The sequence below is a fragment of the Oreochromis niloticus genome, unplaced genomic scaffold (genome assembly GCF_001858045.2).
Source record: "Oreochromis niloticus isolate F11D_XX unplaced genomic scaffold, O_niloticus_UMD_NMBU tig00007939_pilon, whole genome shotgun sequence".
NCBI lineage: Eukaryota > Metazoa > Chordata > Actinopteri > Cichliformes > Cichlidae > Oreochromis > Oreochromis niloticus.
The window spans coordinates 184,586-328,764 of NW_020328862.1; the positions used below are offsets into that span (position 1 = coordinate 184,586).

Below are 144,179 nucleotides of genomic sequence, written 5' to 3' on the forward strand. Positions count from 1 at the left end.
GGCTCATGCCGAATCTTTTCAGTCTCCTGAGAAAGAAGAGGCGATGCTGCGCCTTCTTCACTGTTTTGTTTATGTGTCCTGACCACGTAAGATCCTCCGCCAGATGTACACCAAGGAAGCGGAAGCTGCTCACTCTCTCCACAGCGGCGCCGTTGATGGTGATGGGGGTGTGTACTTCTCTGCACCTCCGGAAGTCCACTATCAACTCCTTTGTCTTTGCGATGTTCAGGGTGAGATGGTTGTCTTGACACCAGTGGGTCAGGGCCCTGACCTCCTCCCTGTAGGCCGTCTCATCATCGTTGGTGATAAGACCCGCTACTGTAGTGTCGTCCGCAAACTTCACAATGATGTTGGAGCAGCTCAGTCCTAGATCCTGCAGTTTCCTGTCCAGCTTCGAGGGAACGATGGTGTTGAATGCTGAGCTGTAATCTACAAACAGCATTCTCACTTACGTGTCTCTCTTCTCCAGGTGTGACAGGGCAGCATGGAGTGTCAGGGCTATGGCATCATCAGTGGACCTGTAGTGGTGGTATGCAAATTGTAGAGGGTCCAGTGATTCGGGTAGTGAAGAGCAAACGAAGTCCCTGACCAGCTTCTCAAAGCATTTGCTCACGATGGGGGTCATAGCTACAGCTCGCCAGTCGTTCAATGAGGAGATGGTGGAGGATTTGGGTACAGGGATGATGGTGGCCATTTTGAAGCAAGCTCTGACTACAGACAGAGAGAGGGAAAGGTTGAAGATGTGAGTAAAAACTCCAGCCAGCTGAGCCGCACATGACTTGAGGACGCGGCCGGGAATCCCGTCCGGACCAGTAGCTTTGCGTGCGTTCACCTTCCTGAAGCACTTCCGCACATCCTCCTCAGACACAGTGTGCACACTGACGTCATCCGCGGTGCGCACACTGTCCGGTCTCATGGTGTTCGCTGTGTCGAATCTAGCGTAGAATACGTTTAGATCCTCACACAGAGAGGCCGTGGTCTGTGGTGTGCTGGTTTTCCCTCTAAAGTCTGCGATCGTGTTTAGTCCCTGCCACATACTCCGAGGGTTGCTGTTGCTACACTCTGTCCCTGTACTCATGTTTGGCTGCTTTGATTGTCTTCCGGAGTTGGTAATGTGCGTGTTTGTAGTCCGATGTGTTCGCGGAGGCAAAAGAGGTGCTCTGTGCCGCCAGCGCCGTGCGAACATCTCCGTTAATCCAGGGTTTTTGATTTGGGAAGGATTTAACTGTTCTGGATGGGACGACATCTTCCACGCATTTCCTGATGAATCTGCAGACTGAGTCCGTGTACTCATCAATGTCCTTAGCAGCCACATGAAACATTTCCCAGTCCACATGATCAAAACAGTCCCGCAGCGTAGACTCCGATTGGTCCGACCAACTGTGCACCGCCCTCAGGGTTGGAGCTTCCTGTTTGAGCTTCTGCCTGTAGGCGGGCAGGAGCTGGATGGAGCGATGATCTGATTGGCCGAATGGGGCTCAGGGGAGGACTTTGTATGCATCCCGGAAAGAGGTGTAGCAGTGGTCAAGAAGCCGGTCTCCGCGAGTGTTGAAATGGATGTGTTGGTGGAGTTTTGGTGAAACTTTCTTCAGGTTACCCTTATTACAGTCCCCGGTCGTGATAAACGCCGCCTCTGGGTGTGCGGGTTCCTCACTGCTGGTTGCGCTGTACAGTTCCCTGAGTGCTCGGTCAGTGTCGGCTTGTGGGGGAATGTAAACAGCCGTAATAGTCACTGCTGTGAATTCCCTCGGTAGCCAGAACGGCCGGCACTTAATCATCAGGTACTCCAGGTCCGGTGAGCAGAAGGATTTGACCGGGTGCACGTTCGCATAATCACACCAGCTGTTGTTGATCATGAAACACACACCACCGCCTCTGCTTTTCCCAGTAAGATCCTGTGACCTGTCCGCGCGGTGCACAGAGAACCTCGGTAGTTGTATTGCGGAGTCCGGTACCTTATCCGATAGCCAGGTTTCTGTGAGGCAGATCACGTAGCAGTACGGGATCTCTCGCTGGAATGAGATCTGTGCCCACAGCTCGCACAGCTTGTTCTCCAGAGACTGCACGTTATCCAGTAATAAACTGGGCAACGGTGGTCTGTTAGTGCGCCGTCTCAGTCGATCCAGAACACCAGATCTTCTCCCTCTGCGTCAGCGTTTGCGGCCTCCAGGGCCAGAGAACAAAGGCGTCTCAGGTAAGATGAATGGGGGGTCTGCAAACGGAGGGTACATGTTGCAAAACATGAAGTCCGGAAAGTGATGAGAAAGGCCGTCTTTTATGTCCAGTAAGGTTTGTCGGTCATACACAAGGAGACATTGCTTGGGTATGTCGGTCATACCCAAGCAACAGCTGTTGCTTGGGGGAGCTCGCGACGAGGCTGCCATACTCAGCGCCATCTTGTAAGTTATTTAATTGGTATGTCTTCATTCAGTCTTTGTCACGTCGTATGTTGTCCATCCATATCAATCCATCCATCCATCCATCCATCTTCATCCGCTTTATCTGGGGCCGGGTCACGGGGGCAGCAGCCTAAGTCCAGCCACCAGACGCTGTCCATCCATGTCTTCTCATAGAAATCATAGTCATCACTGCTTTGAGTTTTTATGTTTATGTACATCAGCCGTAAATAAAAGCCCCCCTTTTTAAAAAAAACAACAACAACCAACCCTGCAGTTCCTCCCTCAGCATCTGCTTTTGGGTCAGTTTACAAAATACAGCGTTTATTTACAGTGCGAAAACAGACAATAAATCCCTGTGCTCTCCCTTCACTCCCATGTCGTGTCTTCCCTAAAAGTCTGTGTCTTTGTGCTCTCCGCTCCCGTGTCTCAGCACTCCCTTTGCTGGCTGCTGGCTGGCGCTCCACACTTCTCCTGGGGAAACAACAGAAGCAGCCGTCAGGACACTTTACAACTGTGGGCATACACACACGAATTTAACTAAGCTGAAGACTAACATGGAGTCTCACGCAATGATACCGCGTCGGTGGAGGCTTCACCACACCATTAAGTAGCTCCCTCCGCGGACGCTGATCAGCTGCAGGTGTGTTGCATCCTCTTTGGGCGTGGCCAGTCATCCACAGGCCTGACGGTGCCTGTAGCCCGGCCTCCTGGCTACAGCCACACAGACACACACACCCCCCTATACATAGACAGATGGAACGAAACCCCAGACAGCGGAATAGTGCACACACATACACCAAAAAATAAAAATAATAATTATAAATATTAACAACAACAGTCCACACTGCTCACGTACCCCCGAGTCGGGTCCGTGACATAACTATAAACCAGTTAACCTGGAATACTGGGCATTGTGACTGAAGTAAAGCTGCTCTCTGCCATTTCTACAGCCATGTTTTGACCTGCTACTTTGTAGGACAGTAGGCAATGGAGGACTTGGAGGCTAAACTCGGCTCTGTGCCACTTTTTTAAGTGAACTTCTGAAAGCTGTGTCTCAGATGGAGTGGCTCAGATATCATCTCTAACTGTCCATGACTCTTCTCCATGTCACAGCTCAGCACTCACATCACTGCTCCATCGTTATTCACAGGAACCCACCTGGACCTCCACCCAGGTCTGTGTCCTTACAGAGTGACGAGTTAAAGAGAGTTGGTTCTTCTCCTGCAGAGAGGTAGTGTGTGTGTAAATGTTGTTGTAACTCAGTGTTTGTGAATAAATCCTCCATTATGTTTAATGTCAGCTCTTTTTCACTCACACTTCTACGTGTGTATGTGAAGTGGCGTGTGCTGAACCATCTCAAGGACCAGAGTTATCTCATCATCAGATAATTGTCATAACTATGATTGTGATGAATTCCTTCTTGGTGCCACATTCCTGACTCTAGAGCAGATTTAGAAACTTCATGTTAAACAGGTGCCAGTATGTATGAAAATCTCCATAAAACTAATTTGAATGTTTATCTTATTCTGGAGTCTTGCGCAATTACTTTCTTTATTTGACTTCATAGTTCATGTTTTTTTAATAAGTGATGTGTTCTAATGTGATCAGTACATCAGTTGATAAAAAGCTAAATTCTAAAAAAAAATTGAGATCTCTTTGGTTCCTTTTGACAGTTTGATCATTTGTATAAGTTCCTCTTTAATTTATATATTAACAGCAGTGTTGGAACTGAAATTCGATTAATTTAAATATGTATTCCCTCAAGAGGGCACATCAGATCTACTCATTGATTCATTATAATTCAGTATCCAATGTTTTTCCCATAATCCAGATTAAACATGTAATCTGCTGTATAATATACTAAATAGTAGATATGATGAGACTATGATTTACATGCTGTCTCATGTTTTACAGATCAAAGATGGAGGCATCTGTTCAGGAGCGGCTGCTGAACATGTTGGATAATTTGGGAGAAGAGGAGCTGGAACGTTTTCGCTTTTACCTACAGAATGGACCTGGAGGTCATTTCACAACCATCAAAAAGAGCCGACTAGAGAAAGCAAGCAGAATGAGAACAGTGGATCTTATGGTGGAGACATACACTACTGACCATGTGATGGAGGTGGTGAAGTGGATTTTAGAGAAGATTAAAAAAGGTCAGTCAGAGGAAAAAATAAACATTAAACAGTCAGTACAGTATGCAGACATGATATTAACACATTCATAAAATAAACTGTGACAATCTGTTTTAGGCTAAGTTTTAATTTTGTCTTTTCTCCTCAAATAATTTAGCACAAATGTTATATTTACATTATTTTGAAGCCATGCAGGTTTTTATTTTTTAAAAGACGAGCTCATGATTCAAGGCGCACTTTTCTCCAGCAGGCAGTCCCTCTGAACTGGAAGCTTCATTGTGTTTATCAGAAGGTAAGACTTCTGATCTGTTTGTCTGTAGACTTTGATAAGGCAGAAACAAATGAAGCATGAGCAATGACCAATGACCAGTGACCAATCAGAGCTCTGTTAGTTCCACGTGGCATTTCGGTAGTGTCAGCAGTATGCCTAAAGTGTGAGCTCTAATGAGTGAACATGTGTTTGGTCATCTTCATCATCTCTAACTTTATGCCACTGTATGCAACAGAAGTAACCTAAATGTTTTAGGTGATGTTTGAGGGTGAATTGAATGTTTGGAATTTCTGAAAAATGTATTAAAATGTGACACCCCCCCCCATTCCTGAGTCCTTCTTATGCAGCATAAAGAATTTCAGGCTTTCATCTTTTATAGTATTCATGTTTAAACATTGCCTCTAATTTCATTGTGAAAAAAAGAAACCGCCTGGAGATCAACTGTCTCTTTTTCAAAAGACTTGAAAGAATTTCATATACCTAAATTTGGATGCACATCCACATTTTGTAGCATTTTTTCTTCATGGAAATCAGAGATGGTTGAGTAAAAGGCCTAATTTGATGTGAGATGAAATGACTCAAATGTCTGAAAAAATTTAAGATAAAGTTATCACAAAGATGCAAAAAGATAAATAATTAAAAGAACATCTTGACACTTTTTAAACTAAGTAATAAACCTATTTGCTTTCTTCAAAAGTGTTGGTGTAAATTTAAATCTAAGCTGAAGAAGTTCCAGTGTGTGTTTGAGGGGATCGCTAAAGCAGGAAACCCAACCCTTCTGAATCAGATCTACACAGAGCTCTACATCACAGAGGGAGGGACTGCAGAGGTCAATGATGAACATGAGGTCAGACAGATTGAAACAGCATCCAGGAAACCAGACAGACCAGAAACAACCATCAGACAAGAAGACATCTTTAAAGCCTCACCTGGAAGAGATGAACCAATCAGAACAGTGCTGACAAAGGGAGTGGCTGGCATTGGGAAAACAGTCTTAACACAGAAATACACCCTGGACTGGGCTGAAGACAAAGCCAACCAGGATATCCAGTTCATATTTCCATTCACTTTCAGAGAGCTGAATGTGCTGAAAGAGGAAAAGTTCAGCTTGGTGGGACTTGTTCATCACTTCTTTACTGAAACCAAAGAAGCAGGAATCTGCAGCTTTGAAGACTTCCAGGTTGTGTTCATCTTTGATGGTCTGGATGAGTGTCGACTTCCTCTGGACTTCCACAAAACTACAATCCTAACTGACCCTAGAAAGTCCACCTCAGTGGATGTGCTGCTGATAAACCTCATCAGGGGGAAACTGCTTCCCTCTGCTCGCCTCTGGATAACCACACGACCTGCAGCAGCCAATCAGATCCCTCCTGACTGTGTTGGCATGGTGACAGAGGTCAGAGGGTTCACTGACCCACAGAAGGAGGAGTACTTCAGGAAGAGATACAGAGATGAGGAGCAGGCCAGCAGGATCATCTCCCACATCAAGACATCACAAAGCCTCCACATCATGTGCCACATCCCAGTCTTCTGCTGGATCACTGCTACAGTTCTGGAGGATGTGCTGGAAACCAGAGAGGGAGGACAGCTGCCCAAGACCCTGACTGAGATGTACATCCACTTCCTGGTGGTTCAGGCCAAAGTGAAGAAGGTCAAGTATGATGGAGGAGCTGAGACAGATCCACACTGGAGTCCAGAGAGCAGGAAGATGATGGAGTCTCTGGGAAAACTGGCTTTTGATCAGCTGCAGAAAGGAAACCTGATCTTCTATGAATCAGACCTGACAGAGTGTGGCATCGATATCAGAGCAGCCTCAGTGTACTCAGGAGTGTTCACACAGATCTTTAAAGAGGAGAGAGGACTGTATCAGGACAAGGTGTTCTGCTTCATCCATCTGAGTGTTCAGGAGTTTCTGGCTGCTCTTCATGTCCATCTGACCTTGATCAACTCTGGAAAAAATCTGCTGGAAAAAGAACAAATACCCAGGTGGTCGACATACTTTAACACACAAAACCTACAATCATCTCTCCACCAGAGTGCTGTGAACAAGGCCTTGCAGAGTTCAAATGGACACCTGGACTTGTTCCTCCGCTTCCTCCTGGGTTTTTCACTGCAGACCAATCAGACTCTCCTACGAGGTCTGCTGACACAGACAGGAAGTAGCTCACTGACCAATAAGAAAACAGTCCAGTACATCAAGGAGAAGCTCAGTGAGAATCTGTCTGCAGAGAAAAGCATCAATCTGTTCCACTGTCTGAATGAACTGAATGATCGTTCTCTAGTGGAGGAGATCCAACAGTCCCTGAGATCAGGAAGTCTCTCCACAGATAAACTGTCTCCTGCTCAGTGGTCAGCTCTGGTCTTCATCTTACTGTCATCAGAAAAAGATCTGGATGTGTTTGACCTGAAGAAATACTCTGCTTCAGAGGAGGCTCTTCTAAGGCTGCTGCCAGTGGTCAAAGCCTCCAACAAAGCTCTGTAAGTAAATATGTGGCAATCCTTTTTATTTTTAATTGTTGATTCCACCAATTACTTAAATAGGGACACTTATTCATTCACGAACTGAGACAGTGATTTGTTGACAGTCCAAGTTACCCAAAATGATTTGATGATGATAATAATTCTTTCTTTCATTTTGAATGATTATAATTTCAACAAAATAAACATGGGACATGGAAAACATAATAAAAAATTTCCAACAACAGGTGTTCAAAAGGAAGCAGGAATAAGAACTGGTTTTTGGATGTTTACAAAACACCTGTTATATACATACTGTCACAACCCGGCTCATAGGAAGTGACAAACAAATGGAAGACCACACACAGGCTTCTAAAGGCTGTAAGACATATTTAATGAAAATAAGAGAAAGTAACTTAAACACAACTTAAAGGACATAACAGCCATAACTGAACTTCCAAATGAACAAGATGGGAGCCAGAGACCAGAGCCAGTCAGAGCAAGACAGAGACCCCGCTGGTTCAGTCAAAGTGTCTTTTATATGCACTGGGACTGGCTTCCTCAGGTGTGCTGCATCTGTAATTAGGTCAGCTCCACCTACCTGCAGAAAACAGGTAACAGAAAAACAAAACACAAGGCCAGCCCACTGGCCGTCATACTCCCCCCCCCATAGAACAGGGTCTTACCCTGAGTTGACAACCACAATCATTTACATTATGAATTTGCAGCTAGAATAACATTTACACATGTACACACACGCAACACCTTTCTCCATGCTCAAGGTCCTTTCATCTTCAGCACATCTCCAACCTCAGCAACCTTGGTACCTAGGAGCAATTTAAGAGGAAGGAAAACGATACCGGAGAGGACATACTTCAAAGCATATGAGGAGTAAAGGTGCTGGTTACAAAGGGGCACGGGACAAAGCATCTGCCAAGACATTATCTTTGCCCTTAATGTGCTGGATGTCCAAACTGTAAGGCTGCAAAAAGAGAGCCCACCGCATGAGCCTCTGATTTGGGTTCTGCAATGAGTTCAAGAAAGTGAGAGGGTTATGGTCAGAAAATACCTCAATTGGCTTAGCAGAATCCAAATATACTCTGAAATGCTGCAAGGCCAAAATTAATGCCAAAGCTTCCTTTTCAATGACTGAATAATTCAGCTGATGGGAGTTGAACCTCTTGGAATAGAAACTAACTGTATGTTCAGTACCTTTCTTGTCAGCTTGGACTAGAACTGCACCTGCACCAATGTGGCTTGCATCCACATACAGCTTGAAGGGCTGATCGAGACGAGGTGCTAAAAGCACAGGTTCAAAGCACAGTAAAGCCTTTACATCCCGAAAAGCTTGCTGGCATGCTGCAGACCAAATAAACTTTACTTTGGCCTTCAACAAATCAGTCAGAGGAGCAACCACTGTTGAAAAGTTTCGACAAAAACAACGATAATAACCAACCAGACCCAAAAATCTCATTGAGTTCTTTTTTGGTTACTGGAACAGGGAACTCTTTGATGGCCAACACCTTTGCATCAACCGGCCTCACATAACCTTGACCCACAACCTTACCAAGATAAGTCACAGTTGCTTTCGCAAATTCACATTTCGCCAGGTTGACAGTCAGATTTCCCCAAACTAGTCGTTCAAACAGAGTGCGAATACGATCCAGATGATCCTCCCAGGTGCTACTATATACCACCACGTCATCTAGGTAAACAGCACAGCCTTTCAGCCCATTAACAACCATATTCATGAGTCGCTGAAATGTAGCTGGAGCATTGCGTAAACCAAAACCCATGACTGTATATGAATAAAGACCAGATGGTGTGATGAAAGCAGATATTTCCTGAGCTCTGGGAGTCAGTGGCACCTGCCAATATCCCTTCAACAGGTCAAACTTGCTCACATATTCTGCTGCACCAACTCGGTCAATACAGTCGTCAATATGAGGCAAAGGATAGGAATTGGGTTTGGTCACGTCATTTACTTTACGAAAGTCTGTGCAACAACGTGGTGATTTATCAGCTTTTTCAACCAACAAACATGGGGAAGCCCAGCTTGATGATGATGGCACTGCAATGTTGTTTTCCAACATGTACTGAACTTCCTTCGCCATTATTTTACTTTTTTCTTTAGAGACCCTGTAGAACCTCTGCCGGATTGGTTTTGCATCACCCACATCAATATCATGCTCTATCAAAGTTGTTTTAGAAGGCGTATCTCTAAACAAAGTTGGATAACTTTTAATTAATGCAGACAGTTCTGCACGTTTGTCAGTAGGCAAATGGCCCAACAGCACCTCCAAGTTCTGAAGAGTTTCTGAATTCTTCAGACGACCAAGCAATACAGGATCATCAGGCGCTGCCACATCCTCCCCCCCACAAACTGACTGCGCCATTGTACAAGCAGTCAACGCTGGACTCGAAGTGGAAGGAGAAATGAGAGAGCCTGACAGACCGACGGACAAAGGACGAACATGATATGGTTTCAACAAATTAACATGGCAAAGTTGATTTCTTTTCCGGCGATCTGGGGTAGCAATCAGATAATTCAATTCAGACAGTTTCTGTACCACGGTATAAGGCCCAGCAAACCGTGCCTGGAAAGGTGACCCTGCAATCGGCAGCAAAGCCAAAACCTGGTCACCCCCACTAAACTGCTGCTCGCCAGAACGCCGGTCATGAAAATATTCCATCTTGACCTGAGCCTTCCCAAGGTTCTGTTTGGCCAACTGACCTGCCACATACAGTCTGTGCCAAAAACCATTAACATAATCTATCAAATTCACTGGTGGTTCACCTGATAACCACTTATCACACAGCACATTCACGGGTCCGCGAACTTTGTGGCCAAAAACCAAGTCATTTGGGCTAAACCCAGTACTCTCCTGGCACACTTCCCGTGCTGCCAACAGAAGCCACGGTAAACCTTCCTCCCAGTCACTCCTCATCTCTGCCTTTCTTTACTAATGCAGCCTTTAACACTCCTTTGATCTCATCTTTCAACCGTTTATCCCCAACATCGACATCATAATATACAACAAGTTTCAACAGTTGTTCTTTAGTATAACTGTTTAAGAGTTCCTCCGATGGAGACTGAACAAAAGCATCAACTGTAGCCATAACAGTAAAGTATTGATCCTTGAAATGCAAGTGAAATCAGCACTTCCCCACTAACTGCCTAACCAAAATCTACGTAACTGAAGCCTAGTCTTCATGCAGTTACTTACGGTGGGTACTTATGCACTAAAAACCACCAGAAAGAGAAAGGCAACTGCACAAACAGCGACCCCCTCAATTCTGGGGACGTGCTCCCGAGATGACTGCTCTAACCGTGTTCACCGCAACAGAAATGTCAATGAATGAGTCTCAAGAGAGAAACACTCCTTCAACCTAACAGGGAAAGCACTGGTTTTAACTTATGCATACTCAATAATCAATACAGATTATACGCTCCAAAGTTGACACAAGACAGCACATCAACACCAGCTCCACTAAACCTAAGCCTATAGCAAAACATCAGTGTTAGCATGACTGCATCCACTCAATCCCCCTAACAAAATAGCCTCCCAAACAAAATACACAGCAATCCCAGACCATCAAACCACCACAAATAACCAAACTCATCAGCAATTAACTCAACAATTGCCTACAAGGCAAGTCCTAGCCAAGATACAACTAGACAAAGTCACCTAAACAGATGAAATCAAACAGCACTAGTTGCAACCAGCTGCAAACAGACCAGCTCTCAATCAAACGTTAGAAAGCCTACCAAACCAGGATAATCGCGCAGACGAGCCCCCATTTGTCACAACCCGGCTCATAGGAAGTGACAAACAAATGGGAGACCACACACAGGCTTCTAAAGGCTGTAAGTAGTGATGGGTCCAGCAACACTGACGCACCGACGCATGTATCAAGCTCAGCTAGCGATGCCTGTATCGGTGCGTGCGTCGCTTTAAGAAAAAGTCACGTGATCGATACAGCTGCTGTATCGCTCATTGCCAACGCGCCAAACTGTGTTTAAAAGGTACCGCATCCGCATCTGCCAACGGAACGAGTCGCCACCAAAAAACTCACAAAATTACTCTCGCAAAGATAAAAAAAAAATAAAAAATACACATCTCTCTATAATAAAATGGAGCCTGAAAGAAAAAGAAATGTTTCTGCTGTGTGGGATCATTTTGATCTTTTAACTGCAAATAAGGTAATAGTTTGTCTGTCTTTGTTTCAGTGTAATCTATCAGAATAGGAAAAACAGCAATGTGACTTGCAGTGTAAATTATTTATTTCATTTAATGCAGGTTAAATGTCGCATCTGTTCTGCAGAGCTTTCTTACACAAACAAAAGCACCTCCTCCGTGTTTAGGCATTACAGAGCCAAACATGAAAATGAGGAGACAAACTCACCGAGAATGAACACTGGTAGGCCTATATTGACACTGAACAGCTTTATCATCATTTTTTTATTAATATGTGTTTTATTATTTTCAAATCAAGCATCTAGGAAGACTGCTCTGGACCAGGCAGTCCTGAATTTTATTATAAGGGACTGCCAACCCCTTAGTATTGTGGAGAGTGTCGGAGAGAAACATTCCAAGATCAGAGGATCCTTTAAGGTACTGGGGGAATAGGAAGACATCTTATCAGAACTTTTTCCACCTGGCTTTACAGCTTTTGTGTACCCCAGCTTCATCTGTCCCTGTGAATTTTCCAAAGCTGGGGAAATGGTGTAAAAAAAAAAAAAAAAAAAAAAACGCAATAGACTGAATGCAAAAACATTGGATAAACTTATTTTTCTGAATAGAAATTTATAATAAACTGAGTCAAATGGGTAATATTACATTCACAATACTTTCATTTTAATTTTCACTTAATGTCATTCACAATATATTTTAAAGATGTCTACAATATTTGCAATGTAAAAGATATAAAATGATTCCATGGAAAGTACAATACCTTACAGTGTACAAGTATGACTAGGTCATTGAATCAGTATCTGTTGTGAGTCTCAAGTAAGTTGCCTGCAATGATATTTAAGGTCCAGTAGGTGTCAGTATGGAGCAAAACAGCAACACTGTGTCGACACAGTATTGATACAGTTTGGGGAATGTGCTGAAACGCTTCAGGAGGCCTCATCTACCCATCACTAGCTGTAAGACATATTTAATGAAAATAAGAGAAAGTAACTTAAACACAACTTAAAGGACATAACAGCCATAACTGAACTTCCAAATGAACAAGATGGGAGCCAGAGACCAGAGCCAGTCAGAGCAAGACAGAGACCCCGCTGGTTCAGTCAAAGTGTCTTTTATATGCACTGGGACTGGCCTCCTCAGGTGTGCTGCATCTGTAATTAGGTCAGCTCCACCTACCTGCAGAAAACAGGTAACAGAAAAACAAAACACAAGGCCAGCCCACTGGCCGTCACAATACACACACACACACACACACATATATAGCACAAATCATATTCCTGCACATTCTCACATGTCTGAATTTACAGTTATTTTCTTTTCCATTTTGTCATACTACATTAACATATTCTAAAATCACACAAAAATCATATAGCTGGAAGGATAAAGTTATTTTTTTCCTGTAAAATCCAAACATTTTGATAACTTGAAATACAGCCCCTGTTCCTAAGGAACCAATTGCCACATGTTGCTATATAATGTTTTGATTAGTTGATGTGTTACATTTCTCCACCAATAGGGAAGGGGTCCCTTGCTCCCCCCCCCCAGAGAGCGCTTGCAAACACTGTCATTTTTAAATGTTTTTATTAAAATCATTTCATCCATGAGAATAGTATTCACGAAAAATCATTGTATATATGTATTTATCATAACTGGTTTTAAATGGCCTACCACAGAGTTGAAAAACTAGTTTAAAGTCCGCACTTTGAACACAAGTTGAAACTGAGGCTCAGCTAGGCTGCATCTTGCTGCTATATCATCTTAAATTGGTCATGTTATTTGGTCAAATTTGACCCCAGAAGGGTTAACCATTTGTTGCTTTTGTTGTGCTGCCTTATTTTCTTTGTGCTGCCTAGATTTATCTCTATTTTTCCTTTCCCCCAGACTAAATGGCTGTAACCTGTCAGTGGGAAGCTGTGAAGCTCTTTCCTCAGTTCTGAGCTCCCAGTCCTCCTGTTTGAGAGAACTGGACCTAAGTAACAGCAACTTGGATGATTCAGGAGTGAAGTTTCTCTCTGCTGGAGTGAAGAGTCCACATTGTAAGCTGAATACTCTCAGGTCAGATTAAGTGATATTCTTTTTTCCCCTCTTCTCTAATCAGTTGGCAAAACAATCAATAATATCTATGCCTAAGTAAAGGAACTTCATTCACTTTGCTGTATCCTTACAATTTGGTATTGTAGAGCATATTACACATATACATACATATTATTATTAAAATGTGTTTTGCATTTTTGCATAAAAAGCTAACCTTAACAGAAATGGGAGAAGGTCAAAGATGGTCAGCTCCACTGATTCATATTAGCAGAGAGAGAGCAGAACACTGTGCTGTAAATTCATTGAATTATTTCAATAGAAACTTAGCAATATTTCAAAGTCATATAAAGAGAGCAGCCTGTGGAAAATATGATTGATTACAAAGGTTTGGAATTTAAACAAGGAACATTAAGGGCTAGAGTAACTAATGTCTGCAGTAGTTGAAATTCTTTTGACATTAAAAACTACAGGATTTACTAAAGAGGCTCAGTGTCAGTTTGTGACTGAAAGCTGCAAACAGGAGTATTTTTGTGGCTCGCCTGATGGAATTTTGTGTCCTTAACTTTCAGGGAAAGAATATTTAAATGATTTATCCAAATGTTATTTAAGAAGTCTGTGGCACACAATTAACTCGAAATTGCACATCTTATACATGTTGTGGTTGTCTTAGTAGTTACTAGAGGAGTTTTTCAGGAGGGGGACATGTTATCAGAACAATTGCTTTTTGTTCTGATAACATGTGCACTTCGTGTGGATGTCTTAAAACTCAGAGCGCAGTGCCAAAACACTGGCTCTATTCTAAAACTCCTTACTCTGTCCTCACACGGAGTGTTTTGAGGAACACCCGAATTATTGCTCCTCAATAACATTTTCATGATAGAGAGCAGAACCCTAACCCTAACCCTGACCTCTAGCTTCTTTTTCTCAGATTTGCATACACAGCAAGGGACCACTCTCTGCTGAATCTGTAACAAACAAATGTGCTTGTTTTGTTATCATCTGCATGTCGTACAGGTCAGCTATTCCACACAGATCTCAGGTTTCTGTGTTGCAATATTAATGCCACTTCCCCACTGATAAATCGTACACTGTGCCTAAGTCCTTGCGCTCAGAACCCTTTGCACAGTGGTCAGTGATTTCTATCAGAAGTGTTGTTTCTTATATCAAAAGCACATTGATTGCATCACAGACTTATATGTGGATTCTGGGGGGTCTGTGGTGGCAGGTACTGGGCCCAAGTCAGCTGGCTTGCCTCTTCTGAGTGGGTTCGGGTGCAGGGCCTCTGGCTGCCAGTACCTGGGACTGCCTGGCTTCTGATTAGAACCTTTCTTGCATGGGACTGGTCTGTGACCCCTTGGCTACTCCATTATCTGTAGTGATTTTGGTCCTGGCTCAAGACGTCTGGTCTCTGCCTCTGGAGCTCTTGAGTGCCTGCTTGGCCTTAGTGTTTGTGGTGAGGAGGAGTTATAGTACAGGTCAGGGGGTGGCTTACACAGTTTGGGTGCTGTTACGTTCTCAGTCTAGGGATCAACTGAACGTAAAAAGAAATGTGACCCCCCAATAGAAAAGGCTTCTTACTGCCACAAGGCTGCTGCAGTGGACAATATATACAGTGAAAACGTTACAAATGACCTAATTTTACAAAGGTAATGTTTTAGCACCAAACAAACAATTCTACTTATGGCTGTCCGGAGTCTGTGGACTATTAGGATCAGCTGTGTCTTCCTCCTGTGTGCCATTTCCTTGTTCCCTTGTGTGTGTATTTTAGTGTGTGTTTGCCACTGTTCTTTGCTGGAGCGTCTGTATCTCACCTGCTTTTCATCTCAGTCTCATGCCTATTTGTGTTCCCCTGTGTTTTCTCTGCCTCAGTTTCCTCACATTTCTGGTTTGATTTTTTTACTTGTAGTTTTACCACTTTAGGTTTTTCTTAGTTTTGTTTCACACCATTTCCGCTTCTGTTTTGTACTTCCCCCGACATAAATGAAACTCACTCTCTGCATCTGTGTCTGCGTTTGGGTTCACACTCCTCATCTCCACATGGTTTGCCTTGCAAACGGTGACAGTGGCTACGATGAGAAATACAGGCTGTTTGTTGGGTGGTGGAGGCCAGGACAGTGGGGCCAGTCAACACACACTGTCAGTCAAACCACTCAACACACACTGCTCTCCATCAAGACACACATATGTCCACACCTGAGAGAGAGAAAACAAACAAACAGCCTTTGTTAGATGGAGTCACACACACATAAACACACACACATATGACTCACATTATCTTGGGTCATAACAGGTTGTTGTCATTGTTGTTTGAATGAGACACCAGCCTCATCTGGAATTGCTTACTGAATCAACTGCACTAACTCCCTCCTTCTGAGGGTACTGCTCTACCCCCTGGTATTAAATACCCCCCCCCCCAGTGTGTAGTACCATTCATATGGCTTTACTGGCTGTGCTGTGAGGTTATCTGTTCTTCTTTGTGGGATAGCTTGGCCAACGTGGCTGAAGGGATCATAGCAAGGGATTTATTTAACACTGTGATGAAAAATTATTTACAAAAATAAAAATAAAAACCCTAATAGTACCAAAGTTAACTTGGTACAAATAAACATAACTGAACTTAAACCCACAAAAATTAATGTCAAGTGCACACAGCTACACTGAGCTAGTCCTCCCCTCTTGAACACCTGAGTTTTTCTGTTTAAATACTCAAGCTCCAAACAATATTCTCCTCTGAAATATTCCATTCCAATATTCCAAGACTAAACATTACTACTACTCTTTACTAGCAATTAAACACTTCTAAGGTGTAGCCTTTACATTTCATGCGTATCTCTCACAAAAAACGCAATCCTAAAATTGACTTTATTAAATGTACAACAATTCTCCCCTTTCTTCACCTGGTCCCTTCATCCCATAACAGAAATGGATAGATATTGTATGTGACAAAGAGAAAATGATTGTTGGCAGATGGATTGTTGTTTTGTGTGTCTGCAGTCTGTCAGGCTGTCTGATCACAGAGGAAGGCTGTACTTCTCTGGCCTCAGCTCTGAGCTCCAACCCCTCCCATCTGAGAGTGCTGGACCTGAGTTACAATCATCCAGGAGACTCAGGAATGAAGCTGCTGTCGGCTGGACTGAAGGATCCAGGCTGGAGACTGGACACTCTCAGGTATGGAGAGAATGTCTGATAGAGGAGGAAGAGCTGGAAACATTTCCTGTGTCCTTCACTCGCTTCCTTTTTGTTTCATGTGCCATGAATTGATCATCAAGGGATGTTAATGTTTGAGTTCTCTAGGGAGAACTTCTCAAGGAATAAGATGTATATATCTCAGAAGTACTTTGCTGTTCTCCCTCTGACTGAAATTCAGATTAGCTTAATCTCTGTATAGATGGGGAAAGGACACATTTATCCCAACTTAATGCAAATACTGGAGGCAGGGGAAACCGTATGCAAAGCTTCATTAACATAAATACGCAAAAAGATAATTTTTTTCATTGATCAGAGCTGTGGTAAAAGCTGATATCTACAAGAAGATGTTATCTGTATATTTAAAGGCGAGCAACCCTCCAGAAATGCATTTGTGTTTCTAGTACTTTCCACAAACAAAGGTCACAATGTACAAGGTGGGCCATTTTTATGGATACACCGTAATAACATGGGAATGGTTGGTGATATTAAAGTCCTGTTTGTGGCACATTAGTATATTATGTGAGGGGGCAATTTCCTCAAGCTGGGTGGTGACCATGGTGGCCAATTAGAAGTCGGCCATCTTGGATACAACTTTTGTTTTTTCAATAGGAAGAGGGCCATGTGACACATCAAACTTATTGGTAATGTCACAAGAAAAACAATGGTGTGCTTGGTTTCAACGTAACTTTATTCTTTCATGAGTCAAGTTTCTGACAACTTATAAAATGTGTTCAATGTGCTGCCCATTGTGTTGGATTGTCAATGCAACCCTCTTCTCCCACTCTTCACACACTGACAGCAACACCGCAGGAGAAATGCCAGGACAGGCATCCAGTATCCGTAGTTTCAGGTGCTGCACATCTCGTATCTTCACACCATAGACAATTGCCTTCAGATGACCCCAAAGATAAAAGTCTAAGGGGGTCAGATCGGGAGACCTTGGGGGCCATTCAACTGGCCCACGACGACCAATCCACTTTCCAGGAAACTGTTCATCTAGGAATGCTCGGACCTGGCACCCATAATGTGGTGGTGCACTATCTTGCTGGAAAAACTTGGGGAACGTGCCAGCTTCAGTGCATAAAGAGGGAAACACATCATCATGTAGCAATTTCAAATATCCAGTGGCCTTGAGGTTTCCATTGATGAAGAATGGACCCACTATCGTTGTACCCCATATACCACACCAAACCATCACTTTTGTTGTTCCAACAGTCTTGGAGGGATCCATCCAATGTGGGTTAGTGTCAGACCAATAGCGGTGGTTTTGTTTGTTAACTTCACCATTCACATAAAAGTTTGCCTCATCACTGAACAAAATCTTCCGCGTGAACTGAGGGTCCTGTTCCAATTTTTGTTTTGCCCATTCTGCAAATTCTGTGCGCCGATCTGGGTCATCCTCGTTGAGATGCTGCAGTAGCTGGAGTTTGTAAGGGTGCCATTTGTGAGTAGCTAATATCCGCCGAACGAATGTTCGACTAATGCCACTCTCCAGTGACATGCGGCGAGTGCTACGCTGTGGGCTCTTGCTGAATGAAACTAGGACAGCCACTGATGTTTCTTCATTAGTGACAGTTTTCTTGCGTCCACATTTTGGCAAATCCAACACTGAACCAGTTTCACGAAACTTAGCAAGCAGTTTTCTAACTGTAGCATGGGAGATGGGTGGTCTCGTAGGGTGTCTTGCATTGAAATCTGCTGCAATGACCCGGTTACTGCGTTCACTAGATATCAACACAATTTTGATCCGCTCCTCACGTGTTAACCTCTTCGACATGTCAATGGCTGTGAACAAAGAGAAACTTGTAAATAACTCATGAAAGAATAAAGTTACGTTGAAACCAAGCACACCATTGTTTTTCTTGTAACATTACCAATAAGTTTGATGTGTCACATGGTCCTCTTCCTATTGACAAAACAAAAGTTGTATCCAAGATGGCCAACTTCTAATTGGCACCACTAATCTTGAGGAGTCTGCCCCCTGCTCTTGCTCTTGACGAAGGCGGTCGCACTTTTCTCCTCTCCTCCTCCTCCTCTCCCTTAGCTTCCCTGCTTAGCCTCTTGTGTCGTTGTCTAGTCTCGTGTTTTTGTATTGCTTTTCCCTGGAACACTCTCTCACAGTCTGTTCTCTAAAACCTAAAAGAGGAATTATGGATTTGATCAACTGGTCTCTGAATGCAATTGCCACCCTTTTCTCAATGAGAAGTTTGGGCTTGGGTGAGCCTGAGTGCTGAAGATATCTACCTATTCGGAACCATGGTAACAGGGTTCTGACTGATCGGAGCTGGCTTGGCCCTGATTTACCGGAGAACTAAGGAAGTGGAACCGGCTGTTCAAACCCCCACAAGGCTGCCTGCTGGGATTGAAACGATGGGAAGAAGGTGTGAGTATCTCAAAATGGCTCATTGAGTGCAGCACGGATAAGATCTTAGAAAGGCTTACGGCTGCCGTGAATACTCAGAATAAGATCTCTGAGTGCAGACTGGATTACACCTTGGAAGTTCTAGCTCGGAATAACATCTCTGAGCGTAAATTGGATCACATCTCGGGGAGGCACACTGTCGTGAGTTCTCAGAATCGGCTATTTGGGCACAAGAATGACAACATCACAGAGCACAAGTATGGTGAAGCTCGCGGCTCTCAAACGGGAGATTGAGAGACCAGTGTTGGACTGTAGAACTGTTTGGAAATTCATATGAGCTGTTCGCACTAAAGTAAAAAGCACCATCACTTATGCGGATACCCCCTTTGGCGCCAGCGGCGGTTGCAAGCCTGGAGCTGAACAACAACACCCTGATAATAGACTGTGTTTAGACTGTTCTTCCCATTCTATGCAAGGCCACCTGGGTTGGCTGGAAGACTGTTTACTTAGCCTGGCAGGGCGAAGGACACTGTCTCAGCTGAACTCTGGACACATACACACACACGCACACAGACATATACACATGCAGATATACACTCATCCCCCCTACCCCCTCCAAACGCCTTTGATGCTTATTCCCCTCCGATGACGATGGATCATGGAGACCAGCGCATAGGCTGCAGGCCCGGATGTACTGTCTAAATCGGCTGTCTCTCACCCTTTACCCGCCCCTGTTGCTTGTCATGTGTTTCTTTGGTGTATTAAGAGTTTTTCATGTGCTATGTGCAGAGGTGTTTTTTTTCTGTTCTCAAACTGATCTCCCTGTTGGAGCTCAGTCTGGGGGGAGTTATTTTTTTTTTCTCCTTATCTTTACTCATGTGGTGCATTTTCCATTGTTATACCTCTCTGACCTGTCTTCCCCATGGGATGTTTTTGTGTTATGTATGTATGGTCGGAGGGTAAGATGGCGCCGCCATTGTGTGCAATAGGTCGGCAGCCTTATGAAATTTCCCCTTGTGGGACTAATAAAGGTATATCAAATATACTAATGTGCCACAAACAGGACTTTAATATCACCAATCATTCCCATGTTATTATGGTGTATTCATATAAATGGCCCACCCTGTAGTTTGAAAAGCCAATACACAAGGGAACTGAAAATAATGCATTAAATAAAGATATTTAGAGGTGGACCAGGAGGAAGATACAGACGAGGGGAGGAAGTGAAAAAAAGTAATGTTTATTGGCCCAAATGAAAAACTCAAGAATGAGGAAACACAAAGTTTGTAAGACAGAAAACGGGCATGGGAAAAGAGCACAAGTGCAGACGGTGAGTATATTTGTTTGGTGAGAGACGAGCTGATTGGGTGGTGTGTAAGATTGGTGGATTTTTGAATTGTTACTGGATTGTATTGCTGCTATTGGTTGTTCTTAGATTAAGGATTTGGATTAAGGATTGTGACCAGTGGAGCGAGTGAGAAATCACCAGGTGCAGAAAAGTATTACTGCCTTCTGGAAGGTGTGTCTAACGAGCTGCCTTCAGGAAAGGCAATCTAAAGAGCTGATGAAGAAAATGAATTAAAAGAAAAATGTGAGAAGACTGAGTGGCAGACGCAGTTTTTCACAGGTTGTGTACAGGAAACATGTCTTAATGGGATTACACAATATAATGAGCTCTTTAACAAATAAAAAGATGGGGCCTGATTATTCAAGGCCTTGAATGTGTTGAAAAATAAGTTTTTCTGAGATTCTCATAATAATCAATTACAGTAGCACTACCTGAAATGAATAGATCCATGAACCCAGTTTTCCAGCATCACTCAGACATCTTATTTCTGATTTAAGAGATATTATGCTAATAGGAGAAAGCAGTGGTATTTGTTTAATATGTACATTGAAGGACTTATTCTGGCCAAAAATGACTCCAAGATTGTTCATAGTGTTACTTGTGGCTAAGATAATGCCAACCAGAGTAGGCATCTGGTTAGATACAATATTTCAAACATTTTTAGCACAGAATATAAAAACCGCAATTTTACATTCTAAATCTCAATTTAAAAGCAGAAAATTATAGGTCATCCAGGTCTTTATGTCTTTAAGACATCCCTGCAGTTTAACTAATTGGTTAGTGTTATTTGGCTTCATGGACAGATAGAGTTGGGTGTCATCTGCATAGCAGTGAAAATGTATGTTGTGTCATCTGGTGATACTGCCTAAAGGAAGCATGTATAATGTAAACAGAATTGGTCCTAGGCTCGATCCCTGTGAAACCCCATAGTTAACCTCAGTGTATAAGGAGGATTCTTGATTTACATGACCTACTTGCAGTCTATTAGATATGATACCAACCACTCTACCACAGTACCTTAATACCTACAACATGCTCTAATCGCTCTAATAAAATGTTACGGGTTGAACATTATGAATTGCTTATTAACGGCAGAACTTATTTAAGCAATCTTGTCTTATCTATAGAAATAAGTTCTAAAAGACATGTTGATGATTTTGAGGAACCAATTATTGAAGTTTTTCCTGTAATGTTTAAAATTTTGTTTGTGAAGAAAGTCATTACTAGTAAATGTTAAAGGCATACTTAGCTCAATAGAGCTCTGATTTGTTGTTTTGTTTTTGTCAGCCTGAAGAGTGCTGAAGAGAAATCTAGGGTTGTTCTAATTTTCTTCAATTAGTGATGAATAGTAAGATCAAGCTTTAAAAGAGGCTTTCTTTTTAATAGCGTAAAACTATTTTATGATTATGATGATCTTCTAAATGTTCTTCTAAATTTCTGACATGTCATTATCTCTCCAGTTTACGAGTTATTGGCTTTAAGGAGTATTTGAACAAGAGCCACAGCCTGATTAACACAGTTGATGGGTTCTTTTACGTTTGATGCCAATTAATTTGAATAACAGATTAAATGCCATGTTGGGTGTTTCATTCTTAGTTTTTACATGTGTGACAGGTGAGACCTGAGTCTGGGAACCGCCCCTGGTGGGCGGAGCTGGTCTTTGTCCCTTTTATAAGCTCAGGTGTGGGCAATTAGGTATTCCTCTAGCAAACCTGAAGCTGCCAGTGCTTGGTCCAAGCTAGGCAAGTTGGTGTTTTTAAATTTCTTTCCATGAAAGCTTGATGCGGGTCCCCCTAAACTTCTGTTAGAACGGTAGGTTACACAAAAATGTACCACTTGAGCTCTGGCTGTTGGCAGAGGTTTACAGTTATTTGCACCCTTGTAGGTGGGGAAACATTGCTCCTGTGAGAACAGTATAGTGGACTTCATCGCCACTGACCCACATTTATTAGGGTGTGATACGAACTTGTGGACAGGTAACGAAAACAATACAGTTGAGGAATATTTCTGTGTTTTACTGTCCAGCGTAAGTGATCTCCTGCCTTTTATTCACAGAGTACCAAGCTGCTGCTTTGCCAAGTGGATTTCTGGCTGCGGGCAAAGGACCCGACACGTCACTGAATTTTAAACTGTTTTAAATGCGACAGACTGACTGCTGCGGCTGTCGATTGTTTGTTTCTTGTTTTATTTTTCTGTATCAGTAGGCACCACAGATATTGATTCTTTTAGTATTTTAACCTCCTTTTTTATCTATATATAGATATTGTCTCAAACGGTGAAGGCGCTGCGTGGAAAACAAATCCTTTTTTTGTCTCGCCGCTTTTGCATGCACAGCGGTGGGTCTGAGTGAAGACGGCACTGAAGACTTGACTTTTTCTATAGTGTTTTGCCCATTTGGGGGTTATGTGCGAGTTGCCATCCCTTTTTAACCTGTGTGCTGTGTTGATTTGTTCCTAAACGGTTCCCCGCAGCGCTTGTCCTGTCTCACGGGCAATCGTACAGTTTTATCGTTTTTAAACAAGGTAAAGTTTTTAATTGTTTTTACGTGCCGCTGTTACATTGTTACTTTCATTTTGTATTAAAAATTAAATTCTTTTTAACTGACTGTGCGCCTACGGCTCTGTCCTATTTTAAATAGGTACCTACCACGGGTCACAAACTGGCGTTGTCGGACAGGACGAGCCTCTAGGTGTACAAGGCGATTAGTCAGTTGTTTGTGTAAAATTATTTTTTATTTTTTTTATGGTTGTGTGTTTTAAACTGTTTTATATTTGTATGTATTTATTTATTTTTTTAGGCAAAGCAGCAGCTGGTAATTCCTGGTGGTAACAAAGTGTAATCTGCATTTAACCATAGTAGGCATACTTATTGGCGAGGGTTTTTATTTTTTTATTATGGAGTCCCAATCAGGCATTTCTAGCCCCCGTAGACCTCATGACTCTACCCCTATGGAGGGCTCTCCGCGAGAGAGGTTGGTTTATATCCCTAGAGAGAGGTCGTGCCCCCTGTTTAGTGGAACTGGGGAAATTAGTGTCCAGAGTTGGGTGGAGGAAATAAAATCTGTGATGCGCACTCGTAGACTTGCCCCTATTGATAGAGCCCATTATATCTATGACCATTTGACTGGTGATGCTCGTGAAGAAATAAAATATAGGTCCCAGCAAGTAAGAGAAGATCCAGACCGCATTCTTGATATTCTCCTTAGCCAGTATGGTTGCCCCATGTCCTTTATTGCTGTTAAGGAACTTTTTTATGCAAGAAGGCAGCAAGAAGGGGAGTCATTGAGGGAATTCTCCCATGCATTGTTTTCTCTCATGGACACAATGATTCAAAGTTGTCCAGAGAGGCGAATTCCTGAGGCTGCTAGACTGCTTTCTGATCAGTTTGTAGAGGGTGTCCGGGATGGAAATTTGAGCCGCGAGCTTAAAAGGATTGTTCGCGAACATCCAGATTATGACCTCCATACTTTAAGAGATGAAGCCCTCAGGTGGGAGCGGGAAGGCAGAGTAGGAGTAGAACCAGGCCGGTTCAGGACTTATTCTGTCCCAGCAGTCTACAGCATTCAGCATGCAGGACAAACAAAAGTGCCAAGGGATACTATTGGGTCAGAATTAGCAGAGGTCAAGGAAATGTTAAAACGGCAGCAGGCCCAGATTGATCAGCTTACACATGAGTTAAGAGTTGCCCATACATCAAGTAAGCCTAGGTTCACGCAGAGAGGAAGGCAGGTTATTTGCAGACGGTGTCAGAAACCTGGCCATTTTGCTAAGGACTGTGATAACGAGAGGGTAGTAGCCTTTGAGTCTACAGCCCCTAGCAGGAGCTCATCTGGTCAGGGCATGTTTTCCATGCAGACGGAAAACTAGCACCCTCTGTTATGCTGAGCCACATATCAGATGGGGACATAACTGGCTCCAACAGTTGTAATGCTCAAACGTCTGGTCCCCCACCCAAGTTGGTAGGCTCCTGTCCAAAGGTTACCATTAATATGGGAGGGGTAGATGTTTCCTGTTTATTAGACACTGGGTCCATGGTCACTACCATCACGGAGAGTTTTTTTGCCAAACATTTTAAGAACTGGGGTCCAGAGAAACTTAAAGCATGCCATTGGCTGCGGTTACGGGCAGCTAATGGGCTAGATATTCCCTATGTTGGCTACCTGGAGCTTGATTGCCAGGTGTTAGGGAGGCAAATACCGAAGCGTGGTGTGTTAGTTGTTAGAGACCCTTTGGAGCCCAGCCCCAACTCAGAAATATGTGGAGTACTCGGCATGAATGTGATCCACGAGTGTTATAGGGAGCTGTTTTTGGAACATGGCTCTGCTCTTTTTGACCTTCCTTTAGTGCAGGAAGATCCTTGGCAGCAGGCTTTGCAGCGTTGCCATACAGCCCAGCTACAGCCCGAAGCACAGGTTAGTGGCCCAGTGAGAGTTAAGGGTAGAAGAAAAATTTGCATCCCCGCAGGCACAATGAAGTTTGTACCGACTACATGTCGGAAAGCCCCTTCAGCACACACTGGAACAGCGCTTTTTGAACCATTAGATGCCGGTTTGCCTCATGGTCTCCTTTCTTCTCCAGCTTTGGTCCAAGTGGTTAGTGGCACTGCATTTATCCCCATCACCAATGTGGGATTAACTGAGGCCATTTTGCCACCTCGCAGTCAGCTTGGCACCTTGTGCCAAGTTGAAATTGTCAGCCAATCCAATGGCTTGACCAGTCTGTTGGAAGACTTGGGGGAGGAAAAATGTGTTACCATGGCAACTCAGAGTGTGGAACCCAACCCTCTGAAAACTGCAATTGATGCAATTGATCTGTCAGCTCTCACTGTACAGGATCAGGACAGGGTAAGAGCCCTTTTGCGCGATTACCACTCTGTTTTTTCTTCTCATGACGGTGATTTAGGGTGTACCAGTTTAATCACTCATGAGATCCCACTTTTAGATGAGACTCCAGTCCGCCAGCGGTACCGACGCATTCCACCTTCAGAGTATGAGAGCGTTAAGGCCCATATTCAACACCTGTTGGAGAGTCAGGTGATCAGAGAAAGTTGTAGCCCTTTTGCATCTCCAATTGTAGTAGTGCGAAAGGACTCCAGTATCAGGCTTTGTGTGGATTACCGTCTGTTGAACTCAAGGACTAGGAAGGATGCTTTTCCCTTGCCCCGAATTGAGGAGTCCTTGGACGTGTTGTCGGGTGCATGTTGGTTCTCTACCTTGGACTTGGCTAGTGTGTACAATCAGGTCCCTGTTGCTGAGCCAGACAAAAAGAAAACTGCTTTCTGCACTCCTTTCGGGTTATTTGAGTTCAACCGCATGCCATTTGGCCTCTGTAATGCACCAAGCACCTTTCAGAGATTGATGGAGCGAATGTTTGGTTCTCAGAATCACCAGTCTTTGTTGTTGTATCTGGATGATGTGATTGTCTTCTCTACCACAGTAGACGAGCATATTCAGCGCTTAGGAGCAGTACTGGAGACCTTGCGGGTACAAAACTTGAAGGCCAAGTTGGAGAAATGCTGTTTTCTGCAGACAGAGGTAAAGTACCTTGGACATGTGATCTCCAAGGATGGGGTCGCCACAGACCCAGATAAAATATCTGCTGTGTCTAATTGGCAAACCCCTAGCTCTGTTGCTGAATTGAGGTCATTTTTAGGGTTTGCTAGTTACTATCGTCGCTTTGTTCCAGGTTTTGCATCCCTAGCTGCTCCGCTTCACCAGTTGGTGGCAGAGCTGGCGGGGACTAAGCACAAACGCCCCTCCAAGCGTACACTGCAGGACGTTTGGACAGAGCAGTGTGACAATAGCTTTCAAGAGTTGAAAGCTCGGTTGGTGCATTCCCCCGTATTGGCTTATGCTAATTTTTCACAACTTTTTATCTTGGAGGTTGATGCCAGCCACTGGGGTTTGGGGGCAGTGCTTTCACAACAGCAAGCAGATGGAAAGGTGCGTCCTATAGCCTATGCTAGTCGAGGACTAAAGTCCACGGAGCGTAACATGTCCAACTACAGCTCCATGAAACTTGAATTCCTAGCCTTGAAATGGGCTATGACTGAAAAATTTAGAGAATATCTGCTGGGTAACAAGTGTGTTGTCTTTACCGACAACAACCCCTTGAGCCATCTGACTACAGCAAAGCTTGGAGCTTTGGAACAGCGCTGGGCTGCTCAGCTCTCTTCTTTTGATTTTTCAATTAAGTATCGTCCGGGTCGTACAAATGGCAATGCGGATGCTTTGTCCCGACAGTGTCAGCCATCAGAGCAAACTGTGTCTTTGGAAACACTGCTTCCTGGTACTTCCCTTCCAGATTCTTTAGTCCAAACAGTTTTACCACCCCAGCAAGTAATCCAATCTATGATTTCGGTTTTACCCTCTCATTCACTTGCAGACCTTGCTACTTTGCAGAGGGATGACCCTACGATTAGTGGCGTTTTGAAGTTTTGGCGCAGAGGAACTGGCCCTACTCGCCAGGAGAGGAGAGATTTGCCAGCAGCAGTGTTGGAAATGTTGCGCCAGTGGAGGAAACTGGTAGAGAAGGAGGGCGTCCTTTATCGGCAGATTTTCCAGCCAGATGGGGGGGGAACCCGTGTGCCAATTAGTGGTCCCTCAGAGTCTCAAGAATGAGGTTTTACATGGCTTGCATAATGACCATGGTCACCAGGGAACTGACAGGACAGCAGACTTGATACGCAAGAGGTGTTATTGGCCAGGTATGTTTAAGGAGGTTCAGGATTACTGTCAGCAATGTGAACGTTGTGCGCAGGCTAAAGCAGTTTATCCCAAACCCAAAACAACCATGGGCCACCTCATGGCTGCGAGGCCCAATCAGATTCTGGCAATTGATTTCTCATGCCTTGAACCGTCTGTTGATGGCCGTGAAAATGTATTGATTCTTACTGATGTGTTTTCAAAGTTCACTCAGGCCATTGCTACTAAGGATCAAAAGGCAACTACTGTGGCCAGTGTTTTGGTTCATGAGTGGTTTTACCGCTTTGGTGTCCCCTCTAGGATTCACTCTGATCAGGGGAGGAGTTTTGAAGGAGCAGTAATTCAGCAGCTGTGCCAGTTATATGGTGTAGAAAAGAGTCGCACCACTCCTTACCACCCACAAGGTAATGGCCAGTGTGAGCGTTTTAATCGGACTCTGCATGATCTGTTGAGAACCCTGTCCCCTGAGCAAAGCGTCATTGGCCCATGTATTTACAGCAGCTTACCTTTGCTTACAATACCACAATCCATCAAACTACGGGCGAGTCACCTTATTTTCTTATGTTTGGCCAAGAACCCCAGCTCCCAATTGACTTCCTGTTAGGTAGAGTAGAGGAACCCACACAAGGCCCGGTGCACACTTGGGTCCAAGTGTCAGGGTCCCTGTGCCTACCCGGTCGGCTCAGTATGGCTACATGTTTTTGTTTTCATTTTGCTCCTGCTCTCTCCCTTCCTCCCTTTCCCTCCTCCCTCTGCCTGGGCGGAGCTCACCTGTGGGCTCCCGCCCTTGGCCCACGCACCTGGTCGCAATGACACACCTGTGGCTCATCACAAGTGTTCCAGCTCCTTCATAAGATGGCAGCTTTGTGTTTCTCGTCGCTGGACCGTTGTCGACTCTCGTCAGTGTAACCCCAGCTCAGTTTACTCTCGTGTGTTTCTCAGCGATCTTCCGTCAGTAATCCCTTTGTGTCTCTGTGAGCAGATTCCCTGGACCAACCCCTGTGTTACCTGAGCGATCGTGTGTGCGAGGTGTGGAGTAAGCTATCGTGTTTTTGTGGAGTGTGAAGAGGAGCGTGAGGCGTGGACGGAGTGTGTGTGGACTGTCAGCGTCTTTCCCCATTCGTGTGTGGACCCCCGGAGCCCGTCCTTCCCCTCACTTTGTAAATACATCACCCGGTGTTGCTGTAATAAAGACTGTTGTGCTTTTGAATTCAGAGCCTGCGCGTGAGTCCGTTCAGTCCCATTGTGACACCAAGAGCATCAGAAACGTCTAGATGTTGCTTATAAAGGTGTGAGAAACCGGACCCAAGCAGCAGCGACGCTCCGTGCAGATCGTCAATCTGCCCCAGCTTCTGACCCCTTGCCATTGCATCAGTTAGTGTATTTGAGAGATCATAGCATTCGGGGCCGGAATAAAATCCAAGATTTTTGGAGCACTACACCGTATTGTATTGTCCGTGCCCCTGCTGACGCTGGTCCTGTGTATACAGTGGCCCCACTCCATGATCCAGAACAGAAAAAGCAGGTTAATAGACAATTCATTAAGCCGATCCCTGCTGATATCTGTGAGAAAATAAGGGCAGAGCTCCAGCAAACTCCTAACCCTAGAAGTTCACCTGAGCGGTTATCCCTGTCTGAGGATGCTGGAGACTTTTATGTGTGGCAACGAAGGGAGTCCCCGACAGGTAACCCTCAATGTTCACGAACGGCATCTGAACCTGGTTTCCAACAACCCCCAGAGGACCTGGCTATAGTACTGAGGCCGCAGTCCAGAGGGACCGAACCTGGTACCCTGACTCAACAGTGTAGTGTCCCCACTTCATTAGCTGAAAGTGGTACAGTTAGAAGAACGACACGCTCCACAGCTGGCCACCATTCCAATCCACACCATCTGCCCCAATCAGCTGAAGTCAGGCCACCTAGTGTGCATTTAGTTACAGCTCTTTACAGACCGTGGCTTTAAAGTTTCATTGTCGGGTCGCCAATGCAAAAACCAGGGGGGAGAATGTGACAGGTGAGACCTGAGTCTGGGAACCGCCCCTGGTGGGCGGAGCTGGTCTTTGTCCCTTTTATAAGCTCAGGTGTGGGCAATTAGGTATTCCTCTAGCAAACCTGAAGCTGCCAGTGCTTGGTCCAAGCTAGGCAAGTTGGTGTTTTTAAATTTCTTTCCATGAAAGCTTGATGCGGGTCCCCCTAAACTTCTGTTAGAACGGTAGGTTACACAAAAATGTACCACTTGAGCTCTGGCTGTTGGCAGAGGTTTACAGTTATTTGCACCCTTGTAGGTGGGGAAACATTGCTCCTGTGAGAACAGTATAGTGGACTTCATCGCCACTGACCCACATTTATTAGGGTGTGATACGAACTTGTGGACAGGTAACGAAAACAATACAGTTGAGGAATATTTCTGTGTTTTACTGTCCAGCGTAAGTGATCTCCTGCCTTTTATTCACAGAGTACCAAGCTGCTGCTTTGCCAAGTGGATTTCTGGCTGCGGGCAAAGGACCCGACACGTCACTGAATTTTAAACTGTTTTAAATGCGACAGACTGACTGCTGCGGCTGTCGATTGTTTGTTTCTTGTTTTATTTTTCTGTATCAGTAGGCACCACAGATATTGATTCTTTTAGTATTTTAACCTCCTTTTTTATCTATATATAGATATTGTCTCAAACGGTGAAGGCGCTGCGTGGAAAACAAATCCTTTTTTTGTCTCGCCGCTTTTGCATGCACAGCGGTGGGTCTGAGTGAAGACGGCACTGAAGACTTGACTTTTTCTATAGTGTTTTGCCCATTTGGGGGTTATGTGCGAGTTGCCATCCCTTTTTAACCTGTGTGCTGTGTTGATTTGTTCCTAAACGGTTCCCCGCAGCGCTTGTCCTGTCTCACGGGCAATCGTACAGTTTTATCGTTTTTAAACAAGGTAAAGTTTTTAATTGTTTTTACGTGCCGCTGTTACATTGTTACTTTCATTTTGTATTAAAAATTAAATTCTTTTTAACTGACTGTGCGCCTACGGCTCTGTCCTATTTTAAATAGGTACCTACCACGGGTCACACGTGGATGGTAATTCACCCACAAAAATTATTTTATCTGAGTGGAGCACTAAATCTGACTGAGTCTGAAAATTCAGACAAACTCTGAATTTTCCCAGGTGGACGACAGATGATAACAAATAGGACTGGTTTTTGAGTTTTCCAGCTAGGGTGGATAAGCTAAGACACCCACCCCAATTAGATAACTTGAGAGTGTTGATTGTACTCACATGACTTAGAAGAGAGAGACATAATGTTAAAAAATGTGCATTTCACTGTTTTACTCTTTGGTGCAGTTTTGGATACAACATTGTTATTTTTTGTTGTTGTTGTTTTTAATATTTAAATCATTTTTGGATTGTTTTTGACACTACTGATGGTGTTTCTTATCTTCTTTACATATTTAAATTTGAATTACCACAGCAAGAGATGTCACAATTAAATGTTTATTTAACAATTTAACATTTATTGTTCTATTTTGATGGAATAGAATAAATATTGTAAATGAATGATTTTCTACCTCCCAGTTTGTTTTCATTGAGTTGTCAGTAATGTGACAATAACTCAGACTGGAAGTAATCTTAATTACAAATGAATTTTCAGACTTTCGGAGGACAGAAGGAGACTGACAGGTGACTCTCAGTGATATCAGCTGATAGCAGAACCATTCAGTGCACTAGCATGAAGATCAGAGTGTTTGCTGAGGAAATACACTTAATAGTTTCAACATGAAATATTCAAAAACAAATATATGTTTGAGTGACAGAGGCAGAAATGTCTCTGTGCTGCTCTGACCCCCCTCCTCCTTTCAGGGTGGAGCCTGCTGGAGTCCGATGGTTGAGACTAGGTCTGAGGAAGTGTAAGTGTGTTTTTGATGGGATTCATGAAAACAAAGCAGCACACATTCAACCATCTTCATCATGTCAGGAGTCATCATCAAAGTGTCAATCAATGAACAGATGATGGATCAATAACTGCAGCTGGATTGTGTTTGTTCTCTCCATCAGATTCCTGTCAACTCACAATCGACACAAACACAGTGAACACAAAGCTCCAACTGTCTGACAACAACAGGAAGGTGACACATGTGGAGGAGGTTCAGTCATATCCTGATCATCCAGACAGATTTGATGTTCATCAGCTGCTGTGTAGAAATGGTCTGACTGGTCGCTGTTACTGGGAGGTCGAGTGGAGCGGAGAGGTCGATATATCAGTGAGTTACAGAGGAATCGGAAGGAACGGAAATGGTGAAGACTGTATGTTTGGATACAATGATCAGTCCTGGAGTCTGAACTGCTCTGTGATTGGTTACTATGTCAGGCACAATAAGAGACAAACATTCATCCCCTCCTCCTCCTCCTCCTCCTCTGTCTCTAACAGAACAGCAGTGTATGTGGACTGTCCTGCTGGCACTCTGTCCTTCTACAGAGTCTCCTCTGACACTCTGATCCACCTCCACACCTTCAACACCACATTCACTCAAACTCTTTATCCTGGGTTTTGGTTCTTGTCTCCTGGTTCCTCAGTGTCCCTGTGCTGAGTGTAAAGAGTGTCTCCTGTTAGAGAAACACTCTGACTGTTGAACAGATAGTTCAGTCTGTACATGTCTGTCTCTTTCACTCACAAACACGTTTTCAGATTCATGGATTCAATCAGTTGATGTTTGAAACTCTTCTAAATGATTCCTTGTAAACCTCTTCCTCTTCAGTCCTTTAAAGATGGAAGTTCCCATTATTCCAGGATCCACATGTTGTTTTTTCCACCAGTGTTCTTTTTAAATTTCTTTTTATTTTTTTTTTAATGAGGGTTAAACAGGTTTCTTCACCGAAAGGAAGGCTTTTCTCTGCCACTGAGGCCTTTGAGTGTTGCTTTCTCCACCTAATGTAAGGAGGTCAGAGCTCTTGTTGGTGCCTATTTTGTTGTGAACGCGTGTGTGAATTTTTGTGGGCCAGACGTGGTCTGTTTGAGTGAGTCTGAATGTTGTTTTGTATGCAGTCACTTTTAAGCTGATGAGCAGGCTACACATTTTCAGAACAGGGGCTGGTTGAGAACACAACAGAGGGAGGGAAACAGAGCTATGATAACTTGAGCATGCAGCTGTCCAGGAGTTCAGTTTCTTCCTCGCACCTCAGATGGGCAACAGCTTTTCTGCATCCTGATTCATGTGTGTGAGACCTTTGTAACATCAGAATCATGTTTTTTGTTTTCGCAGAAAGCAGGTCACTGTGTCTGACGTCACGGTGTGTGTGAGCTACAGAGAGGTGTTAGTCTGTGAGTGAAGTGGTCTCGAACTGGGGAAGAGATGATTCTGCAGGTCACTTTCTAACCCAGTGGACACAAAAGAAATAACATAGTTGTGTTGATGAAATATGAATGATAACATGAAGAGTGTTTGGTGTTTCTCAGCCTGAAACAACTGCTGTTTCACACCTTAAGGTTCACACTCCCTTGCTACCTCCCAGAGTCCTCGAAGAGACAAAAGACTCTTCCTGTGGAGTTGTCTGCTTCCCCCAACTTCCTTACTAGACCTCCACCATTTGTCTTACTGTATGAGTATGAAACGTTTAAATCCAGTAGCACCAAGGCATCATACAATAAAATAATGTGATTAATACATAAATAAAATAAATTCCTACACAGTTTTTATTTCAGAATTCCAGGGAAACAGTATTATGGGCAGAAATCTGTGCCATCAGAAACTGAATTTGAATAAGTTACATTTGAATTTGAATTGCTCAGATTTGATTTGAATTGTAACTTGAATAAATGTTCAGCTGCACTGTTACTCACAGGGCACCACAGTGGGTGACTGATTTTTAGGCCTGATGCCATTTCTGACACAACCCCAAAGAGATTTTTGTCTCCTCCTGAGATTCAGCCGGTGAGCTTCCACTTGGTAGGCAAATGTGTAAATAACTATATTCAGTTTTCTTTCCAAGCTCCAAGCTCCTTAGACAACAATGATCTTCACAGACAACTATATTCAGGGTTTTTAGCCCCCTTTTTTTGGGGGGGGGGGGTGCTTCCCAAAATGAATCAAAGCCCCCAAAGATTTCTTACTTTTTTGACAATATTTGGTGTTTGTGTGATACACTACAAAGAAATGTAGAAAGCATACTGTACTTGGTTGAGATGTAAAATTTTAACAACAAAAGTATAGATACCCCCCCCCCCCCCCTCCCAAAATGGTTTGTTCCAGCTCGCCTCTCCCCTACTCTGGCTCTGGTGCCCTTTGTGCCAGAGCGATGGTGGCTGAGACACAGCGGAGCAGAGGTGTGAGTGCCTGGCTTAAAACAGGACATATTAGCTGCATTTAACCTTCAGTTACTCTTTATATAGTTGGTAGGAGTCAGACCCTGTTTCTTTTTAGCTGAAAAACATTACACCAGGTAACCTGCAGTGTTGAAAAAGTGTTTCCCGACTATGTTTGCTACCCTACAATCCGTCCTACTCTGTAGTAAAATCAGCGACATTTGACCGTCCTGTTGTTCCCATTGAAATGTATACAGCATATTTAAAATATAAAACTTAAAATTGTCTGTAGCCTGCTGTTGTTGCCACTGTCCTGTTTGAAAAGGAAGGAGAGAAGCTTCTTATTTTGTCATATGTGCCGATATTAAACCTAAGGTACTAACTACCTAACTGACTGGATTCTCATTAACCTTATAACTCCTGTTGTGTGTATGTGTGTGTGTGTGTACAGAGAGACAGCCAGGTTCATAATGGATATAAAGATGTTTTTTTTTTCTTCAAAAAAGGAGCCACATTCAGGTAAATGTGTAAGATCAAATGATCCGTCAATAAAGGATAATGTTGATAGTGCTTAACATATTTATTAAATCATCAACCAATATTATGTTTAGGCCATAGCTGTTATGGACATTCCACCAGTATGGACAAGGTCTATAATCTAAATATTTTATAAATGTATTCTTATCTTTAGCCAAACTGAGTTTTGTCTATTGGATTATTATCCTGCCTTTTGTAGGTGAGTGCAGAATTCAAGAGAAATAAGACACTCCATTTGCAGTCCAAGTTCTTCTCCCAGCTGGATAGTTATTTGGCAAACCTTATGAAGACATATGCCAAGAAGGGTGGAGTACAAGGGAGAAAAATTAAGACCATCATGACACCTACAACCGTATGATAAGATATCTTTATACAAGCCCAACTGAGTGTAACTAAAACCAGAATGCAGTGATTTGCATTCATTTAACTAATCAGTTAAATTTGTAGTTAACCTAAAATATCTGTTTAGTGAAATCGATTTCACTTTGATCTACAGACAAACTAATGTGATTTCCTCCTTTATCAGGCTGTGGGATGGTAAGCTTTAGTGTTTCAGTGAGTCCAATTTAAATTTTCAGACTCTAATGTGCCGATGTCACCTTACAAATAAACAACAGCACTTTAAGCAACTCCACTGAAAAATAATTTACTGAACCTACAATGTTTATTTTACTGCTCTGTAGGGCTGCACGATTAATCGTTAGAAAATCGCGATCTCGATTCATACTTTTGTGCGATCTCATTTCCAAATGACAACAATTAAAAAAAAAAAAAAGACGAGGGCCATTGTACCGCATTTTGATCCGGGACGTAATCTGCATGAAAACAAGCGCTCACTCTTCCTGCTCAACAAATGACAAGGGCGGAGCCTTATACCACGTGATACAGAAGCTGTGCCGTGATGCTCAAATTGGCAGGAAAAAAACAACGGAGAACACGTCAGGGATGACGAGAAAGTGACAGGAGAAAATTTGCCCCGGTCAACCACCCAAACATCAATAACGGGAACCTTATACAGCGCTTCCCTATACACGTCGAACTCCCGCAGGCACAAAGAAATTACGGAGGCTATTACTTATCACCTGGCTAAAGATATGGCTCCCATCAACACTGTGCAAAACGAGGGATTTAGGAAAATGATCAACACCCTAGACAAACGCTACACAGTGCCGTCCCGCAACTATTTTTCTATTGTTGCACTACCTGCTCTATACACGCAGTGTCGAGCAACGGTGGAGACGGAATTTCAAGCAGTACAACATTTTGCGGCAACCACAAAATGTGAGACATTTGTTGTTTTTATGTTTATTTATTGTTTTTAAGTTGATGTGCAGTTAATAAGCGCAATAAATATTTATATTGGAAAAGAAAATCGTGAGAGAATCGTGATCTCAATTCTAAGCAAAAAATCGTGATTCTCATTTTATGCGAAATCGTGCAGCCCTACTGCTCTTTTTATTAAAACATCAGATTCAACATTTGCTGCACCATTCATCACTATATGGTAAACAGAATGAGTGCTTTTAACTGTTATATTTTAGTCCTCTTTATAGATTTTTAATCACTATCTGTTAATGTCTCTAGAATATACTTACAGAATGACCAGAATGTCTCACTGGTTATATGACACCCAGGCTGAAGTCCAAATGCTCAACTTTTAGAATGGATTCCTAAAATCTCTCCATCAATGTGATGAAAGGATTTATTATTTGTGAATTTAAGACATGAACATGTCAAACTTTAGGCTGTTTTAATAAGAATGCAGACCGACACACACTCACAGAGAAGTGTTGCATCAGTGAGGGACAGATTTGATGGCTGATGGGCCGGGTGGTCCCCACACTCAGAAAAATAAAGGTGCCAACTGGAACCAAAAGTGGTTCTTTAGACTGATGCCATAGAAGAACCTTTTTTGGTGCCACAAAGAACCTTTCAAACAATGGTTCTTTGAAGAACCATTTCTTTCAGTGGTTCATTGAAGAACCTTTAAAGGTGCCCCAAAGAACCATCAAGAAATGGTTCTTTGGGGCACCTTTAATGGTTTTTCAAAGAACCTTTTTAAAAATGGTTCTTTAAAGAACCATTTTAAAGAACCTTTTTTGAGTGGTTCTTTAAAAAACCATTTTAAATCTTTCAAAATAAAATGCATCATAAATTGAATTTGAGTAGGGTAAAATAAATACGACCACAGAATAGACATATATTAATGGTTTATTGTCATTTTGTAGTATACCAAAAGACAAAAAGGCATTTTAACCCTCAGCACAACATCACTACTAATACATGACACATATTAGTGTTTTAAACAGTAATAATTACATATATTTGCTATACTATAAATAAATAAATAAATACATATATATATATTTTTTATAGCTACAGATAACACAACAAATAATACATGTATTGTTTAATTAATAACATCAGAAAGTGATAAAACACATTAGAAATAGCAATAGCTTCATAACAGACCAATAAATCAACACATTTTCATCAGTAGATGTTTGCATGTTCAGTAAAAACATTTCAACAACAAGTTTATGATTAAAATGATCAATGAACTTCAGCCTTACGCTATGTAATGTACGTTTCATGTTGTACTCATGGTCCTTTGTTAGTCCAGTTTAGGATAATGTCTCTGACGTATGTTTCATATCAAATATATGTCATATCAAAACAAGCCCACACCTGCAGTTGTTTCAGTTTTTCACTGGTGTTTCCTGTCAGCTGGTCAACCTCACTCAGGTGGACATCCATATCAGCCAACCAAACGACAAGTTCCTCCCTTTGTGCTTCAAATCCCTCCCACTCTGAGACAAGGAGCTGAAAGAGATAGAGAAAAGAGTCAATTACAAAGAAGAGAGAAAAGTGAAACCCTCCTCAGAAGGTCTGACTCGCATACCTGCAGTTGACCTGTGATGGACTCCAGTTTGGCGTTCACGTCATCCCTCGTCGATGCCAACAGCCGAGTCTGCCCTGGAAGAGCTGAGTTAATGTTCGACTCCTCCTGGTCAGGCTCTCCAGCTGGATGAGCCGAGGTCTCCCCTCTCACCGCTGCCTCTGAACACAGAAACACAAATTGCATCTGAAGCAGGAGGTGCAGATTTTTTTTGCTATTCTTTTCTAAATCCAGGCTAGATCACGTGGAGGTATTTGGAAAACTTTTTTGGCCAGTGGACGACTGTTGTCTTGCAGAAAGTCAAATCAAACATATGCGATACACAATCAATTCACAAAAATAAGTCCAGTTCTTACCTGATTTCAAGTGAAATCTGCATCAAAACAGGGTGACAGAAGTAAAACGAGTGCACAAAGCCTCACTTTGTACAAGCCTGCTATTACAGTTCTCCTCTATGCAGATGACTTTCCTGTTTTCAAGGCACAACTTGGATCTGCTGTACGAATCTTATGGCTACACACTAAATGAAACAATAGTGTGCATGACTCCAGATTCTGATCCCTCATCCTAATATGGTCCCAACATAGCAACAGCAATAAAGCAAATGTTGAGGCTTCAAAATACAAAGTCCATAACCCAATGGCTGACATGGGTTTTATCATAAGGGTGATAAATATACAGATTTCAGTCTGTCTTAGAGATTTGATGTTCATTTACCTGCAGATGCACTATACGTGCCTGCTCCATGGTCTTTCCACAACATTTTGCACATCACTATTTAATACAGGAAGTAAGTGAACTAAAACAAGTCATCTTTCTTTGTGAGAGGACAATATTATGAAACAAACCTCAATGACATCATAGGGATCCCTAAAGATGCTCCTGCTGCTTCTCTTCCTCCTCATCCTAAGCTTCCTTCTCCTTGTCCTCGCCTTCCATCCAATTGTAATTCAACCTAATTGTGTTTCTCCCCCTCCTCTTCCTCATTTTGTTGGAGCTGTGAACACAATTAATGTGAATCTGGATTAATTTGTGCAAACAAGAAAAATCTACAGCTTTTTGGTCAGAGGTGCTCTTGTGATTTAAGCCGGGTAGAGTAGATTTATGTGTTGATGCTACCTGCTTCAGCTCTGGCTGCTGAGTGATATTTACACCCTGGCTGGATTACAAACTTTAACCATATGCTGAACTTTGGCCCAGCGTTGATACCTCTTGTTAGTATAACGACCTCTTCTTAGCTTGTATGTATGATGTATGATGGTGGATAAATGAAATATACAAAAAAATTAACTATATTACAAAAGAACATCTATCTTGGAAACATCAAATGACCGGAGCATAACTTGTCAACTAGTCCGAAACTAAGTTATGCAGGAACAGTCAAAGACACACCTTCTCATGTCACATTTCTATTAATTTCTATATAATTCGATTAGACAATAAAGAGTTATCTAATCTAATTGTCTGTATTTTATACAGCTCATACAGAATTCAAAGTACAGGTTCATGTGAGTATTTAATGTACGGCTCAGATCTACAGAATTTCAGAGTTTCTAGAGCAGACACAGAGCTCACGCCACAACAGGCTTCAGGCGCCATTTTAGTGACTTTAACAATATATTAAATTTTAATTTCGGTCTAGCTGACATTAGGTTATGTACGCAGCACGCAATAGAACCACATATTTTAGAAGCCAAAGGTTCAAATTAGCTGGGAGCACCTTCACTTAATTATAACAGTGGTTTTGTTAGGAAAACAGTTGGATACTAAATTGCGCTGACGTCAACAGCTAACGTATCTAGCTAATCGCTACTGTTAGCACAACATTAACAGCAAGCTACAATGACGAGTAACAAAAACAAAACAGTAATAAGGTTTTAATGAAAATGTTTTACCTTTTCTAACAGTCCCAGAATCCACAGCTTCAAAGTCCAACAGGTACTGAAGACTGTTATCCGTTTCGCTGTCACCGTCCGTGAGGTTTTTTCCCGAAAGGTCAAGGCCCGCCGCTCGCACACTCTGTCTGCGCATGCGCATCCCAACAACTGACCCCCTCCGCTCCAGGGAGGTTATAGTATGACGTGTTCTGACGTCACCTCTCTCTTCCTGTCATTTATTTGGCTCGAAACACATATTAACAAATTGCTCAGTGATGAACAACTACTCAGATCATTTACCTAAGCAGTGTGCTTTGTCAAAACGAAGTGTGTGTTCATTACACTGACATTCTGTTCTGCAATTGTTATTTACTTGTATTTTATAATTTGACTTTACATACTGCTGGGTGGTTTGTAAAGTTTACAATAACTAGTATTATCATTATGCTATATTTTCAAAAATATATAATAATCTCAAAAGTAATGCCTTGGAGTAGAAAATAGTAATGCTTTATTAAAATTTAAAACTAAAGTACAGTATTTGAATGTGTGTATTGTGTCTACTGTTTGTTAACTCACCATATTCATAATGGGTTTGTGGGGTTAGGGGTGTGTGTGTGGGGGGGGGGGGGGGGGGTCTTTAGGCTTTGGCCCTCACCCCTGCCACCAGTATATTTTTAAGCAAATATTTCTAACTTTTATTTGAATATTCAGTTTCCTACCATCTTCTCTTAAAGGGTAATTGCCAGGTATCCCGCCCTCCCCCTTCGCACACACATGCACACAAAGAAAACACACAGTATAATTCACAGCCTCATTATAGTGAATAAATATTTATGCCATTTACACCATCAAACTTAGATTGCTAAGGATGAAGAACCTTTTGTTCTTTAAAGAACCTTTTGTAATAGCTGAAGAACCATCCACAAAATAAAAAGGTTCTTTGACGTATGATGGTTCTTTAAAGAACCATGAAGACATCTGAAGAACCATTTAAGAACCATAATTTTTCTGAGTGCAGGTTTGTGTGTGCACTGAGCAGCTCGTGGTAAAACAGAGCCATGTTTGGACTCAGTGTGAGAGATATCACAGACAAACACAGTTTGGTCCTGATTGAGTCTTTGTGTTGCTGTTTGTGTGCACAGTCCATTCAGTGGACATTATTAGCAGTTATCACATAACTGTGGCTCAGATTGGCCCTCCTCCACCTGCTAGCAGGCTCAGCAGGTCGTTATCACCAATTGGTGAGCCGGATCGCTGTGTCGCTGTTGTAGGGACGACGAATCCAGATCCAGTACAGACAGACTTCACTTCACGCTGAAACTGACGCATATCAGCTAACTACTGAAAAATGTCTATTTAATCAGTTTGAATATTATTTCCTGATGAACAGAAACAGATTTCATAATGAAAAGGCTTCTGAACGTTACTCTTTTGCCACGAGCATCATCTGTATGATGGAAGTTGAGCCTGGAAATCGTTTTTTGCTAGTATATTACTTTAGCTGAGGCTAACTTTAAAGCACACCATGAGAGTGTTAATGTCACGGTTCTGGGTCGGTCCGTTGTCGGTCATGAGAATAACGTCACTAATGTTCAGTTACACTTTACTAGGTCACATCTGTGACACACGTCACTTAAATAAGGAAGGAAATATTGGCTCTGTTTTATCTGCTGGGCCCAAAAGTGACTCCCTGTATTTAAACTGCTATGAATAACTTGTTGGTCTATAATATGTGAAACATGTGTCAAATGTCTCCATCATGAAAGATATCAGGTCATCTTGAGCCACAAAAACATTCCTATCATGAGGTAGAAGCTGGAATCAGTTTGTTACAGACGTTTATATATCCCATATTTATCCAGTTAAAGTCACATTGAAATTCAAAAATGTCTTTTCAAGAGTCGTCTGTCCAAGAGGAGCAGAAACAAATATAACAACAGTTATTTAAGCTGTTTTAAAGGCCACAAAGGAGCAGATTGTTTATAATGCAGCTGCTTCAGAGGAATAAAGATGAAACACTGTTTTTATTTCATGTGTAACACCTTTCAATCATGTGTTGACTAAAGTCTATTGACCAGTATAAGTAAAGACATCACACACACACACACACACACACACACACACACACACACACACACACACACTTATTTTTGAGAGGCTGACTTCACTAAACTCACAGAAACTCTTAAGAAGCTCCTCAAATAATGACTTTAGAGTTTTGTTTTACTGTCGGTGTATAAAAGCTAGAAAAGGAAGAAAACCAGGAGAAATGATCAAAGCGCTGCTGTGTGCAGGAAAAACTACAACATGTTAGTGAGAAACACAAACAGGGTGTGTAGTGAAACACACTCCCAGAGAAAACGTTGTGTGCAGGCTGGATCTGTCTGCGACCTCCTGTGACCTCCAGCAGAGCAGATCCAGATCCACTGATGATCCTCTGTCAGATCCAGAGGGACACACAGGGATGATGCTGGACTCTACATTGTGTCTGACAGTGGAGCTGTTCTCAGAGCAGTTCACTCTGCAGCACTGACAGTCATCTGCACTTCATTCCTCTGTCAGTCACTGCTGGATGAAGCTCTCCTCTCCACCTCCCAGTAACATGGCCCAGTCAGAGCGTCTCTACACACAAGCTGCTGCTGCTTCAACCTCTCTGGATCATCAGGACACAGCTCCTCCTCTCTCAGCACACACACCGTCCTGTTTACCATCATCAGCTCCACCTGCAGAGAGAAGAAGGAAGAGCAGAGGAGATAAACGAGTGTTTCCAGTGACTCTTCATCAGCTGTCAGTCAGTGATGCAGCACATCCAGTATAAGGAGCAGCAGGGACTTCAGTGCTGGGACTGTACTAGGACTCATTGTTGCTTCACTTTTTCTAATCTTTGGACTTTTATTGAAGTTGATGAAGATGTTTTTCCCTCCTAGTTTGAGTTTGGACTTTCATTCATTAGAAGAACCTTGGTGTGTCCACTCTGAGCTCTGTAGGAACCCCAACAACAAGCCCAACAATCCAGATGGACGGTTCCAGCTGTTAACTGGAGGAATTCCATCCAAACATCTGCTCTCACTAAAGTCTTCCTCACCTACAGACTGTGTTCTTCACTGCTTTAAATGTGGAAATGAATGCAGTCATTGGTCTGCGTGCTGCTTTGTTCAGAGAGCTGATTGGCTGTTGACAGTGTTTGATCAGAGCGTGTCAGCCGTTACTATGGTGACCATAAAGGTCAGGAACAGGAAGTGTTTGTGTCCAATCCTGAAGCCTGTCACCATTCTCCTCTCACAGCTTCACTGAGAAGCTGCAGCTTCTCAGGAAACACTGGATCTTTGTTTCATACTGACTGTGTTTAGTACAATACTGCTGACAGCACCACCCACTCACTCCATCACTCTACTGACCTCAGAGTCTCCAGTCTGTAGTCTGGACTTTGCTGAAGATCAGACAGCTGCTTCACATCTGGATCCTCCAGGTTGTTTCTTTTCAGGTCCAGCTCTCTCAGATGGGAGGGGTTGGACTTCAGTGCTGCTGCCAGATAATCACAGCTGATCTCTGACAAACCACAGTCCATCAATCTGTATAAAGAATAAAAAATGTTAATTAGACAAAGTGTGAGCTTGAAATAATTCAGTGTTTCATCATCTGTTCAGAGCTGAAGAAGGTTCAGAATGTAGAAGTTTAGAAAATGGAAACTCCAAACAGCTGAAGCCAACAGGAAGCAGCTTCAAACAAACACAACAAGAGAAAAAACTCTGAATGTTTCACATTAAAGTCGTACATTTCTCATAAAAACATGAAAAAGACTTGAAAAAGTCATGTTCTTCCTTCCAGGAACCACGTGGCTTCACTTTTAAAGGTGAAGTGTGAACGAAATGGACATATTTGAAGTCCAACACCTTTTTCCAGTCACTTTATTAAAGCAGACAAACTACAAGCTCATTTTCATTCAAACAAGTCATCTTCTGACCTGGACTAACAACACTGGTCTCTATGTGCAGCTGGTTGTGAGACCAGTGCTCAGGGAGCGTCTACAAAGTGCAACACTGAAAGAACATCACACACTCATTTGCTTCCAGCACTTTCACACAAACATCTACTGTCATTATTGTCACCAAACTCTGTGAATCCTTTATTGCAAATTCAAATGTTATTCAAATGGTCAGACAAAAGAGGGATTTGATGAAATATAATGAAATGTGTATTAGCAGGAAGTTATTAAATCATTTTCCTCATAAACCAAACAAAATGACTGACAAACATGTTTTTACAAGCTCAGTGTTGGATTTTCATCAGCAGGATAACCCTGATGTTTAAAGTCAGCCATATTTAGATGCCACAATAATCAAACCAAGTGGTTATGAAGAAACGTCATCATATTATTGTTCAACATGTCCCTGTGTTCCTCTGGGATCATTGGTACTTCTAGATCTGCAGCATTCTCTAATGATTAGAATCATGCTCAGCAGTGACATGTCTTCATATTCCTGCTCCTCTGGCATCACATCACAAGAGCCTCTCCTCTTTATTTACCCGTTGCCATGGTGAATCATAGTATCTGGCTCCATAACTCAGACTGAGCATGCTCAGAGCTGATTGACCGGACTCTGATCAGCTGATCTGGAACAAAACGCTGCTTCCTGGAATATCCCTTATTATCTAATATCAGCTGATTCTTATTATTAATACAGTTGAACCCCGACTAACGAAATTAATTCGTTCCCGAGGGTCTTTCGTAAGTTGAAAATTTTCGTAAGTTGAAGCACCCATCTCACATTTTGAGTGAGGCAATGCTGAACGATAGGCTATAGGCTAATTGCTAACTAGAACAACAATACGTCGTTCAAGTGGAACAGCGAAGCGCAAGTACGGAAGCCAAGGGGTTGTCACATGATTCAGAAGGCATTGTGGGCATTGTAGGCTCAGCCAATCAGAGCCAGTGGATTTCGTTACTCGGGCATTTTGCTGTAACACGGGCAGAAATATTGCCGTTCGGTGCCTTCATAACTTGAATTTTTCGTGAAACGGGGTATTCGTAAGTCGGGGTTCCACTGTACTAGTGCTGGGCCATATTATACCGTTCACGGTAATACCGGTACAATGTTAGGCAATGATAAGAAAATTAAATATCGCGATTGAATATTGGTAAAACACGCATACGCAGTGCCTTTGTTTTCATACGCACATGGCCGATTGTTGAGTGAAACTGATGAACCAGAATTGGTTTGTAAAAATGGTGCAACTTCAGTGATGTGGAACTGGTTTGGTGTTTGTCCGTCAGATACACAACAAAGCAGATTTCCTTTGTAGAACATGCAAGCGGGCTGTCGTTATTGCAGTATTTGTCAGACTAAGGTGCTCATAAATCTGGGAATAATCTGGGTCCTAAACTCTGTCCCTTCAGGTCCCAAATTCAAACGAGCACTGCAGCATCACTGAGAGTTAAAAACTGTCTAAATTCTGTCATCGTTAATAAAACAATCAGCATTGCTGCTTTACCAGGTGTAACTATGTGGTGTTTAACATCCAGGCATCCATGAAAACAGAATTTATTACATTTAACGGAGTAGGAAGTTAGCGGAAGTTAGCTCGCTAGTTTCACTAGTTAGCTAAGCATGATGTAGCATGTTGTGACAGAGATTTCTGAAAAAATTCAAACGTACAGCTCTGCTATCACTTCCAACACAAATGAAGACAGGAAACTAAACCGCAGTGACGTTTATAAGGTTATTGAAGGCTAGGTGGTATATATTGATGTGCTATGTGATCGCTAGCGACACAGCTATGTTAGCATAACATAAACAGTGACGCTGCAGGATGAATGCTAACACTTTTCCACTCGATAAAAGTTAACGTGAAGGTTCCTAATGGTTAGAGACAAATGCAATCTCATGGCAAGATGCTGTAAACGGACCAAACTTCAGTCAGGAGAACAACTGAGATAATTCATCCACAATATGAGGTTAGTGATTAATATACTGGAACAACATGGGAATAGAGCAGCTGTGATAGAATTCAGCATTAATGAATCAATGGTACAGAAGTGGAGGAAGCAAGAAGAATGAGTTGAATAAAGTTTGATTTATCTGACTGCATTGTTTCGCTTAATGTGCCTTATAATCCCGTGCACCTTATGGTCAGAAAAATAGGTATTTGACTTTTTATTTGGCACACTGCAGTTTAATGTTGCAAAGCACCCCTTTTAACTTCAGTGGATATTATACATGGTTATGCTCAGGATATGTCAGCCCATTGGTTAAACTTTCAGCAAGGAATTTGCATTTGCACTGTTACATTTTTATATACCTTTAATGCACATAAAAACAGCTGCTTGTTTAAGTGATAATAGATGGATAGTGGGTTTTTTTGCACTAGTAAAGTTGTGGAGTTGTATTTTGTCTCACATCAATTATATCGTCAGTTATATCATTATTGCAAATTTTCAAATATATATCGTGATAAATATTTTTGGCCATACCGCCCTGCTCTAATTAATTCCTTATTCTCCTCACAGAGCACTGTGCTCACAGACCGCAGGCTTACTTGTGCTTCCTGGGATATTAAAAATTAGAAGTTTAAATGTGTTTCTAATAAAAAGCTTTAAAAATAAATGCTTGTGTGTTTAACTGTTGGGGTGAGATCACTGTAAGAGAGAAGGAAATAATCAGAGCCAATTTCAAAGTCTGGATTATAAAACAGTTTTGTCAGCTGAACATGTTCAACTGTGTGTTCATGGTGTCACTAAATGACAACATGAAGCTGTGACTGGTCAACATTTTGAACACAGTTAGCACTCACAGAGGCAGACTCTGTTGAAAACTCAGAATAAAAGCTGTCCACGTGTTTCTGTCAGTCCAAATACTTCTTACAGTTATTGCTGTAATCACTGCCTTCACATTGTTAGTCAAAGCTGGAAATCATTCAAAGGAAACTTCATATTCACCAACACTCAATGTGATATCATCAGTAAATGTCTCCGGCTCCAGCTCACATGAAAACATCTGACTACCCGAGCAGCTAGCATTACCCAGCATGCCGTGCAGCAGTGTCAGTTTGTAAATGTGCAATAATTCCTGCTCCAAACTGTTTCTCCTTCACAGATTGCTGTGTGCCATGACCTTTGACCTGCTAAAGAGAGTCAACTGTGGATTATTCATTGCTGAACTAAAACATGGTGGCTGACCTCAGAGTTTCAAGTCCACATCCTGGACTCTCCAGAAAACCACACAGCTGCTTCACGCCTGAATCCTGCAGGTTGTTCCAGCTCAGGTCCAGCTCTCTCAGATGGGAGGGGTTGCACTTCAATGCTGCTGTCAGATAATCACAGCTGATCTTTGACAAACCACAGTGCTTCAATCTGTATAAAGAATGAAAGATGTGAGCTTATTAGACAAAGTGTGAGCTTGAAATCATTCAGCGTTTCATCATCTGTTCAGAGCTGAAGAAGGTTCAGAATGTAGAAGTTTAGAAAATGGAAACTCCAAACAGCTGAAGCCAACAAGAAGCAGCTTCAAACAAACACAACAAGAGAAAAAACTCTGAATGTTTCACATTAAAGTTGAACATTTATCATAAAAACATGAAAAAGACTTGAAAAAGTCGTGTTTTTCCTTCCAGGAGCCACATGGTTTCACTTTTAAAGGTGAAGTGTGAAAGAAATGGACATATTTGAAGTCCAACACCTTTTTCCAGTCACATTATTAAAGCAGACAAACTACAAGCTCATTTTCATTCCAACAAGTCATCTTCTGACCTGGACTAACAACACTGGTCTCTATGTGCAGCTGGCTGTGAGACCAGTGCTCAGGGACCGTCTACAAAGTGCAACACTGAAAGAACATCACACACTCATTTGCTTCCAGCACTTTCACACAAACATCTACTGTCATTATTGTCACCAAACTCTGATGAAATGTTGTGTATTAGCAGGAAGTTATTGAATCATTTTCCTCAGAAACCAAGCAAAATGATTGACAAACATGTTTTTACAAACTCAGTGTTGGACTTTGATCAGCAGGATAACCTGATGCTTAAAGTCATTTTAGTCTCACTGTATGAGAGTCCCGTTATTACTCAATATTTATGGATAATGTTCTTTCAGTGTTGCACTTTGTAGACAATCCCTGAGCACTCATCTCACAGCCAGCTGCACATAGAGACCAGATGTGGGATTAATCCAGTCACATAGGATGAGAATAATCACAGAGGTACCCTGGGTAATGATGAAGCACAAACTGGCGTTCACATGAATCAGGTGATGGAGCGGTTTGGGGGGATTTCCTGCCTTTATTGTTGTGCTGATGCAAATATGTGCTGACAGCTGTGAGTTCGTTCTTCAACAGTGGATGTCGCCTGAACAATGTGTGAACTTCGGACCCAGACGTGTAACACAATTCAACGCACCGAAGCATCCAACCTGAACAGGAAGCAGAGACGGCTCACCTCCAAAGTAAAAGTTGCTCCTTTTGAACACAGCATCAAAGAAAGTCTACAGTACAATATAAAAAAGACAGGAAAAAAGTTTGGGTTGTTTTTAAATTGGGCAGAAATGAAACTACACTAAACTCAGATATCTGACAGACATTTAATCCCATTTCAGTTTGGCCTCATCCTGGGCCGGATTATCCAGCACACACTCTGACCACAGCTGGGCTCCATCCAAGAGACAGAAAACTAAACCAACACAATAATAAAGAGTACCATTTGATCTTCTTATATTTTAGCTCTTCAAGCCAAACACAGTAAAAACATGAGCATATCTATGTTTTCTGATAAAATGATGTGACAGGTAGAACAGAGTAAAGTGGTGGTGTTACAGCCTTTCTCCCCTCTGCTGCTGAGGCTGTTAGTCTCTCCCAAACTCAGCTACAGGACTTCAAATGAATGAAAGCAGCAGAAGTGGCTTTACAAATGAAAGAGGAAGAGGAGAAGAAGAGGAGAGGGAGGCCACCCTGACCATCACTCCAGCTGAAAACATCACACTTCCATTAAAGTTGGTGAGAAAATGTTGAGCAAGATGAGCTGCTGGCTAATCTGGAGGCTGTAGCAGCAGCTCACAGTCACAGTGGATTTCCACTCATGACAAAGCTCTGGCTGCTTCATTTCTCATCTCATATCAGAGACTTTAAAGCTTCAGTGATGCAGTACTCTGATGTTTCTTTTCCATATTCCAGTGAGGCCTCTCTTAGGGTTTTGTATTGTTGATTGTCATTTATGCTTGTAAAAATATTTATGCCATATGCTTAGACGTGTATTATCGATTGTGTAGTGATAGGAGACGTGATCTTCAGTAGGCTGTAAAAGGCTTGGGTGCATTCCAGAGCACTCTGGCATTCACCCTCACATTCTTGGAGCATGGGAGAGGCCGTGCCTTGTGTTATTGTTTTATGGTAGGATAAACATGTCTACATCTGTTTTAGTCTAAGTGCCTTTTGTTTAGATGGACCGCTAGACTCCTGGCACCAGCTTTGGGGAGTCTTCACGAGGTCACATCATGCCCCCCCCCCAATAAAGAACTTTGCCTACTTCGTGTCTTGCTTGCTGTGTAATTAAATTGTCTTCAACGTTCCAGCGAATAGGTTCCAGCTACAAACCTACCAGCCTCCATAGTGATTTCAGCTGTTCTGTACACACACTGTGTGTATGTCTAATTACTGAAGAAGGAAAAGAAGCTGAGCATTCAAATGGTCCATCACACATTTGTGCTTTTTTAATTAAACTAATAGTAAACTAGCTTGTATGGTGGGTCCTGCGGTTTTTTCATGTATTGCCACTTATGTACAGCCAATTTTGATTTTTGCAAATTAACCTTTTGGTGATGTTATACAAATCATATTCATATGACTACGGTTTTATTAACCCTCATGCTGTACAGAACCTGTCAATCCCCTGAGCCACGGTTGGGAAGCTCATCTGTAACCGGAAGGTTGCCGGTTCGATCCCCCTGCTCTCTCTGTCTTGGTCGTTGTGTCCTTGGCCAAGACACTTTACCCTACCGCCTTCTGGTGTTGGCCAGAGGGGCGGATGGCGCGATATGACAGCCTCGCTTCTGTCAGTCTGCCCCAGGGCAGCTGTGGCTACAACAGTAGCTTTCCTCCACCAGTGTGTGAATGTGAGAGTGAATGAATAGTGGAATTGTAAAGCGCTTTGGGTGCCTAGAAAAGCACTATATAAATTCAATCCATTATTATTATGGGCGATCGTGGCTCAAGAGTTTGGAGTCCGCCTTGTAATCGGAAGGTTGCCTGTTCGAGCCCCGGCCCCGGCCAGAAGGGCCGATGGTGCGATATAGCAGCCTCGATTCTGTCAGTCTGCCCTAGGGCAGCTGTGGCTACAACTGTAGCTTGCCTCCACCAGTGTGTGGATGACTGGGTATGTAAAGCGCTTTGGGGTCCTTAGGCGGAGCTAGTGAAAGCGCTATACAAATACAGGCCATTTACCATTATTAGTATTTTTTGTTTGTTTGCACTCCAGGATGTTTTGGGTCGCTAGAGGGATCACAAACCCGGAAGTGTTCAGCACTGGAAGCCGCCACATCGGCTGTTCGTCAGCCGTCTTCAGCTGTAGCTGATGGCCTCATCAGCAGCGCTTTATTTAAGGGTGTGGCGGAGCTCTGAGCGGCGCGGGATCATTACATCTGACTCATTAGTATTGCCGTGGCCAGCTAGTTTTGAAAACCCTCACTATAGAAGGATAGCCTACACATCTGTGTGTGTTCTGTTTTCACTAGGTATCAGGAGCGGAGTGGTGCACTCACAGGAGCAGAGCCACGGTGGGAGACGGGAGTTGGAATAGCTGTTCACTGTTCATGGACACTTGCACTGTGCGCGGGGGTTCTGGGGAGTAATCGCCACGCTTGCCACAGTGCCTGGGACTTGTAAATAGAGATTTGATAGGTTTGTAGCTTGACCCTATTCGCTAGAACGTTGAAGGCAATGTAATTACACAGCAAGCAAGACACGAGTAGGCAAAGTTCTTTATGTTTCACGTGCACGGGAGAGAACTGGACAGGCGCCGTTCCTTCGCTTGACCCCAGTTGCTCTCGTCCGCTCCCCCGTAGCACTGCTCTTTTATTGTGGTTCCATGAATATGCATAGGGTCATTAACATATTACAGCGTACCCAGGTATACATGTGAACAAAGAATACCCTGTGTGTGTGTGTGTGTGTGTGTGTGTGTGTGTGTGTGTGGTCATAAAATGACTTCCTAACCCTGCTGGCCTGGAAGTCCAGCAGTTCATCTAAACAAAAGGCACTTAGCCTAAAACAGACATAAATACGTTTATCCTACCATAAAACAATAAGACAAGGTACGACCTCTCCCATGCTCCCAGGATGTGGGTGTGAAAGCCAGAGTGCTCTGGAATGCACACAACGTGTGTCTGCAGACTACTAAGGATCAAACTTCTATTAATCTACAACTAATTATTAAACTCTAAGCATATATGATTAGATATTTCTAAGCATAAATGACAATCAACAATACAAAACCTAACAAGATTCATCATGCACTTTGTAAATAAACTCACTGTGCATCCTAAGAGTCCAGCATTTGGGTCCTACTTCTCACCTGCACTCCTCGGTCTGACCGTGACAGAATAATCCCGCCATAATGGGCCCAGCGGACTCAAAGTTTGCCTCAGAGAAGTTGCTCGCCGAGCTCTGGAGTTACTGATGGAGCATAATCCACGCTGCAAATCAACATCAAATACACATACAGGTAGTGTTTTTTGATACTTTCCTGTCATCCACTACCTTTTCTGTGAGCTTTGTGGACATTAAAAAACTAATTCAAATTGTAACCGTGCTGAGGGCAAGCTCTAGCTTTGAGCTGTCTGGTTTGGGCAGTCCGGGCAAGGAGGACGCGGCCGCCTCCCTGGGAGCCCTTGCTGCCTGTTTTTTTCTTCAAAGGCGGACAGTTTCCCCACAGTCGTTTGCGGCTCACTCGTTGGACCCTCCATTGCGGGGGAGATGGCTCCCTCGCCATCAGCACCCTACCACATCTCCTCTCACTACTTCGGCGTCTGCTGAGTCAGCAGACAAAGGATCAGCAGTGCTAGTCATTTTAAAAGCGATCGTGGCTCAAGAGTTGGCAGTTCGTCTTGTAATCGGAAGGTTGCTGGTTCGAGCCCCGGCTCTGACAGTCTCGGTCGTTGTGTCCTTGGGCAAGACACTTCACCCGTTGCCTACTGGTGGTGGTCAGAGGGCCCGGTGGCGCCAGTGTCCAGCAGCCTCTGTCAGTGCGCCCCAGGGCAGCTGTGGCCACAATGTAGCTTGCCATCACCAGTGTGTGAATGTGTGTGTGAACTCTTGTGACTTCAAAAGAGTCAGCTGACTCTGGGCCAGCCACACAAGAAGTTGCTGTAAGTAAGACATACTCTGACATTGCTGAAAATGTATTTTCAGTGAAACAAGAAATAGGGACAGTTTCACCTAAGGATAGTGTCGAGTCTGTTAATGCAGAAACAAGGCCCACAAGTCTAAAACCTATACACTGCCTGAAAATGAATATGGACTGATGGCTAATTCAGACTTAGTGTTTGCTGATTGTTTTCCTTGTGCTCTTCCTGGGGTTTTAGTTTTAGAGCCTGTTAGCTCTGGGACTGTTTATGTTGAGAATGTTGTCATGGCCATTATACAGACCATTTTTAACGGGCAGTCGGATAATTCTGAGTCAGTGGACTTAGAAAATAAGAAAAAAAAAAAAAAAGAACCCAGAGACTGCTTTTGTGGCTGCTGGATTAGAGCACCTGGTGTTAGAGGGTAATTCGGCCACAACAGGCACTCGGGAGACTAACACTCTCCCCAGGGAAATTGTTGAGCCAGCTGAAGCATTGTCATCTGCTCCACCCTCTACTACAGCCACATCACCCCCAACTTAGAGTGCAGCTCAGTCACTAGCTCAGACCTCTGTGTAGTCAGCTGCCCAGCCTGTAGCTAAGCAGTCTGCGCTAACCACAACACCAATACTTCACCGGCCTATTGCTGCCCCATCACTGCCTAATCCACCGTCTAGATCATCACCATCATCACCATCGTTTTGACCGTCTGGAGCTGCCATGCCATCATCACCATCGTTTCGACCGTCTGTAGCTGACACACCATCATCACCATTGTTTCGACCGTCTGGAGCTGCCACGCCATCATCACCATCATTTCGACCGTCTGCAGCTGCGTCACTGCCAGAGGGGCCTGCGCTGCCCGAGTAGGGGGTCTGCGAGCCGGAGGAGCTCAGCGAGCCAGAAGGTCTCTTGCTAGGAGGAATGACGTTCATGTCCAGCCCGTCCTGCACATCGCGAACCATCTGCCATGTTTCGCCACTGCCCATTGAAGCTGTTACGTGGCAGGCCGCCGACACTGCCTCGCCGCCGCCACTGGACCCATGGCAGGCCGCCGAAACAGTGGGACTGCGGCCACTGGACTTGAGGTAGGCCGCCTGAACTCTTTTGTTGTAGTTGTTGGCCACCTGAACTGTTTTGTGGAGACTGTTTTCACACCGCTGCTGGGTGCGCGGTCTGTCTTTTTGGACTGTTGACCTACAGAGGGTTTTGTTTTTGTTTATTTAGGGAATGGTGATTTTAATTTATCTGGACATGACTGTCTCTGATAAGCCTAAGGTACAAAACATGCCGGCGATGACCATAAAGTTTTTCAACCTCCTCAAGAATTAAAAATGTACAGAACCCCCCCCCCAAACGAAGCGACATTCCTGGGTCTATTTTGACATTTTCACGCGGTGGAGCTAGTGACTGGAAAAACACGGAAGTAAGGATGGACTTCAACAAAGCCTAGAAGGCTGTCCAATTTCTCAGCCAATCACTTCCGGCCTACCCAGCCTTTGAAGGACCCGTCCTACGTAGCAGGTAGGTTGGGTCCATCGAAGTATTCCCTGAGTCTAAGATGTTTTACAAAGTGAAAACAGTTCTTATGTTTTTAATAACGTTGAGCCAAAGTCAGAGAAAAAAGAACCTTATTGGAAGGAATAAATGTGATGAATGAGTCATTACATCTACACCTGAATCACAACACTCACAGCACTCCAGCAGGCGCAGCCATCGGCCATCAGCTGTGCAACACTCACACAAATATATCAGCTGTGTTTATTATTTAGGCACGTAGATCATTTATGTGCTTCAGGCCTTACATTTTAACACCAACACATTTCAAAGGGAGCAGCTTTTACTTTGAAGGCCAGCTGTCTCTGTTACCTGTTTTCATTGTCGGGTAATGGAACAAGTCGATGCTTGAGTGTGTTGAATTGTGTTACACAAAAATAAGAAAAGTTTTCAGGTTGTTCAGGCAGAATCAAGCATTGAAGAATGAATTCACATGTCAATAAACATTTTCATCAGCACAAGCAGGACAATTAAAGCAGGAAATACCCCCAAAACTACCATTTCTCATTCTATAACTTCAACAACTGCACATGAATTATACTCATACACAGACCCAGAGTCTTTGAAATCTCACTGACAGCCAATAAAATAAAGAAAAGTCCAGACTGACAATCTCTGTGGGGTTATTGGAATTGGATCCAACTTTGTGAAGCAGATTTCTTCTCAGCTGCTGTTTTGAACATTTCTCATTTCCTCATGAACTGTATTAAACTCTGTAAATCAGGGGTCAAACTCAAATGAGCCGCAAGCCACTTCTGGCACCGTCATCTCATTGGAGGGCCACTTTAGTGTCCAAGTAGTACAAAAAAACAAACACGAAAACACCCATTAATATTTCCTAAAATGTAGTGTTTTGTTTTGTTTTTTATTTAATTCCAAATATTGTGTAACAAGACAAAACTGCAAACATGAATGCAATTTTTTTCTCACTATTAACTATCTGAAGCCTTTCAGTTTCAGTTTTATTTGTCATATGCAAGTTAGCACAGGGTCAGCATTGCAATGAAGTGTATTTGACGAGCAGAAGACAGTCACTCAGCAGTATAGTACAGTAGTTTCACTGAACTACCACATAAACAGCTCTTTCTGGCCAGACACGTGGCAGCACTTTTGCTACAATTTTGTTTGCATTTTACAAAAAAAATAAATAAATAAAAAATGCAGGCATAAGAGCACACATCAGTTTTCGACTGCAAGTGAAAATTGTTTTCTTTCCAAATAAATCTCTCACTGAAATAACACAGCCAGTCCTTCAACATGTTTGCACTCTCTTGTTACCTCGGCCAGGTCCGCGGCTCTGAACCGTGGTAAGGAGACCTCTGGCTAATACTTTGGGTTCCGTGTCGGGCTTGTAGCCGGAAACTAGCTTTACTGTCTGGATCAACTTTGCTAGCGAGAGACAGAGAGAGGCGTTGAAAGGCTGCTCCAGCAGAACTTTATTGTTTTGGAGAAAAACACGAACACAGCGTACAGTCGAGTCTTAATAGCTTACTGGGCTCGTCGGGCACTCTTTTTGGCTGCAGTGGTTATTTTTACATTTACATGCTTCCATCTCACGTTTCTGCTCGGTAGCACCTCGTACTTTCCGACTTTCCTTTTTCTCCCTCCCTCACGCTCACACATACAGGGGGAGGGGCAGTCCCACACTTCTCCCTGCAGCAAGGACTACACCGCCCATGAGGCTACAGTCTTAAATGGCCATGCCTGTAACACTCTGCCATCGTATTAAATCATTTTTCGTATAATAATTTAAAAAAAATATTTCTTCACACCAATATGTGCTGCTGTAAATGAACTGAGAACTATTTTTACATTTGCAACTATGGATTAATTTTCCCATTCTCACTTAGCTGCCTTCTTTCTGTAGTCATTCCAACAGAGTCCTTTCTCTTCTCCAGCTTCTGTTTGAAATCATCTCACGGAGCCTGAATCTTGCTTTTCTTTCATGTTTGGCCCTGTGTTAGGCTGCTCTGTGTTCCTCTGCTTTAACACACACCCCACCACAGCAGCTGTGTGGGTTGTCTCTGTAGCAGCCATATCAGCTTCTGATACCATGAACATCATCACATTTGTACTCAGACACATCCTGAACATTTAGGAACTAAAGAAAGTTTCAAACATCAATCAAAGATCTGAAATATAGAAAAAAACAACAGCTGCACCTCAGAGTCTCCAGTCGACAGTTTGGACTCTCCAGTCCAGCACACAGAAGCTTCACTGATGAATCCTGCAGCTCGTTTCCATTCATGTCCAGCTCTGTCAGATGGGAGGGGTTGGACTTCAGAGCTGAGGCCACAACTTCACAGTGAGTCTCTGAGAGTCCACACTGAGTCAGTCTGTGATTATAGAAAATATAAAATGTGTTATAATAAAACCAGAAAATCTGCATTATAAACACAGACTGAATGTATATGAAGACAAAACAGAGTGAGGTCATAATCTGATGAATCTGCTCTTCACATCTGTGCTTCAGCTCCTCTTACTGTGTTTGACATGACACAACGATTGAGTCTCTCTCAGACCTGCAGAGTTTTAATGAGAATCTTTGTTTGGCTTTAATCTGCAGATGAAGGAGGAAGATGGTGTCACATTTAGGCTTCCATAATGTCCACAGTCTGTCACTGAGATCTGATCCAGAGTCAGAGTGAAGACACACATTTGGACTGTTTCCTGTTTTGACTCCAGAACATTTTGAATGAGTTCAGCTCAGAGAAGAGTTCCAGCTGGAAAGATGATCTCTGTTTGCTACCTGCTGTCAGGTACGACTGTTCACGTCCACACGCAGGAAAAACCTGCTAACTGTTACCAAACGGAGCAGAAATCTCATCACTGGACAATAATGATGAATGAACTCAGAGCTGCTGATATCAGATCTGATTTCAGGGGAACTAAACACAGAAATGATTGGCTCATTTTAGCTTTCTGAGCCATTATCTGCTGGTGTGTCGGGAGGGCTGGTGTGGAGGGAGAGAGAGGAGAGAGAGGATGGAGACAGCAAAGAGAGAGCAAACACAAACAGGTGAGGGTGGACAGGTGACCAAGGTCAGCAACCTATCAGAGAGCTTCTGTTTGACCCACAGTCACTGATGATGACTGCACATAACCAAGCAGTGTGTTACTCTGATATCAAATATGGATCCTGCTCTTATGATAATGATCATCAGATGATATTATTGTGTTATTTTGTAGCTGAATACGATGTTTGTGTGATTATCAGTGAAAGAAGCAGTGAGGAGGATGGAGAGAGAGAGAGGACAGAGGGTGAAGTTAGAAACACTAAAAGGATTTTTCAAGGATTTCATGGATGATTTGAGTGATTTCCAGCAGGACACTTAAACATGTCAGTGGACGTCCTAAAGAACATATTCACTGATATGAAACGTGTCATTGAACAGGATTAATATCAGTGGAAACATGGTGGAAACAGCTGTGACTGCATGGATGTGACACACTTCAAATCTGTTCTCCACTCTTGGATTTGGGATCCATGGAGCTGCTGCTGAGTCTGTACAATAAAGGATGGTGTGGAAGGTTGCAGCGTATGGACACAAACTCTGTGTGGTTACAACCTAAACCTCACACCGTCTATACAGCACTGATGACATCATGACGTTTGCCAGGAAGTTAGCTCGGGGATGTAAACAGCAGCCAAAAACACAGCAGTGAATTCCATCAGCATAAAATAGGGACGACATTTCAGCAGCAACAACTAAACACTGAACAATCACCTCTGTGATTAATGAGGACATGAAGTCAGACATTGATCATTAGGAGGAATGAGAGTGAATCCATGAGCTGCTGTGACATCAGCGTTAGCTCACATATTTGACACATGTTCAGTCCAGATGTCAGCAGTGTCTTCTCACTCAGTTTGTCCCACTGTTGGCAGCTGGTTCACCTCTGAGCCCTCACTCTGAACCACAGTACTGTCACTTATCAGTACACAGTAAAAAAAATGGAGTGTCAATATTTCAGAGTAAACCTATTTTAACGTAGGTAGAGTATTTACAACTTTATGAGGAGTAAACCAGCTCTAACATCAGAGTTAAAAGTCAGTGTAAAGTTCTTTAGACACACAGTGAAGACTGAACTCCACACAGTGTTGATTATTGCCAGTCTGCAGGCACAGTCTTACGAGTTCTGACAAGTATTGACTCAGGGGGCTGAATATTTACGCACACCCCACTTTTCAGTTATTTATTTGTAAAAAAAATATTTGGAATCATGTCTGATTTTCGTTCCACTTCTCACATGTACACATCTTTGTGTTGGTCTTTCACGTGGAGTTCCATTGAAATTGATTCATGTTTGTGGCTGTAATGTGACAAAATGTGGGAAAGTTCAAGGGGGCCGAATACTTTTGCAAGCCACTGTATATTGACTAAGGTCTTCAACGAACAAAGCAAATAGGTTCGGAGCTAGCGGGCAACCCTGTCGGCATGATCTTTCAAGGGTAAATGGTGTTGATAGGCTGCCATTTATTTAAATTTTAGCTGTTGGTTTGTTGTAAATTGATTGAATTGTCTCAATGACTGCCTGATTAAATCCAAACTTATCTAGAACTTTATAGAGAAATGACATATTACTGAGTCAAATGCGTTTTCAGCATATAAACCCATCAGCATTGCCTCGCCTCTAGATTATTCATTTTAATGTGATATATGATGTGGAGAGTCCTTCTAATACTGTCTTGGTTCTGTCTCTGACAGATAAACCCAATTTGATCCAGATTAATAAGTCTGGGTACAACATTATTAAGTCGTTTGGCTATTATGGATGTGTATACTTTATAATCCAGGTTTAATACTGATATTGGTCGATAGTGCCCACAGTTCAGTTTATCTTTTCCTTCCTTAGGAACGACAGAGATGATGGCTTCTCTCCATGAGTGAGGGACCTCCCCTCCTTTAAGGACCCAGTTACACACTGCCTTCTAGGAGTTAATTCTTCGTTGTAGGTCTTGTACCATTCACCAGTGAAACCATCCATGCCAGGGGTCTTGTGGGGCTTTAGTCTTGAAATTGCAACACTGATTTCTTTATCCGTAATTTCTTTAGTTAACATGCTGTTCTCCTGTTCTGAGACCTTTAGGAGGTTTAGAGAACCTAGGAAATTTTCAATCTGGTCGTCGTTATCTAGTATGGGCTGGGAGTATAAATCTCTATAGTATGCTTCGAAACTCTGTTGTATTTCAGTAATTCCATTGTGGATTTTTTTTTGGGATGTTTTATTCTATGGACTGCACTATCGGCTTGGTATTTTCTTAGCTTAAAAGCCACTTTAGTGATTTGTTACCTGCTTCGTAGTAATTTTGTTTAAGAAACATTAATTTTTTCTGTGTTTCCTCAGAGTATATTGCGTCAATCTCATTTTGTAATCTTTTTATTTCAATTGTTTTGTCGTCATCTAAAGTATTTTTGTGTTGTCTCTGTAATTCATTGAGATCCAATTTTAATTTCCCAAGTTTCTTTTTTTTCTGTTTTTTAATCGGGGAAGTTAATGCAATAATTTTGCCCTGCTTTATAGGAATACCAGAGCACGGATGGAGTCACATCCCCCTTGTCATTTTCCTGAAAATACAGGCCAATTTCTTTACTGAATTTCTCCCTTATATTTAAGTCATTTAAGATATGAGAATTAAGCCTCCAGGTTGTAGATTTTTGAACCTCATCTACACATATAGACAGGTATACAGGGGTGTGATCTGATAGGTCTATTGTGCCGATGTTGGAGATTTTAATTTTATGCCGGTCCCTACTAAATGTGAAAAAATAATTGATTCTTGAGTATGTAGAGTGGGGGGCCGAGAAATGAGTGAAGTCCCGCCCAGAAGGATTAGTATTTCTCCAGACATCAATAATTCCTGCTTCATTCATTTATTTTCCTAGCTAATGATTTTTGCTGTACTATATTTGCTTTAGAGCAGTCTAATCTGGATAGGCGTATATTCATGTCCCCTCCACATATCAACATTCCTTCTGTTTCAGATGCTATCAGCTCAAACATGTACCAATAGAAGCTCCAGTTGCTCCCAGGGGGAGCGTATATATTGAGAATTGTCACCAAAAAAACGTCAGTTCTCCCTTTTACCAGTACATATCAGCCCTCCTTATCTCTTTTGTCAGATAAAAATTCAAAACAAGTCTGTCATGATACCAATACTGCAACTCCTCTGCAGGGCCAGACTTATATGAAGCTGAGTAAACGTGTTTATAAAAACCTCGTTCCAGTTTTTTGTGGTCTTGGTCTGACAAGTGCGTCTCCTGTAGTAGGGCTATGTGAACCTTCTCTTTCTTTAGTTTAGACCAGGGGTCAGCAACCTTTAACACCCAAAGAGCCACTTGGACCCGGTTTCCACGCAAAAGAAAACACTGGGAGCCGCAAATACTTTTTGAAATCTAAAATGAAGATAACACTGTATATGTTGTTTTTTACTTTTGTGCTTTGTGCGAACATCTAAAGTAAGTAAGTAAAGTTTATTTATTAAGCGCTTTTCACAGACAGGCAGTCACAAAGCGCTGTACACAAATATTAAAATAAACAATACAATCAATAGACATTATACACAATGTAAAAGATCAAATGTAAATAATGTAAAGAATATAAAATACGTAGATCAACAAAAGGCTTGTTTGAACAGAAAAGTTTTTAACTGCTTTTTAAAAGAATCCACAGAGCAACTAAGGTGTGTTGCTTATGTAACCCATGAAGTGCTACAGAGAAAATTACATTTTATTTATGTAATTAACACATTTTGAACTCTTAAAGAAGTATAACAAAAGGAAAGACACCCAGCTGAACTAAAATGATCCATGTAGCAAACAAAAACTGTTGTGAGCCGCCACCCTTTTCAGGTCAAGGCTTTTGGAGCCTTTACCTGACTTTTAAAAAGTAATTGGAAAAAAAGCACTATGCCGCTAAAAAAAAAAATAGATATTTGCAAAATTCTGCCTAAATATCTATTTTACCTTGTTAATTTGTGTGGCGGGGCGTGGTCTGCAGTGCCGCTGCATGGGAGTCGGACGCACCTGAGCGGCACCCGCAATCATGCCTCGCCGCCTTAAAGTCTGTGCTCTCTCTGCTGTTGTGTTGTCGGGCTGTGAGCTGAAAAGCTACAGCCGGCTGTATGCGTACAGCAACCGTGTGTGAAAAGTGGTCAATAAAGAGATGCTGAAAAGCATGTCCATGCAAACATCGTCGGGTCTGCCATGATATGTTTACAATGAGACTTCTGGTCCCAAACCTCGGCGCACAGCATCTGCAAATCGGGGCTGTACGAAGTCATTTTCATCTTTACGCAGGACTGTAAGCTGTCATCTGTGAGGCGGGAGCGGTGTTTGTTTTTAACATAGTTCACGGTGGAGAACAGCTGCCGATATAATGTGGATCCGAAGATCCATAATTGGCCTATCTGGGGTTGAAAGTCTCGATAAATGCACGGCGTTTCGGCGGGTACACCGGCTTCCGCGAGTGTGACGCTTATTTTGAGCGATGAAAAAAATAATAAGATATAATTTTATTTTTATATTTCAAAATCACAATATTCTTCCAATTTAGAACTACAAGTTAAAAAAAGAACTAAACACAAATAAAATGCACTTCAGCGAAATACTTCTTCTATTTTCCCAAACCACCCGGAGCCGCAAAATAAGGACTAAAGAGCCGCATGCGGCTCCGGAGCCGCGGGTTGCCGACCCCTGGTTTAGACAATATCTTGGATCTTTTTTGTGGGCTAACTATTCCATTTACATTAAATGAGATGATATTTCTCTAGTCTTTTTTAAGGTTTAAAAATTTTTGACTTCATATTTTATGTCTATTTCAGCTGATTGAAAAAATCTTAACAACAAAGCCTGGTGGTGAACACATAATACAAGAGTATGCAAAAACCAAATTTCTGACAGATGCAACCAGAAGACATATGATAAACATACTTGCGGCTGAGATGACAGAAGCACATAAGTAAGAATCACAAATGTTGGCTATAAAGAAACATTTTTAGTATTGTATTATTTTTAATTTTGATGTTCAATGCCAATTTAGGGATGTTCAACATTGAACATTAGGACATCTCCCGCTAAAAGTGTAAGAGTGATGTATGCACGGGGGATTGTTGCTCTGTTTCCATATCTACAAGACCCATATTCACAAAATGGATATGTAAGTAAGGGACTTTGCAACATTAAACACATAGTTGCTATCAGAAATTTTGATAACATTATCAATCTGCATGTATTTAATTACATAGGAACATTACTACGATCCAGAAAGCAGTTCAGGATCCCATTACATGGTGGTTAAAGACCATTCAAAGAAATTTCTTAAGTTGGTGGGCCAGGCCATGGTCGATCCAAACCACTCAGAATGGTATGACTTGCCATTGTTGGTTATATAGGTAATTCTGTTATTGAATGTATTTTTGGAATAATTTGTTGTTTATTTGCCTGCTGGCTAGGACAGTGACATTTCTGCTATCTGTCTGCTGCTACATCTGCTACCACCATCTGCACAAGGGCCAAAGAGAACAGGAAAGATGTCTGCATCTCAAGCTGTCGATAACCTCATCAAATTCCTAAAAGTATGTTTAAAATATATGTTCCATCACCTTCATTTTCATGTACAGTGAGACGATCTAATCTACTGTCAGAGCATAGTCACTAAATACTGCTGTTTAATGTGTTGTTGTAGACTGGAACCAGTGTACAGCAGCATCGAGACAACATCACCCGAAGCAGTCAGCCCTACATTCTTGCTCAGGGACCCACAAGAAGCAGCATTCATGCCTTCCTCATTGTAATGTTTGTGCTGCAAAAATTTTTGTTTGTGCTGCTATTATTTTAAAAATGTTAATAAAATAACGTCTTGATGCGTGCTTAATCATCCAGGTAAGTAAATCCCAAAAGGTTGATTCTGTTCATCTGGACATTTTCAGTTGGAGAAACGTTTCATCAGTCATCCAAGTGACTTCTTCAGTCTCAGCTGACCGCAGGTTTCCCCAATCTTATAAACACATGTGAGTGAAGTTGACCCCCCTACCTTCTTCAAATCGAACAAAATTGATGTCAGACATTTGTCCTGCAAATTATTTTGTTTGTGCAGGTTATGTTTCCCTAATTTTATAAACAGTACATGTACAGTGAGAGAGAGATGTTACATCTGTCTTCACTTGCATCCCAGTCATAGAAGTGTTGGAGGTAGTTCATAAGAGATTACAGGATCACCCCAACCTCAGCAACAGGACCACTCGCAGCACTGATCAGTTGTGTTTGCTTTTGGAACTGTGTCTTAATTCCACCTATTTTGCATAAGGGTCAGTACTACAGCGACCAGTCACTCCTTCCACACTCCACACGGGGAAACACTGGTACGGGTCCGGGGAATCTAGGAACAAAGAAACACTCGTTAAGTCTCTGAGACGGAGGCACAGGAAACTTGAACTAGACGTGTACTGACTAGAGTCTTCACAACAATCCAGCGTTGAACAGCTGATCTCCTCCTTCTAATATACCAGCTAGTCTGATGAGGCCCAGGTGTTCCCAATCCAGGAAGGCGTGGACCGAGGGCGTGAAGCCGCCATGAGTTCCGGCAAAACAGGGGAGAGAAGGAGCGAGGGGGAGAGAGAGGGAAAAAGAGAAGAGAAGGAGGGCTAGGACTGGAGAGATTCTGATCAGCACCTTGCCGATCCTGCAGGTCGTGACACCAGGACTATCACTGTCCGGGCCAATCAGAAACCATGGCTCACAGGTCAGGTTTAAATGCTCCTAAGGTTGAAAAATGCAAGCCTTCAGAGCCGGGAATTAGGTGAGCCAAAGAACAGCAAGGGCAAACCTGTCATGTGGCATCAGCTACAGCAAAGCTTCAGTGACAGCACAGATACTTGGAGGCAGTGGCAAGGAATACAAACCATCACAGACTACAAGCCCACTCTGCAGACCGTGGTGAACAAATCCCCAGACAGTGTGTGGAGATCCCTTGCCAAAATCAGTACACGCAAAGCTCCAGGTCCTGATAACATCCTTGGACGAGCACTGACGGACTATGCTGTGGAACTCACAAATGTTTTCACAGACATCTTTAACACATTACTAGGGTCAGGCACCTTGCTGTATAACTGGCTGCTAGATTTCTTGACAGGAAGACAGCAGACAGTACAGGTCGACAGCAACACCTCAAGCCCAAGAACACTGAATACGGGGGCTCCCCAAGGATGTGTGTTGAGCCCCCTTCTCTTCACTCTGCTGACCCACGGCGAGATCTACTACAGGGGTGATGTTAACCATCTGGCAGAGTGGTACAGCAACAACAACCTGTTCCTGAATGTGGAGAAGACCAACAGCGACTCTACTTCCTCTGCAAACTGAGAAGCACAAGAGATTCAACCCCCATTATGAGCACCTTCTACAGAGGCACAGTTGAGAGTATCCTCACCAGCTGCATCACTGTGTGGTATGACTCCTGCACTGGGTTCTGCAGGAAAAAATGACAACGGGTAGTGAGAGCAGCTGCACCTGCCTCATCTGGAAGGTCCTCTCCATTACAGGTGACTCCACTCATCCCTTCAGCAGCGTCTTCAGTTTGCTCACGAAGGATACTGAAGAGCCTCCGGGCCAGAACACACAGATTGAGAGACAGCTTCGTCCATCGGGCTGTCAGGATGCTGACCATCTCTGAATCGAGAAGGGGGGCCCAAGGGTACATCTTTCACCATCTTACAAAGCTGTGATAATCTGTGTCTTTGATTAGTAGTCGTTGATCAATGGTCATAAGAATTTGCATACTAACAATCATGGAATTAACCCCCCAGCCCATTGTTCTTTCAGTGGTGCTAGTTTCCTTCACTGTGCAAATGTACTGTTTATGAGGCTGGGGAAACCTGCGGTCAGCTGAGGCTGAAGAAGTCACTTGGATGACTGACGAAACGTTTCTCCCACTGAAAATGTCCGGATGAACAGAATCAACCTTTTGGAATTTACTTACCTGGATGATTAAGCACACATGAAGACGTTATTTTATTAAAATTTTTGCAGCACAAACCAGCACAAACGTTTGATATCAATTTTGTTTGATTCCATTAATGTGTGTGTGTGTGTGTGTGTGTGGGGGGGGGCGGGCTGGTTGACCTCTGTTGACCTCTAGAAACTTTTATTAATATCTTTAAAATGATAGCGGCACAAACAAAAAATTTTGCAGCACAAACCAGCACATACATAGCACAACTGATTGACACCAATTTTGTTTGATTCCATTAATGTGGGGGGGGGTTGACCTTTGATGACCTGTAGAAATTTTTATTAATATCTTTAAAATGATAGCAGCACAACCGAAACTTTTTGCAGCACAAACCAGCACAAACGTTTGACATCAATTTTGTTTGATTTGGGTAATGTGGGGGGGGCTGGTTGACCTTTTGACCTTTACATTTTCATTAATATCTTTAAAACAGAAGCAGCGCAAACAACAATTTTAGCAGCACGAACCAGCACAACAGTAGGACAGTTGATTGACACCCATTTTGTTTGATTTAATTAATGTGGGGGGGGGCTGGTTGACCTCTGATGACCTCTAGAAATTTTTATTAATATCTTTAAAATGATAGCGGCACAAACGAAAATGTTTGCAGCACAAACCAGTAAAAACGTAGCACAAACGTTTGATACCACTTTTGTTGGATTTGAAGAAGGTGGGGGGGCCAACCTCACTCACATCAACAGCAGCAGCAGATTTAAAATACTGCCCCCTAGTGACACCACACAAGTACTACATGTACACATGAGTCTACAACACACAGTGTACGACTACCAATGCAGGATCATGCTGAGTGCACACACACATTTCCTGATCAACACAAAATATCATTTTATCTGAGAAACTCAAACTAATGAGAGTCGTTTAGTTCTGTGTATATCTGAGGAACTAAACTACTAATTTACACTAATTAATGATGTTAATGATCACATCTGGACTCACCGAGCCTTTCTGCAGTTCCTCACAGCTGGAATCAGTCTCTGTCGTCCCCGCTCTGATGTGTTGTACTTCTGCAGGTCCAACTCATCCAGAACCTCCTCTGACATCTGCAGCATGAAGGCCAGAGCTGAGCACTGGATCTCAGAGAGTTTCTTATCTGATCTGTTCTCTGACTTCAGGAACTCTTGGATCTCCTGATGTACTGAGAGGTGGTTCATCTCCATCAGACAGTGGAAGATGTTGATGCTTCTGTCAGGAGAGATTTCATCACTGTTCATCTTTTTAAGGTTGTTGATGACTCTCTGGATAGTTTCTGGACTGATCTCTGTCTGACCCAGCAGACCTACTAAGAGTCTCTGGTTGGACTCCAGACAGAGGCCATGAAGGAAGCGAACAAACAGGTCCAGGTGGCCATTTTTACTCTGGAGGGATTTATAAATGATTCTCTCCAGGAAACCATCCACAGATGACTCCTTCCAGTCTGTCTTCATGAACTCCTCCAGCACCTCAGTCTTCCTGTTCCTGTGACAGTGGAACATGTAGACTGCAGCCAGAAACTCCTGAATGCTCAGATGAACAAAGCAGTAGACTGGTTTCTGGAAGATCACACACTCTCTTTTGAAGATCTCTGTACAAACTCCTGAGTACACCGATGCCTCTGTCACATCCAGACCACACTGCTCCAGGTCTTCTTGGTAGAACATGATGTTTCCTTTCTCCAGATGTTCAAACGCCAGCCTCCCCAGCTTCAGAAGAACTTCCCTGTCAGCCTCCGTCAGCTCCTGTGAACTCGTCTCATGTCCCTCATGGTACTTGTTCTTCTTCCTCTTTGTCTGAACCAGCAGGAAGTGTGAGTACATGTCAGTCAGGGTCTTGGGCAGCTCTCCTCTCTGCTCTGTAGTCAACATGTGCTCCAGAACTGTAGCAGTGATCCAGCAGAAGACTGGGATACTACACATGATGTGGAGGCTCCTGGATGTCTTCATGTGGGAGATGATTCTGCTGGACAGCTCTTCATCACTGAATCTCCTCCTGAAGTACTCCTCCTTCTGGGCGTCAGTGAAGCCTCGTACTTCTGTTAGCCTGTCAACACATGTAGGAGGGATCTGATTGGCTGCTGCGGGTCGGGAAGTTATCCAGACGAGAGCCGAGGGAAGCAGATTCCCCTGGATGAGGTTTGTCAGCAGCTGGCTGACTGATGACTTCTGTGTGACATCAGACAGCAGCTTCCTGTTGGTGAAATCCAATGAAAGTCTGCTTTCATCCAGGCCGTCAAAGATGAACAAAAGCTGAGAGACAGCCAGCTTCTCTGCTGTGACCTTCTGTAATGTTGGATGGAAAACATGGAGCAGCTCCAGAAGACTGTACTGCTCATCTCTGATCAGGTTCAGCTCCCTGAATGAAAGCAGAACCACCACACTGACATGTTGGTTCTCCAAGCCCTCTGCCCAGTCCAGAGCGAACTTCTGCACTGAGAAGGTTTTTCCAACACCAGCCACGCCGTTGGTCAGAACCACTCTGATGGGTCTCTGTTGGTCAGGTAAGGCTTTAAAGATGTCCTGGCACCTGATTGGAGCGTCATGGAGGGCGTCCATCTTGGAAGCTGTCTCCAGCTGCCTCACCTCATGTTGGGTATGAACCTCTTCACTCTGTCCCTCTGTGATGTAGAGCTCAGTGTAGATCCTGTTGAGGAGGGTTCTACTTCCTGTTTCATCACTTCCTTCAGTCACACGTTCACATCTCCTCCTCAGACTGATCTTATGTTCATCTAAAACCTCCTGCAGACCAACATCTGCTGAAAGAAAAACAGAAAGAAAACTCTTCAATGTCTGAACAACACAAGAAGTCCAGTTTTCAGAAATGAGTCCATCAGCAGACAGATGTTCAGTCTTACTTTGTACACAGCTGCTCTGACTGGCTGTCTGCAGTCCAGCTCTGCTTCTGGATCTTTCTCCACACTGGGGACAGGAGGAGTCTCCTGATGAAGCAGACCTGTCCCAGTATGAGGAGATGCAGTGTCTGCAGAACCAGTGTCCACAGCTGGTACAGACTGGATCCTTCAGGACGTCCTGACACAAAGCACAGCAGGACAGCTGCTCCTCCTCACAAACACCGCTCCTCTTCCTCCCTCTGTGGACACATTTCATCATCACTAAAATTATTTACTGTTAGTGAAAAACATCCAGATTTTACCAAATGCAGTTCCACACAGTTCCTCTGATTTCATCAACACTAATGAGCTGCTTTTCCTGTCTGCCTGTCTTATTAAACACTGAGTGATGAATGCAAACTCAACACTTCCTGCAGAAACTGCCCAATAAAAGCTTTCCATCAGAGAGAGACAGCTATGACTTTCACTGTTTTACAGCCACTGTGTGCAGATTATCTGGGTCAGTTCACTCTGAAGCAGCTTAGAATAGCCAGGTTCTTCTACACAGAGGTTTCTGTGTAGAGCTGCGCTCTCACACACACAAACTTCTGATCTTCTCTACTTAAACAAACATGATGAAGATGAGCAGGTTTATCTTCTAGTATAAAACTCTGTCTCTCTCTGGCTGGATCATGATGGCGTTTCAGGTTTTTGTTTTATGTTTGCTAGTGTTTTGCCTGCCTGGGTGGAGCTTGTAATGGGCTCTCGCTCTTGGTCCACACAGTTATGATGATTACACCACCTGTTGCTGATTCACCTGGGCTTACTGGTAACAATTTAACGCTGCGGCATGGAGCAGTTCGTCGCTGGGACATTGAACCTCCTGTTCATGATCTCAGCTCCTTGTTAAGAAATCTCTCTCTAAGTTCATCAGTTGGGTTAACTTTGTGTATATATTTCCCAGACCTGGTTATGGACCCTTCCCTGTGATTCCTGTGTGTGAATGTGTGAGTGGAGAGCAGGACGAGAGTGGCTGAAGAGGAGTGAGTGTGTGGACTCCCTTGCCTCTTTTCCCTGGAGCCCTGGACCCCCTCCCCAACTCACTGTACATATATAACATGACAGGAGAACTGTGTCGTCAGCATATTTCACTGGTGAAATATGCTGACAACACAGTTCTCCTGTCACTGCTGTCAGGCCCCTCACAGCACCACAGGCCCACTCTGCAGGAGTTCGTAGAGTGGTGTGACAGCTCCAAACTTGAACTGAACGTGAGGAAAACCAAAGAGATGGTGGTGACCTTCTCCAGTAGGCAGAGGGATCTGGCTGCTTCAGTCACCACCACCATCCACGGGAAGCCAGTGGAGGTAGTTGAGGAGTACAAATACCTGGGAACCATCTTTGACAACCTCCTGAAATTCTCTGCCAACACAGAGGAGATTCTCAGGAGGTGCCACCAACGGCTATACCTCCTTAGGAAACTCAACTCCTTTGGAGTCAGCACACCCATCATGATGACTTTTTACTATGCCTTCTTGGAAAGCATCATGGCCTTCTCCATCAGCTGCTGGTTTCACTCCCTCAGCCTTCAGAACAGGAACAGACTGCAGCACTGCATCACTGTGCTCTAACATCATCGGCCTGTCAGAACTCTGGCACAGGTTTTCAGCCAACAGGCCCTTAGACAGGCAGCCAAAATCACCAAAATCATCACATTCTTCACCCCACATTTCAATGGCTCCCCTCTGGGTGACACCTCCGCTACATTTCCTGCAGGACTGAGAGGAGGAGAGCCACTTTTGTCCCCAAAGCTACTCTGCTTTTTTAACTCCAGCAAATATGACCATTCCCCACACCAGAAACATAAACTACACTCTTTTTATACTACCAACACTTTATTCACTTTTAGTCACTTACAGTTATTTATTCACCTTTCAGTCACTTTAATTTTAAAACTGTGTAATTTGTGTATGTATGGTATATTCTGTGTATTTATTATCTCACTCCTTTTGCCTGTTTATGCCCATTCCTTATCTTCAACGTCATGCTGCTCTGTTGTATGTTAATTGGATAAATAAAGTCTCTCTGATTCTGATTCTGATATAGCACTGTGGTTCACCCCTTTGGTAAATAAACTGTCACCTTTTGGTTTGTCAGAACTCAGTCTGTGCTTGAGTCCCTCTGTTAGACGTGACATTTTGTTGGGTTCCCTCTCTTCAGGTCCCTGTAAGTGTTTGATGGGCCTTTCTAAAACATTATATTTATTCTGCTTTGATTGTTTTGTGTGCTGAGGGACATTGTTGCATCATCCACGTTTTCTTATCACTCAAATATCCTGATATTTCCATTCAGAAAGTTGGAGCGCTCTCCTGGCTTGCTTAGTCTTTGCTCTGTACTGCAGTACTTGCATTGGTTCCACTGGACATGTCTGCATGTGAATCTACAATTGATCTGACATTGTGGCACAAATACAGTAAACAAACACTATGAGTACCTTGTTTCATGTGCAGTGGCTTTCTTCTCATTCTGTTACTGAACACTGTATGAAAAGCCTCTCACTGCCAGCATTCTTCCAGCCCCACGACAACAAGACCAACTCACATCTTCACAGCACCAAGAATTTTTCCCCTTTTCTTTGAAGAAACTAAGAAGCTAATAGGATTGTAGCTCAAACTTGCCCACAGTCCTGCTCCATCATTGCTCACTCCTACCTGTGTTGGTGCTCAGTGGACAGTCATAGCCTGCTGCTAGCATGAATGCTAAATGTACTGCTGTGGATGATCAGCAGAAAAACATGTTGTTTAACTGTTTGCTGTATTCAAAGTGTTTTTCTCAGTTCATCTGTATTCAAAGTGCATCCGGGGCTTTAGCTGACAGCTCTTTGTGCTAACAAACTAAACTCTCTTAGTTTAAGCCAACAGACTTTACCAAACACAAAGCTGCTGCTGCCTCCATGGGTTAGCTTGTGTGACTGGTGTTTACACCAATGGAATCAAAATCACACTAACGTGTCTTCCAAGGTGTTTGGTGGGAGCACTGAGTGAAACATAAGAGCGCTGGTAAAATAACAAACAGGGCTGTGAGAGCAACTAAAGTGATAAAAATACTGTTTAAAGATAAAAAACACTTTGATGGTCTCTCGTCACCTAACAAAGTCCAAACCCTGTGAACTATTTTAGCTTTAATAATTGTGGATTCAGGTATCCTGAACCCATCTTTGGACATTTGTAATTAAATATTTTAAAACTCCATCAAAGACTCCTGATGTGGCTGTTTGGAGAAGGAAAAGAGGGACAAAGTGGAGCGTCGAGCTGAGGCTTCATTCACTGCAAACCTACAGTTATGTTTCCTTATTTCTGCTGTTTGCATGTTCACAGCTGAAATAAAGCTGCCTCTTTGACTTCATCCTGTTGTGTTTCGGTCCAATCCCGCCACACAGTGCTACAGGACAAAGTCTAATATTTTTATCTTTTTAATGAATCTTTGGTCATATTTATCCAGGAAAACACAAACATGTAAAGGAGTCATCACAGTTCTCTGACCTCGTTGGTTCAGGTTCACCACTGAAGTCTGGAGGTTTCTCATTGGACCCATCACTCCTCACAGACGGACAGCTGGATCCTGCAGACTGTGACCTCTGACCTCTGCAGACACAAACGTGTTTTATTCAATGATCAATTCTCTGAAAAAGTGATTGAAGTAGCTGTGATCACACAGACTGCAGATAATGCAGCTGTTTCCTGTCAGTAACAGTCCCGTTAGATTAGAGTTCAGCTTTTTGCAGGAAAACAAATGTCCCTGAATGTAACAGTGAGAAACAGTCTGCCTCTGTGGCTGTGATAGCTGCCGTTAGGAGCGCTCATGTGTTTGCAGTTAGACAAGATGTTACCATCATGGACATGTTAACAAATCCTGCAGCATCACATGGCACAAACACTTTGTGTTCCTGTCATTTGCAAGCAACAGGAAGTTCATTAATAAAGGAGACGTGACTGTGATAGTTCTCCTTCATCCAGCTGTTACACACATCTGGACTCACACGACGAGCCTTTGTCTAATAAAGCAGCTGCTCTGTGAACACTCTTCTGAAGAGGAGCTGTTCTGCTTTCTAGAGCAGCGTATCATCCTCACAGAGCACAGCTGGCAGGTTTCTGTTAGCTTAGCCACCAGGATAAAGTCAAACTACCCACTGCTAGCAGCTGTTTCTATCATAGTTTAGGATCCAGATGTGTGAGGTCTAAATTTACATCTGTGATTAAAATAAACAGTTAAAAACAGCCAATTGTGTCCAAATGTGTCTTAAACCAGATAAAATGACAGCTGAGCCTGTGTGTCCTTTGAGACACTGCTCTCCTACAGAGATGCATTTTAGAAACCAGGAAACATCAAAATTATTTAAATCAGAGAGTTCATGTTACTAACAGCTCACCTCTCTGCAGCAGAAACTTTAAAATCAATGAGTCGACCAGCAGACCAGTCACTCCGTAAGGACACAGAGCTGGGTGGAGGTCCAGGTGGGTTCCTGTGAATAATGATGGAGCAGTGATGTGAGTGCTGAGCTGTGACATGGAGAAGAGTCATGGACAGTTAGAGATGGTCATCTCACCTCTGAGCTTTGGTCTGGCTCTCATGTTCCCCACACAGAGTGCTTTTAGAGGGAGGGACTCCCTCCTCTCTGTCCTCACACTGATCCATGCTGCTCAATTCAGCTCACACACACTTTCTACCTGCAGAGGAAACACAAATCATTCATGTGCACTAGTGATGGGTCGTTCGTGAACGACATGGCTCTTAGAGCCGGATCTTTGAATTGAACGACGCGAGCCGTGGGTTTTTTTTTTCTTTTCTTTCTCTCACCCTCTCTCGCACTTTTTTTTCTGCTTCACTCCGCACGCGAGCCTTGTGCTTTGCACTGAGCAGAGGGGGGAGGGGCGGTAGTTACAGCCTTAGTAGCACAGGAACAGAGCGGGAGGGAGAAAGAGAGCCAAGGACAACAACGTCACATTAGAAAGGTATAGTAATCATCCACAACTATTTTCAGTTGTAGATGATAAAGGATTCAGAAAGTTTATTCATGCAGGCCCATATGACAGAGAATGTGCATCTTCTTTTTGTTTTCATATTTTAATTTATATTTAATTGTGTTGTGGTTTGCAGTGTTTTGTGTTGTTTCATTTTAAATTTGTTTAAAAGGAAAAGCTGAAAATTTAAATAGTTAAAAGTTGAACAGTGACTAGTTGGTTTTTGTATTATATTATTTATTAATTACATTTTATGTGGAGTGACTAAATAAAAGTATATTTACGGTGGCCCCTAGAGACAAAGCAGCACGTACAAACTTCAAAACATGTAAAAACTCAGAATCACGTAAAAACTCCAAAACACATAAAAACTCAGGCTACATCCACACGTACCCGGGTATTTTTGAAAACGGAGATTTCTAAAAATGTCTATTTTCGAAAACTCCGTTTTTGCATTTACGCGTGGATGAGGAAAACGGAGAAAACGCAGCGTCAAAGGTGTGCGCCTTTTTTGACGTCACACTGTGCGCCATGTTTTGTTTCGGTGAAATGAATTTCTACAATACTGTTACTGTTAATTGTACTCTCTGCAGTGTTTAAATGCTTACATATACACACACAGTTACTGTCCCTCCACACATACGACTCGGTTCTGCTTCTATGCCCCATCTTTGTTTACTATTTCCCACCGAGGCTTCTAGACTTCTGGTTGGCCAACATTTCTACACGTTTAGGAATATATCGGCACCTGCTGCTTTGGCATGCTCCTAGCAGCGTTTTCCTTCATTTCTGCTTTTACATGTGGGCGGGATTATTTTTTAAAACGAAAACGGAAAATCTCTGTTTTCAAAAATACCCGTGTACGTGTGGACGTAGCCTCAGAAGCACGTAAAAACTCCAAAACATGTACAAAAGACAACAGAAGTGCTCCAGAATGCTAGGCGCAGTGTTGAGCTTTTGTTACCTAGAGGCTACACAAGCCAGCAAGTACCAACGACCGGTGTGTGGTAGTAAGAGGTAAATGAACTTTTTTTTTTTTAATTATTTGAATATATATGAGTGCTTGTGTATAAATACACAAACAATACACATATGCTTTCAATTGTGTAATTTAAGTAAGATAAGATAAGATAACCTTTATTTGTCCCACACGTGGGAAATTTGTTTTGTCACAGCAGGAAGTGGACAGTGCAAAAGTTATGAAGGACAATTAGAATAAAATAAAATAAGAATAAATACAGTACACAACTGCCCAGAATAGAATAAAAATAAAAATAGAATAAAATATACAATAGGATAAAAATAGAGTACAAATGCTATATACAACAGAGTGAAAAATACAACGGTTGCCAGAAAGATTATTGCACATTTGTGTTATTGCACATTTGTGGATGTGTGTGTTTGATCAGTTAAAAGTCTTTGTTGTGGAGTCTGACAGCAGTGGGGAGGAAAGACCTGCGAAATCTCTCCGTCCCACACCGTGGGTGCCGCAGTCTCCCACTGAAGGAGCTGCTCAGTGCTGTCACAGTCTCATGCATGGGGTGGGAGATGTTGTCCAACAGGGATGACAGCTTAGCCACCATTCTCCTGTCACTCACCACCTCCACTGGGTCCAGAGGGCATCCTAGAACAGAGCTGGCCCTGCGGATCAGCCTGTTCAGTCTCTTCCTGTCCCCAGCAGAGATGCTGCCGCCCCAGCAGACCACACCATAAAAGATGGCTGAGGCCACCACAGAGTCATAGAAGGTCTTCAGGAGTGGGCCCTCCACTCCAAACGACCTGAGTCTCCGCAGCAGGTACAGCCTGCTCTGCCCTTTCCTGTAGAGGGTGTCTGAGTTATGAGTCCAGTCCAGTTTGTTGTTCAGATGAACACCAAGGTACCTGTAGCTGTCCACAGTCTCAATGTCCATACCTTGGATGTTCAGTGGTTGCAGTGGAGGATGTTTGTGCCTGCGGAAGTCTACCACCAGCTCCTTGGTTTTACTGGCATTGATCTGGAGGTAGTTCAGCTGGCACCAGTCCACAAAGTCCTGAGTCAGTCCTCTGTACTCCTTGTCGTCCTCATCAATGATGAGGCCGACTATAGCAGAGTCATCAGAGAACTTCTGCAGGAAGCACTGGGTGGAGTTGTGGGAGAAGTCTGCAGTGTAGATGGTGAAGAGGAACGGAGCCAGAACCGTTCCCTGTGGGGCCCCCGTACTGCAGACGACCCTGTCCGACACACAGCCCTGAGTCCTCACATACTGTGGTCGGTCGGTGAGGTAGTCCAAAATCCAGGTAGTGAGGTGATGGTCCACTCCTGAGTTCTCCAGCTTGTCCTTCAGAACCGAGGGAAGAATGGTGTTGAAGGCACTGGAGAAATCAAAGAACATGATTCTCACAGTGCTCCCAGCGGTCTCCAGGTGAGCGAGGGAACGATGTAGGAGGTGAATGACGGCATCATCCGCTCCAATGCCAGGCTGGTAGGCAAACTGAAGTGGGTCCAGTGATGAGCTCACAAGGCGCCGAAGCTGAGCCAGGACCAGCCGCTCCAGGGTCTTCATCAGGTGGGATGTCAGAGCCACCAGCCTGTAGCTGTTGAGGTCCTTGGGGCGTGAAGTCTTTGGCACTGGTACAACACAGGAGGTTTTCCAGAGCTGTGGGACTCTTCCCAGCCTCAGGCTCAGGTTGAAGAGGTGCTCCATCACACCACACAGTTGGTCCGCGCAGGACCTGACGACCCTCGAGCTGATGCCATCTGGGCCCGCTGCCTTCTTGCCATTAATCCTCCTCAGTTCCCTCCTAACCTGGGTGGTTGAGAGAGACATGCTGGAGCCTTGTGTTGAGTGTGTATTGGATGCTGTTGTTGGGGGTGGGGGGGAGTGAGCAGGGTGAATAGAGGAGGTGTGAAGTGTCTGAGGTGTCAGAGGTGGAACAGCAGCAGTGGGGGTGGGTGAGTCTGCAGCCGATGTTGGAGACTGCCTCATGGCTGAATCAAATCTGTTGAAGAAATGATTCAGTTCATTTGCCCACCTCACATCCCTCCCAGGCAGAGAGTTCTGATGTTTGTGGCCTGAGATCGTTCTGAGGCCTCTCCAGACTTCACCAACGTTGTTTTGCTGAAGCTGGTTCTCCATCTTCTGCCTGTAGCTGTCCTTCCCATTCCTTATCAGTCCCCTCAGCTCTCTCTGCACCCTTTTCAACTCCTCTTTGTCTCTGGATTTGAAGGCCCTCCTCTTCGCTCTCCTCCGACCATCTCTGCACTGTGCGGGTGGCTGGTGGCTCCCTGCGCACTAAGGGCTCATACACAGGGACAAGGTGCACCAGGTTGTGATCAGATCTGCCCAGGGGAGGGAGAGGTGATGAACTGTATGCCTCTTCAGCATTGGCATACAGTAAGTCCAGTGTTTTATTGTCTCTGGTTGGGCAGGTCACATACTGGGTGAAGGTGGGCAGTGTGGAGTCCAGTGAGGCATGATTGAAGTCCCCTGATATTATGAGGAGGGCTCTCGGAGATTGTGTTTGCAGTCTGCTGACCACAGAGTGGAGAGTGTCACAGGCTGCATCCGCGTTGGCCGAGGGGGGGACATACGCTGTTATCGCGATAACATGCGAGAATTCCCGGGGCAGGTAGTATGGACGCATGCTAACGGCTAGCAGCTCAATGTCTCTGCTGCAGAGTTGTTCTTTTACAGTGATGTGCCCAGGGTTACACCATCTGCCATTCACAAACACTGCCAGTCCCCCTCCTTTCCTCTTACCACTGTCTCTTGTCCTGTCCGCTCGCAGCAGCTGGAATCCCGGTAGTGTCACACTCGTGTCCGGAGTTAGCGGTGTTAGCCATGACTCCGTTAGCATCACGATGCTACATTGCCGGTACTCCCTCTGTGACCAGGTTAGCGACGTGAGCTCATCCATTTTATTGGGCAAAGATCTGACATTTCCAATAATTACAGAAGGAAGAGATGGTCGATAACGTCTCCTTCTCGGGCGACGGCGCTCCTTCCCAGCACGACACCCCCGTCTTTTCCTCCTCAGCTCGCTGGGAATGTCGGGTCTGTCCGCCAGCAGTACTGCTGCGGGACGCAGCGCTAACAGCTGATCCTTACTGTAAACAAAGGATCCCTGCTCTGGGTCTCCACACACGGGTGAAAAAAGTAGAAAAAAACTAAGAAAAACGACCAGAACTAGCACAAAACGGTAGTGCATGGTTGCAGAGTCTAATTACTAATACGTTAATTATAGAAAAATTATGAGAAGAAAAGATAAGAAAGAAAGAAACTCAGAATGAGCAGAGCTGCTGTAACAGGCTGCCGCACACGGGGGGCGCCGGAAGTAAAAGTGATCTAGGTAGCTCTGTTTTGGAAGTTCAGTTAACGCTAGAAATGTGTTTTAGAGTTTGTACGTGCTTTTTGGAGTTTGTACATGTCTCTAGGGGCCACTGTATATATTTATATATAAACATATATAAATAAAACCACTTTTTTTACATTAGTAATTCCTTTTGTGCATAATTTTATATTATTGTAATAATAAATTAATTAAAGCAACAAAACAACCTGAAGAGCCGGTTCGGAGCCGAAAGAGCCCGCTCTTTTTAGTGAGCCGAGCCGAAAGAGCCGGTTCTCTAAAAAGAGCCGGAAATCCCATCACTAATGTGCAATTTCAATTCACATCAGCTCACACACACTTTCTACCTTCACCTGCAGAGGAAACACAAATCATTCATGTGCACATCAACTGAAATCCTCCTTTCCAACATGTGTGCTGTCCAAATATCAGCTGCTTCTTTCCTGCTTCATCTCAGACAGCAGTGTGAGGCAGAGGAAGCTGCCATCAGCTGCTCTACTATCAGTCCACTAGATGGAGCCATGAAGCTCACACGATGCGTTCACTGACACACACTGATTCACTGTGACTGGAAGCCTCAGTCCATTAATATTCAGTCAGTTCAACACGTGTAAACAACATTTTCAAACATTTCAGCTTATCCATGATTCAAAGAGGATCAGCAGACTTAAAAGTTGCAGACTCAAAGGTGGGACGTTAACTCCAAAACACAGCTTTATTTGCTGGATGGAAAAAATAATCACACAGAAACACATGAAGAAGAACAGAGGAATGAGGGAGAACACAACACAGGACCGAGGAAACAGGGCTTAAATACACAACACAATGATGAGGGAACAGAAAACACACAGCTGAGACCAATTAGACACAACGAGACCAGGGAACCAAAATGAAACACACTGAACAAGGAATGCAAGACTTTCGCAATAAAACAGGAAACAAAGGAACGCAAAACTGACACATGAGCTTGATAGAGGAGTGGAGGAAAGGCAGAAGAAAAGCGAGAGAGAGAGAGAGAGAGAGGAGACAAGAGAGACATGACGGGCTGAGGAAACATAGAATGGAACACAAGGCCTCACACAAACACACACAAACACAGACACACATAGAGACACAGAGGGAATCTAATATTCAAGGAACTAAACAGGAAATATAGGAAACTCAAAAAAGCATAACTAAGATTACTAATGAAACAGAACATAAACCATAACTCAAAATATCACCAAAACACAAGAAACCCACAGTGCTGGGTCCAAAGGACCCAGAACCATCACAGTACTTTTCTTTGTTCTTCACTGTTTGAGTGCAGACAGACTCCACGTTAAACTATGACAGTATTGTCCCTGCTGCTGCTGTCAGACATTTTATTCACTCACTGCTTCCAAATGGTTCTACTGAAGGTTTTACTCATCAATGAAAGTTAAAAGCACTTACATGGTGACTACCAATAAAAATTAATGTGCTTTACTGTCAGGGCTGCAATGATTCATCCAGTGTTTAAGAATATAATCCACCCACTGTTATCATCTTCAATGCCCTGTACCAACACAGAGCAGAGCAGCTATCTGAACGCTACTCCAACAGAGGTCGATCATCTTGTTAATAATTTTATCTCCTCACTACGTACGACTCTGGATACTGTAGCTCTTGTGAAAACTAAGGTCTCAAATCAGAAGTACCTGACTCCATGGTATAATTCTCAAACACGTAGCCTAAAGCAGATAACTCGTAAGCTGGAGAGGAAATGGCGTGTCAGAAATTTAGAGGATCATCATTTAGTCTGGAGAAATAGTTTGCTGCTTTATAAGAAAGCCCTCCGCAAAGCCAGAACATCTTACTATTCGTCACTGATTGAAGAAAATAAGAACAACCCCAGGTTTCTCTTCAGCACTGTAGCCAGGCTGACAAACAGTCAGAGCTCTACTGAGCCAACAATCCCTTTAACGTTAACTAGTAATGACTTCATGAATTTCTTCACAAATAACATTTTTATCATTAGAGAAAAAATTACCAATAATCATCCCACAGATGTAATATTATCTACAGCTACTTTTAGTACCATTGATGTTAAGTTAGACTCTTTTTCTCCAATTGATCTTTCTGAGTTAACTTCAATAATTACTTCCTCCAAACCATCAACGTGTCTTTTAGACCCCATTCCTACAAAACTGCTCAAAGAAGTCCTGCCATTAATTAATTCTTCGATCTTAAATATGATCAACCTATCTCTAATAATCGGCTATGTACCACAGGCCTTCAAGGTGGCTGTAGTTAAACCTTTACTTAAAAAGCATCTCTAGACCCAGCAGTCTTAGCTAATTATAGGCCAATCTCCAACCTTCCTTTCATATCAAACATCCTTGAAAGAGTAGTTGTCAAACAGCTAACAGATCATCTGCAGAGGAATGGCTTATTTGAAGAGTTTCAGTCAGGTTTCAGAGCTCATCACAGCACAGAAACAGCTTTAGTGAAGGTTACAAATGATCTTCTTATGGCCTCTGACAGTGGACTCATCTCTGTGCTTGTCCTGCTAGACCTTAGTGCTGCGTTCGATACTGTTGACCATAATATCCTATTAGAGCGATTAGAACATGCTGTAGGTATTACAGGTACTGCACTGCAGTGGTTTGTATCATATCTATCTAATAGACTCCAATTTGTTCAAGTAAATGGAGAGTCCTCTTCACACACTAAGGTCAATTATGGTGTTCCACAGGGTTCGGTGCTAGGACCAATTCTGTTTACATTATACATGCTTCCCTTAGGCAGTATCATTAGAAGACATAGCATAAATTTTCACTGCTATGCAGATGACACCCAGCTCTATCTATCCATGAAGCCAGGTAACACACACCAATTAGTTAAACTGCAGGAATGTCTGAAAGACATAAAGACCTGGATGGCCGCAAACTTTCTTCTTCTTAATTCAGATAAAACTTATTTTACTTGGCCCTGAAAATCTTAGAAATAAGGTATCTAACCAGATTCTTACTCTGGATGGCATTACCTTGGCCTCCAGTAACACTGTGAGGAACCTTGGAGTCATTTTTGACCAGGACATGTCCTTCAATGCACATATTAAACAGATATGTAAGACTGCTTTCTTCCATTTGTGCAACATCTCTAAAATTAGAAATATCCTGTCTCAAAGTGATGCTGAAAAACTAGTTCATGCATTTATTACTTCCAGGCTGGACTACTGTAATTCTTTATTATCAGGATGTCCTAAAAACTCCCTGAAATGCCTTCAGTTAATCCAAAATGGTGCAGCCAGAGTACTGACAGGGACTAGAAAGAGAGAGCAGATTTCTCCTGCTGCAATAGACGTAGGCTGCCGAGGATTCCCATGATGCATTGAGTTTTTCCTTTCCAGTCACCTTTCTCACTCACTATAGAGGCTAAGCCTACGCTTGAAGCCACTGAGGTGGTTGTTAACAGGGGTGACGCGATGTCACTGGTATGTATGAATTAATTAAACAGTCCAATAACTCCAGCAGTAACTATCTTGTCCTTTTTGGTCTTTATTTTAATATCATGTTAACATAACAGTGCAGCGGTCACAAACTGTTTGCCTTCTTACAATTAACGACACGCCTGACACCCGTTACGTGCGTACCTTAAATACCTTCACATGAACAAAACAGAAAAAAGTGACCTCTAGCGGCCACATAAGGTATTAACCCAAAAATGGCTCCTACACTCCCACTGTGTTAATAGACCTCTCTGCATCGAATCATATCCGTTATTAATCTCTGTCTCTCTTCCACAGCATGTCTTTATCCTGTCTTCCTTCTCTCACCCCAACCGGTCGCAGCAGATGGCCCCGCCCCCCCGAGCCTGGTTCTGCCGGTGTTCTGGGAATCCATCCTACCTGGAAAAACATCCTACCCAATGTTTCTGCGCAGACGCGGCGCATGCGCACAACGCCAATGCCGAATTAACTTCTTTTTCTCTCACCCAACCGGAATACTTCTTAAGGTTATGGTTATGGTTATGGTTAGGGGTAGGGTTAGGTTTAGTCGCAAGTCACCGTCAAATTATAATACGGGTAGGACATTTTGTCAGAGTAGGATGGTTTCCCAGAACACCGGAGGTTTCTTCCTGTTAAAAGGGAGTTTTTCCTTCCCACTGTCGCCAAAGTGCTTGCTCATAGGGGGTCATATGATTGTTGGGTTTTTCTCTGTATCTATTATTGTAAGATCTACTGTACAATATAAAGTTTTAACTGAAATATACATGTTTTCTAATTACTGATATAGTTCTTCAGTTGTCATGCCTCTGTTTCTTTTTGCTTTTCCCTTTCTTCATGTGTTCAACACTTTTTCCCTTTGTCATTTCTTGTTATTTAACTTATCTGTGGTTTGATATCTTTGCATGTGTGGATCGGATGGGTTCTTACTGATGACTGATGATAATTTCACATACAGCACCTTTAGAAATATGTTTACTTAGAAAACTGGTGACATATTCAATACTTATTTTATCTGCTGTACATCACTCTGTCCACTGTCGTTCTTTCCACAACTTTGCCTTCGTGAGAAGTTGGAGCTATAGAGCTGTGGTCTTAGTGGAGTCTTCCACTGGTTTCCCAGTTATTAGAGCTTCTTTCCAGCTTCCTGTTATATTCTATTGTAGAACAGCAGCAGAGAATTCAGTCAATCTCATCCACATAAGGATGAGATTGACTGAATTCATTCAAGTCCTCTGGCAAAACTTTTCTCATTGTGAAAATCTGCCTCCTCCACACAGACAAAGAGGCCTGACTCCTTCCAGGTAACATCTCACTTTATTTTTTCTAAATATCAGCAGCAAGTTAGGACATGTATACTGTGAGCTCAGCTCAGTGTTTTTACACTGAGAGCTACAACAAGGTTTCATGTCTTCACAAGTCAGCATGTGAACTTTACTCTGACCTAGACTCAGTCTGAGCAGTCAGACAGCATATTTCTGGAGTGATCACAGGAAGGTGTGACTTACACAGACACACATACACCGACACACACAGGCTGCAGTTAAATCTAATTTGAAGTGAGACACAAAGATCAGTTTGTAGAAAGGCAGTAAAAAGCTGCATTTAGATGTTGTTAAAAGTTGTTAGTGGAGCTCTTCATTCATGTGATTTTTCTTAATTATAGACATATTTTTTCTGCTTCAGACACTTTTTTTCTGAAAGTGTTTGAAGCAGAAAATATGGTGTTTATGTTGTTTCTGCAGTAAAGTTGACCTCTGTTCATCACATTCTTTGTTCACATGTTGTTAAAACTGCTGCTTCACGCTTTTTGTCTTTATGTGTTTGGTTCTACGACTTTTGAACATGTCCTCTTATTATGAAAATCTCCTTGCTCTCCTCTCGTCACATCACAAGTGGAGCTGTGACTCATTCCATGTAGGAGCTCATCAGTTTCTCAATACCAAATATGCAATTTTTCACTTGCAGACTTGTTGGTATGAACTTACATTTTATTCAGGAGTAGAGACTGAGGCTCATAATATTACCACAGAAAGGACTGTAGCGAACTCAGGCCGTACATGTATCCTTGTGTGAAATAATCCAAAGTCAGCTTTGCAGCAGAAGAAAAATACATTCATTTCAACAGTCTTAAACTCCCAGGAATTCCTTTGCCTGTAATAAGTCTATATGATTAGTTTCACCTTTTGAGTTAATTTACTGAAATAAATTAACTTTTGCATGATATTCAAATTTTTTAAGTTTCACCTGTAGTTTTCCATGTGAGTCTATGTACTTGATAACACTTTGTGTGTTTTCAAGTGAGCTGTAAATGTTTTTACAGCGGCTCTGAGAACAGTTTTCTGAATCCTGATCACCATCTTCATGCAGGTCTTGATTCATGGGTCTCAATAAAGTTTGTTTGTCTTTGTTCATGTCATATACAAAACTGGAGCATAAAGTCCTTTTGTGTGCTGCATTCAGGAGAAACATTGATACATCCAAATTGTTCTTCAGAATTTAGAAATAGTTTGGATCAGAAGTGCTATTAAAGAAATGCTGATTTTCACACTGAGGTATTTTTCAGGGAACTTTACTGATAATTATGAATTTGGAGAAAGATACTTAAATGGAAAAATATATTTACATAAAAACTGAACCTCCTCAATGAAAAACAGAAATGAGACGAGTTTAAGTCTACTTTAAATCTTTCAACACAAGTTAAACAGTCATAAACTGGTCTGAAAATCTTACTCAGTTGGTCTCTGAGCCCCTCCCACCTGTGCTGAGCCTCAGGTGGAGTCCCGCCTCCTTCCAGGAAGCAGCTCATCTGTGTGTCCGTGTTTAGTGTCCAGCTGTGGAGTGGAGCTTGTTGTTGGTGTGTATGTGAAGAAACTGTAAGTTTGCTTTGTTTCCTCCTTTAACAGTTTGTCTTTAGGAACTTTACTGTTTGTTCAGCTCATGTTTTGATTTCTTCACACAACAAACTGTGTGTGTTTTTATTTCCGGTCTCTCCATTAAAGTCAGGCTGCAATGTTGTTTTTTTTAGACGAGACTGAGTGTGTCCGCCATTTTCTGTTTGTGAGTGATCAGAGTCCGGGAGTCAGACTAAACACACTGAATGTTTCCTGAGCTCAGACAGAGAGACTCTGAGCTCTGGGATTTTATAGTCACAGGGACAGCAGGAGATGGGAAGCAGATTTTATAAATGATACAGGTTCAATATGTCAGTCTTGGGCTCAAAACACTGCGCCACAAACTGCTGGCGCTGCTTCACTAGTTACAAAACACTCAGCTGTTAGGACACAAGTTAGTATAGTTCATTGAATCTAAGCTCAGAACTAGACAAAACTGATAAGGAAAAGTGTGAACTATGAAAACATAAAAAAAAATATGTCCTTTAAGTGTTTCTTAGTTTGGCTAAAAAAAATTAAATAATGTCTCCAAGACTGTCACTGTTTCAAAAAGTTCAGTGTTTTTATTCTAAAATCTGCATTAATTATGTCAGTCTAGCCTCTGACATAAACCCTAAATATAATAATAAATAAAGACTAAAATTAAGACTGAAACTAATAAAAACTCTAAAAAACAAACAAAAAAACAATCACTCTGGTGACTAACTGAAACTAAACTGCATTAAAAACACAAAGTCAAAAAGAAATACAAAATAAAATATCTGACCCCTCATCTGGGACTCTCCTCAGCTCTTTCTGGGGTAGTGGCACGGTTGCCCCTCCGTTGGTCTTCCTTGGTGTCTTGTGCTCTGGGGGCCTCTGGATGTCTGGAGCCTGGACATCCTCCACACCTGCTTCATGCCCTGGAGGATGGGGCTATGGCTCCCCACACCCTCTAGCAGATCATTACATGAAGGACCCTTATGCAAGGGCGTTCATTCTCACAGGTGTACACATAGGTGCTCACACACACAAACTACACCCTTTTTGGCTGCTACCTCAAAGCACACTGTGCGCTGTCGATCTTACGTGCTGCACAATAATATTTAATATTTCGTATTTACTGTTATATTCACATAGATTATCGTGATGATGTTGTTTATTAAGTTGCTCTCTTTTTTTGCTTGTGTTCTCTTTTTCTTTCTCAACAGGTGTTCCAGGTGATTGATATATGTACTTTTTTGTCTGTTGGTTTTGTTTGTTTTTTTGCCCTTTTTCACTGTTTCCCTTCCCTGCTGTTTTTCTTTCCCTACCTCTTTCTTTCTCCCTTTTCTTTCCCCCAGTCATGTCTTTCCCTTCTGTAGTAAGTTAAAATAAAATAAACAATAAAAAAAAAGGTGACTCAAATAGATCAATACGGCAAGGCTGGGATGGTCCATTTGGTAAAGTAAATCCGTTGGGCATCTTTCTTTGCCTTTAGACAATAATTCTGATGGCAAAAGAACCAAACGGGACAGGCAAGGCTCCATCTAGTGGACTGATAGTAGAGCAGCTGATGGCAGCTTCCTCTGCCTCACACTGCTGTCTGACTGCATTCAGCTGACACTGAGATGAAGCAGGAAAGAAGCAGCTGATATTTGGACAGCACACATGATGGAAAGGAGGATTTCAGTTGATGTGCACATGAATGATTTGTGTTTCCTCTGCAGGTAGAACGTGTGTGTGAGCTGAATTGAGCAGCATGGATCAGTGTGAGGACAGAGAGGAGGGAGTCCCTCCCTCTAAAAGCACTCTGTGTGGGGAACATGAGAGCCAGACCAAAGCTCAGAGGTGAGATGACCATCTCTAACTGTCCATGACTCTTCTCCATGTCACAGCTCAGCACTCACATCACTGCTCCATCATTATTCACAGGAAAAAACGTAGAAGAAGAAAACGTAAGCCAAAATCTGAACCAGAAACTGGACCTCCACCCAGAAAGCGTGACAAGTCTAAAACCCCTCCCATCAATTTTAAAGTCCAGCCTCTGTCTGCTGCAGAGAGGTGAGCTGTTAGTAAGATGAACTCTTTGATGTCAGTTCGGTGTCTTATTTAAATTAACTGGGTTTTTTTTCCTGGTCTCTAAGCATCTCAAAGGAAGTCGCTGAGTGAGTAATTCCTTTATTCTGTAAAACCTGTTCAACATGTACAGTATGTTTAACCTCCTGCTGCTCACAGTAGAGCCATTAATAGTGCTGCACAGTGTAAATGACTGTGTTTGCCTCTGGGTGGCGCTCTGTTCTTACACTGCCAAAACTATGTCAATGAAGGTTCTCAATCATCCAGGTCATCGTAGTCTAAGGAGCTTGGAAAGAAAAAAGTGTCTGGACTTATTTAAGGTGCTTGAAGACGTTTCACCTCTCATCTGAGAAGCTTCTTCAGTTCTAGGTTCAAATGGTGGAGAGTCACAGATTTAAGCCCTTAGGGAGTATCCCCCCAAGAGGGACATGGACCCCCTAATGATCCTCTACCTAATCACACGAGCTTGTGTGATTAGGTAGAGGATCAAATGGTGTGACCTTCTTGGCGGGAATGGTGATGCTTTTCTTACTGCCAAAAGTAGTTTGGAGTTTCCTTCTGCTCATGCTCATCAGGATGATGAAAGTATTCTAAGTCTTCATCAGCTTCTGTGGCTGCAAATGCAAAACACATTTTTATTCTCTAACAGGATTTATGGGAGACCTGCTGAACCTAAACCTGGACCTGAACCTGAACCCAGCTATGTGTCCCTAAAGAGTGACCAGTCTAAAGATTTTATCATTCACTTTGAATCAGGCGTGTCTCATCCTGCAGAGAGGTAATGTGTGTGCGAATGTTGTTGTGACTCAGTTTTTGAATAAATACATCATGTTTAATGTTAGCTAAGCTCTTTTTCACACACATTTCAATGTTCATATGGTTAGTCATTAATATACTGCAACAACATGGGAATAGAGCAGAGAATTCAACATTAATGAATCAATGGTACGGAAATGAAGGAAGCAAGAAGAATGAGTTGAGTAAAGTTTAACTTATCTGACTGTTTTGTTTCCCTTAATGCGCCTAATAATCCGGTGTGCCTTACGGTCCAAAAAATGCGGTAGCTTATTACCATTAAGCTGCAGTCAGGTACCCTGGCCCTTTACCGAGTTACAAACATCTGTGCTGAGTATAACCTGGAAGTTCCGAGGTCAAAATGGGAGACGCCCCCTCTGGTGGTGGAGAATGACTGAGCTAAGATCCTGTGGGACTTCCAGATAAAGAAGGACAATATGGTGGTGGTTAACCAACCGGATGTAGTGGGGGTAGACAAACAGAAGAAGATGGAAATAGTGATAGATGCAGTGATACAGAATGAAAGCAACATCAGGAAGAAGAAACATGAGAAGTGTGTGTAGAAATGCACATAAATAGTGAAAAGCGCACCAGCTCTGTTTAAGAAAGTTGTCTGCCGTGACGTTCCAGACATACAAAAGACACTGAAATCAGTGGTACTCTTCTTGCAATTTTTGAGTGCTGAGGTTCTTTATAATATCTGCAAAATATTTTTATTGCAAATTCTTTGAGGATATAGGGTCTTTAGCTGTTCGTATGTTTAAGCTGTTTTTTTTTTTTTTTTTGGTTAAGAGTATTTAAAAAAAAATAAAAATCACTGTTCAGTTTTTGTTATCAGGGTTTGGATGTTTACAGTCATTAGAGTTGCATGCCGTTAATGTTCAGATAGCATGACAATATTACAATAACAAGAGAATGTTAAGATATGAGAATAACATTTTTTTGTGTCAGATATGATATCATCAGAGCTCCATGCATTAGCAAGTGGGTTTTTTTTTTCAATTTATCTCTTTAGGTTTAAAAAAAAAAATCAGTGCAGTAGACCAACATGTTGCATTTTACGTAATGTTACTTAATGTAATGTGATTTTGTATTATTGTGACTCTTGATGGTTCCTCCACAGAGTGGACCAGGAGAGCTCAGAGGTTCCCAGTGGTCAGTCTGCCCAGCAGCATCAAACACAGCTGGATTCCATATTTATGGTCTGTACATGTACAACAACTACTTTTACATCTATTCTTTTCACAGTCATCTCCATGCTGGGTTCTGGTTCAGAAGGTAGAGCAAGCTTTCCTTTAAACAAAATGTTGTGTTCAGATTTGTGCCTCCGCTAAACTGCAAATACATCGGCAAATATCATGTCTCAGTATTTTGGAAAAAAAGCCAACTGTATACTTTGACCAAAAATAATAAGTGGAAAAAAATATTTCATTTAGAAGCACCTTTCAAGACAATTGAGTAAACCTTACGCGCAATTAACAAAAACGCAGTAAGGCTAAAAACACTTGAAAGAGAACATGCTACATAATACTATATAGTAATTGGTAGCTGTAGTGAATACTGCATAAATTAAATCAGAAAGGCAAGTTTAAAATTATGTGTTTTAAGGCTACTTTCAATATAGGGAGAAAACTAATGCTGTGAATGTGGTGTGTGAGAAAGTTCTAGTGGACACTCAGCTGAAAGCCCTGGAGGGTAATGTGAGCAGATGGGAACAGAAAGGATACAGAAGGGAGTGGTGATATGCAGATCAGATATGGAGGTGTGACTTTATGGAGAGACTTTGAAGTAAGAAGCAGAATCTTAAGTCAATGTGATATTTCACAGGAAGCCAGTGAAGTGGTTGAAGGTCAGTAGTAATGGGTTCTATTAATGACACAAGCAGCTGGATTTTGCAAATGTCTCTATGGAGACATTTGTGTGGTAATCTAGAAAATGTGTCTGTGAAGGTTCTCAGTCATCCAGGTCATCGTAGTCAAAGGAGTTTGCAAAGAAAAGCGTCTGGACTTCTTTAAGTTGCTTGAAGACGTTTCACCTCTCATCCGAGAAGCTTCTTCAATTCTAAGGTCAAATGGCCGAGAGTCCCAGATTTAAACCCAGTGGGAGTATCCCCCCAAAGAGGGACAAAGGACCCCCTGGTGATCCTCTAACCACATGAGCCAAGGTGTGAAAACGGGTGTGGGGCCTAATCAACCAGGGTTTCGGGAATTCACATGACAAGGTGGGGCCAGGTTTCACAATGAGCTCAATGTGCGTGTGTGTGTGTGTGTGTGTGTGTGTGATATATATTGTTCTGAACAACATGAGTGATAACTTTTAGTGACAACATTTAGATGTAAGAACCCTAGAAAGGGCTAGATAAGTGGAATCAATTCTGAAAACATTTGGATTTTCCCACTTCTTTTAGAGAGAATTTCATTTAGGGATTGTGTATGTTGGCCCCAAATACTGTATTTTTCAGACCATAAGGCTCACTGTTGAAAAACAGGTCTGTTATCATACATAAGGTGCACCGGATTATAAGTCGCATTAAACAAAACAAAACAGTCAGATAAGTCAAACTTTACTCAACTCATTCTTCTTGCTTCCTCCACTTCTGTACCATTGATTCATTAATGCTGTGTTCTATCACAGCTGCTCTATTCCCGTGTTGTTGCAGTATATTATTGACTAACCTCGTATTGTGGATGGATTATCTCAGTTGTTCTCCTGACTGAAGTTTGGTCCGTTTACAGCATCCTGCCATACGATTGCATGTGTCCCCAACAACCAGAAACCCTAACCTTAACTTTTATCGAGTGGAAAGGTTACTGTTCATCCTCCAGCTTCACTGTGCTAATGTTATGCTAACATATCTAACGATCATGTAGCACATTATATACAAGCTACTCCAAATTCAGTAACCCTACAATAGTCACTGCTGTTTAGTTTTCTGTTTTCATTTATGTTGGAAGTGATAGCAGAGTACTTTATAGTTTTTTCCAGGAATCTCTCAGTCAGAACATTCTATATCATGTTCAGTTGGAAACTAGCGAGCTAACTTCCTGCTAACTTCTAACTCCGTTAAATTTAATAAATTCTGTTTTCTTGGATGACTGGATGTTAAACTTAATTGTTACACCTGGTAACGCTGATCATTTTATTAAGGATGAAAAATTTAGACAGTTTTTAACTCTCAGTGATGCCGCAGTGATCGTTTGACTTTGGGACCTGAAGCAGATGGAGTTTTGGACCCGGATTACTCCGGGAGGCTCCTGACTACAGCAGCTGTAATGCACTTCATAGCTTACCAAAGTCATAGTAAAACATTTTTTGACAGATTTTTGAGCATCCTATACCACAAATCGGTTCAAGGTCAGTAAAGACAACTAGAATTCATACATAAGGCACACCAGATTATAAGGTGCACTGTTGATTTTTTAGAAAAGTAAAGCATTTTATGTGTGCCTTATAGTGCGGAAAATACTGTAAACTGATTCCCACAAACATACCTCATCCCATGTTCTTCGTTTCTCTCCTGTTTGCTTCTGGGTGATTCTGTCATGTGAAGGCTGTATGCAGGCAGGATAGAAGGACCCAAAGTGCAGACTGATGGAGGCAAACGTGAACTCAAACTCAGCGTTTATTGCGGGATGGCAGAACAGAACAGTAAACTAAATGAACTGAGAATAAAGATTATTCTGTATTATTCTGTTCCAGGCACTGGAGGAAAAATTAATCATTTTTGTGAAGAATGAGCTGCAGAAGATCAAATCTGATCTGAGTCCAGACGACCTACAATGTTTTACGAGTCAAAGTGAGGATGAAGATGTATTACAGAGTGTGGACGAAGAACAGAGTAAGAGCAGCAGTGAAGCATTTGTGATGATTACAGTGGACATCCTGAAGAGAATGAAGCAGAATAAGTTTGCTGATCATTTGCTGAGAAGTGAGAATTATTCTCTAAATATTTACAGTGCCAAAACAACATCTCAAGAAATAGACAAAAATACATTCAAAATATGGGCACTTGATAAATCCTTGGGGTGTGTGTGTGTGTGTGTGTGTGTGTGTGTGTGTGTGTGTGTTGGGTTCTTAAGGAACTAGGAACTTCCGAGATGAATTTAAATCTACTCTCAAGAAGAAGTTCCAGTGTGTGTTTGAGGGCATCGCTAAAGCAGGAAACCCAACCCTTCTGAATCAGATCTACACAGAGCTCTACATCACAGAGGGAGGGACTGCAGAGGTCAATGATGAACATGAGGTCAGACAGATTGAAACAGCATCCAGGAAACCAGACAGACCAGAAACAACCATCAGACAAGAAGACATCTTTAAAGCCTCACCTGGAAGGGATGAACCAATCAGAACAGTGCTGACAAAGGGAGTGGCTGGCATTGGGAAAACAGTCTTAACACAGAAATACACCCTGGACTGGGCTGAAGGCAAAGCCAACCAGGACATCCAGTTCATATTTCCATTCACTTTCAGAGAGCTGAATGTGCTGAAAGAGGAAAAGTTCAGCTTGGTGGAACTTGTTCATCACTTCTTTACTGAAATCAAAGAAGCAGGAATCTGCAGCTTTGAAGACTTCCAGGTTGTGTTCATCTTTGATGGTCTGGATGAGTGTCGACTTCCTCTGGACTTCCACAAAACTACAATCCTGACTGACCCTAGAAAGTCCACCTCAGTGGATGTGCTGCTGATAAACCTCATCAGGGGGAAACTGCTTCCCTCTGCTCACCTCTGGATAACCACACGACCTGCAGCAGCCAATCAGATCCCTCCTGACTGTGTTGGCATGGTAACAGAGGTCAGAGGGTTCACTGACCCACAGAAGGAGGAGTACTTCAGGAGGAGATTCAGAGATAAGAACGAGGCCAGCAGGATCATCTCCCACATCAAGACATCACGAAGCCTCCACATCATGTGCCACATCCCAGTCTTCTGCTGGATCACTGCTACAGTTCTAAAGGATGTGAACACCAGAGAGAGAGGGCAGCTGCCCAAGACCCTGACTGAGATGTACATCCACTTCCTGGTGGTTCAGGCCAAAGTGAAGAAGGTCAAGTATGATGGAGGAGCTGAGACAGATCCACACTGGAGTCCAGAGAGCAGGAAGATGATTGAGTCTCTGGGAAAACTGGCTTTTGATCAGCTGCAGAAAGGAAACCTGATCTTCTATGAATCAGACCTGACAGAGTGTGGCATCGATATCAGAGCAGCCTCAGTGTACTCAGGAGTGTTCACACAGATCTTTAAAGAGGAGAGAGGACTGTACCAGGACAAGGTGTTCTGCTTCATCCATCTGAGTGTTCAGGAGTTTCTGGCTGCTCTTCATGTCCATCTGACCTTCATGGACTCTGGACTCAATCTGCTGGAAGAACAAAAAACAACTTCCCAGAAGTCTGAAACAAGTGAAACTGCAGAGAAATATTTCTACCAGAGTGCTGTGAACAAGGCCTTACAGAGTCCAAATGGACACCTGGACTTGTTCCTCCGCTTCCTCCTGGGTCTTTCACTGCAGCCCAATCAGAGTCTCCTACGAGGTCTGTTGACCCAGACAGGAGGTAGCTCACAGACCAATCAGGAAACAGTCCAGTACATCAAGGAGAAGATCAGTGGGAATCTGTCTGCAGAGAAAAGCATCAATCTGTTCCACTGTCTGAATGAACTGAATGATTGTTCTCTAGTGGAGGAGATCCAACAGTCCCTGAGATCAGGAAGTCTCTCCACGAAAAAACTGTCTCCTACTCAGTGGTCCGCTCTGGTCTTCATCTTACTGTCATCAGAAAAAGATCTGGATGTTTTTGACCTGAAGAAATACTCTGCTTCAGAGGAGGCTCTTCTGAGGCTGCTGCCAGTGGTCAAAGCCTCCAACAAAGCTCTGTAAGTAAATATGTGATCATACCATTATTGTTAAAATGCTCATTCTACTTAACAAAAAGCAGTTGATGATGCAGTCTAAGGAACTTGGAAAGAAAAGAGTGTGGACTTGAAGATGTTCCACCTCTCATGTCATTCATATATGTGTATGTATGTATATATATATATGTATATGTATGTATATGTGTATATGTATGTATATTATATATATATATATATATACAACAAAGATATTGTTGTTTGTGTTCTTGCTTGGGTGGTGTGTGAGAACACGACTGTTGGAAGGGGACTGGACCCAAGGTACACTTCGAAGTGCTGCAAGGCTAGCAATAAGGCTAAGGCTTCCTTTTCAATCGTGCAGTATTGCAATTGGTGTTTTAGGAACTTTTTGGAAAAGAAACAGACTAGATGGTCAATGCCATTTTCATCCTCCTGCAAAAGCACTGCACCAGCCCCCAAAGCACTGGCGTCCATCTCAACCTTGAACGGACGTGCAAAATCAGGGGCGGCCAGCACAGGAGCACTGCAAAGGAGAGCTTTGACAGTTTCGAAAGCAAACTGACATGTCTCTGACCACACAAATGGTGATTTTGGACTGGCAAGACTGGTTAATGGGGCTACTACCTGAGAGAAGTTTTTGCAGAACCCACTATAATAACCTGCCATGCCTAGAAAACGCTGCAGCTCCCGACGTGTCTGCAGAGCTGGGAAGTCTAATATTGCCAGCACTTTCACAGCAACAGGGAGGACTTGACCCTGTCCTACTTGTTTCCTTAGGTTGGTTACAACACCCTTTCCAAACTCACATTTAGCCAAGTTTAGTGTCAGAGAGGCATCACGCAAACGGTCAAATATTTCACTGAGAGTTTTGAGGTGTTCAGTCCAGGTGGATGAATAGGCCACTACATCATCCAGATACACCTCGCAGTTTATGACTCCATGTTACTCAGTGTTCATCAGCCGCTGGAATGTGGCGGGAGCATTTCTTAACCCGAACGGCATGACGGTGTATTGCAAAAAATGATCGGGTGTAACAAAGGCACTGATTTCTGATGCGTGTTTGGTTAATGGGACTTGCCAGTATCCTTTTCGGAGGTCGAGTTTGGTCACAAAGTTTGCCGAGCCCACACGATCGACCAGGTCATCCATGCGTGGGAGTGGAAAAGAGTCTGGTTTTGTAGCAGCAAGTACTGAGGAGTCACCTGAGCAGTAAGAAATAGATCTGTGCTGTCAACACCAACACCCTGCCTGTAATCAGGTTCCCTGCTGGGATAATAAGCTGGCCAAAGGAGGAGATAGAAGCCAGTGTCTTATGTCCCCACAAATGAGGTCTACGGGAAGGTGTGGGGAACAGTAACAAACAGGACTGGGTAAGAATGAGAAGGAAGGCACAGCCTGCAGAATCTGCCAACACCTTTTCAGTGGGTCCAAAACACTGAATGTGGTTGGCCCAATTCCTTCAAAATAGTGCCCCAAGTGGCAACCTTTTTTTTTTTCCCATCACATACGGAGAACGCAGTAGGCAGTTAGAAGGCCTTACTGAAACACTTTTCAGATTCCAGTATGGTCCTGACCTTGACTGGGTCGGTCTTCACCTGCCCTCATGCCAGAATATAACCCAGAAATATGACTGAATGTGCATGAACTCACATTTCTCACCTTTTACATAGTCAGTTTTCCATGAGTCGTTGCAGCTCTGCCCGACTGTGGATCCAATGTTCCTGTTGATTTTTGGAGACGATCAATATGTTGTTTAGTTAACATCATTGGCAAGATTCTGGAAAACTGCAGGTGTGTTGGTGCAATCGAAGAACATAACTAAATGTTTGAAGTTTCCTAAGGGGGTGTTGAAGGCCATCTCCTTAATACGGACCAGGTGATATGCATTACGGAAGTCAAGATTAGTGAAGATTTCCGCCCCTTGCATGGGCTCAAAAGCAGAGTTTATGAGGGGGAGCAATTTATTTTTGATGGTAATGTTGTTGAGAACCCTGTTGTCTATGTTTGTCCGAGAATGAGCGAGGAATCTGGAGAGGGGAAGGCGAACAATGTTATGGTTCCACGATGATTTCCACAACTCAGCAAAGTTACAGGACCAACCTGATGGGTTATTTGGGAGAAAACTCGGTTATTCAGAATGGTAACTGGGTGGGAGGCTCGAGTGTTTTGAGCGGCAAGTGTAGGCATTTAGCGAGCACTAAATGAATAAAAATTTGCTCTGCCCCAGAATCAATGAGAGCCTGAAGTGAATGAGAAACCTGACCATGACAAAGCATGCCTGGTAACATTAGACAGGGCTTGGCCCCACATGAGAATCTGCCCACCCGTACCCCCAAATTTACCGGTGACAACGCCTGTATCAGCTTTGTTATCTGGCACACTCCTAGCTCCCCAAGATGTCGAGACTGACTCTTTCCGTTTGTAGGCCTCACAGTCAGCTATTAAATGGCCAGACTTAAAAGAGAAAAAACACTTTCATTTTGCCTTGGGACGAGACACAAGTACTTCACTCTCCCTTGCAAAGTCCAGGTAGGATTGACCCAGTACCCCTTTCAAACCCGAAAAATGCTGCCTATAAGCCTCTGGAACCAGTTAATTAGCTAGCTGGATGGCACTTTTTAGCTTGTCATAATTCAGACTATCCTCAGATGACAGACTTCCTGAACCTTGCCCACCAGCTTGCATTGCAGCAGGATGGCCCACACATCCCCCTGCCAGCGCAGGGCTGCAGCTATCCGCTCAAATGACTCAAAATAAGCATCCACCTCAGTGTCATGAAACAACGGAACCAGAGGACTATTTTTCCCTACATCAAATGGTGCCCCTGCCTGCTGAATGGAGGCAGTTGTAGGAAGGAAATCTTGTTGGAGTTCCAACTGCCATAGCTTGACAGTTGTCTCTGCTTCCACCTTTCTCAACTCAACCTCCCTGGCTCTGGGCAGCTCTGCCTCTAAACACCTAATTCCAACTCCTCCTTCAGCTGAAACTCCCTCTCGCAATTCTTCCTGTCCAGCTGGAGATGAGCCAGATGAAGTTGTAGCCTAGCGTCCTGCTTTGAACCTAATGAGGACATTTGAGAGGTAAATATCCCCTTGTCCACCAAACCAGATACAAGAGCAGCTTTTAGCTTGCCTTTATGCAGAACTGTGGAGATGCCGATACCCTTAAATTATGCCACCTCATGCAAATCCTTTTTTCTACAGCATCCAGCTGGACACGCAATGGGTTCACTGTAAACACAAAAATATCAAATGTAGCCATTAAAAACAAAGAAAAGAAACCTGCCAATAAAACACAGGCCAGCTACCCTAGGGCTAACAATAACAATAAAAGAGAACCACATCCAGCACACACACACCAAAAACAGGTAAAAAATATATAGCCAGGGGTTAACCAATGAATAAAATATCACTGAACCTCTTCTTAGACATACCCACTCTCAAATGCTAGCCTACCTAGCTTCTGGAGTGTACCAGGGTCAAGGCAGCTTTAAAGGCAAACCATCAAGTGCTCAGAGCACTGAAAAACCTACGTCCGACAGGGAAATAATCCCGACCTGGTATTACTTTAAAAAAAAAAAGGCAAAATAAAAACTGAGTGCTCGAAGGAGGAGCTTACACTCAGCTATATGTCTGTGAAGGTTCTTTGCAAGCTCCTTTGCCTTACACTCAGCTAGACACTCCCCTATGCTAACTGGGGAGAGCGTCCTAAATACACTAGAACTAAACAAGCAACCCAAAAACAACACACAGACAACAAATCTCAATCGCCGTTTCAGTTCCTTCATTCATATCCCGGACAAGCCCCAACATTGTTACGTCCCCACAAATGAGGTCTAGGGGAAGGTGTGGGGAACAGTAATAAACAGGACTGGGAAAGAATGAAAAGGAAGCCAAACAAGTATGGTAATATAATAAGGTTTTATTATGACTACTTAACACAAAGAGAAGGCAACGCCATTTTATCAATAAGACTAAAAAGTAAAAAGTTCACAACAACAAAGGAAACAACAAACAAACAACAAAGTAAGAGGCAACTTGATGCATGCTCAATCATCCAGGTAAGTAAATCTCCAAAAGTGTATTCTGTTCATCTGGACGTAGTGTTTTCAGTGGGAGAAACGTTTAGTCACTCATCCAAGTTACTTCTTCAGTCTCTACTGAATGCAGGCTACTCCAATCTTATAAAAAGTACATTTGCACAATGACTGAAACTAGCACCACTGAAGGAACAATGAGCCGGGAGGATTGCGAGGATTTATACATCGGGGAAACCAAACAATCTCTGGTGAAGCGGATGGCACAACACAGAACAGCCACCTCATCAGGCCAGGACTCTGCAGTCTATTTACACCTACAGACCAGTGGATACTCTTTCAATGATGAGGATGTACACATCCTGGACAGGGAGGAACACTGGTTGGCGTGCAGTCAAGGAGGCCATTTACATGAAAAAGGGAAAGCCTTCTCTGAATCGAGGAGGGGGCCTAAGGGTACATCTTTTCACCATCTTACAACTCTGTGAATGGTACTCATGACCATTGATCAGTGGTTGTTGATCAATGGTCTAAGTGAAGCCACAAGTCAAAGTAAACTTTACTGTCATCTCTGCTATATACAGGGGCGGATCTAGAAGGGTGGCATGGGGTGGCAAGTGCCCCCCTAAAATGATCCCTTGCCACCCAAGTGCCACCCCAGTTTTGCATATGACAGTGTTGTTTATTAAAATAAGATAGCATTAACAGTTTGAGCGTAGTTACAGTCAACAGTGAATATAAATGCTAAAACTGAATATATTCCATAGTGTTCCCCCCCTCCACCATTAACAAATGGTTCAGCCCATAGCAGAACCGGCTTTTTTCTTGTTTTCAGTAGCAAGCGATGCTTATGATTGTGCTAGAGCACATTTTGAACAACACCATGGGAATTTTGGATTTTACACAGGTGTTTGGATGTTACACTCTGGAAATGGAAGGAATGTGAGTGTTATTAACCCTCTGTGGTCCACGGACACGCTGCACCTCCAAATCACATGACTGATCTAAGCTGACATGAGCTGCAGCCACGCTGAGTCTCTATTTCAGCCCACATTGAAAGTTCGGACTTCAAAGTTTTTAAATTTTAATTACAGGCCAGTAAATCCAGAGTTATGAAAATATATATATAAGCCACGCTTTTTTCTAAATACTGTCGTCACGTTTTTGTGTGTGTTCGTTTTAAGCGTTTTCTAAGGACAGCGCGAAAATAGTAAAGAAAGGAAAAAAAACACCTCTTTCCTATCGGTGGGAAAATGTATCATGTCGACCAATTTTAAAAAAAAAATCAACGTGGGATTTGATTGTTTAGGATGAGGGAAAAGTTTTGGGAGTGACGGTAACGGCAGCGAGACAGAGCGAGCGAGTGAGAGAGAGAGAGAGAGAGTTTTTTGGATGTGGGAGATTTGTGACGTTTAGTGTGGAGTGTATACTTAGTGTGTTGTGTGGTCTTGTGTAGTTGTTCTGTTGTGTAGTCGTTTTGTTTTGTGTGTCAGTGACGTTTTTTTTTTTACTGGCACACATCATTTGTGGGGCATCTTATTGCGACACCTGATTGTTCTCTCATTTTAGTTTTAGTAATATTTTTAAATTCTTATACAAAATGAATAAAAGAAACAGCAGGTGTATTGGCTGCATTTTTAGATAAATAGCTGTATATATTTACAAAATGTACAATTTATATTTGCATGTAAAGTTATAAAAATTTACTCAACATGTCTGTGGGGGTTTTTTTACAGTAAAAAAATACTACTAGGATTTTAAGTTCTTTGTGTGATTTCAGATCAGTAATACTAATGCAGTATGTCAGTGAAAAACAACTAAATTCAGTTGAGCTGAAAAGAATGACACCAAACAAGGCAAGAGGAAAAAATAAAATTAAACAATTTGAGGGTGAAATCACAACGTAAACTCAAAAGGAGTCAAAAATGGCCGGTTGTATTTCAGACCTCAGTGGGTCAATCCAACAAATCATGAAAAATTAGGTTTAAATTTTTGTTCGTGACAGTGCAGATTTCTGACATTTTGTGTAATTTAAGCATGTAACAATTTGATTTGTTTTCTAACAAAAACAGTGTGAAACTTAAGTTAGACTTGTGTTTGTAAATGAACCGCCCCATGTTGTGTAGCTTTCTGGAGTTTATACCTATTGGACTACATATTTATTTATTATACAGGCTATACAGTACATAGGATCAAAACTCACATGTTTTATGTAACTAAAGTGTGTAATTATGTAGGCTACAGACTAGACTTGTAGTCAAGACCGCCTAATCCGAGACCAAGACAAGACCAAGACCAGAGGGTATCGAGACCAAGACAAGACCAAGACCAGAGGGTATCGAGACCAAGACAAGACCAAGACCAAGACCAAGTTGAGACGAGACCAAGACCGAGACCGAGTCGAGACGGGACCAAGACCAAGACCGAGACAAAAAAAGTCTTTAAACTGCAGCCAGATGCTGCTTCGTTTACGGGTGTCAGGCATATTTATGTGTTTTTGCTTTCGCACAGCCCTCCTCACCGCTGTCTACTGTCTCACTCACTTACTGAGAGGACAGACGCACGCTCCACTTGACTGTTGTGTCTCTCACCCTCTCTGTTTTTCACATAATGATATTATCCTATATCCTCGCATGTGATTGGCCACAATATGGAGGGATTGGAGCATAACTGAGCCACTGTGTGAGAGCTGAGCAGCAAAAGGAAATTAAGTGAGGGTAGAAATGACTGAAAGATTATTAGGCTCTGTTTTGAGTTTTGTTCAAAAAAGAATGACTTCATATATATATATATATATATATATATATATATATGCAGGACACCTTAAACTAGTTTTTTGATTAAGCAGCAAGGCAGAACAAAGTCGGGCCTGTATCAAGACACAGGGACTAAACCCCAATTCAACCAGACCCAGAACTGATCGGGAATTAAAACAGGACTACAACAGTAACCAAGACAGAACCAGAATCAGAACTAGATGATAGTAGCACTGAAAATCATCATAGACCTGCACTACACTTATTTTTTAATTCTACCGAAGTACACTATTTAGATTCAGAAAAGTTTATATAATTATTTAGCCTTGTTGTGCAAACAAGCCTGCATAACTTAATAAATATAGAATTTGAAAAGTAACAAATGGTATCTACAAAGTTACACTAGGTACTGGATACATGTTCTGATGAGTTTTGGCAAACAACCATTTGACTGACATGTGTGTCTCACCTGCTCTTCTTCCATCTCTGTTCTGTCCTCGTTTTCCATCTCCCTCTCTGCTCCTCTCTCTCCCTCTCTGTTCCTCTCTCTCCCTCTTTGTGCTGACAATCAAGCCAAACACCAACATCATCAAATATACAGTTGGAACCAGATATTTACATACTCTTCAGATAAAAACACAAACACTTTTTTAATTGTAACATCAAATCAGACTAAATGATTATTTTTTTTAGATTGATAAATATAAAAAACATATTTGTTAACTTTAAGAGTAAAGAGAGAAACTATATGTATTTCTTAATTGCAAATGGCACCAAATTGTATTCAAAATTGAGCCACACTTATGGAGCTCCACAATTCTTTTCCTGGTGTTTGGTTGACATCTCTTGATTTTTCCCATGTCAAAGAAACAGGCTCTGTGTTTTGCCTTATATGCATCCACAGCTGTGCCACCAATTTACTCACATGGACTCTACTAACCTATCAGAAGCTTCTTAAGCTCAGAATGGAATCGTCTGGAGTTTTCTTATTAATTAACAATAAACTTAGTGTATATGTACTCCTACATTTGATGAAAGGGATAAAAATAGACAGCTCCCTCTTTTTATTCTGACATTTAACTAATTCAAAAGATATTTCAACATTTATTTATCTAAAACAAAAGTTTACTCTAAATTGATGTTTAACAGTAAAAAAAAGTTTTTATAATTTCTCCCTAAAATGTATTTAAATATCTGGTTTCAACTGAATATACTGCTGTGTATTGAAATTCCTCTTGTTTTGCATAGATATACTGAACAACATACAAAGCATAATATATAAAATAACATCTACCTGAGTTTTTTCTTTGAAAGAAGCTCCTTATGTCCTTTGTTGTGTTCATCAGTACACAATTGAAACCGATTTAGAGAGTTTGTTTAGCCGTGGAGGATAACAACTGAAAATATGAAATGTAAGCTAAGACTTTCTAAAAAATCAGCATTGTTGTTCGGCTTTTTATTGATCCATTTGTTGATTCACTTGAAGAGTAAGTAACGCAACCAACTGATCAGTTTGATATCAATCTTTTGTGATACGCCGTCATATTTACATTATTAGTTCAGTACGAATTATTTGCTTTGGTACCTGGTCAAACTTAAGCTCTCCTCTGTCTGCAGCAAACTCGCAGGCAGCAGCTTCTCCCCCCTCGCTCACATGGGTGCTGTGCTCAGTCGCCTAGTGCCTGAGCTCGGATCATACCAAAATTAGGGGGAATTTACGACGGTGCGCTCTGTGCTTCGTGTGTTGTTTTTGTTTTATACAGTTGTCAGCCAGTTATCTAACTAACAAATTACACTCCAAAAAACCCCATGCTTCTGAAAAAACGACCCGGGCTTAAGCCCAGTAAGCCACCCCCCCGCTCCGCTGATGGTTGACTCCATATCTCCCGAACACTATGTCGATTTGAGAACGCAAGACCGAAACAGCGAGACCGAGACCAAGACAAAAGTCCGTCGAGACCAAGACGAGACCAAGACCACGTAAAAGTGGTCTCGAGACCAAGACCGGTCTCGAGACATCCAACTCTACTACAGACAGCAATTAAGTTATAGACTTTATTTATATGGAAAATGTGTATACTTACTGCATTTGAATCATTTTAACCATATGTAACCACCTGCATATGTGTTTGGGGGGAAAAAAAGGCTTTGATTTTGCCACCCCATTTGATTTCTTTGCCACCCTCATGCCACCCCGAGAAAATATCTCTAGATCCGCCCCTGGCTATATACAGTACAGTATACAGAGAGACATGACGAGGCTGTAGTTACATCAGTGGAAAAGACAAACAATAAATAGAACTAGATTAGAAAATAAATATAGACTTTAGGACTAGGGGTAAATTAATCAATAACGATTTAACATTTATAATTTACAGTTTGATGCTTGAAAGTGACCTTGAAGTGATTTAAAGTTACCAGTGTAGCAGCTTGTGAACATGACCAGAATTCTTGAGAGTAAGGATTCATACATAGAGCAGAACCTGTATTTCAAAGGCAGCAGTATGTGGAGTAAAAAAAATAAAATAAAATTCACAATCTGAAGGATCCAAAAGGCCTCAATGCTGCTGTAGTGTCTGCTGGATGGAAGGAGAGGAAAGAGTACATGTGAGGGGTGTAAGGGGTCAAGCACAGGCCTTACTGATGCAGCGTTCCAATGATCTTGGCAGCTGCGTTACAGCATTGTAACAGCGTTACAATGCTGTAACGCTGTAGCTGGCTGAGATCGCCAACTTTGCAGTTACCAAACCACAAGGAGATACAGCTGGTCAGAACGCTCTCTATGGTGCCCCTGAGGAACTCGGTGAGGATCGGAGGAGGAAGGTTTGCCCACTTCAGGTGTCTCAGGAAGTGGAGGTGCTGCTGGGCCTTTTTGGTGATGGAGGTGGTGTTGGTGGTCCAAGTGAGGTCATCTGAAATGTGGACTCGCAGGAATTTGATGCTGTTAACAGTCTCTACTGTGGAACCGTGGATGCTGCGTGGTGTGTGGGTGGAGCAAGTCTTACTGAAGTCGATCATGGTCATGAGAATTTGCATAATTATGATGAAGGAACTGACCTCCCAGCCCGTTGTTCCTTCAGTGGTGCTAGTTTCAGTCATTATGCAAATGTACTATTTATAAGATTGGGGAAACCTGCAGTCAAGGTGAGACTGAAGACGTCACCTGGATGAGTGACGAAATGTTTGTCCCACTGATAACGCTACATCCAGATGAACAAAATCAACTTTTGGAGAAAGTAAGAGGCATTTCCGAGGGCCTACAGGCCCACCCTGTTGTTAGCAGCAGAACACCCTACTGCTGGTGAGGCCCACAAGCTCACAATACTTACCCAAAGCAGCTACTCTCCCCACAACTCCTCATCACAGGCAGGATAATCACACTATGGGAACTCTCCATTCTATAGACAGCAGTGCCACAACACATAAAAGCTGACCCACCCTACACAGTTCTTCCCTAACCTATATAACATCTGAGTGTTAATTGCTGCCCGGGTCCAGGTTCCAAATAAGGAAATAGGCAGCAGCTGTGTCCTGGAGAGAAAACATAAAGGGGGGGAGGCTCCTGACCATGCATCGAGGGTTTCACCCAAAGTCCAGCACCCTGAGGCTATATGTTAAGTGGAAGTAAGAAGGCCGGGGACTAGTAAATGTCAGTGTCCAGGATGAGACAATGAACATCCATGAATATATCAGGAAGCAGAAACCCAAGAAAGAGGAGGATGAGGAGGAATCATCATGGAAGGACAGGCTCCTGTACGGTATGTAACGGCAGCAGATAGTGGAAGTGGCTGACATCCAGAAGTCCTATCGGTTGCTGGACAAAGCTCAATTCAATTCAATTCAATTCAATAAAACTTTAGTGATCCTGAAGGTTGAACCCGAGGGAAATTGGGTTAAGGCTGCCGACCTTTGCCAGCGCCGACTTACCCTTCCGACCATACATACATTACAGAAACATCACATGGGGAAGACAGGTCAGAGAGGTATAATAGAAAAAAAAAAGCACAATCATTCCATGGTGGGAAAAATAACAGTTCAGTTAAATCATTACAAGCCCAAAATTGCCATGACATGCATGCTGATAAGAGTGGACATAATCTTCTAACCACTACTCTGTCTTTTCTTCTTTAGGTAATTTTTTTTTTTAATCATAATTGTCATTGTTTTTCAGATTGACTTGCTGTAATATTTCTAAGAACGGCTGTGAAGTTATGTCATCAGTTCTAAAATCTTCTCTTCTGAGAGAGCTGGATCTCAGTAACAACAACCTACATGATTCAGGAGCAAAGCTTCTGTTTGCAGGATTGAAGAGTCCAAACTGCATACTGGAAAGTCTAAGGTCAGAATCTACTCAGACTGAGTCACTGATTCACTGATAGCTTTATAGACAGGATAGGTAGCCAACAATTATAAATGTGTTACATGGCCTGTTATTAACCTTTTTTTTTGTATTTTAAGACTGTGAAAATATACACACACACACACACACACACACATATATACATATATATATATATATATATATATATATATATATATATACACACACACATATATATATATATATATATATACACATATATATAGGCAAGGCAAGGCAAGGCAAGTTTATTTATATAGCACAATTCAACAAAAAGGTGATTCAAAGTGCTTTACAGAGACATTAAAAACAAAAACAAATAAAAAGCATGATCTAAAATTGATTAAGACAAACAAACAAACAAACAAAACAGTATTTAAAATCAAAAATCAAAACAGTAGATAAAATCAGAACAGTAGATAAAATCAGAACAGTAGATAAAGTCAGTAGTTAAAATGTAAGTTTTGAAATTTAAGCTTAAAAGTGTGGATTTGGTGATTTATTCAAAAGCAGCTGAGAATAGGTGGGTCTTCAATCTGGATTTAAATAAACTGAGTGTTTCAGCTGATCTGAGGCTTTCTGGGAGTTTGTTCCAGAGATATGGAGCATAAAAGCTGAATGCAGCTTCTCCGTGTCTGGTTCTGACTCTGGGAACTGATAAAAAACCGGATACAGATGACCTGAGGGATCTGGAAGGTTCATACTGGGTCAGGAGGTCACTGATGTATTTTGGTCCTAAACCATTCAGAGCTTTATAAACCAGCATCAGAACTTTAAAGTCTATCCTCTGACGGACAGGCAGCCAGTGTAAAGACCTCAGAGCTGGACTGATGTGGTCCACTTTTTTGGTCTTAGTGAGGACTCGAGCAGCAGAGTTCTGAATGAGCTGTAGTTGTCTGACTGATTTTTTAGGTAGACCTGTAAAGATGCTGTTACAGTAATCAAGCCTACTAAAGATGAATGCATGGACTAGTTTTTCCAGGTCCTGTTGAGACATCAGATCTTTTATCCTTGAAATATTCTTGAAGTGATAGTAAGCTGATTTTGTTATTGTCTTAATGTGTTTTTCTAAGTTTAGGTCTGCATCCATCACTACACCCAAATTTCGCGCCTGGTTTGTGGTTTTTAGGTGTATAGATTGAAGTTCTCTGGTGACCTGTAATCGTTTTTCTTTGGCACCAAAGACTATTACTTCAGTTTTGTTTTTGTTTAGCTGGAGAAAATTGTGGCACAACCAGTCATTAATTTCCTCAATGCATTTACCAAGAGCCTGTACAGGGCCTCGGTCTCCTGGTGACATTGTGATATATATTTGTGTGTCATCTGCATAGCTATGATAGTTTATTTTGTTGTTCTTTATAATCTGTGCCAGTGGGAGCATGTAAATGTTAAACAGAAGGGGTCCCAAGATGGAACCTTGGGGAACTCCACATGTGATACTTGTCTGCTCAGATGTGAAGTTACCTATTGATACAAAGTATTTCCTGTTTTCTAAGTATGTTTTGAACCAGTTTAGTACAGTTCCTGAAAGACCTGCCCAGTTCTCCAGTCGTTTGAGTAATATGTTGTGGTCAACTGTATCAAATGCTGCACTGAGATCCAGTAGAACTAAGACTGACATTTTTCCACTGTCTGTATTCAGACATATGTCATTAAACACTTTGGTCAGAGCGGTTTCAGTGCTGTGGTTCTGTCTAAAACCTGACTGGAAGGCATCATAGCAGTTATTCTGTGTTAAGAAGTAATTGAGCTGTTGAGAAACTGCTTTTTCAATGATCTTACTTAAAAATGGGAGGTTTGAGATCGGCCTGTAGTTGTTCATTTGTGTCTTGTCAAGATTGTCCTTTTTCAATATAGGTTTTATTACAGCAGTTTTTAGTGGTTCTGGAAACACACCTGGTATTAAAGAAAAGTTTACGATCTGTAACAGGTCTGACTCCAAAGTCTTTGAGACCTTTTTGAAAAAACTTGTTGGCAGGACATCTAAACAGCAAGAGGAGGAGTTCAGTTGACCTAAGATGTCCTCCAGGTCTTTGCTGTTAATAGGGTGAAACTGTTTGATGGTGTTTAAACAGTTTTTTGGTGGACACAGTACATGTCCTGGATCTGCTGTTGATGTACCAATTGCTTGTCTAATCTTTTGGATTTTTTCTGTGAAGAATTTGGCAAAGTCATTGCAGGCCATGGTCGAATGAAGTTCAGTTGCCACTGACACAGGAGGGTTTGTTAGCCTGTCAACTGTAGAAAATAAGACCCGAGCGTTATGACTGTTTTTGGTGATGATGTCAGAGAAGTAGGACCTCCTTGCACTCCTCAGTTGTAAATTATAATTGTGAAGTTTCTCTTTATAGATGTCATAATGAACCTGGAGGTTTGTTTTTCTCCATCTGCGCTCAGCTTTCCTACACTCTCTTTTCACCAGTGTGGAGTTTCACCATGGAGACTTCTTCCTTCCAGAGATAACCTTCACCTTAATGGGAGCAATAGTGTCTATTACATTTAACATTTTAGCATTGAAGCTATTGACGAGGTCATTGACTGAACCTCTGGACAGATCAGGTGTTAATGGGAAGACCTGGTTAAAGATCTCACTACTGTGTTCAGTTATACACCGTTTTGTGATCACTGCTGTTGATATATTTGTGTGGGCTGAGATTTTACTTTCAAAGAAAACACAGTAATGATCAGATAGGCCCACATCAGACACAGTAACCTCTGAAATGCTCAGGCCCTTGGAGATCAGTAGGTCAAGAGTATGTCCTCTATTATGTGTGGCCTCTGTTACATGATGAGTCAGCCCAAAGTTGCCCAGAGTGTTACTCAGGTCTTTAGTCCCTTTGTCCTGAGGGTTGTCCACATGGATATTAAAATCCCCAACAATAATTACACAGTCGAAATCAACACAGATCACAGACAGCAGTTCACTGAGGTCATTAAAAAAGTCTGTGCAGTATTTGGGAGGCCTGTAAACATTAAGAAACACAACTTTGGATGAGGCCTTCAGCTGTAACGCCACATATTCAAAAGACTGAAAACTTCCAGGAGATAGCTGCTTACATTGAAATGATTCATTAAATAAGACGGCAACCCCTCCTCCTCTCCTGCTCACCCTGGCCTCACTGATAAAACTGTATTTAGGAGGGGTCGTCTCGATGAGAACAGCTCCACTGTTACTTTGGTCCAACCAAGTTTCAGTTAAAAACATAAAATCAAGGCTGTGCTCAGTGATTAAATCATTAATTAAAAATGTTTTCCCAGCTAAAGATCTAACGTTTAATAAAGCCAACTTAAGTGTTTTAGAGGTATTATTTGCCCCCTCGTGTTTGGGAGCAGTCTGTGGCACACAAGGTATGTTTACTATATTTAAAGATCTATTAGAGTGCAGCTCTCTGTGTTTTGACCAGGCCACATGTCTCCTTCTGTCACCTTAAAGTACAGAAATTTTAAAACCTTCTAGTAAAAAGGGTCCCAGCTTCTCCTGGGAAAAGTCACCACTGTCATAATCCTCGCAGCCCGGACCCTCCACACATCACACATCAGACTGCGGAGACAGAGCATGAAGGTGGTAAGGAGGAACTAAAGGGGGCGAGGCTGCGCAGTGTAACTTTGATTGCTCTGTTGAGGGCGGGGCTCGATGGCGAACCTTTGGCTGCTCTGGTGGGGGGTTAATGGGGGACAAAAAGGGATTGGGCCGGGGGGTAGATCTGAGCCCAGCATTGACCCGCGCCATCATCTCCTCAGTGAATTTCAGGTGTGGGGAGGAGGGAGAAAGGGAGGGGGAGGAGGGTGATGGCCTGTCAGGGGTTTGGGGGACTGGGGAAGGTCGTGGTCCCTGGTCCTGGTCGTTGGTGTTGTTGAGAGAGTTGGAGGCAAATAGGGACCCCTCTTCTTGCCTCAGATGTCTCTCCTTTCTGAGGCTCTTCCTGGGTGGGGGCAGATGGAGCTCCTCCTCAAGGTTTCTGCTGGGCTTTGTTTGTTCTTGGAGTACTGTTTGTTCCTCTTTATGAGATAACTCCTCGTTTATCTCAGCCTTGGCACCAAGCACAGATGGATGACGTATGGAATAAAACAGGTTGGAGGTGAACAGTTTCACCCCTGACTTGTTAAAATTAAATCCATTTGCTTTAAACAGATGCCTGCGTTCCCAAAAAATATACACACACATATATATATATATATATATATATATATAAACACCCAGCACGCCCTACGGGCGGTTTATCCTTCAAGCTCGGGTCCTCTACCAGAGGCCTGGGAGCTTGAGGGTCCTGCGCAGTATCTTAGCTGTTCCCAGGACTGCGCTCTTCTGGACAGAGATCTCCGATGTTGTTCCCGGGATCTGCTGCAGCCACTCGCCTAGCTTGGGTGTCACCGCACCTAGTGCTCCGATTACCACGGGGACCACCGTTACCTTCACCCTCCACATCCTCTCGAGCTCTTCTCTGAGCCCTTGGTATTTCTCCAGCTTCTCGTGTTCCTTCTTCCTGATATTGCTGTCATTCGGAACTGCTACATCGATCACTACAGCCGTCTTCTTCTGTTTGTCTACCACCACTATGTCCGGTTGGTTAGCCACCACCATTTTGTCCGTCTGTATCTGGAAGTCCCACAGGATCTTAGCTCGGTCATTCTCCACCACCCTTGGGGGCATCTCCCATTTTGACCTTGGGACTTCCAGGTTGTACTCGGCACAGATGTTCCTGTACACTATGCCGGCCACTTGGTTATGGCGTTCCATGTATGCCTTGCCTGCTAGCATCTTGCACCCTGCTGTTATGTGCTGGATTGTCTCTGGGGCATCTTTACATAGCCTGCACCTGGGGTCTTGCCTGGTGTGATAGACCCCAGCCTCTATGGATCTTGTACTCAGAGCTTGTTCTTGTGCTGCCATGATTAGTGCCTCTGTGCTGTCTTTCAGTCCAGCTTTGTCCAGCCACTGGTAGGATTTCTGGATACTAGCCACCTCCTCTATCTGCCGGTGGTACATACCGTGCAGGGGCCTGTCCTTCCATGATGGTTCCTCGTCTCCCTCCTCTTTCATGGGTTTCTGCTGCCTGAGGTATTCACTGAGCACTCGGTCAGTTGGGGCCATCTTCCCAATGAACTGATGGCTGTAGTAACTGTTGTGGTGAGAGTGGAGTTGGTGGTGGAGTAGATGACTGCACAGGAGAATGAACTAGTGGTGACTGCACAGGAAACTGAACTAGACGTGACTGCACAGGAGACTGAGCTAATGGTTCTGGTGCAAACATAGCTGCTGATGACAGAACCAATGGCTGAGCTACAGGGAGAGGGGACACTGAAGACGGAGCGGGGATAAGGGCTGTGCTGCGGGCAGCAGTGACGATTGTGGTGGAGGTGTAATGGATGGAGGAGTGGCTGAATTGGCTGCGGGCCGGGCGGCTAATGGCTCAGCTACAGAGTGCATTAATGGCAGGGCTATAGGTTGAATGACTGACTGAGTAGCAGCCTGAATGGCTGAGTGTAGTGATGGTTGTGGTGGAAGAGAAGCAGGTGGTAGTGTGGATGATGGAGCTAAGGGCGACTCAGTGGCAGACCGAACGGATGACTGAAGTGATGGTAGAGATGAAAATGGAGCTTGTGGTGGAATGTCTGTGAAGGTTCTCAGTCATCCAGGTCATCGTAGTCAAAGGAGTTTGCAAAAAAAGCGTCTGGACTTCTTTAAGTGTCACCTATTGTAGCCAACATTTACATGGAGGAAGTGGAAAGGAAGGCTCTTGGCTCTTTCAAAGGAAGAGTACCCAGCCACTGGTACAGATATGTAGACGACACCTGGGTCAAAATCAAGACACAAGAAGTGGAATCCTTCACTGGGCACATTAACGCCGTGGATAAAAACATCAAGTTCACCAGGGAAGACACAAAGGATGACTGTTTGCCTTTCCTGGACTGCGCCGTGCACATTGAAGAGAATGGCAACCTCAACATCGAAGTTTACCGGAAGCCCACACACACGGACCAGTACCTCGTCTTTGACTCCCATCACCCTCTGGAACACAAACTTGGAGTAATTAGGACCCTACACCACCGGGCAGAACTTGTTCCCTCTAAGCCTGAGGGAAAAAAGAAGGAACACACACATGTAAAGGAAGCACTCAAAACATGCGGTTATCCTAACTGGGCGTTCATAAAGTCAGCAAAGAGGCACAGAAAAGAAGATCAGACACCAGCGAGGGAGGATAAGAAAGACAGACGCAACAACGTTGTCATCCCCTATGTAGCCGGTGTATCAGAGAAACTCAGGACTTTTCTCCAAGCACGACATCCCAGTGTACTTCAGACCCAGCAACACACTCCGACAAAAACTGGTTCAGCCGAAAGACAAAACTCCAAAACACAGACTTAACAATGTGGTGTATGCTGTACAGTGCAGCGAGGAATGCCCAGACCTCTACATTGGAGAGACCAAACAGCCACTTCACAAGCGCATGGCACAACATAGAAGAGCCACCTCCACGGGACAAGACTCAGCAGTTCATCTGCATCTTAAGGACAAAGGTCACTCTTTCGAGGATGCCAATGTTCATATTTTGGACAGAGAGGACAGATGGTTTGAAAGAGGAGTAAAAAAAGAGGCCATCTATGTCCACTGTGAGCGACCATCTTTGGACAGAGGCGGTGATTTACGACACCAACTGTCTTCCATCTGTAATCCAGTTTTGAGTTCCCTCCCCAGACGCCTTAACGCCCACTCACATCCTGGGCCATCTGACCTCAGGAATTCACATGACAAGGTGGGGCCAGGTTTCACAATGAGCTCACCTGAAACCCTGGCTGATTAGGTCCCACACCCGCTTTCACACCTTGGCGCATGTGATTAGAGGATCATCAGGGGGTCCTTTGTCCCTCTTTGGGGAGATACTCCCACTGGGTTTAAATCTGGGACTCTCGGCCATTTGACCTTAGAACTGAAGAAGCTTCTCGGATGAGAGGTGAAACGTCTTCAAGCAACTTAAAGAAGTCCAGATGCTTTTTTTTTTTTCAAACTCCTTTGACTAGCTTGTGGTGGAGTTACATTGCTCCCTCCTACATTGCTTGGCAGACCCGATAATAATTCATGGAGTGCCTGTTGTTCTCGCTATCTCTGGGGGAATGTTGGTAATCCACTCATAATCACTGGTAATGGGGTTCTGACTGTTATATACGATAACCTTTATTAGTTCCACTTGTGGGAAATTTCTTATCCGATGTTGCATAATTCCAGATGACTGTAGGTGAGTTTGGCTATGCAAAAAGGAAAACAAAAGAAAAAGAAAAGGAAAAGAGGACCATAGGTGTTCGCACTAAGAGCACCTTAGTGGGAGCCTGAAGTCGCTGCGTCTGTGTGCGCTGCCTTCTTTTCAGCTGACAGGAGAGTGAGAGAGCACACTACCTAGCATTATTCCATCCAGACCAAACTGGTTCTATCAAAACCAGAAATACTGTATAAAACCAGAAATATTTGGGCGTAACCTTGACAAAATCATTATCTGCTATGTTTGACACAAACTACGATCAGGTGGAGTGTCACAGTCTGGCTGGGGCAGACTGTATGTGTTTGCAAAAGAGGACTCAAACGCAGACCAAAAACTAAACGTGGCGTGGATATAACAAAAAACAAGCCGTTTATTGAGGCTAGCGAAAAAGGTACAAACAAAAGGGCATTGGTGAAACTAAACAATAACCTAAACTGGGTGAACTAAAACTAAACATGAAAAACCTTAAACATGAACATGGATACCTGAAGTTGAGATGTGGATGAGCAGACGACCTGACAAGGACTGACTGAAAGCACACGGACAAATACACACAGGAGGATAATGAGGGAAGTGGGAACACATGGAGAAACAGCTGGGAGTAATCAGGCTGGACGAGACAAGGGAAGCAAAACTAGAATCACTCACATGAGACATGGACCTTCAAAGTAAAACAGGAAACACACTGACTGAATTCAAAACGTAAACTTAGCCGACTGTGGAGACAGAACATAGAGACCTGAAACATGGGACAGAAAGGCACAGTAGACATAATGACGCCACAGGGGAAGAGTAAAACAAAACAAAGCACAGGACCTCTTTCAAAATAAAATAGGAAACAATGAAACACTGACATGACTACATGAACTTGACAACATAAGAAACCGACATGAAACACATGAAGGATAAGGGAGACTAAACACAAGGGTTGAAAACACAAGGGGAATATAATAAGCAAATGAACATAGAAAACCTAATGAGCTTAAACATACACTATAACATCAAAATGAACTAAAACTCAAAACGCTGGGTCATAAGCCCCAGGATCGTGACATGGAGGGCAACATAAAAAAAGACCTAGAACGGTGGTCAACAACACCTACAAATTTTTACTCTAGAATTCATATAATAAAGATGAACGTTCTCCCAAGATTGCTATACATGTTTCAATCACTCTGACTTCCTATACGTCAAAGAAAATTTAAAATATGGGACAAGATGATTTCAAGGTTTATATGGGATGGGAAGAAGCCCAGAAGAAGGCTAACAACTTTGCAACTCCTGAAGTGTAAGGGAGGGCTGGCTTTGCCTAATCTAAGGGAATACTTTTACGCAGCCCAATGTAGACCTCTTGTTGGTTGGTGTAGACCAGAATATGAGGCACGATCGAAGGAAATTGAGAAAGAAATTGAGGGAAACAAAATTCAAATTTTTATCTCTGACAAACAATTAATGACCTCTTACAAAAGTAGAATTAATCAAATTGTGAAATTTACACTAGACATATGGCACACAGTAATAGAAAAACATCAGTTAAAAGATCAATTATTTTTGCTAAGATGGTTTAGACATTTAAGAAATCTAAGAAATTTAAGCCAGGACAATTGGACCAAACATTCAAACGGTGGGAGTTAAAAGGGCAGCAGCAGTTTTGTACTCCTATGAAAAATAGAACACTAATGAGTTTCCAACAACTAATGAGTTTCCAACAACTAAAAAATAAATACAAATTGGAAAATAGTGATTTTTTTAGATATCTGCAAGTAAGGGATCATTGCGTAAAGTAATTAAAGTCAGACTGGCTTGAAAAACCATTGGGTGCTATCGGAATAGTAAAAAATTGCTATGAACATAAACAATTCAAAGCAATTTCTACTTTCTATAGATCATTAGAAGAAGATAGACAGGACACAACCTTTTACCTTAAAAAGAAATGGGAAGCTGAACTGGCCATAACTATAACAGAGAAGGAATGGGTCAGTATGTGTGAAATACAACACAGCACAATGAATTTGCCGTTGTGGAGGGAATTTTGCTGGAAAAATTTGACACGTTTTTTCATTACACCCAAAATTAAAAGTAAACAGATCTCAAGTCCACAGAAATGTTGGAGACTGTGTGGAGAAACAGAAGCAGACCATTCGCATGTATTCTGGAAGTGCATAGAAATTAAGTATTGGGTAAGTATTGGGAAAACCTTAAAATTACCATGGATAATATTCTGGGTTATGCACTCCCAAACACTTGCCAAGTGATGTATCTTGGAAACATAAAGGAACAGATACAAAAGAAGGACTTATATTTCTCAACGAGATTGGATTAGTATTGTAGAGGGTATCTCAGAGATGGAAAAAATAATATTCAATATTAGACTCATGGGATGTAAATACAATAGAAAATGGAGGAATTGGAAAGCATTCTGAAGTGGCACCAAAAAAAACAACATAACAAGGAATTTGCATGTGATAGATGGAAAAAGACATGTAAACTCCAGACTGTTTGTATGTTTGTTTGTTTGTAATTTTCTTTACCATATTTTTTTCAATGTTAACTAATACTAATAAAAATTAAAGTTGGACAAAAAAAAAGAATTTGCATATTAATGGTCAAGGAACTGACCTCCCAGCCCGTTGTTTCTTCAGTGGTGCTAGTTTCAGTCATTATGCAAATTTATAAGGTTGGGGAAACCTGCAGTCAGCTGAGACTGAAGAAGTCACTTGGATGAGTGACGAAATGTTTGTCCCACTGAAAACACTATGTCCAGGTGAACAGAATCAACTTTTGGAGATATCTCTAGTGCAAATAAAAATGAGAATTCATTGTTGGTAGTGTAGAACGGTTATATTGCCATTCACTCTTCTGAGACTGTTCAGTCTTTTAAATCTCGTTTAAAGACCCATCTGTTTACTCTGGCTTTGATGTAAGATAGTTTGATTATCATTTGGTTGGTTTTTATGGTTGTCTCCTCCTGCGTTGTATCTGTCTTATCTTATTTTTATCTGTCTTATTTTATTTTATTTTTAATTTGTGAAGCACTTTGATCAAAACTGTTGTTTTTAAATGTGCTATATAAATAAATTTTGATTGATTGATTGATATACAAACAGAACTGGAAGGGGCATGTATGGAGGTGTGGTCCAGCAACAAATGTGCAATAGTTAAAAAATGGAGACAATTAGTGTTATGTGTTGTGAACTATCTATAAACAAATTCAAGGAAACATTGATTTCAATGGATCACATGGCATTGAGTTTAAAATTTTATTATTGTTATTATTATTAATGTTATTATTACTATCAACTGCAGGGCATTGTTCACAGAAACATTTTTGTCTTGTGATGGCAGTTTGTCAGGCTGTCTGATCACAGAGGAAGGCTGTACTTCTCTGGTCTCAGCTCTGAGCTCCAACCCCTCCCATCTGAGAGAGCTGGACCTGAGCTACAATCATCCAGGCGACTCAGGAATGAAGCTGCTGTCGGCTGGACTGAAGGATCCAGGCTGGAGACTGGACACTCTCAGGTATGGAGAGAATGTCTGATAGAGGAGGAAGAGAACTGAAAACATTTCCATTTCACTCACTTCCTGTTTTGTTTTTTGTTTAGTTTTGTTTCTTTTTGTTTGTCATACAGATGTGTGATCACACAATTCCTTCCATTCTTCATTTGCTCAAAAAAGAAACACTAGTCTAGTACAAGAGATACTTCATTAGAAACAGTAATTAACAATAACTAGCTTTTGCTCATCATTTAGAGCAGGGGTGTCAAACTCAATTGCACAGGGGGTCAAACCTCAAGGCACACTTTAGGTCGCAGACCAAACAAGATAAATATTTATTGAACACACTAAAACAATGTTTTTTAAACATAAATATGAATAAAAACAGACCGGAATATAATTCAAGAATAAATAAACTTAAAAAAATAAACCTTAACTTTAAATATTTTGCTCTCCATAAAAATATATGAGACATTGTGCAAGTTAGAAATATCAATAGGCTGCCAAAAACTCCAGAAAAAATAAATTAAAACATATACAAGGTTCGAGCCGCATGTAGACGGAGCTGGGGCATTGCTTCAGGGATGGAACTAATAAACTCTGCGGGCCATTCAGTGTCATACTTTGCCTTGAGTGTCCCATTAGAATGCAGCTCCATCTCAATCTGCACAGGTGCAGTTTCCACGTCAACTGTAAGTGGGTTGTGAAGCAGCTCGAAATTCTCATTTTATGCTTCAAAGTCGAGATATGCTGCAGAGATATGCTGTTAACTCACCCGTACAGTTCTCCTCCTGCATCTTTACTCGTGTTCTGCCGACTAGTCCAATTTTTTCACCACACAACAATGACACTCCATCTGTTGTAAATCCAACAAGTTTGTCCCAGGGCAGTTTCATGGTGGTTACACTTTGACATACGTTTCTGCTCAGGCTCACATTTGCCAAAATCTGCGTTTTGTCTGGACACAACCGATGTCACACACCTTCATCATGCAGCTCTTCAGAAACTCTCCCTCGGTAAATGGCTGGGCTGATTTGGCTATCTCCTCCCCTACAATAAAACTTGCTTTCACAACAGCTTCACTTTGTGATTTTGCTCTGGTGACAAACATCTGCTGAAATGTCAGATTCTTCTTTAGCTCTTCTACATTCTGTAGTTTCTGCTCTGCATTTAGGTTTTTCAGCTTATCCTGATGTTTTGTCTCGTAGTGCCGTCTTAAATTAAATTCCTTAATTACAGCCACATTAGCTCCACAGATAAGACACGGGCTTACGGCAATGTTTGTAAACATATATTCAGCCTCCCACCGGTGCTGAAAGGCTCTGTTTTCAGAATAAACCTCTCTCTTCGCCATTGTGAGGGGCTAGCTTCACAATAACAGAAGTTTGACTTGATTGACATGGGAATCAGTGTTGCCAACTCCTCAGTAAGGAAAAGCTCTATTGGCTGTCCTAAAAGTCGCTAGAAGTCGCTAAATGACGTCATCGCCTAATTTGCATAATGGGTCATGCTAATGTAATTGTAACTGTTAAGGTTCAAAATTAAGGAGGGATACAGGAGAAAATCCAAAATAACAACTCTGGTCCAAAAGGTGAGGTCAAACGACAATTTTAATGAACACACGCAGACAGCATCAGATCTCGCCCAAACAACGACACAACAATGGTTTTATAGCATCAGGGTATGTTTACTGACACCCCCTCTACGTCAAACAGATACCAGACATGGAGAAGTTTCAAAACCACAAATGTTCTGTTGACAACTTTTAACACAGTTTGAAAAGAACATCGTCTCCGTCTCCACAGCAGGTGCTTCCTGTTGAACTTCCCACTTTTGCTTATGTCTGGAACAGCAGACGCACGTCCTAGAACAAACTGTCACTTACGCAAGCACAAAATGCAGTTACAAGTAAAATATGTTTGAACTCTTACCTAGGAATGAGTCTACCGACTATGTGTGTGTGTGTGTCTGTCTCGACCTCAGATGCACTCTGATAGGTTTGCAGCATCAACCTATTCGCTGGAACGTTGAAGACAATGTAATTACACAGCAAAAGCATTGAACACCAAGTAGGCAAAGTTCTTTATGTTTCTCGTGCACAGGAGAGAACTGGACAAACGCCGTTCCTTCGCTAAACAAAAGGCTCTTACACTCAAACAGATATACGTGTGTTTGCTATACCATATATCAGCAAGAGAAGATACGACCTCTCCTAGGAGGTGTGTGATCTATGCCAGAAGAGGAGTGAACGCACTCCCCTCTTCATGCTACACAGAGTTGTTACAGACCTCCTAGAATGAGACATTCTTTCAATCTACAAATGATTATATACTTCTAAGCATATATGAGTAAATATTTCTAAGCATAAATGACAATAAACAATACAAATCTAACACACTCTGTCTCACCTCGCCATCTAAACTTATGACCTCTCACCAGACAGAAGCCAACTCATATGTGTAATAACCAAACTGAAACTATGTGTATGTAATCTATTAAATCAATGTTTTATTCAAAGACCTCTACTAAAAGCTTAATCAAAAGATATAAATCAATAGAAGATAATAATGAATAACCTGGTTATTCAAATAGCATCATCCAAACAACTCCTCAAAATAACTTGCACTTACACTCTGCTTTTAGTTTCACTTTTGCAAAAGCATGCAGTTTTCTGTCTTATTTTGGCACAGAGTGTACTCAGCGTTAGACCTTTCTTTATGCAATTTAATCTGCATATAAACATTTAAGCTTATAAAAAGCTTATAAAAAGCATTCAAAAGCATTTAAGCTTATAGATTCAACTCAACAGTTTAAAGTGGTTCTCACTGGACCTGTAATAAAGGCTGATATGATACCAGTATGTTTAAACATCTGAATGCAATGTTTAATACATTACCATTGTATTAATTATTAATACAATGGTAATGATGATTATAAAAAATAGTAGCAAAATATCTCTCTAATCTCTACATAACCTACGTTGTTGAAGGGAGAAATAACATCGTGGAATGAGACATTAAGTGAGTAAAGAATGTCCTAAATGCATTTAGAATTTATTTAGAACTACAAATTAAATTTCTTTTAGCAATTATTGTGTTTTTTAATGTGACAATGTGTGTGTGTTTATAAGTAGTTTTAAACCTTGTGATCCACAAAACAGCATAACAGTAAAAGAAGAACTGACTGCGTTACAGTCAGTGCGGGAGCAGCTGCTTCGCTTATGCGCGATTCATTTGCAGTTTCGACGCATAGAGGTGAATATCTTCTGCTCTGACAGTAACTGGGGGAGGACTATCCTCTGCTGATGAACGCTTTGGCACGAGTGAGGTGCACATGGAAGCACCCAATGCTTTCATGTCAAAAAGTCATCATAAATAAGTTTCCAATAACACCAGATTTGTCGCTAGTCGCTTTTTAGAAAAAAAGTTGCTAAGGGGGTCTGAAAACCCCCTTTGCGCTAAATATAGCACAAAGTCGCTAAGTTGGCAACACTGACGGGAATATTCCCAGCTAGCTAGCATTCGGCATGGAGGCTGCAGCGCTACATTTTGGGATCTGTAGTTTGTGTGTTATTAGCGCCTCATATCGCCGGGCCATGCATAACAATAATAATAAATCTATATAAAGTGATCTCGCGGGCCAGATATAAATGTCCGCTGGGCCAGATGTGGCCCACGGGCCTTGAGTTTGACACATGTGATTTAGAGTCTCTATATGTTTAACAATTCAGCTTTTGCTATAGAAATCCCACATATTGAGATTAACAATCAATCAACGTTTAATAATCACATCTTGTGTTATAACGAATGTATTAACCAAACAAAATCTGCTTTCTACGCTAATATTATTTGTTCAAATGAAGACTCAGCCAAGGTACTGTTTTCACTGCTCAAGTCTTCTTTCAGGCCACCAGATTTTCTACCTTCTCACCTTTACTCATCTTCCATAATGTTATTTTTCATTGAGAAAATTCACAAAATACACCAAGACCTGGTTTCTGATGTTCCATGTAGCTCTTCCTTTGTAATCTCACTCCCATCACATTGTTCTTCTGCTTTCCAAATTCCTTCTGTCACTTATATTTCAGTTCTCATCTGTAAGTCAAAACCTTCTACCTGTCAGCTAGACCCCATTCCTACAGTTTTGGTCAAGGCCTGTCTACCCTCTTTGCTTCCCCTCATATCTGTTATCATCTATTCATCACTTACCACTGGGACTGTTGCTGTTTCTTTCAAAGTTGCTGCATTCACCCCAATATTGAAAAAAAAAAAAAATCTGTATGAACAGTTCCAGTCTGGTTTTCGCCCACCACCATAGCACTGAAAAAGCTGCTTTCAACACTATTTCTCACTCTATTCTCCTTAGTAGGTTTGTCTCCATCGGTCTCTCTTATATTCCAATAGCCTGGTTTAAATCATGCTTGTCTGATCGCACTCAGTTTATTTGACTTAAATCCTTTACTTCTCAGCCCTTTCCTCTGGCCACTGGGATCTGTCCTGGGGCCCCTTCATTTCATTATCAACCTTCTTCTGCTTGGATACATTTTCCTTAAATACAGTATTCAGTTTCACTGTCATGCTGACACCCAGCTTTTTCTATCCACGAAACCTGATTGTGCTCTTCCCCCATCCTCCCTGACCCTCTGCTTAGCTGAACTCAATTCATGGTTCTCTTCTAATTTTCTTAAACTCAAAAGTAACAAATCAGAGCTTCTTATTGTAGGCTCTAAATCAACATTATCCAGAACTAATAGTTTCACTATTACTATCAATAACTCGTCGGTCTCCATTTCCCCATGTGAGAAAGGTCTGGGTATCATCCTCGATAGTACTCTATCTTTTAATTCAAATATCATTAATGTCACTCGGCCTGCTTATTTCTAAATGCGCAACATTAATCGTCTCCGTCCTTTTTTCACTCCTCATGCCACAGCCATTCTTGTTCATAGCCTTGTTACTTCTTGGACTGATTACTGCAATTCACTTTTTTATGGTCTTACTCAAAAATCCATCCATAAGCGTCAATGTGTCAAGAACTCAGCTCCCTGTATTATCAGCAGGACCCCTTCTATTTACCATATCACCCCTATCCTGCAGCAGCTTCATTCGCTCCTGGTCAAATATCTGATCAATTTTAAAATACTTTTGTATACATTTAAGGCTATTTATGATCTCTCCCCCTCCATATCTCTCTGATTTGGTTCAGATCACCATTTCATCTCGGTGTCTTAGATCGTCTCCTTCTTGTGGGGGCGATCGTGGCTCAAGAGTTGGGAGTTCGCCTTGTAATCGGAAGGTTGCCGGTCGAGCCCCGGCTTGGACAGTCTCAGTCGTTGTGTCCTTGGGCAAGACACTTCACCCGTTGCCTACTGGTGGTGGTCAGAGGGCCCGGTGGCACCAGTGTCCGGCAGCCTCGCCTCTGTCAGTGCGCCCCAGGTGGCTGTGGCTACAATGAAGCTTGCCATCATGAGTGTGTGAATGGGTGGATGACTGGATGTGTAAAGCGCTTTGGGGTCTTTGGGACTAGTAAAGCGCTATACAAATACAGGCCATTTACCATTCTCTTACTCTCTGTCCACTAAATTGTAAATTGCCTGCTTTTATGCTTGCTTTTATTGTTCTGCTGTGTACAGTGTGCTTGCGTGTTCTGATGAATCTCTCTATGTGTAGAGAGGCCTAAGATATACTTATTCGAGATGAGCCAAAAACCGACAGCAGAGGTCTCTGTTAGCCCTCAATAGGTTCATGAGAAGAAGAAAAATAATTGGAAAGGTTTTATAAGTGGGAGTATAAGCTGTGGTAAAACATGATCAATCACGGTAAATGTTTTCTGTAAAGTTAAAAGTAACTATGGTGTATTTAGATCAGAAAACATAAGGACCCTTTACTTCTCTGCATCATTATTGTTTTGGGAGGGGTTAAGACGTGTGGAGGGGAGTGGAGAATGTACAAACTGGGAAATGAGAAAGGTGGAAACACTGAAAATCTTGATGACATTTGGTAGTTCTGTGGGACTGAGAGTAAATTTAGAATGTTTGAACTATGTAAGTGAGATGAAGATGGAGATAAAACACAAGAAGAACAAGATAATAACTATGAATGAATCAACTGCACTAGAAATGCAAAACAGCTCATTTTAGCAACTAATGAATGGTGGAACTCTTCATCGGAGCGCTGTAATAGTTTCCAGTGGCAGTGGATATCTAACATTTGTCATCTAATTCATTGCTAATAAAACCTGTGGATTATGCCCATACTGAAGCAGCACTTTTTCAACTTAACAAGTCACTGAAGTTAAGGATGATGATCACACAATGTTTTCTCTACTTGAATTTGTCTGACATTATGATTTCATTTCTGTAACAACCAACAACTGGTTATGATAATTCCAGGATTCGTCCAAATCAATGGCAGTTTGATCCACTTATAGATTGAAGTGTATTTGTGAAAATGTTGGACTGTTCCTTTATCAGTGTCTAACAGTATGTGTATGACAGCCATGTAATGTCCATTTCTGCATGGTGAATGCGCTGGTCTGACCCCCCTCCTCCTTTCAGGGTGGAGCCTGCTGGAGAACAATGGTTGAGACCAGGTCTGAGGAAGTGTAAGTGTGTTTGTAATATGATTCATGAAAACAAAGCAGCACACATTTAACCATCTTCAAATTTTCAGATCAGTCATTTACATCTCTGATGTCAGAAGTCATCATCAAAGTGTCAATCAATGAACAGATGATGGATCAATAACTGCAGCTGGATTGTGTTTGTTCTCTCCATCAGATTCCTGTCAACTCACAATCGACACAAACACAGTACACACAAAGCTCAAACTGTCTGACAACAACAGGAAGGTGACACATGTGAAGGAGGTTCAGTCATATCCTGATCATCCAGACAGGTTTGATGTTCATCCTGAGCTGCTGTGTAGAAATGGTCTGACTGGTCGCTGTTACTGGGAGGTCGAGTGGAGTGGAGATGTTTATATATCAGTGACTTACAGAAGCATCAGAAGGAAAGGAGGGAGTAATGACTGCTGGTTTGGATGGAATGATCAGTCCTGGAGTCTGAGCTGCTCTGGTGATGGTCCTCATTCTGTCTGGCACAATAACAGACAAACACCTATCTCCTCCTCCTCTTCCTCCTCTTCCTCTGTCTCTAACAGAGCAGCAGTGTATGTGGACTGTCCTGCTGGCACTCTGTCCTTCTACAGAGTCTCCTCTGACACTCTGATCCACCTCCACACCTTCAACAACACATTCAATGAAACTATTCATGCTGGATTTAAAGTCTGGTCTGGTTCATCAGTGTCCCTGTGCTGAGTTGAGTGTAAAGAGTGTCTCCTGTTAGAGAAACACTCTGACTGTTGAACAGATAGTTCAGTCTGTACATGTCTGTCTCTTTCACTCACAAACACGTTTTCACATTCATGGATTCAGTCAGTTGATGTTTTAAACTCTTCTAAATGATTCCTTGTAAACTTCTTCCTCTTCAGTCCTTTAAAGATGGAAGCTCCCATTATTCCAGGATCCACATGTTGTTTTTCTGTCTTTATTTTACTCAAAGCTTCACAGTGAATCTCAGTATGTTGTGTTTCTCTGAAGCTCAGTTCACAAACAGCTCCTCTGCATTTCCAACAAGTCTGAGCTCATTAAAATTAGAAAATTAGAATCCAAATGTTTGATTTCTCTTTATTAATGGGATTTTTCCATCATGGCTGAATAAGTGGGCATCCAATAGTACTCAGTGTATCAAATATTAAAGACATTCAGCATCTCTCATATTTATGAGATTTTATAAAACAGCTGCAATCAAAGAAACATGAACTTCCATATTGATCAAAACAGTGCGATGTCACTAACATCTCCTCGAACTCTTCATTGATGGTGATTCGTGGCCCTCTGCTGGTGAGAAGATGAAACAAACAGGCGAAAAAACACAAACGTGGAAGAGTTGGTCAGATTTGTAGAAAATGAAACGGTTAGTCATGGACCCACCCTCGTGCAATAAAGAGGATGGATGTTGTATCACTAGTTTGCCGATCAGTTTGTTTCACTAACTCATCTACACAAGACATTTTGTAGAGGGTACAGCAGCTATGGCAGTTTGTTTTGAAACAACAACTGTAATCTGCATATTTCCACTTTTTTCTCCAAATAGATTTTTTCCACTTTCATCTACAAATGAAAAAAAAATTGAAAGAATTAAAAAAAACCAACAACATCAGTTTCCTTCGGGGTCAACCTTCCGGATCAATAAAGTTTAATGAATTGTATTGAAACTTCCACTGTATTCTCCAAATGATCAGCAATATCATTGTGTCTTAATGTGGTCTTAATACTCCGTGGCAGATTCAACATGATAGAATCAAAATGTGGGCTCTGCTCCGGCAGACTGTTCACAGCCAAAAAATTCAAATTAATTCAATTTTATTTATATAACGCCAAATCACAACAACAGTTGCCTCAGGGCGCTTTATATTGTACAGTAGATCGTACAATAGTAGATACAGAGAAAAACCCAACAATCATATACCCCCCTATGAGCAAGCACTTTGGTAACAGTGGGAAGGGAAAACTCCCTTTTAACAGGAAGAAACCTCCGGCAGTACCAGGCTCAGGGAGGGGCGGGGCCATCTCCGTGACCGGTTGGGGTGAGAGAAGGAAAAAGGATAAGGACATGCTGTGGACGAGAGAAAGAGATTGATAACAGATATGATTCAATGCAGAGAGGTCTATTAACACATAGTGAGTGAGAAAGGTGACTGAAAAGGAAAAACTCAATGCATCATGGGAATCCCCGGCAGCCTACGTCTATTGCAGCATAACTAAGGGAGGATTCAGGGTCACCTCATCCAGCCCTAACTATATGATTTAGCAAAAAGGCACTATCTCTACTTTTAATATTAGGCTTAAAACTTTCCTGTCGAATCCGAACTGGAAGCTGGTTCCACAGGAGAGGGGCTTGAAAATTGAAGGCTCTCCCTCCCATTCTACTTTTAAATACTCTTTCTTTTATATAGAAAGAATATAGAAATATTCTTTCTTCCAAGGAGAATCCTGCAGATGATGCATCCAGAGGCATGAGAGCTGGGGATTTCCTCAAATGTAGAAGATGGATAAAAGGGCCAGAATTTCTCTATAAGTCAGAAAAGGAATGGCCTAAGCTGGATGTGGAGTATAGTGTAATTTCTGCAGATGACCCAGAGGTCAAAAAGGACCTGACAATGAATGTCAGTCTGAAGGAATTACAAAATCCTACCAGCTATCTTATCCACTACTTCTCGTCTTGGGCAAAACTCTGTAGCCTGGCACAGAAGAGGAAAGAGTTGCTTGTTGCAGGTTTGAATAAGAATGGTCTGCAAAGTCAGAAAGAAGTGGAGATAAGAATGGAAAGATTTAGGGCCACTTTGAAGAAAGGAAATCTGACTCCAGAAGATTTAGTAAAGACAGAACAAGCTATTATTCAATATGCACAACAACAGAAATTTAAAACTGAAATGGCTTTAATCAGCAATGGCCTCAAAGGAGTCTCCAAGGGAAGTTGTCTCTACAAACTTGATCCAGTGTTGGATGCAGGAATCCTGAGAGTGGGTGGCCAATTGAATAAAGCAGCCATGCCTATGGAAGTAAAGCATCCTGCAATTTTGACAAAAGATATGCATGTGTCAACACTGATTTTACGCCATATCCATCAAAGGTTGGGACATGCAGGAAGAGCACACATGCTGTCCAAACTAAGACAAAAATACTGGATACTAAATGCAAATTCTGCTGCCAGGAAAATCATCTCTCGTTGTATCATGTGTAGTCGCAACAGAGGAAAGTTTGTTGAACAAAAGATAGCAGACCTGCCTGAAGAGAGAGTTCTGCCAGACACAGCTCCATTCACAAATGTTGGAGTGGACTATTTTCGACCTATAAGTGTTAAAAGAGGACGAAGTCTCCTTAAAAGGTATGGAGTTCTTTTTACTTGTTTGACCAGTCGTGCAGTACATCTGGAGATTGCATGTGCATTTGATACAGACTCCTGTATAAATGCTGTGCGGAGGTTCATCTGTAGACGAGGCCCAGTTTCGACCATCAGATCTGATAATGCTACAAATTTTGTTGGGGCGAATCGAGAGTTAAAAGAAAGTTTGACTGAGCTGGACAATGCCAAAATTCAAAGGGCTTTTTGTTCAGGATGGCATGAAATGGAACTTTAACATCCCAGCAGCCTCTCACCAAGGCGGTGTGTGGGAGCGCCTCATTTGTTCAATAAAGAGTATTTTAGCCTCAGTTCTCAAAGAGCAAGTTTTGGATGATGAAGGACTCCAAACAGTCTTCTGTGAGGTTGAAGCTATATTGAACGACAGACCCATTACTAAAGTTTCAGATGACTCAAATGATCTTGAAGCACTGACACCCAATCACTTGTTGTTGCTGAAAAATAAACCAGTTTTACCACCAGGACTGTTTGATTCAAGGTGATCTTCATTTCAGGAAAAGGTGGAAACAGGTACAGTACATGGCAGAGTTGTTCTGGAAGAGATGGCTTTCTGAGTACCTACCTCTGATGCAACAAAGACAAAAATGGATGAGGACTAAAAGATGTCTTATACCTGGAGATGTTATTTTAATTGCAGACGCTACAGCTCCAAGAGGATCATGGATGATGGCAAAAGTCTTAAATGTAAACCAGGATGCAAAAGGCTTGGTGCATTCTGTGAGACTACAAACAAAGACCAGTGTTTTGGAAAGGCCAGTGACAAAACGTATTTTGCTACTGGAAGCCGCATCGTGAAGAAAATCCTCAACGAAGATTAAGGACCTGCTTAAGGGAATAGCTCCTCCTTTTGGGACTTTAAAGTAATTGTGATTGTATGCACAATTAGCGGCCAGAGTGTTGGCGCTATTTGTTCTTTATTTTTATTATTTTGAAATTAGTTAAAGTTTGTTGTTAGTTTACTTATATTTTGGGGTTTATTTACAAGTTTATTTGTACGGTAACATTTTGTTTCAGTGTTTTGTTTGTTTGATGTTACCTTGTTAAATAAATCAGTAAGAGCTGTAGGGCCATTTTGTTTGTATAAATAAAGAGACTGGTATAGGACCAGCATGCACTGGAGTGGGCCTATTGTTTTTTTTGTTTTTTTTTTACCAGAGCAGGTGAAGCAGCAGGAAGTAACAAAAAATGGATCTTGTTATTTGCTTGCCAAACTGGATAAATAAACCATAAAAACGCAACTTTCAAGTTTGGACAGTGGACTTCTTTTGCCTGCGTACGAAATATTATCTCAGTGCAGCAGTGGCTTGTGGACTTTTAATTGTGGAATGTTTGGTCTGTCAAACAAAAGGAATTGCCACTACACTATCATAAACATGTTTTATCATATAACTCATGTTTCTACATTTTCTTCTATAGATCAGTTTATGTCAGTATATCCATGAAGGTTCTCCATCATCCAGCTCATCGTAGTCTAAGGAGCTTGGAAAGAAAAGCATCTGGACTTCTTTAAGTTGGAAACTCAGGTGTTGATGATGAAAATGTTGATGATCCCTCATTCTTTCAGGTTTTTTTCAGTGCACTCTCTGAACACTTAGATGGCACACTTGTTCTTGGAGGCGACCTCAACCTTGGACTAAATGAAGAAATGGATAGGCTCAATACAGCAGGAACTCAGCGTAATTGGCAGTCCACAAATATAATCAAACAGTATATGAGCGACTTTGGTCTTTGCGATGCATGGCGCTCCCTTCACTCCACCAGTAAGGAATATACTTTTTTTCTCACACATTCATCACTCCTACTCTCGTCTGGATTATTTTTTGGTCAGCAGCTCACTGCTGAGCCACATTTTGAGAGACTGAGATTCACACTATAGCTGTGAGCGATCATGCTCCTGTATCTTTAACACAAATACATAAGAAGAACGCTACACCAAGTAAACACTGGAGATTCAATACATCGCTGCTTAAAGATGAAGACTTTATTAAACATTTTAAAAAAGAGTGGACTTCATATTTAGACTATAATGACACTCCCGGAACATCAGCTTCAACTATATGTGCTGTTAAGCTTCATCTGGGAACACAGTATATGACCCGAAACAAATAAACAATATTTTCATTGATTTCTATAAAACGTTGTATTCACCACAAATAAACTGATCTAAAAAGGAAATTGATCAGTTTTTGTACAACATAACTCTTCCAAAATTATTAGACACCCAAGCAATGGCACTGGATTCGCCACTGACATCAGGTGAACTCCAGGAAGCCCTGATAAGTATGCCCAATAATAAGGCTCCAGGTCCAGACGGCTTTCCTGCAGAATTCTACAAAGAATTCTGGACGATTCTAGCACCAGTTTTTTACAGAACGTTGTTGGAAATCAAGGAAAATGGCAGACTTCCATCAAATATGAATTCTGCAACCATTAATCTCCTGCTAAAACCAGGCAAAGACCCTGTATATCCCTCAAGCTATTGTCCAATATCCCTTATAAATGTAGACCTTAAAATAATCTGCAAAGCTCTCTCAAAGAGACTAGAGAAAATAACCCCCCTCTTAATTCATCCTGACCAAACTGGTTTCATAAAAGGTAGGCACTCATCAACAAATACACGAAGATTACTTAATTTGATAGACTACTCATACAGTAAAAACCTTGAAACTACAATATTTTCTTTAGATGCAGAAAAAGCGTTTGACAGAGTTAACTGGAAATTTATATTTGCAACTTTACACAAATTTGGTTTTGGATCTTCTTTCATTAACTGGTTAAAAATATTATATAATTCCCCAACAGCTTGTGTCAGAACAAATGACCAGACATCCTCCAGCTTCTGTCTCCTGAGGGGCACCAGGCCAACACGTTCTCACTCCCAACTCGTCAAATGTGTGACGCATGGTCAGGCTCCCTCTGCTTCACCCCCCTCGCGTCGAGAATTGACGTGCAGGGTCCTCCTATTGAATACTATGCTGCTCCCTAATCGTTGTTTATCGACGAAAAGAGATTTCCGCGCAAGAGCCTGTTGTTCGTATATTTATATATTTCCGAAATCACATTGTAGTGACGTATACTGAACACAATATATTATATAATGTAAGCAACTACCTGAGAAACAGCAGATACACCAGATAAATTAATTATAGGCTATTATTTTTGCATTTATGGAGGGAGAGGTGTAATACCTACAGCATGTTCTAGTCGCGCTAATAGGATATTATGATCAACAGTATCAAACGCAGCACTGAGGTCTAGCAGGACAAGCACAGAGATGAGTCCACTGTCAGAGGCCATAAGAAGATCATTTGTAACCTTCACTAAAGCTGTTTCTGTGCTGTGATGAGCTCTGAAACCTGACTGAAACTCTTCAAATAAGCCATTCCTCTGCAGATGATCTGTTAGCTGTTTGACAACTACTCTTTCAAGGATGTTTGATATGAAAGGAAGGTTGGAGATTGGCCTATAATTAGCTAAGACAGCTGGGTCTAGAGATGCTTTTTAAGTAAAGGTTTAACTACAGCCACCTTGAAGGCCTGTGGTACATAGCCCATTATTAGAGATAGGTTGATCATATTTAAGATTGAAGCATTAATTAATGGCAGGACTTCTTTGAGCAGTTTTGTAGGAATGGGGTCTAAAAGACACGTTGATGGTTTGGAGGAATTAATTATTGAAGTTAACTCAGAAAGATCAATTGGAGAAAAAGAGTCTAACTTAACATCGATGGTACTAAAAGTAGCTGTAGATAATATTACATCTGTGGGATGATTATTGGTAATTTTTTCTCTAATGATGAGAATTTTATTTGTGAAGAAGTTCATGAAGTCATTACTAGTTAACGTTAAAGGGATTGTTGGCTCAGTAGAGCTCTGACTTTTTGTCAGCCTGGCTACAGTGCTGAAGAGAAACCTGGGGTTGTTCTTATTTTCTTCAATCAGTGACGAATAGTAAGATGTTCTGGCTTTGCGGAGGGCTTTCTTATAAAGCAGCAAACTATTTCTCCAGGCTAAATGATGATCCTCTAAATTTGTGACACGCCATTTCCTCTCCAGCTTACGAGTTATCTGCTTTAGGCTACGTGTTTGAGAATTATACCACGGAGTCAGGTACTTCGGATTTGAGGCCTTAGTTTTCACAGGAGCTACAGTATCCAGAGTCGTATGTAGTGAGGAGGTAAAATTATTAACAAGATAATCGACCTCTGTTGGAGTAGCGTTCAGGTAGCTGCTCTGCTCTATGTTGGTACAGGGCATTGAAGATGATAACAGTGGGTGGATTATATTCTTAAACTTAGTTACAGCACTTTCAGAAAGACATCTACTTTGATAAAGTCTACTCTCCACTGCTGTGTAATCAATTATTGTAAATGTAAATGTTATCAGGAAATGATCAGACAGCAGAGGGTTTTCAGGAAACACTGTTAAATGTTCAATTTCTATGCCATATGTTAAAACAAGATCTAGAGTGTGATTAAAGTGGTGGGTGGGTTCTTTTACATTTTGAGAGAAGCCAATTGAGTCTAATAACAGATTAAATGCGATGTTGAGGCTGTCATTTTTAGCATCTACATGGATGTTAAAATCACCCACAATCATTATTTTATCTGAGCTGAGCACTAAATCAGATAAAAAGTCTGAGAAATCAGAGAGAAACTCTGTGTAAGGCCCAGGTGGACGATAGATGATAACAAGTAAGACTGGTTTCTGAGTTTTACAGCTGGGGTGGACGAGGCTAAGCATCAGGCTTTCAAATGAATTAAAAGTCTGTCTTGGTCTTTCGTTAATTAATAGGCTGATGTGAAAAATTGCTGCCACACCGCCCCCTCGGCCTGTGCTTCGAGGTTTCTGGTAGTTAGAATGACTCGGGGGTGTTGATTCATTTAAACTAACATAATCATCCTGCTGCAACCAGGTTTCTGTAAGGCAAAGTAAATCGATTTGTTGATCAATTATTAAGTCATGTACTAACAGAGACTTGGAGGAGAGAGACCTAATATTTAATAATCCACATTTCACTGTTTTACTCTTTGGTTCACATGTGGATACTGTATTGTTCTTTCTTTGTGATTTTTTATGTTTAAGTTGTTTGTTGCTGGTTTTTAGTTTGTTTTTTGTCTGTTTGGGAGCTGACACAGTCTCAATGGAGATGGGTTTTTGGGGGGGTAGCAGGAGGAGAGAGGCGTGTAAGACTGGAACTCTGCTTCCTGGTCCCAACTCTGGATAGTCATATTTTGGGGGGTTTAATAAATTTGTCCATATTTCTAGAAATGAGAGCTGCTCCATCCAAAGTGGGATGGATGCCGTCTCTCCTAACAAGACCAGGTTTCCTCCAGAAGGTTTGCCAATTATCTATGAAGCCCACATCGTTTCTGGGACACCACTCAGACAGCCAGCAATTTAAGGAGAACATGCGGCTAAACATGTCACTCCTGGTCTGATTGGGGAGGAGACCAGAGAAAACTACAGAGTCCGACATTGTTTTGGCAAAGTTACACACCGATTCAATATTGATGTTAGTGACCTCCGATTGGCGTAACCGGGTGTCATTACTGCCGACGTGAATTATGATCTTACTGTATTTACGTTTACCCTTAGCCAGCAGTTTTAAATTTCCTTCAATGTCGCCTGCTCTGGCCCCTGGAAGACAATTGACTATGGTTGCCGGTGTCTCTAGCTTCACATGTCTGAGAACAGAATCACCAATTACCAGAGTTTGACCCCCGGCGGGTGTGTCGCAGAGTGGGGAAAAACGGTTAGACACATGAACAGGTTGGTGGTGTACCTGGGGCTTCTGTTTAAGACTATGCTTCCTCCTCACCGTCACCCAGCCGTCCTCTTTCCCCAGCTGCTTGGGGTCTGCCGGGGAACAGCTAGCGGGGCCTACGCTATCTTCGGCTGCACCAGCTACAGGGCCTGGCTAGCTACGGGTGAATGAAGGCTGCGAAGCCGAGTCTCCAATTCAGTAATCCTGGCCTCCAGAGCTGCAAATATGCTACATTTGTTACAGGTATCATTACTGCTAAAGGAGGCCGAGGAGTAACTAAACATCTGACACAATGAGCAGGAAAGTGCAGGAGGGACAGGTGAAGTAGCCATGGTGCTAACGAGTCGGCTACGAGCTAAGCTAAGCATTGAAACAGTACAGAGACAGTGAGTGAATACTTTGGCTATAAATTAGGTAGTGAGTACACAGAAAGGGTGCTTCAGATGAAGCACGTTAAGATTATACTATGAAAAAGGGATGTATCAAAAGATTTCAATTAAATTGCTAAGCAGAAAAGCTACTCAGACACACCACTGTGTTTGAGCAGGAACAGGAAGTGATACTCTAACACAAAGCGAGCGAACACCAAGTGACAGCGCCACCAAGGAATCTGATATGCGGAATTTACACTTCTGCACTGTGTTCAGCATAATATTAATTAGCCATTAATTGGAAGAGCTGCATTGTTGATTTGTCTGCTATTCTACTTAAAAGGTCAAACTAATATATAATATCAACTCATTACATGTAAAGTATTTCAAGCCTGTTGATAATTTTGATGATGGTGCCCGGGGCAGCAAAAAGCCTAGGCCCGCCCCTGCCTGTGTACCTTCCATGTCTTGTGTCTCTAAAGGATTTTGTTAAGTTGTGCATTCTCCCTGTCTTGTTGTATCTGATTAGTTCCAGCTTTTTTTAAACTGAATTTACCAGAGGAACCAACTCGAGGGATTAATAAAGTTCTCTCTCTGTTTCTCCTCTTTAGCCTCGTTACAAACACTACAGCTAACACGTGGATTTTCCTGTTTTAGCTCAGCCAGCAAAGAAAGCAGAACCACTTCCTGCTGCAGAGACAGAGAGGGTGAAAGTTTTTAAATAAACTCATTGCTGCAGCAAAGAGCAGCACAACAGTGAGACAGATTTTTAGCTTCAGTGTTTTTATTCTCCACTAAGTCATTGCTTCTGTCTCTACTTAGCTAACATAAACTAATCTATGTCTGTTAGCAACCAACCAACCAACTCAAAGAGTTCATGTTACTAACAGCTCACCTCTCTGCAGCAGACACAGGCTGGACTTTAAAATTAATGAAGCGTCCAGCAGACCAGGCCAGACACAGAGTGGTTTTAGAGGGAGGGACTCCCTCCTCTCTGTCCTCACACTGATCCATGCTGCTCAATTCACATCAGCTCACACACACTTTCTACCTTCACCTGCAGAGGAAACACAAATCATTCATGTGCACATCAACTGAGAGCTGCAGAGGTCGTGTCTGATGTGTTGGACTAACATCCATCTGAGACGCAGCTTTCATCAGTTCACTACAAAAAGTGTCACAGAGCCGAGTTCAGCCTCCAAATCCTCCATTACTGTAGTCCTACAAAGGTCAAACATGGCTGCAGAGAGCAGCTTTATGTCAGTAACAATGTCCAGGACCAAGCTGACTGCTTACAGAGTTCATACTCTAACTGCTAGCTGCTCTGCTAGCTAAGCTAACTCATGTTAATGCTGCTCAGAAAATGTAAATAAAACATTAAAGAGTGAAAAGTAAAGCTTGGAGTCACAGGATGATGCTGATATAAGCAATAAGAGCACTGTTGCTGCAATGCTGTGAGAACAATGATCATTGTAGAACTTCACAAACATCACGTGTTGTTTTCCACATGTAAGATCAGCAAACATACAGAAACTTCCTGTTGCCACACACGGCCTCTAAAATCTCTTCCACGCTTTCTGTCTGAAGTCCACTCTCTGTGTCGGATCCACAGGAAACAACAAGATCTTATTAACATGGTTTTCAATGTGTCTCCTTCCAAAAAGTCCAACCAATGAACAAATGTGTATATTTGTGGAGGCCGAACAAAAGCATGACACATTTCTCTGTTTCTATAAACTGGTGTCAAACACAAATATGAAGAGTTTCATTGACAGACTCCAAAATGCCCCCGCAGTGAATCAAAGGGAAATCCTTTTTTTTTTTTTTTTTTTTTTTTTTTTTTTTTTAACCTGTCCCGTTTGGTTCTTTTGCCATCAGAATTATTGTCTAAAGGCGAAGAAAGATGCCCAACGGATTTACTTTACCAAATGGACCATCCCAGCCTTGCTGTAATGGTCCATCTGATTCACCTTTTATTGTTTATTTTATTTTCACTTGCTGAATACGGGACAGACTTGACTGGTGGAAAGAAAGGGGAGAAAGAAAGAGGGAAAGAAAAAAAAAAAAACCTGAGAAGAGGGACGGGGAAAAAGGGCAAAAAACAAAAACCAACAGAATAAGCAGACAAAAAAAAAATACATATATCAATCACCTGGATCACCTGTTGAGAAAGAAAAAAGAAAGCAAGCAGAAGAAAACGAGAGTAATAAACAAGATCACAATGATATATGGGAATATGACAGTAAATACTAAATATTAAACATTATGGTGCAGCACGTGAGATCGACAGCGCACAGTGTGCTTTGAGGTAGGAGCCAAAGAGGGTGTAGTTTGTGTGTGTGATCACCCGTGTGTACACCTGTGAGCATGAACGCGCTTGTTTTTAAAAGGTTCCTTCATGTAATGATCTGCTAGAGGGTGTGGGGGGTGTTAAGGTTCAAAAATATAGGGAAGGAAACACAGGAGGAATGCAAGTAACCACACTGGTCCAAAGGGTAAAGACGATGATTTTAATGAAATGACACGCGTGGGAGAATGAGCGGACTCCGTAAGCAGACAGCCCCACAATCTCATCCTCCTAACATCAAAATACAGTTTTATATGCATCAGAGTATATTTAGTGACGCCCCCTCATTGCGTCATCACATACATCAGCTTCAAAACCACAAATGTTCTATTCGACAACTTAAGGCACAAATAAAAGTACACTGGCTTCCATCTTCTCCCCGGTGGTTTCCCGTAAGCCAGCTCAGCTCTCGCATCGTGCATCTACTGCTTCATCAGTCAACTCTCACCTACACCCTAACAGCGTGTGTGTGTATGTGTGTGTATGTCTGTCTGTGCGTGCACCGAGTGTGCATCTGCTCTCTGCACCTTAGTTGACCCCAACCCAGGCAACCAGGCTAAGGCCATCCTGTGTTGTGATGATCTTAACTTCTATGTAAACTGTATAACACAAATATTTCAATCTAATACAACTACTTAAAGCTTAAATCAAAGATAAATGCATAATAAACACCCTACTCTTTGGCTTGCACTCACTCTGCTTTTGGTTTCACTTCTGCAAAACCTGCAACTTCAAAAGCCTATAACTTCCTGTCTCATTTCGGGTTATAGATTCAACTCAACAGTTTAAAGTGGTTCTTTACTGAACCTGTAATAAAGACTAATATGATACCAATATATTTGAACATTTGAATGCAATATCAATACCTCTTGTATCAATACTTCTTGTATACATATGCTTGCTATATGTTTATGATGCAACAGTAATGACAGTAATACCAAAATAATAAAAATAATAAAAATAGAATTAACAAAAATAAAATAATAAATGGAAATAACAACAATGACAAAAAATAATACTTCGTTCCCAACAATTCCTCTCTTGACCTCTGGATGTTATCCAGAGGTCACCAAAACAAATAAAAACATTACCGAAACTAATAATTCACAGAGTAGATCCTAGTCTAAGACTAGATTCACCTTAACTGTAGTGGATAAAAAGAACCTTCTCCCTACTATTCTCTTCCCCTCACTTATGTCCATCAATTGTTCTCTTTATTCAAACTTGGTTCAACCTATTATTTTGGGGAGTCTTTAATCAAAAGCATAAACCTAATTATCTTCTGACTTTCTGACCTTTGTTCCTATATAATCTTAAACATCACTCATCTCAATCTACAGCATTTTAACAGTCTTACAGCACTGCTGTCCTATGTTTCCTGTTGTTCACTCTATTCAACATCCTGTACTGTCACAGCTCTGGCCTAAAATCACCTTTCACAAGAAAAATCATCATAACCACTTATTCTACACAAGGATCAAAGAAAAAACAACCATTTTAATTAAATCATCATACATTAAAATCATATAATCAATTACTCCTGAATAACTTTCATCATAGCTAAAAGCTCCCTAGGAACAACTTCTGCGTGTTGACACTAACTTCATTTTAAAACTCACATTTCCTGTGTTATAACCTGTTTTGGTACAGCATTTTATTTCATTTTTGCTGCTCTTAATGTAATGGTACATTCTAATTATATTTTATCAGTCATTATATTTTATCAGTCTTAACCAAAATACCTAGGCTTTCCCCCCTTTGGTCCTGTTTTAAACAAAAACTTGGTCACTTCAACAAGCGTTCGTTATTCTGTAGCTGCATTTTATATAATAAGACTCATGTGGAGCTGCATGTGTTATCTCCATATTTTACATGTCACCTAATTTAGTTACAAGCAAAACTCCTATTCAGTTAAATGCTAAATGGATTTCAGGCCCTGGGCCTCACCTATGTTTAAACCATATGTGTTTGTAAGCGTGAATGCTGTTTATCCTTCTGTTGCTCCAAGTCCCCTACAATATATCGACTGAGACATAACGCTCATCGAAGCTTATGACCTTTAAATGGACCGAACATCAGCTCTGTTAATGAGCACGATTGCAATGTGTAAGAAAAAATCATTTCTATGTATATAATCTTCAATGCTATTCATTCGGGTCAGTGACACTTTTAACATTCTCATAACAAGCTCTCCTCTACCCTAGAAATAAATCTATTTACTATCTGTTTCTAAAGCCTACATTATAACAACTTATCCTAAAAGTCAAACGAAAAAATCACACATTTTCTACTAGTAAAATCTTCACTAATCTTCCCCAAAGCATATCCTTTATTCCCACAGTTTCCCTTTAAGTTTGGTGCACAACTTCTTATTAACACCAGCAATTCATCTTCTAAACCTAATTCAGTTCATTTTAATCCTCTCTTTAAAGAATTTAAAGAATTTTACCATATTTAAATTATCAAAAAAACCCAATAGTTATAAAATCCTAGTAAAACCCATTTCAAATTAAACAAATTAAATCTTAAATCCCTCTCTTTTTTGACACATCTCATGTGGCAAAAAACTCAAACTGCTTCACCCAAGCTTAGGAAATTAAAAGGGAAAAAAGGTTAGTCATATCATTTCTCCAAACACTTCAGCCATCTTCCTCTCCGGTATTTTGCTCCAGTCCTGAAAACCTGTGTTTAAGGAACAAAATCAATTTAATCATCATGTCAAATCTTCTCAAACTCGTTGCTCCATCGAACTCTGGATCCTTGGAATTTCCTGAAAACAAAACCTGTAGTTCACATTTCATACTCAACTGTCCCCTTTTTGATCCCGTCTATGTCATAACAAAAAATAAACTTAAACAGAACAGTTATCAATCATGTGTTACCTCAGTTAATGGTAACTTGAATTTCATCAAACAATGTTTCCCTTTTAGCATTTAGCATTCTATAATGTAATAACATAATCCAACCCCAGTAAATAATTACCTCAAAGTAAACATCAACATCCCAAAATCAGCATCCCCAGATTTAAGTCTCCCACTTGTCCTGCTCATGGCAAAAGCAAAACAAAGCATCCCCTTTATTTTCCTCCCATGGTAAATTTGTCCACATTTATTCATCCCCACCTTCGTCCAGTCACTCACATTCACTCACACATCCACACATGATATTTTTGCTGATTCTGCAGCCTAATGAAATGCTCCACATCAGCAAAATGAGCTTAATCATTTGTTTTATTTCGTTTTCCTTTTTAGGAAAATAGTTCTCTATACTTTTGACTGGATTGAATTGCTGCAATCCTAAAATTAAACAGAGACTCCCCGCCAATCAGGTCTCCTTCTCAGCCAATTTATAATCGATAAAGCCCACCTGATTTTCGTACTTGGTAATTTTGTCAGCGCCGTCAGTTCACTCTCTTCCAGGCCTGCTTAGAACAAAAATGAAAAAAGAGAGCTGATTATTAGCTCATCAAAGTACAAAACAAAATCACCTGACAGGTTTTTTTTTTTTTTTCCCTAAGTGCACTGTTACTAAAACTATGGGCCCTTTTAGACATGTCCATGTTTATCAAAAACTCCCTCTATTAAAATGAAAAACAACCGCCCCAAAAAATCTTAAACAATCTTAAATTTCACCCATTCAACACACCGAAAACCTCGTCAAAAGATCAAAGACCGTTTGCACAATGTCTCCCTTCCTCACTCTGCCATGTTTTCATTCGGCACAAGATAAAAACCAATTTCAACAACGTATCATCCTTAAATTATAAATTTCCTGTCCAAATCTGCCCCTCTGAGCAGACCTGACCACCGTAATCAAATATCCTGATACTTTACCCTTATATATTTCGCCAAATAATCTTCAACAGCCACCGCTCTCTCTTGAACTGAAAGCCTCCGAGACACAGACACACAGGAAGTGTCTTTGCTCCAGCAAATTTGCATAGTGACTCATCTCAGCAAGTCAACTTGACAAGAGAAATACATGTTTAAACCTTATCACATTATTTAATTATTTTCATTTTCTTTCTATACTAATCACTTACTTTTATCAATCAGTGCAAAAGCACTCGTAAGGCACTCTTTTAAACACTACTTTAGTCACTATTCTTTTGTTTTTCTCTCTATTTTATTAAACATTCACAGCATTCTCTCACTCATACAAGCAGCAAGCTGATCTTCATTGCATATGCTTATGTTCTCAGCCAGGTTTATTCAATATCTCTATGCATTAAACTTCATGAGCTTGTCTTTGTAAAGTCAGTGCATTTTCTGTTTGTGTGTGTTATTTTTGCATCTATGGCTTCGCAGTCTTTCAAACTCCTTCCCAATTCTCCAGTTAACCCTGATGCTCCCCGGCGGGGTCGGTCGGTCTGTCGGCCAGGGGGACGCGGGTCCCCCCGTGGAGTTAGCAAGGGGGTTTGGGGTCTCACGATCCCCCCCCCCCCACCACCGCTCTCGATGGAAGGATAGAGTGAGTACGGTGTGTGTGTGTGTGTGTGTGTGTGCGTGTGTGTCTCGAGGAACACCCTAGCGAAAGCAGAGCGAGTCTCGCGGCGAGATGATAAGAAAGCAGATGGTGGGTACTAAGCGTGTTGGTGTTGGTTACGGAGGGCGACGCCGACGCCAACGACGACAACAAGGGGGTCTCCTTAGACAAAGGCAATGTCACGCACTAGACCGTGGGAGCGAAAGAGCGCTAAGCTCGGCGGTACAGGCGTAGCGCTTTCGCCGTCGGTGTCACGGTGCTCGTCCTCCTCACCATCACCGTCAACATCGCCGACGGTTTTGGCCTACGCGGGTCGGCTCCGGTGTCTGGGTTGTTGCGACCGGCCACGTTTCGCTATCGAGGGCTAGGGGTCGAGGAAGACCAAGAGCAGCGGCGGCGACGACAACAACAGGAGAACTCGGAGGAGGAGGAGAACTCGGAGGAGGAGGATCAGGAGGAAGAGACCGAGGAAGAAGAGCAAGAGGCCGAGGAGGATAACGACTCGACCGCCCGAACGCTCGCAGACGAGGAGCGGTACTCGGAGGATCGGGAGGACGAAAACGATGGGGTGGCGGATCCCCATAGGTCCTACGCGGAAGAGGCTCACAACTACGAAACGGCGTTGCAACTCTGCCAGGACGGCGGCTCGCAAGGCGAGTCGAACCGCCGAGAGGGAGAGGAAGAAGCAGGCGCTGAACCGGGAGAGGAAGAAGCAGGCGCTGAACCGGGGCGGGGGACTTGGGAGATTTGGCAAGAGGAGGACGCCGGCCGTGCTGCAGGTGGCGTTCATGATCCTGGGCGCGATCGCGGCCACGGCGCTGTCGGTGAAACTCGCGACGCAGATGTAGCCGACGATTACGACGAAGACTATGAAGATGACGACGAAGAAGATGACGACGAAGACGACGAAGACTACGAAGAAGACGGCAAAGACTATGAAGACAAAGACTATGAAGAAGAAGCAGAAGAAGAAGAAGACGACGACGACGACGACGACCTCGAGCCGCGAGGACGAGGCCCCACCGAAGAGGCCCTTGCGGCTGCGCACGACGAGGCCTCCGCGTTCATGGCCTACTTCCCGCCGGAGATAGAGGACTCGGTGATCGCCATGACCAACCTGGAAGCGGACAGGCGCAGGCCCGCCATCGACGGGTGGAAGCCCATGGGCCGCGTCGAGTTCCGGGCCTACGTGGGGCTGCTCGTGCTCGCCGGCGTGTACAGGTCCCGGGGAGAGGCCTGCGAGAGCCTGTGGGACGCCGAGAGCGGCAGGTCCGTGTTCAGGGCCGCGATGCCGCTCAAGACCTTTCGAGCCTACTCGAGCGCGCTGCGCTTCGACGACAGAGAGGCCAGACGAGCCGTGCGAGGCGAGGGCGGCGGCCGCGGCTACGACAAACTGGCCCCCATCAGAGCCGTGTGGGACGAGTGGTGCGCGAGGCTGCCCGCCATGTACCGACCGGGACCGGAGGTCACCGTCGACGAGAGACTGGTGCCGTTCAGAGGTACGTACGTGGTGCGTGTTGTGTGTGTGTGTGTGTGTGTGTGTGTGTGTGTGTGCGTGACTGGGGAAGAGAGGAGAAAGAGGAGCGGGGAACGGCGACAACGCTAGCTTTCTGGGCATTGTTGTCGTCGGGTTCTGCGTGTGTGCTTTTGCATGACTGTATATCTTCCACGCTTGCAAGCGCGTTCTCTGTCAAACTCACATCTCTTCTTGCGTTTCTGCCCCAATCTCCCACACTTTCCCACATCTCTCTCTCTCTCTCTCTCTCTCTCTCTCTCTCTCTCTCTCTCTCTCTCTCTCGCCATCATCAGGAAGGTGTCCGTTCAGACAGTACATGCCCAGCAAACCGGCCAGGTACGGGATCAAGATATGGGTGGCGTGCGACGCGCGCTCCAGCTACGCGTGGAAGATGCAAGTGTACACCGGCAAGCCCGACAAGCGCGGCCCTCCCGAAAAGCACCTGGCCGCTCGAGTGGTCTTGGACCTCACCGAGGGATTGCCGCCGGGATGCAACGTCACGTGCGACAACTTTTTCACCTCGCGCGAGCTCGCCGACAGGCTCTTTCGCGAAAGAGGCCACACGGTGCTGGGCACCCTGCGAGCGAACAGACCCGAGATCCCCAGGGAGCTGCGCTGCGTCAAGGGCAGGGCCGTGGGCTCCGTGGAATCCGTAGTACTCGCCGGCTCCGCGCCACGAGGAGAGGGAAGAGGAGGAGGAGGAGGAGGAAGAGGGCCAGACACGATCATCCTCTCCTACGTGGCCAAAAAGAACAAGAACGTGCTGCTCCTCACCACCGCTCCTCGCTACCACCGCCGCTCCGGCCCCGAGCCCCGGCCTAGCCGCCGCCGCATCGGCAACGGCAAAAGCAGCAGCAGCAGCAGCAGCAGCAGCAACGGCGACGCCGGCGGCAAACCTCCCTTGGTGCTGCATTACAACCGCACCAAGGGAGGCGTCGACAACCTGGACAAGGTCATGAGCACGTACAGCTGCAGGAGAAAGACCTGCAGGTGGCCCGTGGCCCTTTTCCACAACATGGTGGACGTGGCGGCCTACAACGCGTTCGTGCTCTGGAGGGAAATTCACCCCGACTGGATGGCGGGCAAGCTCAACAGACGAAGGCTCTTCCTCGAGCGGCTGGGCAAAGCGCTCGCGCGCCCCATGATCGAAGCCAGGGCGTTAGCGCGAGGAGTAGGCCGAGTCGCGGCCCGAAGTACTACTGCTGCTACTACCGCTGCTACCGAGGCCGACGGTGCCGACGCTACGCCGCGCGACTCCTCTCCGGTCAAGAGGCGAAGGTGCCGCGTGTGTCCCAGGAGCAAAGACGTCAAGACCAAGATCCTGTGCCGCGAGTGCCGAGCGCACGTGTGCATCAACTGCGCCGTCAAGTACTGTCCCAACTGCGCCGCTTCACGCAACGCCGCTTCCCAGACGCCGCCGACGTCGTAGTAACACGAGCGCCCCTCGTTGGGGGGTGTCCTAACGACCCCCACCCCACCCTAAACGTTTTTAGGACACCGATGATCGTCCTTTTTACACGAAGGAGAAGGACGAGAAGACGAAGACGGTCTCTCTGCGTATTCTGCGCAAGATAATACCGACCGATGTGTGAAACGAGTGCACGCGTGCCGTTACGTTGCCTGAAAGAACACAAATGCTGTATGGTTTTGTTCGTGATTGTTTTTTTTTTATTGTCGCCAATAAACAAAGACTACAACATTTCATGTGAGTTGTTTGTACGCTCGGAGAATGAGATTATACTAGAGAGCAGGTTAATGCAGAGCGCCGCGTCTCGCTTTAGCCGGCGTTCTGAGGACTTTGCGATTCGTAACGCGTACGCCCCGAGGGGTCCTAGCGACACCCCACACACACACACACACACACACACACACACACACACACACACACACACTATCATCATCATCATAACGCATACGCCCCGAGGGGTCCTAGCGACCCCACTATCATCATCGTAACGCATACGCCCCGAGGGGGTCCTAGCGACCCCCCACACTAAACATCATAACGCATACGCCCCGAGGGGTCCTAGCGACCCCCCACACTATCATGAACATGACCCATATGCCCCGAGGGGTCCCAGCGACCCCACTATCATGAACATAACGCACATGCCCCGAGGGGTCCTAGCGACCCCCACGCTAAACATCATAACGCACATGCCCCGAGGGGGTCCTAGCGACCCCCACGCTAAACATCATAACGCACATGCCCCGAGGGGTCCTAGCGACCCCACTATCATCATCATAACGCACACGCCCCGAGGGGGTCCTAGCGACCCCCACCCCACCCTAAACATCATCATAACGCATATGCCCCGAGGGGGTCCTAGCGACCCCGCCCCACCCTAAACAGCATCATAACGCACATGCCCCGAGGGGTCCCGGCGACCCCATTATCATGAACATAACGCACATGCCCCGAGGGGGTCCTAGCGACCCCGCCCCACCCTAAACAGCATCATAACGCATATGCCCCGAGGGGGTCCTGGCGACCCCCCCCCCCACTATCATCATCATCATCATAACGCATACGCCCCGAGGGGGTCCTAGCGACCACCCCCACCCTAAACATCATCATAACGCATATGCCCCGAGGGGTCCTAGCGACCCCCCCCCCCTATCATCATCATCACCATCATCATCATCACCATCACCACCACCACCATCATAATAACACACACGCCCCTCGGGGGTCTCCACGACCCACGCCCCGAGAACAGGCGGGCGCACAAGGGTTAAGGGAAACAGGCGCCTCAACGGCAAGGCTTTCTCAACGTTGTAATAAAATACACGGCCACGGGGGGGCGTTTTAAAAACGCACTACCCCGTTGCACATGGCCCTAGGGGCGTGTCCCCCGCGAGCCACGCCTCTCCTTCCTGGCAGGGATCCGCCTAGCGGAAATTACTGCATTTTCGCGCATGCTCTATGGTGCGCGGCCAGCAGAGGCCGCCTTTTCGTCCGGACGGGGCATCCGCCTAGTCGAAATACAAGCAACGAATGTAACATCTTACCATGTGTATTTACTATGATTGCTGCTTTATACATTGTATGTCAGTTGATTTAATTACACAATTGTGGCACAATAAACGTGAATCAGAAAAACGTGTAACGTCTATGTAATATGTTGGCCATCGCTTCAAAGCTAACGCTTCAACCGGTAAAAGACGTACAGTCTTGTATATATGTGATTGGAACTAGTGCAGGTTCTTTGGTTTTACTGTTTCAGAACACACATTAACTATAAAGCAGAGAAAGGAGACGGCTCGTAACAGAGAGAAAGGAGACGGCTTTTTCATAGGACGTATCATCCGATCGCAGTCTCTGGTTTCACCATGAACGCGTTTGACCACAGCAAGACAGATGCTGTCTTCCAGTTCTCCCACATATCTCACTCCACCCAGGAGCACTTGAAGAAAGTGTACTCAAGCTTGGCAATTTGTATGTGTCTGGCCGCTGTCGGCTCCTACGTCTACATCTATCTGGTCGCACGCCTGGTTACAGTGAGTGCGGCGTCCCCCCTCGCAGTCCTGGGGTTGTTGATCTGTCTTGCGGTGGCTACCCTCACCTCACTGGGGTTGTTTATCTGGTTTGCCGTGACCCCCCATAACCCTGAGACAGAAAGGAAGAGACTTGCTTTCCTTGAAGGATTTGCCTTGCTCACAGGTTTTAGCCTTGGACCCATACTGGACGATGTCATCGCTGTCGATCCGAATGTCATCGCGACCGCCTTCGTGGGAACCTCGGTGATTTTCATCTGCTTCACTCTCAGCGCCTTGTACGACACACACAGGGGCCACCTGTTCCTCCGTGGCACACTCATGTCCGGCTGTTCTATTCTGTTCCTGGTGTCTCTGACGAACGTGTTCTTCGGATCTACGCTTCTGTTTGAGGCGAACACCTACCTGGGACTGCTCGTCATGTGCGGCTTTGTCCTGTTTGACACTCAGCTCATTATCGAGAAAGCAGAGAACGGGGACGAGGACTACATCTGGCACTGTGTGACCTTGTTTGATGATTTCATCAGCATTTTTAGGAGACTGATGATCATCCTTTACACGAAGGAGAAGGCCAAGAAGACGAAGACGGTCTCTGAACGTATTCTGTGCAAGATAATACCGACCGATGTGTGAAATGAGTGCACGTGTGCTGTTACATTGCCTGAAAAAACACAAATGCTGTATGGTTTTGTTCATGATTGTTTTATTGTCGCCAATAAACAAAGACTACAACATTTCGTGTGAGTTGTTTGTACGCTTGGAGAATGAGAATATACTAGAGAGCAGGTTAATGCAGAGCGCCACGTCTCGCTTTAGCCGGCCTTCTGAGGACTTTGCGATTCCTCAGCTGCAATACGTTGATGTCGTCGGGCTCAGCGATGGCTGCCTTGTCATCAGTGTCGGTGCTCTGGGAGGCAGCTTGGTTCAGCCGCAATACGTTGGTGGTGTCGTCGGGCTCGGCGATGGCTCGGTTGGCTGCGGTGTCCGTGCTCTGGGAGGCAGTTTGCTCCTCAGCATTGTCGGCAGCATCGGAGGCCATCAGCTCTGCGCCCAGAGCGTATAGGCAGATATAGCCCGTTACCTCCATCATGATATTCCAGACTGGGTCGATGTCCACAACGCCTTGTCTCAAGATGCGAGCGGTCTCGCTGGGACACTTAGCAGTAGGCTCTACCTCGACTCTCACCGTGAAGTCGTGGTCCATTTCGAGGGTGAACCACATTTCGTAATCGTCCTCAGCCAATCCCACATTGTCGTGGCCTGCGCATTTGGGATCGCCCGAAGCCTCGTGTAACTTGTCCACAAACCTTGCTATTGTCCTCGCGGTAGCATACAAATCCTTAGCGTACTCGGCATGCTCAATGGGGTGCTCGTGCACATGACGAAGCATAGCCAGACACCAGCCGTTGTTCCCCGTAGCACTCAGCGAGTGTCTATACAGAGACATGTTAGACATCATGACCTTGAAAGTTACAGTAAACGGCTCGACCGTCTTGGCGAACTCTGCAAACGTGTCCAAGTAGACCTGCCGTTTTGCGTTAGAAGTCGCAGACGAGTGCGCACCGTCCAAGAGCACCAACTGCCCGGTCGGGTTCATCTCGGTGTATTCGTGTTACGCTGCTATCCTCTGAGACTCTCCTATGTGTGGGTGACGGTGTGACTCGTCCGAATGCCGGTGAGCGTAGAACCAGGGGTCCAGTTTTTATGTATTCTATTTAACCATGGGTGGGGTTTTTGCCGAGACCAGAGAGGAGTAAGTGGTGTAATGTTGTTGTGAAACACACAGTCATAGACACGGTTGGTTGGCGCATAAGGTTGTGTACACAGTTTTATTTCAGCAACCGTCCTAGACTCTACTAAGCAACAAATGTAGAATAAGTAACAATGCTCACTTATGCTTGAACATTACATTCTGTTAAATCTACTAACCCTGATACAGGTCCATGTAAGCCAGAGCAACAACAAACGTCAAACCCACACATAGCCACTGTAGGGCCATTGCTCCCTGTGGCGCAAAGCCAGCCGACCCGCAGCGCAAAGCCAGCCGACCCGCAGCGCAAAGCCAGCTGACCCGCAGCGCAAAGCCAGCCGACCCGGAGCAGGAGCTTGTTAATAGGACAGCAGACTTGCGCTGTGTCTACAGTCATGTCCTTGGCAAATAAGCACATCATAGCCGGTATTGTACGCCCCACGACCCCGGACGCCAAGCGGGCATTACCCCGGGCCGCGTACATGAAGCGTTTCCATGTAAGCAAATGGAAATGCGTACAGGATCAGCGAACCAAGACGCTGGCGGTGGTGCACGCATTGGTGCCCGACCGGAAGCTATTTGCCTACTGCGAAAAGCTACAAAAAACCTTCCTCTCCTGGCTACCACCGTACAACAAGAACTTGTGTTCAAAGTTATCGCTTCAAGACATTCTGGACTGCGAACTCGATCGCGGGGCCGTTTACTTTATCAACACCGTAGACTTCACCGGCCCCGATCCAAGTGATAGGGATTACGCCGAAAGGTCTTCCACTGAGCCTACATTCGGCTTACAGATCCAAAGCTACAATGCAACTGTGCCCACTGGACGTCCTAACTCGTGGGAGACCACGCGTACACCTCTCATGGATGATTACACCCGACGTGAAATGGGACTACCTCCCCGGCGGCGGTCTTCTGCTACAGTTCCCACCGCAGTACAAAGACCTGAGCCTCGGAGCTACAGGGCGGATGGACCGTCCGTGGTGCAAGCAACAATCGACGCATTTTTCAATGAAGCCCAACCGTCAACGTCCTCTACACCACCTGTGTCAATCGGACGGCCTACCGATCTGTACACGTGTCCCTGTTGTTACGAATGGACACACATGTGTGTGTTTAACTGCGGACACATTGCATGTGAGAATTGCATCCTGAAAAGCGTGTCAGCGTCAGGGGTGCGAAGGTGTTTCTACTGTAAAATCGAGTGGACGTGGTACCGGTTCGTCCGTATGAGTAGCGTGTCACAGGATGTAATCTGTTCGGATTGTGCTAAGGCTAAGATGTACATCAAGCCTTGCGGTCATGCTAGCTGTGAATGTCCTAATCCTTTTTGTTCAGAATGTGCACGCGGAGAAACGGTCAGGTTGTATCTTTCAGTGTAACATGTGTCACGCATAGACATAGTCTCGCGCACCTGTATTCTACTAAGTTTTTAGCGAGAGAATAGGCATGTGTTTGCTCGCGTTGTGATGTTTGTACATGTATGTGTTGACATTGTAACCACCATTTGTCAAATAAATAAAAAAAAACACAAAGGGGTTACCACGTATCAGCTTGAATTCTGTGTCATCAGCTATGTATGAGTACGTGTGTGCTGTATAATACCAAAACATTCACAGACTCGGTTTATAGTACGTACAAGACAAACTTTATTTGGGTTTATGTACAGTCTGGAGTAGTAACAACAGATGTGCTCTTTGCGTGACCAACAGTGTATATTATGTTTGGGA

The 144,179-nt window shown here is 42.9% G+C and overlaps 2 protein-coding genes and 3 long non-coding RNA genes across 7 annotated transcripts; 3 read left to right on the top strand and 2 right to left on the bottom strand.

Annotated features, from left to right (window-relative positions):
* Positions 1–7,232: 7,232 nt before the first annotated feature.
* LOC109199788 (uncharacterized) lies at positions 7,233–16,529 on the top strand. Its single transcript, XR_002060096.2, has 3 exons — positions 7,233–7,283; positions 13,340–13,513; positions 16,487–16,529. It is a non-coding gene; the product is annotated as an uncharacterized LOC109199788 (long non-coding RNA).
* Positions 16,530–36,897: 20,368 nt separating this feature from the next.
* Positions 36,898–38,847, bottom strand: LOC109199790 (uncharacterized). Of its 2 annotated transcripts, none has more exons than XR_002060099.2 (3): positions 38,712–38,847; positions 37,665–37,813; positions 36,898–36,977 (listed from the first exon to the last, which is right to left on the bottom strand). It is a non-coding gene; the product is annotated as an uncharacterized LOC109199790 (long non-coding RNA). The 2 variants fall into 2 exon arrangements; XR_002060098.2 differs by lacking the exon at positions 36,898–36,977 and adding an exon at positions 37,557–37,590.
* A 2,534-nt stretch (positions 38,848–41,381) lies between these two features.
* Positions 41,382–65,044, bottom strand: LOC109199786 (NLR family CARD domain-containing protein 3-like). 2 transcript variants are annotated; one of them, XM_019355115.1, is made up of 3 exons: positions 64,552–65,044; positions 42,095–42,268; positions 41,382–41,419 (listed from the first exon to the last, which is right to left on the bottom strand). In XM_019355115.1, exons 1-3 carry the CDS (start codon positions 65,037–65,039, stop codon positions 41,410–41,412), a joined length of 672 nt encoding a protein of 223 aa, XP_019210660.1. In that variant the 5' UTR covers positions 65,040–65,044; the 3' UTR covers positions 41,382–41,409. The 2 variants fall into 2 exon arrangements, with proteins under 2 accessions (XP_019210660.1, XP_019210659.1); XM_019355114.2 differs by lacking the exon at positions 41,382–41,419 and having other exon boundaries at positions 42,067–42,268.
* An 18,854-nt stretch (positions 65,045–83,898) lies between these two features.
* LOC106097419 (uncharacterized) lies at positions 83,899–86,124 on the top strand. Its single transcript, XR_002060100.1, has 4 exons — positions 83,899–83,940; positions 84,025–84,153; positions 84,818–84,946; positions 86,087–86,124. It is a non-coding gene; the product is annotated as an uncharacterized LOC106097419 (long non-coding RNA).
* A 54,376-nt stretch (positions 86,125–140,500) lies between these two features.
* LOC109199791 (probable Bax inhibitor 1) lies at positions 140,501–141,396 on the top strand. The gene has a single exon (XM_019355120.2). It carries the CDS (start codon positions 140,535–140,537, stop codon positions 141,330–141,332), a length of 798 nt encoding a protein of 265 aa, XP_019210665.1. The 5' UTR covers positions 140,501–140,534; the 3' UTR covers positions 141,333–141,396.
* The last annotated feature ends 2,783 nt before the right edge of the window (positions 141,397–144,179 follow it).

What these genes read in the sequence shown, in the direction of transcription:
- LOC109199786 (XM_019355114.2), bottom strand. Translation starts at nt 65,039, where the DNA reads ATGAAGACAGACTGGAAGGAGTCATCTGTGGATGGTTTCCTGGAGAGA. An exon ending in AGGAACTGCAGAAAGGCTCG is followed by an intron (nt 42,269 to 64,551) that starts GTGAGTCCAGAT and finishes TTCTTTATACAG; the next exon opens with ATTGATGGACTGTGGTTTGT.
- LOC109199791 (XM_019355120.2), top strand. Translation starts at nt 140,535, where the DNA reads ATGAACGCGTTTGACCACAGCAAGACAGATGCTGTCTTCCAGTTCTCC.